Genomic DNA, 120,839 nt, shown 5'->3' with positions numbered 1-120,839 from the left:
ATAAAAAAACCGGGAGAATTAAAGAAAAAAAAACATAAAATGGAAAACAGAAGAAAAGCGGGAAAAGGAAGGAATTAAGAACATGTGCATGAGAAAGAACAAAATCATACCGAAATTATGATACATGAGCATGATTAGTAAGAAACTAGAAAGTGAAATAATTTTTTTTAAATGACCAAATGGCAAACAAAATCAAGAAATAAATGTAGAATGAAATGAGCTAAAAGCTAAGTTTGAAAATGAAGAAAAGGGACAAGACCCCGACAAAAAAAGAGAGGAGAACTTAAAGGAAACCAAAACATAAGAAGAGAAGCATTCTCAGTAAAATGAGAGGAACAATTAAAAAAAAAAGTTTCCTCAAAATCGATTATGAAATAAGCAAGTAATGGACGTTTAAAAAGTCTGGTTGCACTTTCTATGGGGATGATCCTCAAATTGGCATACGTGCTTCAGAAATGGCAGATTGTGGACAACTCTCCATTAGTTTTGAACACAAACTTTCAGATTTTCCCCTTATTTTACATATTTTACATTATCTCCTCCTGACCTTGACATATGTGGTGTGAATAATAAAAGTGACATATGTTTTGCTCAGAAGGAGGCAACCCTTTTGAAAGTTAATGTGGAAAATCTGAAAATTTGGGTACAAAACAGAGTTGTCCATAACTCAGCCATTATGAAGCACGTTTGCCAATTTGAGGATCCCCATAGAAAGTACAAGAGTTTTCAAACTCCCATAACTTGCTTATTTCATAACCGATTTTGATGAAACTTGTTTTAAATTGTTCCTCTCATTTTACTCTTTCCAATAAGATTGCCTCTCTTTTGGGGTTTTGGTTTCACTACCGGGCTGCCGATGATTGAAAATAAAGAATATGGATGGCATAATAACATTGTCATGAAGTCTATCATAAGCTTGCTAAATTTTATTCAATAATGGTCGCAATCAGGACAAAAAAGTCCTTAGCCAAAGGCAATTCTCCCTTTGAATATTATCTGAAAATCTATCACAAAAGCCGAATCGTATAATGAAAATTTCTAAATTTTTGCTCGCTTGATTCACTCCTAACTTAAAAAAAAATTGATTTTGACCGATACGCCATATCTTACCCCTATAATATTTTGTTTCGACTCATTACGCCACTGACCGGGAAATTTGGGCTCTTCCCTCCCCCCCCCCCCCGCCCCCGGCCCCCAGCCATCGACCCCAGTTACGCTCCTAGCTGACAAAAAGAAGAGGTCAAAAGCCTATGACAAAAAAAGTAAATTTGCGCACCCAATTGATAATTTTCACTATACGTGCCAAATCTTGATGTTTATCATACACATTAACATGATATGTTGTCATATGGCGAATCTTTACTTTTGTTGCATCAGTGTACGTGCGTGGGATTTTATAAATATTTTTTCGGCATTAAAATTACAAATTGTTTCATGTTTCCGTTATATATTTCTTTATTTTTTCTTTTTTATTAAGACATACTAAGTGAATGTGATACGACAATATAACTGTACATATTTCCAACCACTTGATTTCTTTTCCTACAATATCTTATTCCAAAATGCCTGACAATTTCCATAACATATCATACCTGTCATACAATGTATGTTTATCTATTAATTGTGCCATTACCTTTTGAATACATCGCAATTCGCCCTTTAGTGGAAAGTTATGGGGTATGACAATGGGGTACTAAAAAGGCTCCCCAACTGAAAAAAGATATGAAAAATGAATACCCTCTTTAATTTCTCATTTCTCATTTTGTTCCTGTTAACATCTTAATTGGTTTATAGTAGGAGGGCGTATAGAGATCACGAAAATGTAAGTTTCGATTAGTTCGTGGGGGGGCAGGCTTAGCGTGTTTTAAACGGTGTGTTTTAAAACGCGTTTTTAAACACCCGTTTTTTAAAACGTGTTTTAAAACACCACATAGACTTGTGTGTTATAAATCTGCATGGATGTGATTTTAGATGAATGTTTTTTATACTGTTATTTCTTAAGTGGTGTATTATTTTCTTCTCATTGATTAAAACTCTGTTTTCAGCACCACTCCTTTTCTCCTCTTTCTCTTTCCCCCTTTATTCTTTCTTTCTTTCTCCATTGCTTTGCCATGTTCCTCTTTTCTCCCTGTTCAATGCACATTAATCCATATTAAGAATATTCTCATTTTAACAAACACTGATCTGAGTGTTGTGCTCACTTTTTGGACAGGGAAAGAAACACTATTTAAAATGAGCTCAAATACATTTACGTGTAATAGAAGTACTTGAATGAAATGGAAGTGTTGCACAAGCTTAATAATATACATGTATTTTACAAATTAGACTGTAAATCTGACATCATACTGTTCAGGTATACACGTACACACAAAAGCACGTAAAATTTTGCGCTTTGTAAGATAATCAGCTAGCAAACCTTAACCCTAACAATTCCAGGGGACCTTGCCCCCTGAAAATTTCTATGATAAATCCATAAACACGACAGAGCCATGCCATATCGTTCAAGACTATTTTGGGGATGAATGCATGGGTATGCAGTCATGATATAGTAGGTGCATATTATCAGATCCCGAATTGCTCAAAAACGTGATTTCATGTACAGGTATGAATCCAAAGTGAATTCTTGCCAAAATTTGTGTCTGTATCACTATTTTTACTTATTGTTAATGATTGTAAAATTATTGCCAAAAATTTCTATTAGTAATGAATTTTTTTAAAAAAATCTGTACATAATAAAAAAAACTAAAAACGGAACCCGTAACCTATAAACTGGGCAGTTCCGTTTTTTCCTAAGAAGACTGAGGGTGGGGGGGGGGCGGGGTCCCCCTTATATCATGTATATAGGATCTTGGCCTCGATCGCGGGATCACAATGAAAAAGTGGCACGCGCATTGCCCATGGCATAATCTGAACACCTATAAATCAAATTTTGCATAAATCTCATTGCTAATTTATGCGTAAAATCAAAAGTTTGCTATAATTAACTAAATAAATAATTCCCTAAAACAGCTTATGAAAAAAATGTATCTTGTCGATATTTGGAGTAAGGTTCACGTCGATAAAAGACAATTTACGTGGCGTAATAAATACTTGCAAATATCATCAAGAATTGATATGATATTAATTAGTAAAGATTTAAGAAGTAAAGTACTTAAAACTGATATAAGACCAGTAGTCAATGGTGACCATAACGCTATCACCATTACAATCAAAATTAATGGAACGAATAAAGGTCCAGGTGTTTGGAAATTGAATACAAATTTATTAACAAACAATGATTATTGTGAAGAGTTTAGACAAATAATAGGCGATCTAGTCCGTGAAAAGACAGAATTATCAATGTCCTGGCGTCAAACCTGGGAATTGTGCAAAATAAGAATACGAGAATACTCCATTAGATATGCAAAACATAAGAAAAAAGAAGAAAAGGACGAAGGCATATTAGAAGAAAAACTCTTAAAGCTGAACGAAAAAATTTGGAACTCAAAAAATGATAACAATGAAGAGATTATAAAAGATTATGAACAGACTACTGAACAATTAGAAAAAATATATAAACAAAAATGTATGGGTTCAATTATTAGGTCAAGAGTAAATTGGTTTGAGGAAGGTGAAAGGTGCTCAAGATATTTTATGTCATTAGAAAAGAGAAATATTGATAATAATTCTATTTTGTTATTACGTAACGATAAAGGCAAAAGCATAAAAAATCAGCAACACATTAGAAAGTATGTGTATAAATATTATTCAGAATTATATAAGTCAAAAGAATGTCAAGACTTGGCAGAATATTTTCTTGATTTACAACTTCCAATGTTATCTAGCGATTTAGCTGATATGTGTAAAGGAATTTTATCTGAATCAGAGTGCAAAAAAGCTGTATTTGATTTTGAAAAAAATAAGTCACCAGGGAGTGATGGTTTCAATATAGAATTTTATCAAATATTTTGGACAGAAATTAAAGTTCTACTTTTGCCTGCTTTAAATGAAAGTTTTAAGTGTAACGAATTATCAAACTCCCAAAGACAAGCCATTATAAAATTATTGTACATAAAAGGTGACAAATCTAGATTGGAAAATTGGAGACCTATTTCCCTCCTAAACTATGATTATAAAATTGCAGCCTCAGTTATTGCTCAAAGATTGCAAAAGGTTATATTTACATTAATTTCAGATAACCAGGTAGGTTATATAAAAGGAAGAAGTATAGCTGAAAACGTTAGATTAATTGAGGATATATTCTATTACGTTAAAAACCATGCCAAAGGAGGAATAGCGTTACTGACCGATTTTAGAAAAGCCTTTGATTGCCTCAGTCGAGATTTTTTATTTGAATGTTTGCAAAGATATGGATTTAAAGATGAGTTTTGCAGATGGGTTAAAACTTTTTATAATAATGTAAAAAGTTCTGTTAACATAAACGGATGGCTAACAGAAAATATTAGTATATCGAGAGGTGTGCGCCAAGGGTGCCCCCTTTCGGCATTGCTTTTTATCCTGGCTGCAGAAGTATTAGCTGTCAAGATAAGAAATGACCCAGAAATTACAGGTATCAAACTTTTTAAATCAGTTGAAATCAAAATTTTGCAGTTTGCAGACGATGCATCAATATTCGTTAATGATACTCTTGCTTTACACAAAGCTATTAACGAGGTAGAAAAGTATAGTCCTTTTTCAGGATTGTATTTGAATAAAACAAAATGTTCCATAATAAATCTAAAAGATGGTTCAGTTAATGAAAACGTCAAAAACATTCCTTGGACTAATTCAAATGTCAAAATTTTAGGCGTTTATTTTGGAGGAGATGAACAAAATCTATCCGATTTGAACTGGAGCTCGAGAATATTGAAAGTAGAACGTTTGATTAAATCATGGAATGCACGTCACCTAACTTTAATAGGAAAAATACTTCTAATCAAAACATTTCTTATCTCTCAAATTTTGTATAATGCTCAAATGATTAAAATGCCAGAGAAGGTTGTAAAGCTTTTAACTTCCTTATTGTTCTCTTTTCTTTGGAATGGAAAGATTGATAAAGTAAAGAGAAAGGTTGTTTGTAAGCAATGTGATCTAGGTGGACTCAAAATGGTAGATTTGAATATGTTACTCCAAAGCTTTTTATTGAAGTGGATTTTGTATTACTATAATAACAAAGAATCGAAATTTAGTACAATTATTGATAGTTATCTTTCTCAATATGGAGGATTTGATTTTGTATTACATAGTAAATGTACAGAAAAAGAAATTAAAGTACATATAGACAAAATAAAAATGCCATATTATTATAAAGCGATCATTTACGCTTGGTTTAATTTTAAGCAAACTGTTCAAGATAAATCAGGTTTTCAGAATATCCAGATCAAGAAGGAAAATCTGTGGTTTAATTCGAAAATAAAAGATCACAATGGAAATGTATTGTTTTTTAAAAGATGGTTCGATATTGGAATTCTTAAGGTAAAAGACATTATTTTAGATTCCAAATTCAAATCATTAAAGGAAATGGAAGGTTTATTTGGAAAAAAGCATGCAAGTCTTTTTCAAGAGTATAACATTGTAATGAATGCCATACCAAATGTTTGGAAAAGGAATAAGTTTGAGTTATATTTTGAGATTCTGCAACATAAAAGTGAAGATATTACACAGAATGTTTTGATGAATGTAAATAGGAAAAGAGGTTCAAAGTTATTTTACACCATGATTTTGAATAAGATAAGTATTAAACCTAAAGCTGAAGAAAGATGGGAAAATATTTTACAAGAAGAGATTGATTGGAAATCTGTATGGTTATTTAATTTACAAACTGTCAAAGAAAATAGAATAACAGAGTTTAATTATAAGTTATTACACAATATTTTACCCCATAGATATAATTTGTATAAATGGAAGTTAAAGGGGAATCCAGCCTTGGCCATAAAATGTTGTGTTGGGAAGAAGAAAAATAAATTAAACAGAATGGCGAAAGTTTGAAAGAAATCGGACAAGCGATAAGAAAGTTATAGCTGATTTAAAATTGAGATCACTAATAGTATGTAGATTTCAAATTGGCAACTGGGTAAGTAAATTATGACAAGGGGCAAGGACTACTTTCCCATAGGCCATGTACTTTATTATCAGGGATTTGTGGTTTTCTCCTAAGTACCTATTCCCCTGGGGCAGTAATCTAAATATAATCCCGGTAGTATATTATTTTATGTCCTCATGAAAGAAAAATATAATTTAAAATAAAACTTTTGAGAAAAATGACATTTTAGCCATAATATGTATTGGAGTACATGGAAGAGTAGTCCTTGCCTTACATCACTATGACATCCCATATGCGGCCAATTTGAAGTCTCCATGGGTATAGTGATTACCAATATTTACAACTTTTAAAAATTCATAACTTTCTTGTTGTTTGTCCAATATTGTTCAAACTTTCACCAATTAACTTGTCTGATTTTTCTTTTTCTTATAAAAACAAGTCTTTATTTGGGTTGGATTCCCCTTTAATAGATAATCCTTTATGTTCACATGACAATGAAATTCAAGACAGCGTACATTTATTTGTGACTTGTAAAAAAACAAAATTATTCTGGAAACAATTTAGTAGCATTGTGTATGAAGTTGTAGGCATTCATTTTGATTTTAATGAGTTACGAAACAAAAAGCATAGAGTTTAAATCTTCTAATCATGTATGCAAGGTATGCTATTTATTCAATTTTTATTCGAACAGAAAGTCGGAATTGTAGAATTCATGATTTTGGAATACTTTGTTTATTCAAAAGGTTGATTTGTAATCGTTTAGAAATAGAGAAGCGTTGTAAAAGTAAACATTTGTGTATTTTTGAAAACAGTATTGTTGAAGAAAATATTTCATGCTTTGTATGACATTGTTTACATTTTATGTAACTTTTACATGTGATTTTTATTAATAAAATTATTTTAAAAGAAAAAAAAACAACTAAATAATGCCCCTGAAATGCTTATTTTTTGGTTCATAGACTCTTTATAGGAATCTGATCAAATGTTCTTTAAAAATTCAACATCACATTCATTTTCTTATGTATTTTATTGTTTTTTTTCAATGGATATTGTCAGGGGCTATATTTTGAACACAAGCAAGGTGAAATTAATTGATTTTCATCGGCAAGAGGAAAATAATGAATTTTGGCTAAAAACACTATTTGCATTGGATTTGTACACAAATTCACATTTTTGAGCAATTTTGGGTCTGCATGCACTTACAAAATGTTGCGTAATTTCGGAATCGCATACCAGGGGGTCGCAATTTTGGTCTCAAAAGTTGCGTGAGACTCAAAAAAGGAAAGTCTGTGAGTGACGCGGTAAAAAACAATTGGTACAGCGGATCATCAGACAAGTTCAGCCCCCAGTCTTATTAGGGTTAAAAACCATTCTATACATACTTATTTTTTAATATACATTTGATCAGAATTCCTGAATTAAAAAAAAGATTTGAATTAAATTTGTACAGTTTATTTCATGCACTAAAATTAGTATGATTGATTCAAATGCATGAAATAAAGCATATTGATTTACCGGTAATGAAGCTTTGAAACCCCATGTACATCAATTTCTTCCATTATGCAAATTCTTCTCGCCCCCCCCCCCCCTCTCGATTGACAAGACTCATGTAAAATGTCAACTTACTTATAAAGTGTTCTCTTTGTTAGGCATTCAATTTCATGATTTACATGTAGTAATTTTGGGTGAAATATGAACTTTTCTGTTGGAAATTCATTAACAGAATTGTGGTCATCTCTTATTTAAAACATCAAGAGAAATCATACTGTATTTAGTGTATAGACAGTTTAGGCCAAGTAAAAAAAGATAGTAGTTGATCGTCCGGGTTTTTTGAGAGCGGTGATGAGGGAGGTCCTTGCTATTTGCTACATCCATGTATCTTACTATTTTTTTTAAGAACACGGAGGCATTTTCTCGGTCCGATTTTTGACATCAGTGATGAGGGAGGTCCTTACTATTTACTATTTTTTTTGCTATTTTTTATTCAAATGATTGTCAGGCCATGTCAAGCTCGAATTATGTGATCGATGTATGCTCAATAGTAATAATAAATGATTAGAAATATATATATATATACATATTATTATATATGTATAAATATCTACGATTGATTGGAAATCTATGGAAAATAAAATCTATTGATGTATTATTACTGATGTATACTGGTACTGTATTTTTGTCAAGCAGAATGTTCATGTCAAGTGAATAATTTAAACATTTTAATTTATGTAAAGGTAAAAAAAAATGCATGGGGGGTCTTTTTTATTGTCATGGACTGGAGTCTTGTTCAATTTTCCAGAGCCAATCTCATTTTTAGCTCTGGGTATGGTTTCGCATCGCAGTTTTCGGGTGCTTGTTCATTTACATAATGTTTAATACTACTGCTCAATTTTTATTCATTTTTAAAATTGATATTGAATATTAAATCCCTCATTGAATATTCGATGCATTGCCTCCTGACATTAGAAAACTTGCCAGAAAATTCAATGCATTTCACAAATTCACATGTCACGCCAGCACAGTCAATCACATCATCCTAGCACACATGCAGTTCTCCCAACAGAGTCACAAGCACACAATCACCGTAACACACATCTAAGTACAGGCGCTATCACTCACCAAAAAACCCGCTGAAATACAAATTACGTCATTAGAATTGATTTATCTGCGCCATATTTCAAGAGCATGCGACGGATTAGTTCAGATTCAGTAAGCGGGGTCCCCGAAAATGCACTAAAAATGAAGAAATCCGCGATCTTTTCCGAGTTTGCAAACTTTATTTCCTCGCATAGAGATGTATAGATTCTCTATGTTTCCTCGCTAATTTATGATGGTATCTTCAAAATCCAATAAAAAAACAAATCAGAATTTTTTTCTTTCTTGCAATTACGGCGATATCGGACTTTGCAATTGTTTTTGAAGTTGCGAGAGAGATCCCAGAGTAATCTTGTGAATTTTTTCGTTATTCAGCAGCCATAAAAATAGTTAATAACAAGAAAATTGATGCTGCAATTAGAAAGGGAAGATGGCGAGGACGAGAAACAACACAATTTTTTTTTTTTTTTTTTTTTTTTTTTTTTTAGAAAATAGTAAATAGCAAAAATTTTCATGCGGCGGCCAAAAGTGATGCGCGCGAGGACGATCAACTACTTTCTTATTTTACTTGGCCTTATTGATTAAAAGAAAATTGTATCATTCTATGGAAAAAATTGAAACGATTTAAAACGTTTTCAAACAATAAAAAACGTTTTATTTTTTTAAATTTTTATTAAAACCCTGGGGGGGGGGCGGGGGATGGGTTCCCCGATGGGTCCGAGGTAAGAGCGGTTACTCCCCTTTTTCGTTTTATTGTGGCTGTGAATTGCTAGACGATACCATCTTGTATTTAAAATGGCGACTAACAGTGACGAATACGCTCTTAATTTGGCCACCTACAAGGCTCAATTGCAGCAGGTGAGATATTTATTTATTACATTTTGTAAATTGTGGTATTATTAAATTTTTGAAACTGGTGATATAAGGTGATATGATATTGATGTTTTACTTTGGAAATTCAGATATTGCTCGATCTGCGAGTGCGTTCTTCAATTCTCTCACTCTGTCTCTGAGACTGAGTCTGACCAGCCTGACTTAACCAGGCAGGTACGGTACGGTACCTCGCCTCGGGCCGAGCCTGAGCTGAGGCTCGGGCGATGTTCGTGCAGGCTCCACTCCACTTCATACTAACCTCGTACAATGTGTGAGTGCTCCACTTCATCACTACCGCTACACTCTGCTTCACCTACCCAAACTTCGGGACGGTGAACTCGATCGGATATTCCGAGTGACAAAGATGGTTTATTGTAAAAATTAAAGAAAAAAATATAACGCGAAAGAAAAAAAGGTTAATTTCTTGAGTCTTCACCCGTATTTACTATTTTCACTCCGTGTCCATCCTCCGCCTATCCTCAAAACAACAACAACAACTCAAAATTGTCCGGAGGTGATTTTGGTTCAGTATCTTTTTCCTCGCACATACACTCGCGGCCGATTTCAAAACATCGCATGCGATCAGCGTGACCGATTCTTATACATAAAGGTCTGGAGAAAAAATCATGCTTTTGTCCACCGTGTCTACATTTATTGTACATTATTACATAAAATCGGTCGCGCTGATCGCATATTCATTATCATACTGTATCTTTCATATTTACAATTGAATCAAAATATAACAATTTGATCCAATTGTAAATATGAAAGATATATTATAATTTTTTTTTGAATTACCAGTACCTGAATTTCTTAGATTGTGTTATTTGCAATGTACACGTGTACTTCTGATAATACTTATCAAATTCAAGGCAATAAATAACCAACGATTTTGGCATCAACTCTAAACATTATCAATTTATCATAATTAATTTGCCCCTTCTACTGTTTGATTGATATCTCTCTTTCAGGTGGAAGCAGCCTTGACAAATGATCCAGATAATGAGGAACTATTAAAACTAAAGCATGATTTAGGGGTAAGTCTTTTGTTTCATTTTTTTTTAGGAAATGCTAAAAGTCAAAGTTGAAATGCCGAAAGTTTCATCCAAATCTTATAAAAAGTAAAGTTATTAAATTTCAAAGTTAAGCGATATTTTGTGAAAATAGTTATTTGCAGTGCACGCTGTCATGAATATGCATTATAGGAGAGCTGATGTTATGTCCCCACTTCCTTTTACATTAAATCATAATAATTTCATATTTTCATACTGTACCTACATGTAGTGTGTGTGATATTTCTTCCTTACATAACAAAATAAGTTGCTTATTGATTATATTACATGTTCAATAACAATAGCCAATCCATTTTATTTTTCATTCTTTGAGAAAAAAATGAATTATGATTTCATAGAATAAAAGTAAAAAAAAAAAAATAAGTGGAGATATGACATCGTCTTGCTCATTGGATATTCATGAAGACATTTATCTAACTAATTGTTTCACTAGAAAAATGCAAAACTTTAAATGTCACAACTTTATTTCCTGTTTAATTTTTATGAAGTTTTCAGTGTTTTGTTTGTCTGATGAATATGTTCATTTGACACAAAATCATATAATTTTCAACCTTAAGCTCCCCTTTTATTTTATCCGTGGAGAAAGATGTTTGGCATAGGTACTGGTATCAAAGTTGACAAGGATGATATAAGTTTTATTATGCATGGTAATGGTATTATTTATTTGATTTTATATAAAAGAGAAAAATCAAAGAAACAGGTCAATAAGTTTGAGAAAAATTGAATGAAAAATAAGTAAGTACAATGTAAGCATTCATATTGAGATCGCTAATGCTTTGTCAATCCTCCCATTGGCAATGTGACCAAGATCTGTGGATTCTTTAATTTTTATGTACATACATGTACATCACCTAAATTTGCTCTTTTATCTAGTTTACCACATGATTAGGTGTTCTCTTTATATGACGACATGTACTGTACAGGTTTCTCATATCATGAATGATTAGTTTACTATAACATTAAAAGCACAAAAAAAGAAGAGATGTTTTGGGTATGTTTTCATTGTCCAAAGGAGAGAGTTGTACATTACATGTACATCACAAATTGGCAATGGTTGCATTGCCAATTGAGGATTTTAATTTTGGAATCTGCTATCAATTTTACTGTTATTTCTTTAAATTATGCAAGTGAGTTTCTTGTAGATTTGTATTAATTTGCACAACTCATTTTGTGCAAACTTCGACTTTCGATCTTCAAAGTTCTTCAAATCATTCAATCAAAGATGAAAATTTCTCCTACACATTCCACAGGAACATTGTATTTGACTCACATGTAGGCCTATTCTAGTGATGTGTTTAAGTTTTAATCTGTTCTAAATCTAGTCTGATACATTCCACTACAAGTTGAAAAAAATCAATTGAAAATGTTAGCATGCTGAACTGCAGAAGTATGCAAGCAATGTACACTATACATGTTTATGTCAGGATTAATGACAATTGCAATTTCTTAGCAATGTCACCAAATATAGAGTGTTGCCTATCACAATATAAGGTTTTCTTTTATTTGTTTTCAACAGGAAGTGATAGAACTGACATCTGATCTTCTGAGTGCATCACAAGGAGCAAGTACATCATCAGCTGAAGCAGAAGTAGAAGATACTGTCTCACATCCATGGAATGTAGGAGATAGATGCTTAGCATGCTGGAGCAAGGAACAGCAGTGAGTTTTAGAAGCACAAAGAAAATTAGTATCTGTATTCACCCACTTTGCACACAGGGGTAATCCCCCATGGTATTTAAAGTGATTTTAAAAAAATGATAAAAAATGAGAATGGGGGAAAAAAATGAAAGAGTGTGTGGTTTATCCCTTTTTTTCTGAAGAGAAAATTGGCTTCTCTTCAAACTTTAATTAACAAACTTTTAGACAAATGCATTCGCAGGTGAAAATTCATGCCCCAAATGTAATGGAACATTTGGTGTTAAATAGATAAAAATAGAAGACGATTCAAATTCAGAATGATACTAGTGTGTTATATCTGTGATTACCACAAGTACTTTAGAATAATGATTCTGGATTTTAGAATTTAGTCCACAACATTCCAAAATAGATCTCTGATAATTGTCTGTATTATAGCGCTAGTAGAAAGTCTGTTTTGCAAAACTTGATGCATCACAATTATAGTAAATCTATAACTAAGTCAAGTTTATTTGTCCCTGTAAACAAGGATCACTGAATTTTCCCCTCAGTAATCTGCTCTATCTGCTAACACCTTTTTACTCTTCAGTTATAGATGAGTTCTTAACATACATGTAGGCTTAAAGTGCATCATCCTTTTGTTTCAAACTTGTACGATGGACTGTTATTGTTAAAAATCATTAATTTTTTGGTTGTGAATATATTTTATTCATTGATGGCAGTGTTTCAGTAGTAGCTTGACTGGAATGGCACAAGAGATCATATGTATTTACAAGGAGGTTTCAAATGAGATGGAGTAACAGCAAATAAAATCTCTTTGAACAAGGTTAAAAGCTGCCAGCAGAAAGTATGTCAGGCATGCACTTTGCTCAACATCTCTTGCAATTGTGTAGACAAATGATTCCCGCATGACTCCGCAGCTATAAAGGGAAATATGCTTTTGTGATGATAATTACTTTTTCGCCACATCTTGGTCTGGTTATATGTGTAGTACATAATTCGGAGGCATGCGAAAATAAACTATGCAATATGTCCTGAAATATGACTCAAATTTGCTCGTCTGGGCATGTGCGGGCACTCATCTGGCATATACAGTAATGAACAACAATATTCCACCGACCGCATTTGAAATTTTCATTCGCTGCAAACGGAAAAGTGTTAAAATCTAGTTTCAATAAGGATCAAATTCTTTCTTTTTTCACTAATTAAAGGTTGATTGATATAATCTGGGCAAATATCTCGTCGTAATAGTGCTTGGTTATTGATATTTTGTCATGCATTCAAATTTCAGTTAATATGAAAGATGGAAAATTGATATAAATGGATATGGATATGGGCACTCATCTGGCATATACAGTAATGAACAACAATATTCCACCGACCGCATTTGAAATTTTCATTCGCTGCAAACGGAAAAGTGTTAAAATCTAGTTTCAATAAGGATCAAATTCTTTCTTTTTTCACTAATTAAAGGTTGATTGATATAATCTGGGCAAATATCTCGTCGTAATAGTGCTTGGTTATTGATATTTTGTCATGCATTCAAATTTCAGTTAATATGAAAGATGGAAAATTGATATAAATGGATATTCGGAAAATTTCACCCCTCGGATTTCTTCACTGAAACTGGTGGCTTCGAAGGCGGACATCAAAAGGTCCTTATTGCCGTTCTTTCTTTTGTGGTTTAGAATTGAACAGCTGCTTGAATAAATGTGTTGCCTGTTGGAACTCCAGTCATAGAATCTCTTTGGTATTTATATTTCTTTGTTTTTCTTCCAGGTATTACCCAGCGACAATAGACAAGATCCATGATGAAATCACAGCCACTGTTATCTTTGATGTTTATGAAAATGTGGAAGTTAAACAGGTAACATGGTTTTGTGTACAATTTGAATTTGTTTCAGCCAAATACATGTATCATAAATGCATGAATATTCTTTCTTTTACTCATTCGAATCACTTGATTTTATGTCATGAGCTGAAAGTATTACCAGCAAATTTCACTGAAAAAACAATGAAAAAAGAAGGTAAAAAGGAGAAAAATACCAAAGAAGTTTCAAATACAATATAGTACATAAGAAATTGATCAGATATTGCCTTTTTTGAAGTACATTTGCTAACAACACCACAAAGGGTTTCTACACACAAGATAAAGGCTTTACTTAAGGAATATGAAAAATGTGATTTCACCTATTTTTAAAAAATAAATTAACATAATTGATAAGAAGCAATTTTCATGAATTAGCTAGCTAGACAAATTTTGTAGATTAGGTCACTAGCGATGTGCCAAGTAATTTTCAGCATGACTGTGCAATCAATAAGATTTTTTCTTTTCCTTTTCATCTAGTGTACATATTTTGTAAGGTTAAGTACAGCAACTATCAAATCAATTGGATATGTTATTTCAATTGATTTGATGTACTGCTATAATTCAACTGCACCAATCTGTTGATTTCCAGGCCTTATGAGGGCATACATTCCATACAGTGGCGGACCGTGACCCGCAGGAGACAAAGCATTGGAGGGGCACAGCATTGTTCACAAACAATACAGTGCCCCTCCAATGCTTTGTCTCCTCCGGGTCACGGTCCACCACTGATTCCATATGAGTGGGACACCTTCCATGGCCTTGAATTAATTAATCCCAGAGTATCAACATTACATCTACATAGGTACCCTTTATGAATTATTTTACATCTAAACATGGAGCGTTGTGGCCCAGTGGATTAGTCTTTGGACTTTGAAACAGAGGGTCGTGGGTTCGAATCCCAGCCATGGCGTAATTTCCTTCAGCAAGAAACTGATCCACAATGTGCTGCACTCAACCCAGGTGAGGTAAATGGGTACCGGTAGGAAGTAATTCCTTAAAAAGCTGTGTTAGCTTAGCCGGGTAATATAGGAGCGCCTTGAGCACCTAACAAGGTGGATATGTGCGCAATATAAATACCCTATATTATTATTAAACATCTTTTACTGTTTTATTTTCCAGTTATCCAAATTGAAAGACATACCACCAGACTACAAGTCTAATATAAAACCTCCATCAGCAGACTCGGCTATATCAAAGTAAGTAAAGTATTCTAGTTGTGTTAGACCAATTTTCAGTCGCAATATACTATTTACTGACATATACACGGTATCCTTTGATTGGATAATTGAAAATTTATAATTTTATCATTTTAAGGGAAAATATGTTTTATAAAATAACCTATTTTTTAAATATATTTTAAAGGTCTATTGATTTGCTTTATTTGGAAAGCATCAAGTTAGTTGTCTTTCTCAGAAGTATATATACCCCACAAAAAAATTAAAACAACTCTTCTATAATCTTCACAATGATTTTTATCCATTTGGTTTACTAATAGAAAGGTCTAATTCTCAGATTGTTGAACACCATCATGTTAAAACACACTTGGTCTTTATCAATTTGGTGTAGTTAACGTTTGGTCCAAATGTCATTAAGTCCAATGCCTAGAGTGTCTTATTCCTACTTCATTTACTTGTAATTTTGCTCTTTGTCGAACAAATTAATTGGTTCATAAACAGTTGATTTAGTCATATGGACTATACAGTGCGTCCCAGAAAAAAGGAAACCGAGATTTAGCGACCATTTATCATTACTTAATCATAAATAAAATAGGCAAATGACCTACCAATTTAAAGCTTAGAATCTCCTCTTTCATCCGATATTACTTAGATTATTTCTCATTCACGCATGAGCGAGCAAAGACAATTTGAAGAAAGGATATCAAAAACGCATTTGGCGGGGGGTATTTGGGTTTCAAAAAGAAAACCACATTTCTGAAAAATTCAATATCTGCTCTTTAATTTGATACCTCAATTACAGAAAATGGTCAAGAAATAAAAAAGTTCTGGTCATTTGAAATAAGGCTTGTATTTCCAAAATTTCATGAGATAAACGTGTTTTCACCAGTTTCCCACAGAAGCTATCGCATGGTGAACAAAAGATTTATCGCATGGCTGATCGTCAACAAAACGGAGTGTCGAGTGAGTTTGAACGCCAGCCTGGAGAACCTCTTCATTTTATGAAATTATTGAAATTCAAGCCTTATTTCAAATGACCAGAACTTTGTTATTTCTTGACCATTTTCTGTAATTTAGGTATCAAATTAAAGAGCAGATATTGAACTTTTCAGAAATGTGGTTTTCTTTTTGAAACCCAAATACCCCCCGCCAAATGAGTTTTTGGTATCCTTTCTTCAAATTGTTTTTGCTCACTCATGCGTGAATAAGAAATAACCTAAGTAATATCAGATTAAAGAGGAGATTCTAAGCTTTAAATTGGTAGGTCATTTGTCTATTTTATTTATGATTAAGTTATGATACATGATCGCTAAATCTCGGTTTCGTTTTTTCTGGGACGCACTGTATGATGTTAGCCCAATAGATGGGTATCACCTAATTTGAAATAAGACAAAAAATGTTTACTGGTCTAATTAGCAATGAAATCAAAGATCTTTTTTCATACTGGTTGTAGATGATCTAAGATTAGACATTATGGGGTAAGACCAAATAAAAGTTAGACCAAGTAGGTGTAAACCAAATGAAAATACACCTTTACAAAACCCTCTTTGGTTACTTGGACTGGCATTAGAAAACATAAGTGTTTGTTCTTGTTAGGGTTGTCTCAGAAAACTGATCAAAATTAATGCAGTTAAATTATTGGTGCTTGATGGTGTATTTCATCTTTCAGTTACATGTGAAATGCACCAATGTATTTAGGGACAGTGATTTTCCGCAATCACGGAAACGGATGGAATTCACAGAATCAGCCCTTTTGAAACGCAAGTGGCTTTTCAACCGGAAAATCACGGAAGTATTTTTCCTCAAAATGCACAGAAGTTGCATTAAAGGTGTTTCATTGATTAGAAATTTAAAATAGCAATATAATTATCATTGAGTAGTTTATTCTAATAGTGAGATCACTGTAGATAATTTACAATGCTCAGTTTACTTTTGGATGTAAATATCTTTATATGCTCATGAGCTCTTTAACCCTATCTAGGCCGGGGTATTTTGGGAGTTCCTATGGCTGGGGGGGGCCTCCCAGGCCCCCCCTAAGATCTCGGCCGTTGACCGCGCGATCGCGCCGAAAATTGCACGCGGGTTGTCTGGGACATAATCTACAAGATTGTATAGTAATTTATTTCATGCAAATCGCTATTAAGTGATTATGCTAATTTATGCGTAATTAGTATGCGAAATCATACTTTTTCCTCTAACTCCCTAAATAAAGCTCCAAATGTACTAATTTTTGGTATAGAAACTCTTTGTGGTGTCCTTAGCAAGAGTACATGAAAAAAAATGTGATATCAAATCATTTTCTTATGTATTATATTGTTTTTTGCAATTTCTTATGTATTTCTTTGTTTTTTTTTACCTTTTGTTTTTCATTGTTTTTTCAATGAAATTTGTTGGGGACTCTTCTGTGATCATAAAAATCATAAAATGAATATATTTAGACTGGCAAAACTAAAAATAATCATACATTTATGAATTTTGGTTGAAAACACAATTTGCATTGACTTTGTACACGAAATCACGTTTTTGAGCAATTTTCGGTCTGACATGCACTTACATAATGTTGCGTAATTTCGGAACCACATACCCGGGTGACGCAAACTTGGTCTCAAAAGTTGCGCAAGACTTGAAAGTAAAAACTCAGCGAGCGGCGTGGTCAAAAAATTTCACACGGCGAAAATATCGCGCAATTCGTTGAGGGGGGCCTCCGAGGCCCCCCCCCCGGCCTAGATAGGGTTAATGTGTAATGAAATGAAAAACATAGTAGCCATTAATGAAGTCAATGAGTGTATTTACTTGCCAGCACTGTATTGCTGAAAGCACATATTGATTTCATGCTCTGAAAACTTTGCAAACATTCTCCCAAAGCCATTAAAAAGAAAGATTACAAAAGGAGGTAAAACACATTCATAGCCTCTTTGTTTTCTCTTAGTAGTGAAATATGGTAAAAATAGCTGATCATTGATTTTATGAATTTTACAACTTTTTTTTAGAGAATATATACATTTCGTAATAATACAATTACCATATTAAAGTCACTAGAATTTTTCTTTTACAGGTTTTTTGCATATGCAAAAAAGAATGCAATTAGGATGATATTATAACTAAGACAATTGAACTCTGCCAAATTTTTCATATCTTTATTTTCAATCTAGTATTTATGGGAGAAGTTTGAGCATTCTAAAGAAAATGTTGTGATCGTCATGTTAATGTTATGAAAACTGTTGCACTTTTCTTTTGACTCTAAAGGAAGCAGTTGCTTGCCAAACAGAGAGAATACAAGAAGAAGAAGCAGCAGAAGAAGGCTGATAGAATGAAACAACAGGAACAACTTCATGAAGATCAGAAGAAGTCATGGTTGAACTTTAGCAGTAAGGTAAGGTGTCATGCATGCTCGTTTTAGGGGCCCTGTCACGTAAATGTTTCATTTATCATAATTTTGCCATCCAGTTATGTCAATCAATCAAAATCAACGATTCCATGATAGTTACCGTTGGATGATAAAGTTGCTATAATTGTTTGCAAGAATGGGGAAACCCCTCTGAAGTTTAATCCAACAAACAACTAAAGAAGCTACCTGCTGTATCAGGAGCAAGAGGGTTGATTAGGTCAGTCTTTGACCTTGATATCCAAGACAGATTTAAAATTTTGATTTATTTTTCTTTTGAAAGTTTTTATCACAGTTAAAGGTGTAACTGATCAAACTAATGATGCTTAGGGTGATGAAGTCTCCACAGCTTATATACTAAATTTGATTCTAAAGTCTTTTCATTTCTATGAAGGGATTATATGATTGTACAGAAACTTGGAGCTACATCCTGTTCTTTATAACCTTCAATTTAAGAATTTCCTTTGTGTTCAAGTAACTTTGGATCAATATAAACTATTAAATACTAATCTTGATCTAATCGCTGATGTGGTACACCATGTGGAGTGTTATAGAAACAGTGGATAGAAGAAGAGAAGAAATGGATAGGCGAGAAAGTGGAGATTTGAGAGTAGAGTATTCTTTCTTAAAAGTAGTCCTGAAAAGGAAACCAGGAAAGTTTGATGAGTTGAGAACAGCTTGAGTAGTAGAGCTGATGAGATGCTGGCTTTAGTCGGCAAGTAGAGATGATGAGTAGTAGAGAGCCTCGACGCTTCAGACAGGTTGACTGTCTGAAGACTCCTGAAGACGGACAGTCAACAGTCAAATCTCCACTTCCTCACCTATCCATCCCTTTTCTTCTATCCACTGTTTCTATATTTTACACTCCACATGGTGTACCGTAAACCACATCAGCGATTGTACATGCCACCATGCAAACCTTCAAACAAAATCTAATCTTGATCCCATATGACTCAAGGGGGCTATAGAGGTGAAAATAAAATCAATAGCATCTGAGATGTAAACAGCTTTTCAACATACATGTACCACTATCAAATAATTTTAGAGTATTTGCTACTTCCAATATTGATAGGTTACGATAGGAAAGCATATGCAGTCTTTCAGATTGTATTATCAACGATTATAGTTTACCTGCTAATATAACATTCCATTTTTTGGCTTTAAATGAATAACACACACTACAAAGTTTGTTTGTGTTTGGTCCCGTATGTTCCATCAAGATTTTTTGTGCTGTAGAATATGTGGTATAATGAATGAATTTATATGCCATAGAATGTGGGCCAATCATTTGCAACAAACAATGATTTCATGAGAAAGTATTTACAGTCAAGTTTAATTATCACATATTATTTGAGATCTAGATCATATGTAACCATTGCTTTGTGACATACCCTTTAACTTGTGAAATCTAAGCTGAAAAAAACCAGTTCACACTGAAGATCAGTGTGGGACAGTGCATTGGTTGTTTTTTCATTTGAATATTTTATTTGATTTTTAATTTTCCAGGCAACAAAAGGAAAGAAAGGCTTCACAAAGAAGAGCATCTTTGCTTCTCCGGATGTCACTGATGGTAAAGTGGGTGTCGGCACTTGTGGAGTCGGAGGTCAACCAATGACAAAGTTTAAAATGCCAAAACACAATGTTGTGAGAAAATGATGAATGTCAGAGACAAAGAATGATGGACTGAAGGTTTGATAGCAGGATGACAAGAAAGTGGAATGATGGATAGAAGGAAAGAAGGTCATAGTTTGGAAAGAATGGAATTAGGTATGAAGATGAATCAAAGGAGATGCTTTAGAGAGGTAAGAGAACAAGACCAGTTCACATGATGAACTTCAGGAAAGAGGTAATGTTCACACGGTGAATAGAAGGAAGGAGGCCAGGCTACGAGAAAGCAATATTTTGGAATAAAAAGATTGATGGGAGACAATATGTAAGTTAGCAAGGCATTGGCATTATATATAAGAGAACTAGGTTGTTCTGAGAAAAATCTCACAAAATTATGGAAGCAAAGTTGTAAAGTTTTTAAGGCAATCAAGCAATCATGAAATTATGACCACTATAAATACATGGGATATTCAAATTGTAGTCTCTTTGATGTCTGATAGGGAGTCTTAGGGACAACTCTCACAATTTGCTACTATGCATGGAATAGTAAAATTATAAACATTTTTTCAAAGTAGACAAAAAATACAGTTCTTTATAATGACCTGCAAAAATATTTTGATTACAAACGCAAGGGATAGGTGAATACATTTAGGAAGAAAGCAATAACTGAAAAAAAATATATTACTAATATTTTGTACACATAAATTATTGGAAAGTTTGCCCTTGCATTTTATCACAATGGACCTCCTTGATTGTCATTATTAGGTGTATGTATTATTATTTCAGAAATCTTTGCTCCTTATGTGCTTTCATGAGCAAGACTATAGGCCCTCCTTTCCGACGGCGGCGTCAACGTAAAATCTTAACCTAAGGATACGTTTTGGAAAGGACATCTTAACTTAGAAAGTGTATGGACCTAGTTCATGAAACTTAAACATGAGGGTGATAAAGTATTACTGAGCATCCTGTTCGAGTTTCAGGTCACATGGCCAAGGTCAAAGGTCATTTAGGGTCAATGAACTTTGACCATGTTGGGAGTATTTGTTGAATTACCATCGTAACTTTGAAAATTTATGGATTTAGTTAACGAAATGTGGACAGGGGTAATCAAGTATCATTGCTCATCTTGTCAAGTCTTATAGTCGATTTGACAGTCTCATAGGCTCAATACACCAACCTAGAAATGTTCTTTCCGATGAAGTTTTTTTCCTGATTCGTGTTCCTATGGGGTCCTAGAACAAATTCAGCTTGGTTGCCAAAAGTTGCCGTTTGGGCAATTTTGCTAATTTGCATAAATCCAAAATGGCCGCCAGATGACATCTTGAAAACCTAACTTTTGAACCCCTGTCCACAAAATGATGAGTAATAACTCGTTTTAGGGGTTTAGAGATGTGTAGAACCGATTTCTGTAATCATTTTTGCAATATAAGGTCATCTTCAGGTCAAATCCAAGATGGCCGCCAGATGCCATCTTGAAAAATTGACTTTTGATCCCCTTGCCCCAGAATGACGAGTAATACCTCTGTTTAGGGGTTTTGGGGTGTGCAGAATCTCTTTCTGCTTTCTATTTTGCGATATAATGTTATCTTCAGGTCAAATCCAAGATGGCCGCCATATGACGCCATCTTGAAATATCAACTTTTGAACCCTTTGCCCCATAATCATGAATAATAACTCTATTCGTAAGTCATTTGGTATGTTGATTCAATTCATGCTGTAATTTTGCATAATGGATAATCTTCAGATCAAATCCAAGATGGCCGCCAACCGCCATCTTGAAAAATTACTTTCCGAGGCTTATACGTGTTAGAACTAAATTAATGTAAAGGGATATCAGTAAGAATACTCATTTCTTTTATTAATTCTCAAGTTTTTGTCCCAGAATCATGAATAATCCCTCTTTTCGTGAGTTATTTGGTATGTTGATTCCATTTCTGTTAATAATTTTGCAATATAGGATCATCTCCAGGTCAAAATAATCCAACATGACAACTAAACGCCATATTAAGAAGAAAAAAACTACTTCCGAGACTATTGAACCTTGAAGAAGTGCTCTCCCTAATAAGGTTGTTATGTATTGGAGCTCATGTAAGGGGATTTCAGTGAGATGATTCATTTCTTTTAATCACTCCATTTTTAGTTCGAGGTCAGGTCATGTCTAAGATGGTCAGATGGTTGATAGATTTCGTCATCAACCGCTTACTTTAGAATGAAACCATTCAAGGTTTGGGCTATGATTTCGGGAGTTTTGATCCTTTTTTATTTCTGTGCAACCATACTTTTCCAGTGAAATGACTTTAAAGTATTATTTGAATTGAAAAGTGATTTCTCCTTAATTTTTTTTCAAAAAAATTAGTTAACTTATTAACTTCCTTTATAATTATTATTGGACTTTTCCTCCTGACAAGAGCCATTGACTTGGTCAGCAGGAGTGCATTCTTTAGCCTCCTGCAGAAGATAGGCTCCCCCAAGACTGTTCCACGGTCAGGATTGTTCTCATTTGTGAAATGTTTTACGGAAACGATGTCGCCCCTGCCTCCCAAGAGGAATATACATAACAGCTGCCTGTCCTGTGCATGTAAGGGGTTTGGATCATCCATCAGCCTTTGAGACAGTCAGAAATCCTGATAGACTCAAGACACCGACTGTCCTCCAGATGTGTATATCAACAGCACACACTTGTCTGGTTGTTGTGGACTCCTCACCTACCTTGGACCGACTATATGTCTCTTGCCCACTTTCACAGGACCAGCATATAAGCATCAGGATTGTAAAATCTGTCACAGTCATGGCCAAGCTCCTGCACGGAAGTAAGTCCTGGAAAACGTACGCCGACCAAGAAAAGTGGCTAAACACCTTCCATGTCAGCTGCCTCGGACGTATCATGCACGTTAAATGGCAGGACAAAGTGAAAGATACAGAGGCCCTTCAGCGTACCTGCTGAAAAGCTTATTCTCGCTCCTTAGCCAAAGGCACCTCAGGTGGTTGGGGCATGTTTGCCGCATGAAACGTTGGCGAATCCCTTCTTGGATTCGCCAAGGTAAGGTGAGCTGTGTGATTGGTCTCACCCCATCGGTAGATCACACCTCCGTTATAAAGACCCCTGCAAACGTGCCATAAAACTTGCCGGCATAGACACTAACACTTATGAAGGTGTAGATGATAGTCGCCATTCTATGGAGAGCTACTAAGTACAGGGGTCAAGACATCAGAAAATAATCGGAATGCTAAATTGGCAGACCAAAGGCCTAGTAGGAAGGCTAGGATAGCATCTCTATATAAACGTGTCTCAGCGCCATCCTCCTTCATCTGTAAAAATTTGCTCTAGAGACTGCCGCTCTAGAGTGGAGCTCTGTAGTCACTCTCGAAAATGTAAGGTCTAGCGCTACGCCATCGTCTTTTGAGGCGAACTGATGCCTACCAGTCATTGGACACATTGATTTAGAAAAAATATTGATAAAACACTTTCAAATTCAAATAAGACCCTAAAAGCCTCTTCAGTACAAAGGTATGGATGGACCTTAAAAAAATAAAAATACTCTCGAAATGGATCATAGCCCAAACCTAAAGAGGATTCATTCTAAGTTGAGCAATAAATGTTGAAATCTGACATCTTTGATGTAACTTCACCTTGACCTTGAGAATTGATAAAAGATTCAGTATTCTTACTGAAATCCCTTTACATTAGTTCTAACACGTATAAGCCTCGGACAGTAATTTTTCAAGATGGCGGTCGGCGGCCATCTTGGATTTGATCTGAAAAGTATCCTTTGTGCAAAATAACTGCATGAATTGAATCAACATACCGAATGACTCATGAATAGAGTTATTATTCATGATTTTGGGGCAAAGGGTTCAACAATTGATATTTCAAGATGGCGGCCATCTTGGATTTGACCTGAAGATGACATTATATTGCAAAATAGAAAGCAGAAATGGATTCTACACACCCCAAAACCCCTAAATAGAGGTATTACTCGTCATTTTGGGGCAAGGGGAACAAAAGTCAATTTTTCAAGATGGCATTTGGCGGCCATCTTGGATTTGACCTGAAGATGACCTTATATTGCAAAAATGATTACAGAAATCGGTTCTACACATCTCTAAACCCCTAAAACGAGTCATTACACATCATTTTGTAGACAGGGGTTCAAAAGTTAGGTTTTCAAGATGGCATCTGGCGGCCATTTTGGATTTATGCAAATTAGCAAAATTGCCCAAACGGCAACTTTTGGCAACCAAGCTGAATTTGTTCTAGGACCCCATAGGAACACGAATCAAGAAAAAAACTTCATCGGAAAGAACATTTCTAGGTTTGGAAAATGTCAAATCGACTATTAGGTCACTTGATCAAAGTCAAATGTCATATAGGGTCAATGGATGTAGTATTATATTATTATATGAATGTTTTTTTTCATAATTATTTTATAGTCATTTTTAAAGTAAGCACTGCTGCTACATTGAATCGCCTATTGCCGGCGAGACTGCTAGAGGCGCTCCACTTGTTGTTTTTTTACATTATACAAAAACAAATCCTTTTTTAATGAGCTTGAGGATAATTAGTGTCAGAAAAAACACTAATAATATATCTATTGTTTAAAGGTCAAGTCCACCTCAGAAAAATGTTGATTTGAATCAATAGAAAAAATATGAAAGGATAATGCTAACAAATTCATCTAAATCGGATGTGAAATTAGATAGTTATGACATTGTTTAAGTTTTGCTTTTTTCACAAAATAGTTAAATGCACACTTTAGTCACATGCAAATGAGAGAATCAATGATGTCCCTCACTATTTCTTTTGTATTTTATTGTTTGAATTATACAATATTTCAATTTTTACAGATTTGACAATAAGGACCAACATGACTGAACCATCTAATGTTAAAGGAGAATGAAACCTTTGGACCAAGATAGCTTGTGTGAAAACAGAAAAATCAAAGAAACAGATCAACAAAAGTTTGAGAAAAATCGGACAAGTAATGAGAAAGTTATGAGCTTTTGAGTATTGCAATCACTAATGCTATGGAGATCCTCATATTGGCAATGCGACAAAGATGTGTGATGTCACTCTTGAACAACTCTCCCCGTTACTTTAGTATATATTTCACTTAAATTGCCTCTTTTATTACATCTATCAGTAGAACATGTATTCTTTCTATAGGAGGGCATGTAATACAGGATTTTAAAGAATACATCATGGATAAAGAGTTAGTATCACCATACGAAAAAGCAAAAAGACACATTTTCAGGGTATTTCATAGTCCATCAAAGGGAAAGTTGTTCATGTGTGACATCACACATCCTTGTCGCGTTGCCAATGCGAGGATCTCCATAGCATTAGAGATTGTAATATTCAAATGCTCATAACTTTCTCATTATTTGTCCGATTTTTCTCAAACTTTCTTTGTTCTTATTCTTTGATTTTGCTGTTTCGAAACAAGCCTACTTGTTCCAAAGGTTTCATTCCCCTCTAAACAATGGCAATTCCATGTGTTCAGGGCGAAATAAAACTTTTTTTCACAGGGCAATGAAGAGAAAATTATAATATTTCATATAATAAAATGCAAAATAAATTGTGAATGAGTGAAGTCATCAGTTACCTCATTTGCATACTGACTGGGATGTGCATATAACTATCATTGAAAATTAAGCAAAACATAAAAATTTCATAACTTTTTTATTTCACATCTGATTTTGATGAAAGTTTCAGTGTTGTGCTCGTTTGATTTTTCTATGTTATTCAAATCAACTTTTTGTTGGGGTGGACTTGTCCTTAAAAGTGGAGATGGATTTTGTGATTTTTTGTGTGTAGATAGAGTACTTATTCCTGTTTCTTTCAATACCAAATTTGTTGGGACCCTATTCACTGTTGACAAAATAGTGAAGTTGACTGGTTGAAAACCCTTTTGTAGCAAACACTGCATTTTCCTACAATGTAAGTTGTTGGAGAACAGTGTCGTAGTAGTGTTGCATAAAGACATGGAATGGCCCCCAAGTTCTCCTGACTTTAAACCCAGGGACTTGTTAGGGGTATTGGAATTCAAGGGCATACCACAGCCCTCTACAGACCTTGCAGAAGAGAATCACACAGGTATCAAACTTTCTAAGGAAATGCATTCTCATGCTTCGTTGGGCCATGGTAGGGATGCTATAGTTTGTTTAGAAGTGTTCTGGCAGGCATGGAGCTCACATACAAGATTCAGAGTGTGGACACTGTTGTTCACAGTGATTTGGACTCTAAAAGACAGACCTTTATTTTTGTATCATTTAAATGTTGTAGTGTAAATGTAGCAAAAGCTACATTTAATTCCTAAATAACATTTGATATTGATGTGACCTAATATGAATAAAATGTACAATGTTGCTGTTCTACAGGAAATGTATTTGTTTCCTTTTTATCAAAATGGTGTTGAAGGATTATGTTGGTAACAAATTAAATTAAGATTGGAGTATGTACATTTAGCCCCCCCAAAAAAAAAAAAAAAATCTACATGTAATATGACCACTTCCGCTTCGTAATGATTAATTTTTTTTTTTTTCAACTCTCTCGAATGTCAGTATGGCTGTAGCCTATAATCTAGACAGAAGCTGCAGATTGATATTTATGCTGTTATGCTAAACCCCGGGGGGCTACTTCCATTCACGAGTGGATACCATGCGGTCTCGAAAAGCACCCTAAACACGTAATTTCCATATTCTGAAAATGCACCCTATTGGCGTGTGAAACCCTACCCTTAACAAGTATTGGAAACAAAACGATACTCTTGGCGATACTCTTGGCAAATATTCCCTGAAATGAACCCCTCAACAAGTGCAGGAATTTTTTATTGTTAGGGGACCTTCGATCGTCGGCTTTACCTTATTTGGTTTAGTACGACCCCACCTTCTACACCTCGCACAAGTCGGACTCTAAACACGAAGTGTTGGGGCAAAAAGGACATCCTTTATAAAACATTTTAATTTTGTTTTATCATTCCCGCATATTCGACCCTAAACACGAAATTTTCCTTGCGAAATAGATACCTTTTTTTCATTATTTTTGTGTTTTTGACACCCTTATCACCTATGTATGTAACATGCCCTATCGTGAAAAGGACATCCTTTTTACGTGTTTTTTGGGTCCCGCATGGTATCCACTCGTCAATGTAAGTGGCCCCCCCCCCGGGTGCTAAACCTAAGAAAAAAATCTGTCTGCTGCCTATTCACTCTGATCTTGTTTTGCATTAGTTGTATTTTTTTTACCAGGATTTGGTGCAGGTTTTTTTTTTAATTGCCACCAGATATTGGTTGATTAAAAAGAAAACAATAAATAATGCAAGTCTGGGGTGTAAACGCGTTTGCTGTTTGGCAGCCAATGTTGTTTAGTTGTCCTCATCAGACATACTGCTGACCATTCGCCTAACAGCATCAGACCCGTAAAGATAAAGACAACAGCTGCAGTTAGCCTTTGTCTAGAATACAGGCTAGTGTGACTCATAAATTGAACCCATTCAGAGTGATCATATGTCTACATTTCAAAATGTTCCTGGTGTTATTTATTAATGTTTGTCCCGCTCATGATTGATTGTGTATATATAGGGATATAATAAATTCATTTTCTTGAAATGATTATTCTTTTGAAATTATTATGGCTTTAGTAGGAAAATGGGAAGCCGTTCATGATGTGAAAGAGGATGCTTACTCAAAATAACGATAAATGGCCTCAGATCAGGGAATCGCATGATCCAATATTTTTGTGAAAATAGCCCCATCCCACTCCTAATCTCTGAAAAGAAGTGTCTACCACTGGGAATTATACCCCTTCAATCTGTGAATGTACAGGTCCAATTCAATGTTATCTAATATTTTGCCATTTCCAAGTACCTGGTATTTGTAAAAGTGTCATGACAAGAACCTCCTGTAAGAAATTTAGTGAAGTCTTTTTTAGAAAGTTGCATTACCTGGTTTATGACTCCCTGATCTGACATTAATACCTGTTTGGTTTGGAGAAAGCCAAGAAATGAAGCATTAGAGAGAATAGGAGCACAGAATCTGAGAAGTCTGCAAAGAGTGTTATAAGCCCTGTTCAATATACTGTATAGATTAAAAACTAAAATAACGACCACACCTCATTAGGAGTATTTGAGCAAATTTATTCAGTGATACTGGATAGGACATTTTGATTGTTTTTGGATAGAGAATATGGCAAGAAAATGTGCTCGTATATAATATAATTCAGTGCAAAAGTAAGAAAAGAAATTGTTTAATATGATCTGCTCAAAGTTGTACATATGATGCTGGATTGACAAGGCCTTGTTTTTTTTTAGAGAGAGAGGGGGAGGAGGGGGCGGGGTATCAGGATCAGGACACCATTACATATTATTCAGATAATAAATCAACTAAAATACATCCCAGATCCAACTAATATACAGCAACATTATGCAGGCATTATAAATAACTTTTGTACAATTCTGAATTAAGCATATATCCCCAACTCAAGAATATATCCTTTGATAATATGAAAATCTGTAGATGAACTTTCTTGCAATGTATAAGTTGACTTGAGGGACTTGTGCTAAATTTGAAAGCAAACTTAAGTTTCTTGCAATGCCCCACAAGTCATATTCTTCTTCTGATATATGAGTTCAAAAGGGGTATGTAGGAGGTGGATACCACCATTACTACCTTCCAAATATTGTTAAACCTCATCAATATTAATAAGAACACACATACACAAATAACAATCAATATTGTGGGGGATACAGTTACAGCTCTGTATAAAGAATCAACATTTCTATAGTACAAAACAGCATATTTTTTAAAGTGACTTGTTTCCTTTGTGCTATAATTTATAACATTAGAACTTAGAATTGTTCCATTATGACAGATTTTACATACTGAGATGAATCCATTACATCAATCGTAACAAAGATAAACAAAGTAATACAAGGGAAACGCATCATGATGCACACTAATTACACAATCCATTTTTTTAAATCCAAGTTATTGCGAAGGAGGAATGCCCTAAGACAGATCAAGTAGGGGTCACGAAACCGGGGTGGAGCTGGGTAGTCTGTGGCTAATAAGATCAATTCACATTTCCCTAATAATATATTATTGGTTTTATATCTCTTCGGGATGATATTTGTATGTTATTTCTCACTAGGTATTGCTGTAATTATTTTTTCTGTAAAAGATTTGTACAATACAGCTCATGCTGTTGGCAAATCTTGATATAATACCATATGTACATAGGTGAATACAAGTTTTCATAATAGATAAAAGTAGGGCCGATATTACGAGCGTCTGAAGGGGAAAAAATCGAAAAATTAATGATATATTGTCGAATGATGTGTAATAACAATAACGATACTGACCTACTACTATACCACAGAGGTGACGGAACCGGAGACAGGGGGCAATCCCATGTGAAAAATCCTTTTATCAGTATGAAAAATGCCCTTTCTACATATTAACATTTGTCCCTTTTTTCAAAATGAAATACCTTTTGCGAAGTAACACATTTATGGTAGGAAAATCAGGTATTTTTTGGCTCGCGCTTCTCCCTTACATCATCGATTGAGCAAGATATCCACCCCGGGGGTCGTTTAGTTAAGCTGTACGTAAGTTAAGAGCGACTTTTTAAGAACGACTGGTGATCCTTTCTTGTGTATGATGTTCGCCCTAGTATGTTCATTGGTGATTATTTAGCGCCTAAGAACATGAAGAAAGGTTCACCAGTTCTTAAAGTCGCTCTTAACTTACGATCAGGCTTTATGAAACGGTCCCCAGATCATGATTACAAAAAGTGCTTTTAAGAAGTGATTAAGTAACACCAAGAAGTTTCTATGAAACCTCCTTGGTAACACATAGCTTTCATGACTACAAAAAAACTGCTCAGTATCTTTTAAAATATTATATACAATTGTGATAACTTATTGAGCGCACACACCTTCAAGAGACGTTCATGGCACTAGCCCGGCCAGCAACAGTTCCTTTTGACATAATTACAAAAAGCTCGCTCGTAGAATGGAGAAGATAAAGCCTAAATATAATAATGTACATTATCACTTAGAAACTCATTCAAGAAGGTTTTCCTCAACTTATTTGCCACAAAACACACTGCTATTTAAACGTAATCTGATTAGTGAATGTGCATGTTTCCACTCGATAATATTGCTACGTATATACGGAACTGAACCGTTTAATATCGCATTATTTTCATGGATACTTGGGTAGAAAGTAAAATTTTCTTCTCATTCCTTGACTTTCGTAAGCTGGAGTTTGACGAACCTCAAAGCTTCGTTTAGTCGCTTCCTCAAAATGATTTATCCGATAACTCTCCGTCACAAGGCACGTTACCTATACAAGTCAAATACAAAACAATGATTCTTCTCAGATTGCTTATTAGACCTACACTGTTAAAAAACCCTGATTTCACAGGAAAGAGATTTTGCAGAAAACAATAAAAGAATCATTCTGTGAATTCATAAACAGAAAATTTTCTGCAATTAAGTGAACAGGTCTGTTTAAAAAGGGGAAAAGTGTGTTTTCTTAAGGAAGTTTAAAGGTTCCATACACCAAATACCAATTTCCTGTAAGATTACGCAGTCTGGTATAGATTACAGGTGTTCTCGAGACTCTGCTGCAGGAACTTCTTTTATTTTAAGGATAAATTTTCTAACAGTGTGTGAATGGTAAATGGCAAAGAAATAAATCTTCATTCGATTTAAAACTTTTTCAGTTGGAAGGGGGGCCACTTACATTGACGAGTGGATACCGTGCGCGACCAAAAAAACACGTAAAAAGGATGTCCTTTTCACGATAGGGCACGTTACGTACGTAACGTGAAAAGGGTGTCAAAAACACAAAAATTATGAAAAAAGGGTATCTATTTCGCTAGGAAAATTACGTGCTTAGGGTCGAATTTGCGGGGATGATAAAACAAAATTAAAATGTTTTATAAAGGATGTCCTTTTTGCCCCAACACTACGTGTTTAGAGTCCTATTTGCGCGAGGTGTAGAAGGTGGGGTCGTACTAAACCAAATAAGGTAAAGCCGGCAACCAAAGGACCAGTAACAATAAAACATTCCTGTACTTGTTTAGGGGTTCATTTCAGGGAATATTTGCCAAGAGTATTGTTTTGTTTCCAATACTTGTTAAGGGTAGGGTTTCACACGCCAATACTTGTTAAGGGGTGCATTTTCAGAATATGGAAATTACGTGTTAAGCCGTGCTTTTCGAGACCCCATGGTCGCGCATGGTATCCACTCGTGAATGGAAGTGGCCCCCCCGGGATCTGAGTGTAGTATAGTCATAAGAAACGAGATCAATTGGCGCCGGCACCATATTCATTCTTATTTTGCAAATGATATTGGTCCTTTCAAATTCGTATCATTAAGCAGATCAAAAAATGTGATAGGACCTACCTTCAGTCATTTTGTTTAATATGATGACTATGCTGATCTTTTACAGGTATCATCACGGCATGGTTTGGATATATAGAGGAAGAGGGGGGGGGGTTACAATATTGTTTTAATGCAATAGAGACAAGCGGAAATCATTCCAATTATGTCTTACCTTTCTCATCAACTCATTAAGTTCGTCTTGGTGCGCATGCGCAAGAAAGATCTCTGAAATTGCTTGAATAAACCATGACCCATCTCTCCTCATTCTTATCGAATTATAACCTAGAAAAACGAAAAAAAAAATTGTCAGGAGCCTCTTTAACGATCCGAAAAAACCCACAAAAGTAACACAATTGATAGTTTCCAAGTATTGAGATAAAAGTATAGGGGGAATTTCAACTGGGAAAACCAGAGACATTATCGTCAGAGATCGAGGTTAACCACGGTCTAACCAACTTCCTTAAATTTTACAATAAACATGATAAAGGGAAATTGCAACTCAACGAGTGGCGATAATCGTCATCGATAACAAACCCATTAGTTTATGTTGAAATCCACATTGCATATAAACGGACGGAGTAGACAAAAACCTAAAAGAGTTATCGGAATTAAACTTTAGTAGAAGTACCGAGTTTGAAGATGAAATTTCATGGTCTTTTTCGGGGATGGGAATTTGAAACCATATGTGAATTTGAAAGTATTCATGAAACATTTTAACTCATGCCAACTTTATTGTTATTATTTTTTTTAATTCACCAAAAGTGTGCATGAAATCGCTCACTCGCTTACGGGTTACTTCGAAAATGTTTACACGTCTTTTGTCTAAAATTAGTTTCTACTAAATAGAGAAGAGTATTCCGTTGAAATTCGGGACTGCGCTGTAAACGCACGATCTAAAGAACGGCGTAGACTGTGGGTGTGTCAGTCTGTAAACTTTGCTTTGTAAAAGATCAGAAATATAGCGTGGAGCTTGGTCAAATAGTACCTTGAATACAATTTAACAAATCTTGATTTTGTTGGAGAACTGGAAGCCATTGCAGATCTCTTAAGATAGGGGCGATCCTGTAAAATCTGGATCGACTGTATTGTGTTATGTACTCACTGAAGACGCCAGATTTGAGACGAGGGGTATCAGTAGCGTACCTAGGATTTTCCACGGGGGGGGGGGGGGCCAAAATCGTCCGCCAAAAAATTTGACAAACAAAAAAAAAAAAACAGGATATGAAGGACATTTCAAAATTGACAGGCTAGTGAGGGGAACCCATACAGCAACAATGTAAGATAATAACGAAGCCTTTGGGGTTGGTGATCAACTAACTTTATTTGATTAAATGAGCATTGAAGCCATACCGTTTGATGTTGCATTTGCAACAAAGATATCTGAGTTATCAGGTAACTCTCCTCCACCATCAACATCTAAGTCATTGCTGTCATCAGTGTTAATTGAATCCATTTCAATGAAGTCTACCTCCAAAGGTTCTTCATTGCTCTCAGATGGTACGTAGTCTACTTCGAAAGACGCCCTTGGTGCTGGAATGGCGTCAAGCTCATCAGCATTACGAGTAAACGTAGCTAGATTCAGAGACATGCAAAGAAGTATTCATAATTTATCACAATCTGACTTTATTCTAGGACAAATATTTCCTTAATCAAATCGCTGATTGGCCTTTGGAAACAGTATAGGCTTGATGGCGAGGGGCACGGTCAATCTTATTCAAACCTGAAGTCAAGCGCCAGATTATAATTATCGCAAAAAGATTAATTAAGTCACTTGCCTTGTTTTCGTTTACATGATTGCCAACAATAAACGGGTACCTTGATCAATCGCCTATATATCTATATTAGAATACTAGTGGATATAGATCATTCGAAACAAAAAGTAGAGGAATAATGGTTTCAACCTTGAATCAAAATATCATTTGATCTACTTAATTAATGATGACCAAAACTTATTACACGTCATTTTGTTGTAGTGTAGCCGATATATTTTTTAACTTCTTCATTCGAATCAGATAACTCAGGCCAGTTGACACCATTTCATCAAGTAATGCAGAAAATATAGAAAATGAAGTAATAAAATCGTATAACATTCTTGAAACCTACTTCCTCTGCACGCCTGGAAGAAGATCAGTTTTGGCTTTCCTACAAGGGCTTTGCATTTTCGACCAGAAAGTTTTTTCTTGATCTCGAATCTTGTGACGATGCTGGGGTTGTACCTGGTAGCATCCGTACCGGAGATACCATCCTGATTACCATGACTCATGAAGAACATACAGAGAGAACTGTGTATGGCGTCATCTTTGTTGATTCGGTCAATAGTTACGTCAAGACTATCAAGAATTTCCTATAAAACAAATATAAGTTATGACTGCATGCGATAGGGCTAAAGCTTATTACTTAACAGTTAAAAATAAAATGCTTCCAAATATTCTGAACATTTAATTGACTCATGCTTTTTTTGAGGGGGGAGGGGTTCTATCCGTCGCCCATTGTGTAAAGTTTAACTTCCAAAGTGTAGATGACTAAAATAGATACAACTGAACAGTTCCTCATACATATATGAGCTAAATGTATAAATCTTTGGATAAAAAAATTCTTGATCATCCTGATTAAATTATAATTGAGGAAATAAAATACTGCAAAACATTAATGAGAAACAATGTTTCTCTATGAGGCCATGCAATGCTTTATAGGAGTTAACGGGTATGTGTTTTCTACTTACCTGCTTTTTTAGATTCTCATGAACCAGTGGTTTATAACCGAGCTGAGAAAAGACATGTTTGACGTTTTCAAGATCAACATTTGAACCTCTTCTTATCCTCGATCTTTCAGGTAGCTCAGGAAACTCACTGTTGTTCAAGATATAAACGAATCCCTTCATTGGTGATTCCCAAGTCACGTAAGTCTGTAGGATAGAAGATGGTGAAAGAGTATTCAGGAATGGGCGTATTCAGGAATGGGCGTATTCAGGAGACTACTTGAAATTCCGAAATCTCGATCTCGGTTTCTCGGTGTGCTGGATATTCATTCTTATGTTTTACATATTTCAAGTCAGGGTCTTGTCTAAAAGCCTCATGTCTTCTTGATTAGTGATGATAATATTATTCTAATCTTCTAAAAGCTATTCATGTAAACTTACCGATCTCGGATCAAGTATTGTCTGATCAGGTTGAGCTGGAGGGATAACAGAGGTATACAGGCCATCCACATCAGGATCTATACTTTGGATACCATACTGTAATAATACTGATTCTGAAAAGGAGACAAATAATCCCATCATATATACTGTTTAACTTCATATCTATAATTTTCTTCTAACGCAAAACATAATGACTACATGAGTAACCCCCCCCCAAAAAAAAAAAACGAAAACGAAAAAAATGAAAAGTCTGTTTGCCGTAATCTGACCGACCGTCATCAAACCTGCCAACTTTTTATTCAAATTTGACACCCTGGCGAATGGCGCGATTGAACATCGTCCACTATTATATTCAACATAAATACTGCAAAAAAAATTTAAAAAAAGTTTATCCATGACGGGGGGGGGGGCGACCTTACCGTCCGCCCCCTCTTATGGCAAACATTTTAAAGACCTAATTGAACGATGATTTGAATATTAATTTTAGGATATTATTTTGGGTGTTAGTATTGAATCCATGGCCTTACACTGGGGAGAATCGACAGCTACCCCCACCCTTCTGACATTTTAAAAACTTATTTTATTATAACACAATTTATGTTTGACTAAAATCCACCCGAAAAGCTTACCTAAAACACTCTCGCGATCAGCTTGATTGAATAGCCCCCCCCCCATTGGCGGCGGAGGCCCAAACAATTAGGAGGGGTCTACCTGAAATCTTGTGATGGACATATGTAAAAAAATCGGACAAGCAAAAAAAAAGGTCGTCAACCTAAATTTTAGGGGGGGGGGGCAAGAGACCTTTTAAGGGGGGTCCACCAGAATTTAGAGGGGGACGCAGAATAAAAAATTGACAAGCAAGGTTATCAGCTAAAAATTTAGGGGAGGATCGTCCCCCCATCTCAAATTTTTTGGGGCTCTGTCCCCCCCCCCGCCCGCTTCCGCCGCCTATGCCCCCCCCCCCTCCCTCTGTGCATGCACGTTACCTCGATTTTCCGGGAGAGGAAATTTCTGAGACGATTTAGCACTGCCATACATTGCTTGTTGGTTATTTGTCGCTCTTGTTTGATGAAGAGACTGAGGAGGTGATGTTGGTATCTGCTGATAAGCTTGAGGAGGAGGCAAACTAGATCCTGAAGGAGTCTCTGGGTTCGGATCAGCTACGAAACCCTTCTTAGCCAGCATTTTCATCAGGGCTTCTGATGTAAGAAAATGGAACGAGTAGGAGAGAGATAATTTACGATAACTTTGGTAAAAAGTGGAAAATCTGGATGGATTTGAGATAGATGGATAAGGTCACGAGGTCATTGTTATTGCCATGTAAAAGTCATTTATGTCTTTATTTTATGATTAATTTTGGTCAAAATAATGATGATATTAAATAATACAATACAAATAATACATTAAGTTTGGGAGAAAATGGCTTTTGCCTTTTTATCTCTATCTTTATATGGAATGCCCTTCCATTGAGGATAATCAGCAAAATCACTTGAACCATTTAAAAAAGTTTCTAAAATCTAGTTGTCTTCTTTTTGTTGAATATTGTAGGCTTATTTGATTTGTTCATACAAGCAAACTTTTTATCTGTAATCCCTTCCCCCATCCCTCTGAGCCTCGGAATAGTTTACTAGATAGATGGCGCATAATAATGATGTGTTTATTGTTATTATTTTTATTATTATCATTTTGAATTACAATATAATAATAAAAACAATCACAACAACAACAATAATAATTATAATAAAGAAGGTGTGTGAGTGTAGTCGTGTAGAGTTGAATTAACTGCAGCAAAATTGGGGAAAGGAAGAGGCAGAGAAAGGTAAAGAGAGAGAGGGGATGGGGTGACTGGTGAGGGTCCATCATGTTACATGTTATAGGCGTGAATATTCTTACGGTTAATCTGTTCACTTCGGGTTAGGTTGTACACAAAAGGGTCCGGCTGAGAAGTCTGTAACACGAGTGTTGTCTGTCCATGCGTTCCTGTAACGCCCTTCTCTCTCAAGGTGTTCATGACGGAGTTGATGGCTTCATTGACGCCATCTTCTTTCCTGTCGTAATGTTTCACCTTCTGAAATGTGTTGGTTAGCAGGTCGGTTGCTGTAACATCATAAACCCAGGGCTCGGAGGGTTTGTGGAAACGACCCTCAATCAGTATCTTGAAAGATCGGCCTTCCCTCGTTACCTGCAGGACCCATGGAATAGGTAAAAGTTAGACTCTCTTTCTTGACCAAATCATAACGAAATAAAATGATAGATAGACATCGTGATTTGGTTCAAACTTAGTATCAAATCATCTGACCGATTAGAATACCGTTTAATGATAATAGTTTTCGCAAACTCAACTCAGACATAAAATCTGCAGCTGGCTTTGGTAAAATTGTCATCCGTGTAGATCTTGGATGGATATAGGCCTGTCCGTGTATGCATGCCACTCCAGCCAATCAAAGCGCTACGCGGAAAACATCCAGCCAATGATCAGCCCATGCACTACTCGGTCCGGGTACTCGGTTACTATACCAGAGGCCCGTTGCATAAAACTTTTTCACCTGAGAAAACTCAGGTTGTTTTTACCGGAGTTTTTGCCCTGTGTTAAAGTCAATGGCAGAAATCAGACTAACCTTTGTTTTCAGTTTTACCACAGTTTTCTCAGGTAAAAAGTTTTATGCAATAGGCCCCAGATTGCAGAGTAACCAGTGGAAAGATTTCAGAATGAGAATGCGGGTATATAGACTAATAACACAAGCAGTGTTCTTGATGATAGTATCATTTTAATCAATTTGTAACATTCAAAGAGGGAATCCACATCAACAAAATGTTGTATTAAGCAAAGCGCTGAATAATTTCATCAAAATCATATTTAAATAAGTAGTTTGGAAAATGTCGCTTGTTTTTCACAAGACTGTTATAAAATTATTGTTATGCGCAACTCTCAGCGTTCAGTGCGTTGAGCACAATAATTGTTTTGTAAAAAAAAAGACACACAAAGCAATCAAACACCCCCTCCCCCTAATAGTGTTTAGTATAACTATTAAGTGAAAATAAGTGGAATTTGACTACTATAGGCATTATACCGGGATCACCAGGTTGTAGTATAGGAAATGGGTCGAACTGTCATAAATTTCTTTTTACGTCTGATTTTGCTGAAATCGTATAGGATTCAGACAATAGAATATGAAATAGTGAGTGTGTGACATCGACTGTCTCAATAATGAATACAGTGATGTGAAATAGAGAGAGTGTAGATGTCACACAATATTTATTTTATCTTATTATATTTAGTTCAAATTGTACAATATTTCAATTTTGTAGATTTGACAAAAATTAAAAGGAAACTCTTAATAAAAATCACAATACGACGAACTAACAACTAAAGTGCAATGTATTATTAAGCATTATAAGGGATGGATTGTTTCACATTATACTGAGGAAAAATTCAATATTACCTATTCCATTATTATGATGGAATATAAAATTGAGTGGTTGACATTATCAGTTTATATACCGATCAGGATGTGCATGTAATTTGTTTCAATGTTTAAACTTTCTTTTTTACATCCGATTTTGATGATTTTTTTCCAGCGTTAAGCTGGTTAGATTTTTCTCTTTCTATCCAATTTAACTTCTGATGGCGTGGGCTTTCATGCCTTCAAAGTATAGCTAAGGAGCTTATATCAATTGTCGCTCCGATATATATCGAGGTATATCCGTTTTAAGTCATGTTAACTTTCATGAAAACCATCCTGTTCCTTTATCTTTCTCTTTCTATAGATACTTCACATTTTACTTTTTTGTCACCTTTCTTGTTCTCTCTTTCTCTCTCCATCTCTTTCTTTCTTCCTTTTCTTTCTTTTCTTTTTTGTCTCTCGTAGATTTCTCTTCACATATTTCCTTTCTAACAAGCTAAAATAGTCTTCCCATCTCCATGATTGACCTCGATAATTCCAATTAAAACATTATTTTCTGATATACTCATATACACAGGTATAGAAGCATGTTGGATAATAATTTTCAAGCCTTTATTCCCTTACCTCGAACTCTTCATTTGCTGATTTGTCGAATGCATCTATAATGTTCCCAAGTCCCTTCAAAAACGACGTCATCTTGTTCCTCTTTAAGCAAAACCTCTTTGGAATACGGGAGCAGTAGAGTTTTAATATGATATGCTGACACGAAGCTCTGATTTTTTTACAGTTATTCTTATATGTCAAAATAATGCTTGTTTTAAATGTGTTGGAAGCTCCTTGGTTTTATAGAGAATCTCGATATTGAACTGATATTCTTTCGTAGGCTATTTTGGTAAAATTATGCTCTTATGAGGTCAATCTACGGTGCACGAGTGTGATGACATGAATAAGCTCTGTGCTCTGGGCGTGCTATTATGAGGGAATTCCCCCTGACGTATTCCAAGCGGGGTTTCCCAGGCCAACAGAGCAGACAAAGGAGAGTGATATTCTATTTCCCAGACTGATATATTTCTTGATATTAAAGGGTTAAGTTTATCTCTAAATATACCAGCCAAATAGAAAATTCAATGTCCCATATATACATGTAGAACAAAACAACAACAGACCCCTAACCCTTGGCGTAATGATACAACACAAAACATTAAACTACCAAGAAACCTATACGATTCATCCAGGCTTCTGATAATAAGAGCCGTCAGCCTGGCTGGCAGGCGATTTACCTCCAGTGTTCACCCTGATCAAAGTAGTCCTAATATAGGCCTAACATTTTTCTCGTATATTGTTATTTAGCCGAATTGGGGCAGAATAGGAATTTCACATGGAACAGATTGGTCTTGAATAATGCCAAGAGAAAAACTGCTCACTATTTGCTCCATCTATAAACCTTTGGACTGGTTGACAATGAACACATTTACAAACGGAATGTGTGCGTTTATATAATTTATTACCATGGCCAAGGCTATAATACACGGCAAGAGCCAGGAGTTGGCCCTTCACGCGATCGGCCTTTTAATGCATGCATTCTTTCCCATTCTAGGCCTACACATTGTTTCATTGCAGTTTATTGTTCGTCTAAATTTTGATCATTGATTGTATTTAGAACGATTTTGAATAACATGAACCCATGGGCATGGATGTAGACTACGATGGTTTCATGGTAAATCTAATGACGTCACCTGACCTTTCCACGGACAGGGGATTCCCAAAACGTCATTTGGCTGAAATCCCAAACATTCTATTTCGAAATTTACGTGTAGTGGTTTTCTCTTTACAACACTCCCTTCTTGTCAAAAGGCATATAAATACTCTGGAATTCAGCTGATCTCATCAGAGATTGAAGGAATTTTTGTGATAGAAGATTGCATTTATTTTCATCAAACACTTGGGTCTACTTGTTGGTAAGAATCTTTTTTATGATCTATCGTACAGTTTTTGTGACTTTCCATTGTCAGACCATATGCACTTTGTTGTGTAGCTGTAGCTATATTTGCACTTTTGAATCGTGACTAGTCTTATTATGAAGACGAAGCAATATAAGATGTACAGTTTACATAATTATTTGAATATGACGACAACTTGAGGAAGAATTACAACTAACCCATGAGTGAGTTTAGAGCAGATAAATTATTTTTTGCAAACTGTTGTGGTATAAAATGTAAACTCTTGTACCTTTAAAAAACAATTTGTAAACTGTAAGTGGTAATCGCTAGTAATCTCATTTTCCTGGAGTTCAGATATGAGGATATCATGTAGTATGCATTGAATGTTTTATGATTTGAATTGTCTGCATGATATACTTAGGTCATGCTTTAGCTTGTCTCTTTATTGAAGTTGATAATGTGTTTTGTATTCTGGAAGGAATTATCTTGGTTGAAAAACGTAATTAAGCTCTTTGACTAAGTTTATTTTTAGTGTTATTTTCATATTGAAATATCTGAAAGTCCATGAAATAGCAACAACTTTTACTCATTTCAGCGGGTGCGAAGTTACCAGGAAGTACCAGAATATGGATGCATTTGTAACACATTTCAAAATTAGTGTCACCAGGTTATCGAATCTGATAGATGCCTAATGGGGTTCCGAATAGCTCCACGAGCTGATCCTCATATCCACGTCTCTCGATTCAGCCTCGCTCTTAACACAAATGAATTGATTCTTAGCTTTCCCATGCAGTTGCTGACATGCATGGTGTATTTAAAATTGCCTATTTATATATTAAAACAATCTAATCTTCGAATTAAAAAAATAGTGTAATTTTTGCTTTGAATTATTTCACTCCGCAGCAACACACCAATAATGGCTGGCTTGGATATTCCTGGGATTATTAAGACTTTGGTCAATGAAAGTGGACAGGTAAGAATAAATGAACTTTGTCATTACTAATTCGGAATTTTCGCATTTACTACGGGGAAAGGCCCCCCCCCCCCGCTTCCGCTACCCCATGTGGACAACGACAAAATTATTTGCATCTCTATATTCCCATTGTGATTTCGATTTTTTTAAAGGAATAGTTTCCCCGTAGTAAATGCGAGAACTACCTAAAATGACCCACCAATGGCTTGTTACCCAATACGATATTGGAATGAGCAAGATATGAAATAAGTTCAGTGTAATTATGATTACTGGATTTCGCCCCGGCGGGGGGGGGCACTTAATTCCATTGACGAGTGGATACCATCAGGGGCGGAAATCTCTCCCAAAAGGTAGCAAGGGGGACAAAGGTAATCTCGTCCGAAAACGCACGTTTTATTCCCATTTGAGTGATATATTTCTTAGCATCACCAAAGACTCAAAATAGTAGGGGAGACATTTTATATTGTGTCCCCCCTACTATTATGAGTAGGGGGTCACGTCCCCCCTGTCCCCCCCCCCCTATATAGGATTTCCGCCCATGGATACCATGCGCGACCATGCATGGGTCTCGAAAAGCACCCTACGAGCAAGTATTTTCCATATTCTGAAAATGCACCCCATAACAAGTATTCGCGTGTAAAACCCTACCCTTAACAAGTTTTGGAAACAAAACGATGCCCTTGGCAAGTTTTCCCTGACATGAACGCCCTGACACGGACGTCGGTTTTACCCTTATTATTTACCTACATCGTTGGGTTTATATGGCCCCACCGCCCACACCTCGCGCAAGTCGAACTCTAAGCACGTATTATAGTGTTGGCTGTCTGGGGTAAAAAAGTAAATATCCTTCATTTTTTTAGTCTTTTTACCCTCACAAACAGGGGTTTATTCATATGGAAATTTATTGAATCACTTGTTTTCCTGAACCACTTTCAGGTTGTGTATTGTTATGTTATTTTTTTCAGAGTGAAAGGACACTTTGCAAACGTGTATCACACGTTTTTTTTTTGTGAATTTCCCTGTTTATTGACGCCACTATTAGTGGAGCTCTTTTTTTTTCATGTGTTACATAATTCATGGTGGCAGATTTGACTATGTAGATTTCGCCATTAAGGGTGCATTTCAAAAGATTTATTCTTCGCTATATACCACGCACACACACTTTTCAGAACCTGTTGACGAATATTAATTCAAGCCTGAATCATAGTATGACCATGATTACATTATGTGATTTATTTTTGTTTTTCAGTTTAATCTGCATGGACGAACCATTGTCTATAAAGCAGAAGGGAGAGTACACAAGTTTAAATGGGTCTATGACGGAACAGCATGGGATGTAGCCAGTGGAATCAGCGTGAAAGATAGACACTACTCTAGTCGACATGGAGCAATCGAGCATGCTGTCGCGAAGCTTTTACCAGAGTTACAGGCCAAAGGGTTACTTCCAACTTAGTTTGTCGATTCGATGAGATGCTTGGGGAGAATGATCAGTCATATTGAGTGTGCTTCTGTGATAGGTGGATCTTTCGAGCCAAATCCCTTTACTGACATCGCATTAGTCCCTATATGGTATGAAAGTTCATTTATGTCAAAGGCTTTAAAGGTTCAATTAATAGGGCCTATATGGTTACAATTTGACTTAAAGGGGGTAATCAATGCTGAACAGAATATGATATATGATATATCAACAGATTTAGTAAAAACAAAACACTCATAATTGCTCATTTTCAGGTCAATTTTTCCCCAAAAAATCAGCTCGCGCTTCGCGCTGACATTGTTTACCTTACAAAATAACTATAGTCTTGTTGGAAAACTAACATGTACTTAAAGTTAGGTCTTCAAGACTACCGATCCGCTCTGGTGTACAGAATTTGGACATGGAGATCATGGATCCCCCCCCAAAAAAAAAAAAAAAGAAAGAAAAAAGTAAAACGGTTCACGATCATGAAAGGAGAAATGAAAGAATGGGGAAAAGGGTGAAATATGATTATATTTCAAAATATCATGTAGAAATCTATCAGCATGAAATTAGATTTTGTATTAAAAGGGTCCAATTTTTGCTTGCTCGCAGCTCTCAATAAATTTTGTTCTTTAGGCTATGTCTGGCCCCATAGAAAAAAAATTAGACTCATACTTCCTAACCTTTAAGAAAAGAAATCCCTCTTAGAGAACAATATTTGTGTCAGTCATTCCCCAACCAGGAAAATATGAAGAAGTGATTTCTTTGTCACTGGACATTGTTATTTTGAATATCACTATGATTGGTTTTGTTAATTAATAGTAACTACCATGTGGCAATGCTCAATCAATATCAAGGATTCCAGTTACCATTGGATGAGAAATCTACCATTATACCGATCTTTAATTCCCTTTGACCATTTTATTATAGTAGCTCAGAAATATATATATATATATATATATATATTACAAGGTTTTTACGATTTATATACTGTTATGACTACATTAACAATAGTTGAAAGTGTTCATGAAGGTTAGAAAGAATTGCTTTATGATTTGGATGGACGGTACGTTTCACTCAAATGCTCTTCGGTATTATGATAAACATCTCTACGACACCTGACAACGCTCTATCGGCGAAAATTCGTGAACATTCTCTCATTACGGTGTTTTTCTCATTTCATTTTGAGTTTACGGTTGTCCCATGGTATATTTGTTATTTATTTTTGTTAATTTATCATGTGTATTTTATATTGTTGTACATAACATACGTGGCATTTTGTAAAGTCTTTTTTATGTTTACTGTCATCGGTAATATTTACTTATGTAAAGTTTCAATCTGAAGCAAATAAATGAGTAAAACTTAAAGTGATGATTGATGACTGAGCCTGTAAATACACCCATATATAATTTTGGAGTAAGTCGTTATACTCCAGATATATATATATATATATATATATAAATATGAATGTGCAAAGTTATACATGTACAACAGCTTTTGGCAACTCTTTTTTTATTCAAATATTGTAAAGAAATGGATGAAGAGAACAATGGTATAATGGTATATATACACAACAAAAAAAGTAAGTCCCCCCTAAACAAACATCAATAATTTCCGAACCAATGCGAGTTTTTGATAAATTTTTACATGAGCGTGTAGGTAATTTTATAAGCTACCCTATGAGTAAATGTTGTGGATGTATCTTACGTCATGCTTCAGTGAGCACCGTCAGAAGGCAAAAATGTCACTTTTCAAAAGTCACAAGCAAAATATCACGACTTTGATTCCATTGTATTGGAACTAATTCCACATTCTCATCATGAAAACTAGTCAGAAGGCTTGGAAAGGGTACTTTCTAAAAGACGATACAACTTTTTGAGCTAAATTTCACGGTTGAATAAACTCAAGTCCAAATTTGCTATAATTGGATTTTTACACATTTCTTTCAATAAAAAATGCTAGAATATGATGACAGTTATTTTGGGGAAGACTATCTCCAACAATATTCACCGTTTCACGGTTCAATGAACATTTATTGGAAACAAAAAATGCGATTTTCAAATATCGTAGGCAAGTATTGCTTCATTTTTCTAACTGAAAATGATCTTTTCTCAACTTTTTTGTTATATTCATGACCAATTAACATGCTTCAATGATTCAAAGGTGTTAAATTAAACATTTACGCTTGAATGAACTTGTGGAATGTGATTAGCTCTTTTTTACGTTAGTGGAAAAACTGCAATTTGTAACTATGGATATCTGTCACACAACTTCTTGCACAGTTCATTTGATTTGATTTTTATGAAAATCCCGATGTTTAATGCATCAGTGAGCACACAATATTCGAAAATTATGCAAATGAGAAGAAAGTTCAAGGCCTTGGCCCCACTCTGTACCGAATCGAATGGTTATTTTGGTGTGCGCACATTTTGGATAGTGTTACTCTGAAGCCATGTGCGAAGTTTCATGAAATAACTGTTGGCAGAAGTAACAAAAACCGTCCATGAAACAAACCCTCATTTCATATTTGTTAAAATTTTGACTTCCTCTCTCAAAGACTTGTGTACATTATGGGTGCATATGTTTAAGCATACATAAACCCCTTATTCAATATGGTGGAACTTTTTTTCAAGACTGTCTTTCGCAATGTCGTTTGGCAGTAATGTTTATCAACCTATGGGCAGAATTCTGTTAAAAAATGAAATCGATTTCTTTGGTTATGGATGAGTGAGCACGCATCAAAGGGGGAAAATTGGTATTTTCAATGTCACAGACTCATTTTAAAGGGTAATAAAGTGAATATTGGGGGCAAATTTGGTTTGAAAGGTGTCTTTAATTGCTGTTGTTTTTATCATCCATCATTTCTATCACCAAACACTTTCCGAACTTTAGCCATTTCATGGTTGAGCGAGCACATTCGAAAATTTAGGAATGAATGCTCTTTATACTGCATAAATGTATTCTTTTCCGAACAATTTCTCAGGATCAGTTGAATGTATGGACAGATCAGTGGTGGATCCAGAATTTAAATGGGGGAGGGGCCTATAATCGGGGAGCCATCAACATTTTCAAATTTTAACATGATCTAACAAGTTGTAAAAGATAATACCCCCAAACCCTTGATGACACGTCATAAAACAGGGGCCGCAGAGCAGTTTTCAAAGTGGGGGGGGGGGCTGACCATGCCAAAAATCACAATCGTATTACATTTTGTACTTGCTTATGGAAAAAAGTGGGGGGGGGGCTGAAGCCCCCCAGCCCCCCCTCCCCGCGTCCGCGGCCCTTTGCAATACATCGTGCTCACTCAACCATGAACATACGATATCAAAATTTTGTCTGAAATGGTTAAATGGTGGATAGTAAAACAGCATAACACTATAAAGTTCACCTAAAAACAATTTTTGCCCAACTTTGTATTTGCACAATCTGAAAAACGACTCTTGTGACTTTAAAAAATGGTCATTTTTAATTCAATCTTTAATCAATCATGCATGACTCAACCGATCAATCTCATTTTCCCCCAGGAGTTGCTAAATGAGTGTATAAATCCACCCATGAAATATCATATCTCAAAATAATTCGGTTCAAAAGTTACAGCAGTTTGATTTAGGGGGACTTACTTTTTTTGTTGTGTATATATATATATACAACAATATATATATATGTATATATATATATATATATATCTATATATATATATATATATATATATATATATATATATATATATATATATATATATATATATATATATATATATATATATATATATATATATGTATATATATGTGTGTGTGTGTGTGTGTGTGTGTGTGTGTGTGTTGTGTGTTTTAAGGGAATTTATTTTCCACTTCCAACCGGTTGAAACCCGACATAACTGACGAAAATCCGTATTAAGCTCGCTTGATGGGGGTATATTTATTACCTTGGTTTTAAAACTGAGCGTTGTGGCGTGCGCCTGTAATCCAAGCTGTGGGGAAGTTACAAATTGATGCAGAGGTTCGAGGTTCGAGCCCTGGTCACGTCTCTCGGATGGTGACGTTAAAGGTCGGTCCCAGACGTAAATAATCATATCTGATTGATACACGTCTGACAAAACTAAAATACACACACACACACCCACCCCGACATCATGGTAATGTGGTTTGATGTGGGTTAAGGTAGTCTGCAAGATCATACTCAAATTTGACACTTTACCTGACAATGTCATTTTAGAGTGGAGACTAGACTCCAAATTCTGTGTCAAATTTGGTAGAAGCATGCAGCTCGTATAGTCTCCTTAAGAATCTGCATTATGCACTTATGTCTGTACCGAATTTGAACTATTCTAACCTAGCTACTACTTCTCTGATTGAAAGATCAAGTCGATGTCACAAAAAGTTGATTCGAATGAAAAGAGAAAAAAAACGCTGAAATTTTCATCGAAATAGGATGTAAAATAAGAAAGTTATGAAACTCTGATTTTTTTTTATTCCGCATTACATTACACAACACAGTGATCGTGCAAGTGAGAAAATGATACTTTCGTATTATATTGTTTGAAATATGTACACTTTCTCACATTTTGCAGATTTAAGAATATAAGATTCTTCAAACAGTTACAATATTACAACACTCAATGTACTGGGAGGAATTAAGAAACAGTAAACTTTGAATTTTTTTGTGAGAAAAATAATAAAACGCTTAATTGCATATCAACCATGTAGGATGTGCTAGAATAACTGTTCTGCCAAACTATAACGAAATTGTCTTATTTTACATCCGATTTTGATTATATTTTTAGACTTCAGAATGTTTGATATTTCTCCATTTATCAAAATCAACATTTGTTGTGGGTGGATTTTTTCCTTTAAGTAGCCATTATTATTGAATTAAATGAAGCTCGTGATATATGAACTTCAGCAAGAATTTTATCCATATTGCGCTGCACTCAACCCAGGTGAGGTGAATGGGTATCCGGCAGGATTAATCCTTTGAATGCATGAGCGCTGGCAGCTCGAGCTAAAGCCGGGGTAATAATAATAATAACAACGCGCGCGTGTGTGTGTATATTTGAGTTTAGTCAGACGTCTATCGATCAGATACAATTATTTACGTCTGGGACCGACCTTTAACGTCACCATCCGAAAGACGTGACCAGGGCTCGAACTTCGAACCTCTGCATCAATTTGTAACTTCCCCACAGTTTGGAATACAGGCGCACGCCACAGCGCCCAGCGCCTCGGAATAGAATATTTCTAGATAGATGGCGGTATATTATTTGAGGGATTTTTCATTGATACAAGGTAAAATATCTAATGACAATCTCAATGCACTCCTTCGTTATAAACAAAATTATCTCTCTCCTACAAAACTTTCACCCATTTTCTTAGCGTTTAAAAATAATACAGACTGCTTTGTCACTGGGTAATTAAGAGCCAACGTCTATTTGTCCATGATTTTTCTGGAATGTATTCATTACCCGCGAAGCCAGACTTTATTATCTTTATGAATTTAAAATCTTAATTTTATGTGCTATATAATTATTTTATGATGCCATCTTTGGTATCTCTGCAGACATGGCAGACATCACTATTTTTTTTTTTAATATTTGCTCATCACTCCTAATTACCCCCACGCTTTTCCCTCCTATATTTCTCTCCTTTCTTCTCCCATGTCTCTTCTCCTTTTTATATTTCTTCGTAACTCTCCCTCTGTTTTTCTCCGCACCAGTTCTCTCCTTTATTTACCTCTTTTTGCAATCCTAATCTCCTTCTTTCTCCTCCTTTTTTCATTAACTTTTTTACTTCAACGAAATCTTATCTTCTAACTATTGTTCGTTTCTTCTTTTCACTGTGAATAAATAAAGAAGCTGGAATTTTACATTTCATAAAAAATTTATCTTTTAAAAATCCGATTAAACATGCAGTTTAAAACCTTCGAGCCTTATTTTTTACACAATAAAAAAAAGAAAACTGGATCTTGAGAAAATCAATGAGTCTGTAAATAATAAAAATATAAATGCAGAATCAAATAATTATCAAATTGTGATCATACCGACTTCAGGGTTCCCACAGTCATGACAAATCAAACTTGTTGTCATAGAAAGTCAGGGAATTTAGAAAATTTGTGAAAAGTCATGGAATTGCATTTACCTCTTGGCTATGGCAGCTTTCCAGTTTGTTGTGTCTCGCAACTCTCATACTCTGTGATTATACTTTGCTATATATAATTGGTGTTCATAATTTCCATTTTTTCCCCAGTTTTGTGACATCCAATACATAATTCCCGAGACGTCACGGGAAGTCATGGAAAGAAGCAATTTAGTCATAGAAAAGACATTGAATTCTGTTTTCAAATTTCTGTGGGAACCCTGGATGTACTCTATGGATAATATCATTTTAAAAATACATATGCATAAATGGTTAATTGAAACAGAATGATGATCAGTTTGGAAGCTTCACGGGCACCAGGTATCTTATTCTTTTTTATTCTCGTAAAAAAAGCCTGTTGTCTTTTAGTTGCATTCATATGTCTTTTATGCATTTCACTTGTGTATTAGCCTTTTCAGCAATAGTGTTCAACACACCTTATCTCACCAATCATAATATTATTAACTAACACAATTATATTTGACCAAATGTTGAGTATATCAGGACCAAACATATCTCAGAAAGGAATGGAGTGTCAGGAAGCATTCACATTCATTTGTCAACATAGAAACCAAGTACTGTAAACAGAATCTTCTTTACATCTAGATATACACATTCGTCAAGGTATAAATTCAACTTATTGTTGCTATATAAGCTACTTTTGTTAACGAATCTCTTTCATGATTCATGATAATGGCAGCACAATGGCAAGCAAAAAGATATTTGTTAAGTAAAATTAGAAAGTAAATAAAGAAGAATACTTAAAAGTATATTTTTGTTGTTGTTGTTCCCACTAATGAAATTTGGTCTGTTGATTCATTTCAGCCATAAACCATTGCACCCCCCCCCAAAAAGAGTATCATTGAAAGCTAGAAATTGCATTGTTATGTATGAGCATGAATGGCATCGACGTAAGTTCAATGTTTTGGTATTTGTATCAAATTAGAACAGTGTCAACCGTTGGACCTTCTGGTATATCGCACGACAGATTTTCGTACGACATAGAATTACTTGGTTGGTTCTCCGATATCTTTGTGTCCTCATCTTGCGTAGATCCTCGTGAAGAAAGTTGACTTTCCCTACAATTAGAATAAAAAACGGATAGGCATATTTTTGTGAGTTATTCTCAAAATCGAAAAAAAGGAAAAGCGTTGCTAGATTAATACCCTATTAAAGGAAAAGTTCTCCCCCAAAATATTGATTTAGTTAAAAAGAGAAAAATCTAACAAAAATAGCCAGTGGCGTACCGTGGGTCACGGCATTGGGGGGGGACGAGCAAAAATTTTGAGTCACTAAGTGAGCGCGCGAAGTTGCCATGTATACTGACCTAATAGAGACATTTTAAGGACAGTTCCATTAAAGGATTTGTCTCTCACTGGTCAAATAATGCGAGCACGAACCGCAAGCTTAAAATTTTTGATATTCAGACCTAAAAAGGGACATTATAATCAATCTTTTGTAATCATGATGCGTACCTGTGTCGCTAAATGATGCGAGCGCGAAGCGCGAGCTGAAATTTTTGTAAATATTGACCCCGAAACAGGAATATTTTAAGGACTATATTTTAGGAATCAATTAAGAGTATACACATCTCACCATAGTCATCTAATGCGAGTGCCAATAAGCGCTTGCTGATTTTGTTAGAATTACATCTAAACATGCACATAAAGCACTTGTAATCATGATTAACATATACCCATCTCACTAATCAAATCTTACGAGCGCGAAGCACGAGCTGAAAATTTAGGAAATTCAGACCTGAAGAGGGGCATTTTAAGGCTTGTTTGTAGGAATTCACGAAGACCATATGTAGTTCACTAATACCCTTTTTACACAGGATTTTCTTAACCCCGGACTATCGCTAACCCCGTACTATCCTTAACCCCGTACTATTTTTTTTCCTTTTCACACATGCCAAATTGTTATTGCTAACCCCGGATAAGGAATGCTTGCTTTTCACACACGAAACTCGCTAACCCCGGACTATTTGTTTTTGTCGATCATTCGTAGTACAAGTACTTCACTCGTACACTTTTTACACACGCTACAATTTCCTTAACCACGTACTATAGGTGGGGCCAAATTGCCATTTAGCCCGGGGTTAAGCTTAGCCCACGTTCGTTTTACACATGCGATCTTAACCCCGTACTCATGGTACTATTGCTCTTAGCACCGCAATTGGTGGGATAACCCTGCTTTTTTGCAGGGCCAAATAATCCCGTACTATAGGTGGGGTTAGCCCACTTTGCAAAAATCCTGTGTAAAAAGAAAGTGGGCTAAGCTTAACCCCGTACTATATAGGTGGGGCTAAATTGCCATTTAGCCCCACCTATAGTACGGGGTTAAGGAAATTTTAGCCTGTCTAAAAAGGGTATAACCGAATGATGCGAGGCGCGAGCTGAAAAATTTGGTATTCAGATTAGAAAAATTGACATTTTAAGGACTGATTCTAGGAATTCATGGAGAGCAGACATATTTCACCAATCCACTAATGCGAACGTACGCACGGACAGGAAATCATTATTATTATGCATTTGACCAATATAAAAAAGTACATACACATTACATTAGAATAAAAATTTACAGTACATTAACATGCAAAGAAATGCGGGAACGGCATGTGGGTCAGGGCGCACAAAAGCGAAATACATCACTGTTGCCCTAAGGCATGAGTCCCCACACATGCCGCTCCCAAGACATAAATAAATATAAATACTCTTACACAAAATATTGCACGTTAAAAAAGAGAATACTGAAAAGGGTGCCAAAATAATTAATTAGATAGTCTTGAGATGCATTAGATAGAAAATACCACTGCAAAATTGGAGAAATATAACAAAGTAAAAAAATTAACACCTCGTTGCTGAACAGTAATGAAAGGGGCATAATATATACGATGTAAGCAGATCTGGGGGGTGTTTCACAAAGATTTAAGTATGACTTAGGTCGCACTTAAATGTCGACGCGTACATGATATGCAACGCGCAATCTTATTGATCAATACGCAGTAGTGCGCGTCCCCTTGGCACGATCTGACCAATGCTGTCATGCCTTTTATACTGTGCGCAACTAGACACTTAAGTGCGACTCTAAGTCATACTTAAATCTTTGTGAAACACCCCCAGGTATAACTGGAGTTCTGAAAAAAAATAGGGGGGGGGGCTAGAAGTCCAAAGTAGAAATGAAATTAATATCGAAAACATTTTCAGGATATAATCACTAAATGTTTTTTTATTAAGACCTTAAAATGGGGCAACCACTTTAAGTAGTCATGAAAAGAAGCATACTATTGTACATGAAACAATGATAACTCGAAGTGCGAGGAAAATATATTTGGCAGTTTGGTGTATATACTTGAAAACGGGAGGTTTTAGTATAACAGGATTATATATCTCAGTAAACAGACAATGCGAGCACAGGAACAATGAAGACATAGGCCCTGAGCAAATTATGTTTCATAAAGTTATGAAAAAAATGTTTCTTATGTAATATAATTTAACATAACTATGATATAATATAACATTATAATTAACAACAATGTCTTCTTTCCCACTACGTTTCTCTTCCTTTCTCCCTCTTTTTCTCCTTTCCCCGTTTTTTTTGTCAGCCGATTGGGGGCACGTGCCCCCATGCCCCCCGTAGTTACGCCACTGAAAATAGCACTGAAAATTTTATCAAAAGTTGGATGTAAAATGAGAAAGTTATGACATTTAAAACTTTCATTAAACTTCACAAAACAGTTATATGCACATCCTGATCGGTATGCAAATGTGGGAACTGATGACATAACTCGCTCACTATTTCTTTTGTAAATATGAAATATTCTAAATTTCTCCTCATTGTACAGTATTTCTCCCTGAACATGTGGAATTACCATTGTTTAACATTTTATGTTTAAGTGAAGTTTGACCTTATTGTGTAATCTGTAAAAATTGAAATATTGTATAATTCAAACAATAAAAAATAAAAGAAATGGTGAGTGAGGGACCTCATCGATTTTGTCATTGGCATTGTGCATACAACTATTTTGTGAAAAAATATGCGAAACTTTAAAATGTCATAACATTCTTATTTTACATCAAATTTTGATGAAATTTTCAGTGTTAGGCTTGTTTGATTTTCTCTATCGTTTCAAATCAACAAATGTCTGGGATGGACTTGACCTTTGATTAAATAATTCGTCTAATACTAATTCGTCCAATTGCCAACTCGTATTTTGGTTTACCTCAGTTCGTCCCCTATCCACATGGTTTAATTGCCAATTCGTCCACTCACCATAATTAGATAGTCAAATGGTTATTCAGTGATATATAGGAATATACTCGCCTACTCAGTTAAAGTGTTATTCATTTTGTTATCAATGTGCTAAATAAATGACACCCTTTTCTTCAAACGAACAAAAACAAGTTCCAAATGGACATCCAAGACCCTTTTGTAATAAGTTATTCGGACCAGTTTGAGCCCCCGACCTTCCCCCGAAAGTGTAGGTCTTATGGTATTTATTTCTTCATTAAAACAATGCAAAAACTTTATGTGGAGGTCCGCCCCTATTCTTCATTACGGCTATACAGCATTGTATCTGCATGCTAGGCAAACAACAATAGAAATCAAAACAAATAAAACTAGATTGGTTTGGCCTACCTCTGGGTTAGAGTGATGTCTTGATGATCCGTTGGAGTGTTCTGGATGTATGGATCTGTCTTTGTGGGTTTGTTGAAGTTATAGATGAGAGCAACAGAGATCCAACCCAACGTGTTAGAGCAGAGTAAAGAGACTAACATCCACTGGATGACAGGACACATCTTACAAAAATACTTGCAGGGTGGAGGTAGAGGAGAAGTAGTAGGAGGAGGAGGAGTGCAAGCTGTATATGGTATTAAAACAAAAGGAGATGGGAAATCGTAATCGAGTCAATTATGTTTCAGCACGAATCTTAACGGTCAAGTCCACCCCAGGAAAATGCTGACTTGAATAAATAGAGAAAAATCCAACGAGCATAGTGCTGAAAATTTCATCAAAATCGGATGTAAAATAACAAAAAGCACAACTTGGTGACTCAGTCGATGATGTCCATCACTCACTATTTATTTTGTTTTTATTGTTTGAATTATACAATATTTCATTTTTATAGATTTGACAATAAGGATAAGGATAGCCTTGACTGAACCATATAGTATTAAACAATGCTAATTTCATATGTTCAGGGAGAAATGAATAGTTGTATCACTTGACAATGAGGAGAAAATTTGAATATTTCATATGATAAAATACCAAAAAAAATAGTGAGTGGATGACGTCACAGTCTCCTCATTTGCATATCAGTCAGGATATGCATATAACTCTTTTGTGACATTAAGCGAAAATTTATAATGTCATAACTTTCTTGTTTTACATCCGAGTTTATTAAATTTCAGTGTTATGCTTGTTGGATTTTTCTCTTTTTATTCAAATCAACTTTATGTTGGGGTGGTCTTGTCCTTTAATAAGACATGTCAGATGTCAGCATTGCATGATCTTCTCTGATATCCTTCCGCGTTCTTCGACAAGTAAGATAAAAATCTAACATTTAAAAGTGAGTTGCATGTAAACTTGATCGATATGTACAGTGACACAGAAATAAATAACACAAACATTGTTCATTAATGTTAACTAAACTGATTTCATTGATACATCAATGAGTGAATTATGATTGATGAAAAACCAACCTGTGATCGATCTTGGTTCACTCTCACTACTACCACACAATGTTGTGACTGTTATGTTGACACACATTTCAGGCAATAGACTGGTACAATTGAACATTGTCTCTTGGACATCAAGGGTTTCCTGGGTTATAACATCTGATCCATTTGAACAGGTCACATGATAAAAAGAGTACATCCCACAGGATGGCGGTAACCCGGGCGGTGACCAGCTAGCTGAAACTGAATGGATGGTGGCTCCAAACTCGGACAGGTTCTTTACTATTTGATAGAATATCAATATATTTTAAAAGAAGAAATCAAAGAGAACTGGAAGAGAGGGGAGGGGGGGGCTTTATTCGTTTTATATCCTTGTAGCTATTGTCCTTTGTTGTTATTTTTTTGCATCTTTTCGTCTTTCACACGGTTAAAAAATGGTTCCAGTGAGAAAATAAGGCTATAATGACGAATATTTAGCACGTGTGAAACCAAACTAGAACATGATTAGAATCATGGACGCAAATCACAGTCACGATTACAATAGCAATTATCATTGCGATGATGATTCAAGCCATTCACGTGTGAAAAGGCCCTTTGTGTGTTATATATCCCTCTGTGACAGTGCACGTCATCCGAGGCTATACCCTGCATAATAGACATAACTGTTCTTACACGGTACCAAAATCGTAATTTGAATGATGATTCCAGTGAAAAATAATTCCAATGACGAATTATTTAGCAAACGAAACTAGAATCACGAACGCTATAATCCCTAATCACAATCACGAATTTGAATTCTACTCCCGATGTGAATTCCAGTTAAGTTTCACTCAAATTACCGTACAAATTTTACGTCTGAAAGGTTTGACCTCCAAAACTTGGGGGCGTGGAGCTATTAAGTGACTTTTCAAGCACTTCCGTTGATTCAAGATTCTCGTGTGAAAAGGTCCTTAATGATAATCACTCGAGACGTTTCATCGTCTACCACCTGACCGCCACTATCATCATTGACATATCGTACAGATACTATTTCTTATGACAACTGAGGAAAGGAGTCATTTTGATGACAGTCACCGAGTTGAGTTCTAATGAAAATCGAGATCCGCGGCTAATGTCATATCTCAATCAGGGAAAATAGTGAATTCATGTCCATATAACAGCGCATGTTCAAAGATGTTTCAATTGGCTTAGTGTTATATAGATGGAAGAACGGGGTGCACCCCCCCCCCCCTTCCGTGAGAAAAAAAAAGAAAAAGAAAGGAAATGGTAACATTTGAAGAAAACAAAATCTGTATAGTGTGTTATACTAGTAATCTGTCAGTAAACTAGATTTTCATTTTGTTAAAGTCAGATTTTTAGCTCGCCTGCGACTATTCATGAAATGTCCCCGTCAGTGGCGTAACTACGGGGGGGGGGCACGTGCCCCCCCCATCGGATGGCCAACAAAAAAAAAAACGGGGAAAAGGAGAAAAAGAGGGAAAAAGGAAGAGAAACGTAGTGGGGGAAAGAAGAAATTGTTGTTTATCATAGTGTTACATTATGTTATATAACACAAGAAGCATTTTTCACAACTTTATGAAACATTATTTGCTTAATTGTGTCTTCATTGTTTCTGGTGCTCGCATAGACTTTTTAAGGAGACATATAAATCTGCTGTAATAAAGCCTCCCGTTTTCAAATCAATATACAACAAAATAATATATTTCCTCGCAATTAGAGTAATTATTGTTTTAAGTAGTGATATATTCTTCTTTTTCATGACAAAAATAAAGTTTCACTGAAAGTTATTGACATATTTTAAGGTCTTTATATAAAACATTTCCTGTCCGTGCTAACGTTCGCATTAGTGGATTGGTGAGATTTCTGCTCTTCATGAACTCCTAAAATCAGTCCTTAAAATGTCAATTTTTCTGATCTGAATATCAAAAAATTTTAGCTCGCGCTTCGCGCTCGCATCATTTGGTTAGTGAAATACGTGGGGTCTTAGTGAATTCCTACAAACAAGCCTTGGAATGCCCCTCTTCATGTCTGAATTTCCTAGATTTTCAGCTCGGGCTTCGCGCTCGCAGTATTTCATTAGTGAGATGCGTATGATAATCATGATTACATGACTTCAAAAAGTGCTCCATGTGTTTAGATGTAATTCTAACAAAATCAGCAAGCGCTTGGCACTCGCATTAGATGACTATGGTGAGATATGTATACTCTTACTTAATGGATTCGTAACTATAGTCCTTAAAATATCCATGTTTTGAGGTCAATATATACAAAAAATTCAGCTCGCGCTTCGAGCTCGCATTATTTGGTTAGTCAAATACGTAGGGTCTTAGAGAATTCCTACAAACAACCCTTAGAATGCCCCTCTTTAGGTCTATATTTCCTAAATGTTCAGCTCGCGCTTTTGCGCTTGCAGTATTTGATTAGTAAGATACGTATGATAATCATGCTTACATGACTACAAAAGGTGCTTCATGACTGTGTTTAGGTGTTTAGGTGTTTAGATGTAATTCTAACAAAATTAAAGGGGGGTGGGGGCATAACAAATTGATTCTTATATGCCTGTAACGCAATGTAAAATGTAGTACAGCTATTTGAGGGAACTTTTACACACAAAGCCTTAAAGGCCTTTCTTTAAGTTCTCTTATTTCATTTCATATTTTCATGTATTTGTATATTGGCATATTATGTGATAATCGTGTATGTTATACTTTGTAAATGTCTTTTTAACGAAATGAAATAAATGGATTCAATCAATCAATCAATCAATCAATCAAAATCAGCAAACGATGGCACTAGCATTAGATGACTATGGTGAGATATTTATACTCTTAATGGATTCTAAAATATAATCCTTAAAATTTCCTTGTTTAGGGTCAGTATATACGAAAATTTTAGCTCGCGCTTCGCGCTCGCATTGTTTGTTTAACGAGACAGTTAAGTATCATGATTACAAAACAATTTCCTTATAATGTCAATTTTTAGCCCTCAATATCAAAAATTTTCAGCTCGCGCTTCGCGCTCGCATTATTTAATCGGTGAGATACATATTCGTTTGATGGCACTGCATGTCCTTAAAATATCTCTATTAGGTCAGTATACCTGTCAACTGAGCGCGCTTCGCGCGCTCCCTAAATGACCCGAAATTTTTGCTGGTGCCCCCCCCCCAATGCCGTGACCCACGGTACGCCACTGGTCCCCGTACATGCTTCGCACAAAATATGTTTTGACTTTTTAGTGTAAAGTTACGCCATTGAACTGAGTGCAAGTCGTTTGTTCTCCCATGGAACAATGTTCTCCTAATCACATTTTTTGACGATCAGTCAAGCTGTTATCTACCATGTCTACGGTACACTTTGGTATTCAAAGTTTATCTCGGGTACTTGAATTTGTTCTATACATGTATGATGTAGATAGTACATTCATAAGGCAATCGATGTCCAATAAAGTGTGAAATGTATTTTGACGTGAATTGAATTGAATTTATTACAGAACGTCACCGGTAATTGCCAACATTTTGTTCAAAACAATAAAATATATACATAAACAGATAAACAAAAACAAAATAGTATTTTTTGTCAAACAAAATAAAAACAAAATAAAAACAAATCATAACAAAGCAACTTCTTCTTCTCTATAAGTACAGGCCACCGTCTGGCGTATTGTCGTACTGTTATAACTTATAATAATATAAAAATATACACTATAAACATAGGCATTATTCGGGTACTCATTTTAACAATGAGTAAAAAAAAGCTGATGTCCAAGAAAGGACAAGGAAAACAAAAGGAAAGTGGGAGAGGAAAGGGAAATAAAGAGGAAAGAAGTTCGAAAATAGAGAGGGCGGGAGAGAGGAAGAGTGAGAAGAATGGCATCACATGTAAACTTATTGTGTAAGAATAATGTGTATTCGGTGTATTTGGTGATGGAATGGTACGGGGTGTTTGCTCGCTCCATATTTATTTATTTATTTATTCATTCATTCATTTTTTCAATTGTTTATTTAATTTTTTATTCATTCATTTATTTATTTTATTTATTTATTCATTTTTAATTATTATTCATTCGGCACTTCAAAAAATAGATTTAAAAATACAAATGTTATCACACAAAATTACATAGAATATAATGCAAATGCAATATTTGGTAGCAGTCTTACCCGTGCATCAGTTGGCGGCCAAGGAAAAGAAAAGTTCCTCTCCCCCAGCCAACCGATGCACTGAAACACTGGTAAAAGTATTGCAACAAGACAAAATAATGAAATGACAATTACAATATGGGTAATTTTAAGAGCAAGAAAAAAAAACAATATAGCACCTTTAATCAAGAAAGAAAATCGATGTTATAAAGCAAACTGTAAAATCGGGAGAAGGAATTATACTGAACTTACACACTCTTTAAATTAGTTGGGCAAATATGCCCAACTTTTAACGAACCGTAGGCAACATACCACACAACTATTGGTTAAAATCTGTCTTAATTTGGTTATAAAATCTAAAAATTGGGTAATAAATTTGTTCAATTGGGTAATAATTGCCCATAATATATAATTTTTTTACCAACATACATTACCCAACACAGTGGACAGTATTATGTTGCCCAACATTTTAAATGTGTAGACAAGCTTTGATAAGAGGATCTAAATAACTAAATAAATATCATTTGGTATTGCAAGTTGCCCCCCCCCCCCAAAAAAAAAAAAAAAATAAATAAATAAAAAAGGGGATTAACTTTTGTAAGCGTCACAGATGTGAGACTTTGAACGAAAATAAATGGTGAAGATAAATTGTGAAGTGAAATCTGTATACTATATGCTGAAATATATCACTCATTTTTTTTCTTTTTTTGGCCAATTACGTCATTGTAGTCAATCCATCACTTTTAAAGTAATTCAGCTTTTAGGAGATTTTTTCATTAACAGATGATATGAAATCGACCCCATGAGTGAAAAATGTATTCATTCTCACAGTAAGATAGTTACCTGGACAGCACTTCATACAAAATGATGGACTTGATGGAAGTGAGGGCGGGCTTGTCGTACATGAGCAATTATGGTTCTTCGTGTTCGAGATGCATGGACTGTAAGGCTTGTTAGCAAAGACGCTAACACACGTTACAATGGTAAAGAATGCAGCAACTTTATAGTCCTGTGAAAATAATAATAAAAAAGGCTCTATTCATATTTCGTGCATAGCGTCTCGATCGGTAAAACATGGCCATCCAGAGAAGTTAGGAGGAGGGGGGGATTCCTCCTAACGTTTGACATAACCTCATTTTTTAAAGAAAAATAATTATTGATGATAGAAATTTATGTTATATGACAACGATGGTGATGATGATGATGATGATGGTGGTGGTGATGATGATGATGGTGATGATTTATACTGCGCTCTTCTTACTAGGCCCATATCGCGCTTACAATCAATAATAGATGAATAGAGATAAGCTAGTGATGGAGACTGTCTAATTGAGTGTGGCAATCATTCCAGTTTTTTGAAGCCGACACAGTGAAAGTTCTATCGCTTGCCATGATGATGATAATAAAGATGATAATGTATTTCATACAATAATGATGCATAGGCGGATCGAGGTGGGGGCCCGAGGGGCCTGGGCCCCCTATCGGTGGAGCAAAAAAGGGGGAAAAGAACGAAAAAAGAAGGAAAAGAAAAGAGAAAAAAAGGAGAGGAGGAAGACGAGTGAATAAAATAAGATGAGAGGAAGACTTGGAAAAAGTATATTCATGTCACTATGTGAAATTTTTGCTTGTGCTTCGCGCTCGCATTGCCTGTTAAGTGATTCACATATCTTGTTCAACATGGAGCTTAAATATCAAGTTCGCCAATATTGAAAACATATTTCTCCTCGGAAATCGAACTTTCATTAATTTCTGTGATTTACAAATTGATTTTTAAAAGTGATCTGTAAAAATGTCAGTGATCTGAATATTAACATTTCCGCTCGGGCTGCGCGCTCGCGAATTTTTATTTCACAGGTACCTATCATTTTCATGTATTCCATTAAGTTTTCAAAATATCCCTTTTCAGGTCTGATTGTCAAAACGTATCAGCTAGCGCTGCCATGCTTGCATTTTGATTGGCGGGTTTTGTATGTCTCAATATGGATTATAAAACAAACTACTTAAAATCACTTTTTTATGACAGTTTATCAAAAATATAGGCTCTCGATTTGCGCTCGCATTAATGGTTAAGCAAATATATTCATTTGTTTATTTATTTATTTCACATCTTTATACAGGGTGACCAATTCAGCTGTACACGATAAAAAAACATTAACAAAGATAAAAAGCTGGTTTGCAATTGGGCCCTGTTAATCAAAATACATACAAATTATAAAATACATAATATGTAAAATATACAAGAAATAAACCTTTAAAAATCCCAATCCTCATCAGAAAGACACAAACACACAGAAGCACCCAAACCCACACACTCACACACCCATTACACTCTGCAGACTTACTTGTAACATAAATTCAACATTATGATTACATTTGACATCAGCGAAAACAAAGTTTACAAATAAGATACAATTAAGATATAAATGGTGTGGGATTATTTTCAAGAATATCAACTGATTACTGATGCATTCTATTCATAATAAAAAGTGCTTGAAATGTACAGTGTTCAGGCCATAATATCATCAGATTCCGAGCCCTCATTGTGCATTGATGAATAAGAAATCAATTTAATAATTGAATTGTCCCTTTTGTTTAATCTCGCACTTAGCAAGATGAATAGTCATATTTATATGATAACATTTCCTAAGGATGTCACGGTCCTATGTTTCTGTTTGTTTGTGGTAACTCCCGTAGGAACTCGGCAGGACAGCATTTTTTGCTGGTAAACGCCAAGCTGGTATATAACCAATTACCTTGGAAACATTTTACGTCTAGGTTAATCAGTCATAGTGGCTGACGTAATAGACGACAGAACTCACTCTTGGGCCTTTTTATCAAAGTGGAGACAATGGCAGAGTTGGGATTCGAACTCACAACCTTGCGATTATGAGTCCAATGCTCTAACCACTGGACCATACGACCCAGTCGTGTGTCTCAAACTCAAATTAATAATGAAAAATATCAACTCTTTATCAAGTGCGATTTATATCCACCTTACAATTTTACTACAAAGTGTTTGAAACATAAAGCTGAAATTGACCCCTTTTTTTCAGTTCGGGATATCAAATATTTTAAGCTCGCGCTTCGCGCTCGCTTTTATTTTCATGATAAAAGATGCATTTACAATGCTTAGATTCTAGGTCTAAATCTGAAACACGCGCACGCATGTTCATTCAGTCATCCAGTTTCAGATCACAATATCAAACATTTTCTGCTCGCCCTTTGTGCTCGAATTATTAACGTAGGAAGATCCCCTTTCTCATCCCTTTCATGATTTACAAAACATGAATAGAGTGTCTCGTTCTAGGTCTAAATTTCGAATCTTTTCGCTTGCGCTTCGCGCTCGCATTATTCGATTGTTGAAATATGAAACGCCTTCATGGCTAAGTGCAAGCAGTCCTTAAAAGGCACTTTTCGATCAGTTCAAAACGTATAAAAACATTTTCTGCTCGCGCTTTGCGCTCGCATTATTAATGTAGGAAGATCCCCTCTTACTCGTCTTTTTCATGATTTACAAAACATGAATAGAGTGTCCCGTTCTAGGTCTAAGAATAGAATTTTCCGCTCGCGCTTCGCGATGCGTCATTTTTTTTTTAGTTATATAGCTATCCCGTTCATGATTACAAAAATTCATTAAAATTTTCAATTCTTTAAGTAGAAATATCAATTTTTCTCAGCTCGTGCATCGCGCTCGCATTATTTGATTGTTGAAATATGTAACGTCTTAATGGCTAACTGCAAGCAGTCTTTAACAGGTAGGCATACCTTTCCGATCAGTTCAAAACGTGTATAAAAAATTCTGGTTGCGCTTCGCGTTCGTAGTAATTATTGCAGGCACATCTTTTTTTCAGAATGTTCACATTTTAGGAAAAAATGCTTGCGCTTCGCGCTCACATCATAAAATAAGGATTATGATATTATATATTTATGTTGATTTAAAGAATAAAGCTAATAAGTGACTTATAGGACTACCCCCTTCAAAGAAACAAACAACAAATCATCTTAGAGCTGCGGATCGGGGAAAATATGGCTGAAAAAATTCCGCCGCCCCCGCCCCTACTTGCGAAGGCTGGATCCACCCCTGATGATGAATAGGGCAAACATATAAGTTGATAAAGGAAAAGTAATCTTAGTAAACGAAGAGAGAAAGGGAAGGGGAATAGATTGAGGAAAATTTGTGATATCAGAAGGACGAAAATTAGAGAGAGGGGGGGAATTGAATATTACATTTAATAGCTCATTATTGTGATTACGAAGCTGATACAGAGTAATAAAAACTAATTCAAAGATATGAATTTAAAAAATCTACAATGTACATATCATGAACAAAGGAATATCATGTTGGTCTAATATTTTGTTTTGAAGGGCCTAGGATAATACGCTTATAAAGTAAGTTATACTATATGAATAGTAAAAATCAATAGAAATCAATATTTACCAAATTGGCAGAATGAAAAAGAATTCAGGGGATAAAACTATATATAATTATGGCAGAGACAAAATCAACCATATCAGACATATTGCGTATTATACTTTGACACTCTCAATCATAATATTTATTTGGAGTTTTTACTTCCTTGTCCATGTTGTCAGAGTTACCCAACTAGATCGAGCTACCCCCTGTGAATAGAAAATACTGACTTACCTTGAAATCAACGTGCTTCGATGACCGGTGTTTCATATTTAATATTGGTTGTCATGGGAGCTGATATCGAAATTTCTCGAACCCCAAAATATCACAATCCTGTCGATTTTTCTTCCAATGTTTCAGCTACATAGAGCAAGATACATTCACGTTGATCAAGTCCTTGGTACATGTCAACTAAAATTCCCTGTCTGCTCTATACATTGTACATGAACCATGTGAACCAACTCCCATATTCAAAAGAAACTACAGATGTGACAATATTTCCCATATAGATCAGCCAAACGTTGAATAGCACAAAAGATGTTCACTGGAGCATGCCCATATCTTTTGATCACACCTGAATATAATTTTTTTTTCTCTCTCTCATCTAGATTACAGACTGTTGGCCTGCAGGGGCATTCGTGTTTATTAGCGCCCCTCCCCCGATAAAATGAAAAATCATGAATTTTATTCTTTGATGGATTTTTATCAAACCCTCATCATTTCCTAATTTTTCTGAATTTATCAAAACCAACTTATCATCAGGGTGCTCCCCTTCAAGTTCAAGTGTCCAAGTAATATTCAGACTAAGTTCTTTTTGTAGAGGTCACTGATCAAAGCAAGTAAGCTGCATGCTCCGACGGAGCTTGAAAAAAAAAAGAATTTAGCAAATGCTTATACGCGGAAACAAAAACTTTACGCAGTTTTTAAAACAATTATTTTAGCAACAGTTTAATCGTCAAGCAAATGACAGTAAAGACAGTAAGCCATAATTGCTTGAGCTTACTAGCTTAACCATTTTTTGCTCACTTAAAGCATGGACCTATTACGTAAGCATGGCAAACATCTGGAATCAAGCAATAGCCAAGCAAAAGCCGATTGCATCTGACTCAATGAAGTGAATGGTAACCCCTGGGTCAATACCTCGACACTGGGTCCTAGCATGGACCTATCCATGGTCCTAGAAAAGGTGTACCTAAAATCATCATGGTTGATTAACGGTTGTTATTATAATGTGTATATGTGTTCTTTTATTGGTCCTCTATACATGCTATAGGGGAAAGTGGGGGTAAAACAGACTTCCTTACTTTGACTCGTCATATCTCTGTCATATAAAACAACCCAAGTTTACTTAGGGTAACGCAGGATAGGATTGGGTAAAGCCTATACAAAGGCCCTCATTTTCTTCAATTCCCAATATATCTTCTTGAAAATGGAGTTATTTTTTTTTTGTGAAGGAAAATTTTACCTCATGGTCTGTGTAAGGGACCGAGGTATATGGACAATACAGACCACATTGCATCCGTATCACCTGGATTCCCTCGTTGATCTTCGTTTATTATCTCGAGACATCGTGTACATTGGCGGCGGAAGCCAAAAAATTTAGGGGGTGTCCACCTGAATTTTTGGGATGGACACAGGTAAAAAATTGGACAAGCGCCCCGAAAAAAAGGTAATCAATCTAAATTTTAGGGGGGGGTCCACGTGAATTTAGGGGGGGGACGCAGGAAAAAAAATGACAAGCAAAAAAAAAAAAAAAGGTTATCAAAAAAAAAATGTAGTAGGGACCGTCGCCCCACCTAAAATTTAGGGCAGTCAGGACCATATTCGATATACCACTAACGAGAATGTTAATGCGAAAACGTTAGTTTCGAGGTTCAACCTGTTATGCAACATTGCGCAATACTTTGGCCGCTGTGCTATAGCTATGGGAAACCGACCTCCGGTTTTGACATTCGATGAAACAAAAAATTATTTCGCGCTATGTACAGGTTGGTTTATTTTGTAGTTCCCTGTGTTGGAAGATGAATAAATGAACTAGCGGTTCAGAATTTTTCAGAATAAACCAACCTGTACATTGGGCGAAATTCGCGTCGAAACAACAAGTTTGAATTTTGGCTAAGAAATCCTCAACGGTTGTTCGTACACTAGTCTCGGAAGGACAGTCGTAAGTTCGGACTGTCAACCCATATTAACACATACAGCCAGCACACGATCGACGTATGCGTAGCATGCAATATGCATTGACTGCGAGCACGCGCTATTCACATGCAAGCTTGGTATGCTGGCATTGCATAACACCATGAACATGATGAACACTGATGCTTTGTCTTTTCGGAATAGTCTTTCATTCGAATTCTTTAGTAATACCTTGCACTGTGCCTTACTATCTTCCCGTCCCCTTTCCCGTTCTTTAAATAGATATCATTAAGGCATTCGTAATGAAAATGATACAAAAGACAATTGTTGTATCATTGGAGTGTGAGAGGAGAATTGGTGAAAAATATTTATTTTGTGACGATTCAAATAATTGGCAAAAATACGATGTTTCAACGGTAAGACTACCAATCTACGGATAAGAGAAGGGTCTGTTACATAAACTGCAATTTAGTTTTTTTTTTTTCGGGTCGAATCAGCTGCTTAGTTTGGCAGTACTCTGAGAGCAACTGGTAATATTATGGAGGATGGGCTCCAATCAGAATTTGGGGATTCCAACCTGAAAATCAGTTGGCAGGTTGGAGTTTTATGCAACAGACCCCAGATATGCCAGAGTATAAAACTCCCGCCAACATCTCTTCGGTTGGTGTTCCTGTGCCATATTTGCTGTGTGTGCTTTCATGAACAGGGGCTATATGGAGAGATTAACTTTCATTAACCATACATATATTATTTTTTTGGTTTATCACCAATGACTGTGGAAGCGATTGGTCCCAAACTGGGACGATCGAAGAAAAATGAGCCATTTGTTATTTGTTGGAACAACTTAATGAAATGCATTTCTCAGTGATTGACTCATGATGCAACCGTGGAATACTCTAATTTGGAATAACATAATTTTGTGTGAAGTATCGGCTGTTCTAATGGCAGGTTAGCGATGGATTTCATTTTAAGGTAGGATACATGAACTCCTGTGGTTTAATAATCATAGTTATGCGCTTATTTTACAAATGCTTAGCTAAGCTAGGTTACCCATGTGATTTCTCCATGGGCTGGAAGAGAGGATACAGAAGAGTGGGAGAGAGAGAGCGTGAGAGGGAAAGAGAAGCGGATAATCTTATGTGTATACAAGACGGTACGGGCAGACGGGTACACAGTGTACTCTCATACTCATACACAACATGCACACGGGGGTTACGCCGATGCGAGATCGTAGAATGTTTCGCATTTGAGAAAACGGCTGTGAAAATGCTAGTTTTTTCGATCGCACAGAGCGTATCGATAGAGACGCCGACGCCGATCGAAATCCCTCTATGGGCATAAGTGAGCCATGAACGTTTCCACACTAATTTTTCCTTAGTGGAAAATCGAATATGGTCCTGACTGTAGGGGGGGACACGTCTCCGCTTCCGCCGCCTACGATCGTGTATACCGGCACATAAAAGTCATCAACTTAATTATGTTATGCAATGCATTATTCAATTAATACCATATTTTTCCTCAAAAAAGTATTTTTCATATCAACAATTTTCTAAGTAAAATAAAGAGGCCTGATCGTCTCATAACCAGGTTTCATTGTCAGGGGTTCTTGCCCAATATTGTCTGTTTAAAACATTGAGTTTTATTTGCAATTCACATTTTAACAAAGATATCTAAGAAACAAATATGTTATTCTTTTACATTCATATAGATAAACACGATGACTGGTTGAGGTTATATGCAACAGATATAAATCACCCCCCCCCCAAAAAAAAAACAAGATCTTTTCACTTAACTTTTTCATAGGAATTATGATTATATTCCACTTTTTTCTGTGAAACTCGAAATGTAGGCGTTCTGTTTTCTTAACTGTGTTAGAGTGCATACAAACGATTTGAAAAGAGGAATTGTTTTGTTATATTTAAATGAACTAATGAAATATATGCCGTATATAGTATTATGATATATACCAAATAAAAGTGTTCTCTTTCCAATGCTCCAAAACAAATTTCCAAATTAGAATATATGAACAGATGAACGGATATTTTTTGAAGGTCAACCAAGTATATCGTTCCAAAGATTCGAACAATTGGCATTCTAAAAAAGGTGCATCAATGTTTGATTTCGTTCATTTGTCTTGATAAAAAATTCCGAGTTTATATAAGTAACGATTTGTTGACACTTTTCAGTGTCTAAATTTAGGTTGGAAATTCCATTGTTTGTTATCTATCGATGATTTGTAGGCCTATATCAGTGCAAAACGAGAATTCCAAATTTTATTATTTGATAATAGCAGTGAAAGATCGTTTTCCTATTTGTATCGTTGATCCGTCTCTGACAGGTCCAAAGTAAATAGTAATGAGAATAACATAGTTTAAAAACTAGTTTGTGTTTAAGGAAATTACGAATTCAATCGTCGTGTGATTCAAAATGCATATTCTGTTTAATTTATTTGTTTCTAATTTGGTATAACAGATAATAATGAATTATACATCATGATGGATGTGTAACCGTAGTTTTCAACTATAAGTTCAAGCGAAGTTAAAAAATCGTAAATTGTGTTTAAAGAAGATTCGGACCATCTTTTAATATAAAGAGGTTTTCCATTGACTATATGCTGGTTGCGACAGTATTTCCTTAAAATTAACATGATTATAGTATCTGTAATATGACCATGAACTCAATGCACCATTCCAAAAAGTTTCGGTACATGGATTAAATAATTTTTCTAACATTTTAATTTGCTCTCATCAATAAAAAAGAACAGATTCTTAAAAAAAACACTTCCCTTTCACAATGTTATCATCATCTATTATTTTGCCCCATGATAGACCATGATTAAAACATGACAAATGTAACATTTTCAGACCGCCATCTTTGTAATTGTATAAAAGGGAACGCTTGATTTTATCATCCTTTTTTACTCCATTAAAAATTGAATATTAGCTGTTGCATTTCCTTAAAGAAGGTCGATGTTGGGTCTGCAATAACACTTCAAAGATATATTAGTTTTGGAATGACCAATGTTTTTATTACTACTATCTTTCTATACAATATATTTTAAACCACGGATTTCTTAATTTTTCTCGAACTAAACAAGCTAAATTTTCAACAACGAATATAAAGAGATATGGCGAGAGCGAACAACCTTGTCTTACTCCGCGGTGTATTTCAAAAATATTGGAGGAGTATCCATTTTTTATTATACAACCTTCAGTATGGACATAAGGAAGTTGAACCCAACGAACAAACTCTTCGCTGAAACCGAACCTTCTTGATGTTTTGTATATAAATGTCCACTGCAACTGTATCGAACGCCTTTTCAAAATCAATACAGAGTGCGAGGTCACCAACATTGTGCTTTTTGCTATAATTTTGAATATCAATAAAAAGTCTTATATTTTCGCCAATATAACGTCCTTTGAGAAAACCAAAATTGATCATGATTTATGACAGGTGATATTACTTTTTTTCGAAAGATATTATTTTTGCGAGAATCTTAAAATCACTATTAAAATTAATGCGTTATTAATTTAAAGGACAAGTCCACCCCAAAAAGTTTACTTGAATAAATAGAGAAAAATCCAACAAGCATAACGCTGAAAATTTCATCTAAGTCGGATGTAAAATAAAAAAGTTATGACATTTTAAAGTTTTGCTTAAATTCACAAAACAGTTATCTGCACATCCTGGTGGGTATGCATGAGGAGACCGATGGCGTCATCCACTCACTATTTCTTTTTTTATTTTATGGAATATTCTATTTTTCTCCTCATTGTCAAGTGAAATAACGATTAATTCCTCCCTGAACATGTGGAATAAGCATCAGTCAAGTTGGTCCTTATCAATTGTCAAATCTATAAAAATGAAATATTATATAATTCAAACAATAAAAACAAGAAACAGTGAGGGACATCAACGACTGTCACATTGAGTTGTGCATATCACTGTTTTGCGAAAAATAAGCAAAATTGGAAAATGTCATAATTTTCCTATTTTACACCCGATTTTGATGAAATTTTCAGCGTTCGCTAGTTTGATTTTTCTCTATTTATTCAAATCAACATTTTTCTGGGCCGGACCTGACCTTTAATTGTTTTGGCACGTTTTTTGCTGAAATCTGCAAACATGAATGAACCTTTGTCGGAAGTATGTCTAATTCCATTGGGGTAAAACGGACCCCTTTGGGGCAAAACGTACTATGGGTCCCCAGAGACCAAAGTACCCCTCAATGACCTTCTGGGCAAATCACGCGACCGTGACCCCTATATACCGAGGCGAAACATATGCCAATTCATACACCACTCTATAATCATGGACCCTAGGGTCCATGCTATAAATACATTCATGCTTTTTAACAAGATCACCCAAAATAACAATAATGGAAATGGCAAATTCTTTACAAAAATAACCCTTGAAGGAGAATGAAACCTTTGGAACAATATACATGATATAGCTTGTGTGAAAACAGAAAAATCAAAGAAACAGATCAACGAAAGTTTGAGAAAAATCGGACAAATAATGAGAAAGTTATGAGCATTTGAATATTGCGATCACTAATGCTATGGAGATAGCGAATTGGCAATGCGACAAAGATGTGTGATGTCACTTGTGAACAACTCTCCCCATTACTTTAGTATGTATTTCACTAGAATTGCCTCTTTTATCACATCTATCCATAAATCATGTGTTCTGTCTACATGAGGGCATGTAATACATATTTTTTAAGAATACATCATGGATAAAGAGTTTGTATCATCATAACAAAAAGCAAAAAGAGATATTTTGAGGGTATTTTATAGTCCACCAAAGGGAAAGTTGTTCATCAGTGACATCACACATCCTTGTTGCATTGCCAATGTGAGGATCTCCATAGCATTAGTGATTGCAATATTCAAATGCTCACTATTTGTCCGATTTTTCTCAAACTTTCTTTATTCTTATTCTTTGATTTTTCTGTTTCTACACAAGCCTATTTCCCCTTTAAGGTCTATAGACCCTTAAACTACATCAGGCATTCTGTACGTGTTCACCACTGTACAAACGACATTATATTTGTTCTCTCCTGAAAATGAAAATTTGTCAGGACCATATTTTGTAAGACGAATTGCCGGTACGCAATAATGACATTTATAGGCACAGTGCAGGCGATTAACGGAGATACGGGATGGGTTTTGTCAGGCGCGTAGCCAGGGGGGGGGGGGCGGTCGCCCCCCAAAAAAAAAAACGTCCCCAAGAAGGAAAAAAAAGAAGGGAAAAAAGAGAGGAGAAAAGGAAAAGGAAAAGGGAAGGGAGGAAAGGGAAGAAAGGAAGGTAGCTTTGTGTTTTTTTCCTTTTTATTCTTTATTTTTTTCTCAGAAGAGAAACTCTTTCACTCTTCTTGCTCTAAATTTATATATGAATTTTGCTTCCGCGCTGTGCGCGGTTAAATGACAATATTGAAGTTCTCCATTGTTTCCCCCACCTCAGCTATGTGCTTCTTGCCAGTTAAAGTTAAAATATTAGGGCATGAATTTGAGTAAGGTTAGGCCGAAGTAAATATATGAAGTTATCTTTTTTTTTCAATTGATCGCGCAACTTCTGGTCTGGTCGGCTCCGGGCGGGTAAAATCTTTATATCAGTTTCTGCCGTCACCTCCATAAAGTCAACTTCTTCCGCTTTTCAGCTCATTACTAAACAACCATTATTTTGGGGCAAACAGGTTCCTAATTTAAAAAGAAGAAGGTATGAAATTCGTGTCGTATTAAATAAAAAGTACAATATTTTTTTTATCAAATTGTATTAAACTTCATGTCATTTCCCTGTATACATTCATCTCATGTCCTGTTTTGCAAAAAAATATATTTCACTTTCCAAAGAAATATATTTCACTCTTCAAAGAAATATATTTCACTCTTCTACAAGATATATTTCACTTTCCAAAAAAATATATTTCACTTTTCCAAAAAAATATATTTCACTTTTGAAAAAAAAAATGTTTCACTTTTCCAAAAAAAAAAATCATTTTACTTGATACATTTTAATTTTGAGAGAAAACAAATCCTTTCACTTTTGTTGGATAACACATGCGGCTGCCGTATTAGACCGTAACCATCCTCACGGAAATATCCATTCCTCTCGCTACGAAAAACATTTCTCTCGTGTTGCAAATTCATTTCACTCAATTGCAAAAAAATACGTTCCTCTTTTTTCTCGGCCTGTAGGCGGCGCGCACCATTGTTGGCGGGACGAGGAGAAGGTACATGATATATCTATCTATCTATTTATCTACCTATCTATCTTATGTCTATCTGTTCAGAATACATATGTCTATCCGTATGTCTACTTTTTATCTTTCAATCTAATAACTATTGATCTGTCTAAATAGTTATGTCTGTTTATTTGTTTGTTTAACTATTTAATATCTATCAAATTTGTTTAATATGTTATTCTATCTATCTACCTATCAATAAATATATCGATCTATTTTCTCTCTCTCTCTCTCTCTATCTATCTATCTTTCTATCTATCTATCTATTTATCTATCTGTCTGTCTATCTGTGTATGTACCTATGTATCTACCTGTCTCTGAATCTATGTGTATATCAAATATGATATCATTATCACCGCTGGGAATCATCGTATTTTTTCATCAATCATTATCAGTATCAGCCTCCTCATCGTATTTTTTTATCGTCAATGTCTATCTGTCCGATACCTATCTATCTGTTTATATCTATCTACCTATCCATCTGTCTATCTATCTATCTATTAATCAGGGGCCGCGGAACGGTTTTCAAAGCGGGGGGGGGGGGGCTGACCATGCAAAAAATCACAATCATACGGTCATTTTTACGGTTTTGGAAAAAAGTAAAGGGGGCTGCCCCCCAGCTTCCGCGGCCCCTGTTAATATATATCTATCTATCTTCTATTATCTATCCACCTATCATTTATCTCTCCATCAATCTATCTATTTATCTATCTTTCTTATATGTATCTGTTTGAATATGTGTGTCTGTTTGTCTATTCATCTTTCATACTTATATCCACTCATTTGTTTAAATAATTATGTATGTTTATCTCTGCATCTACGACAGACCACCTAATTCGTACGACGAATTAAAATCTAATTTCACTTGTTACATTTTAAATCTGAGATCAAACAAATCCTTTCACTTTTTGTTGGATAACACATACGGCTGCCGTAAAGACCGTGAGTAAATTTCGTTCTTCACGTAAATATCCATTCCTCTCGCTACGAAAAACATTTCACTCATGTTGCAAATTCATTTCACTCAATTGCAAAAAATACGTTCCTCTTTTTTCTCGGCCTGTAGGCGGCGCACACCATTGTTGGTGGGACGAGGACAATGCACCACGAGGTGGGCCCATAAACACAAATTGTAAAGTTTGAATTTATCGCTGATTATGCACAATAGCCAGGGCAATCAGCTGTTGCATTCGGCCCTACGATCAATCACTAAACTTATACGTTTTGTAGGCATGAGGCATGAATACTTCATACATACACTATCTACGGTGGTCATAATGATTGATGAAATGAAGCTTACAAAAAGCTACATTTCACCGGTCAACTCGCTTGTACCTGCACTGCAAAACCAAATTCTCTCCATTTTGTATGAGACATGAATGGGGGGTCACCATCCTCAGAACAGACATAAAAAGTGAGTATACGGGACTGAAGTTGGGTAATGACATCATGGACATTCTCGGCTAACACCACAGAGATGTATACTAATTGCGCGTTATATAAGTATCTCTATGGCTAACACCAACCTTTTCGGGCTGAGCGATGACGTCATCATCCATCTTCAGTCCCGAATACTCACTTTTTATGTCTGTTCTAAAGATGGTGACCCCCCCCCCCCCTCATCACGTCTCGGACAAAATGGAGAGAATTTGGTTTTGCAGTGCAGGTACAAGTGAGTTGACCAGTGAAATGTAGCTTTTTGTAAGCTTCATTTCATCAATCATTATGACCATCGTATGTCAATGAAGTAAAAGACAGACAGAATGGAGAAAAGGGAAATTTCAACACTTATACCTTGACCATTCAGCTCCGTAGATAGTGTATGTAAAAAGCATTCATGCCTCATGCCTACAAAACGTTATAGCCAGACCGGCCGTGCTAGCGATTGATCGTAGGGCCGAATGCAACAGCTGATTGCCCCGGCAGCTGTGTATAATAATCAGCGATAAATTCAAACTTTACAATTTGTGTTTATGGGCCCAGTCCCACCAACAATTAATGGTGTGCGCCGCCTACAGGCCGAGAAAAAAGAGGAACGTATTTTTTGCAATTAAATTGAGTGAAATGAATTTGCAACATGAGTGAAATGTTTTTCGTAGCGAGAGGAATGGGGATATTTACGTGAAGAGCAAAATTTACTTACGGTCTAATACGGCAGCCGTATGTGTTATCCAACAAAAGTGAAAGGATTTGTTTGATCTCAGATTTAAAATGTAACAAGTGAAATTAGATTTTAATTCGTCATGCGGACGAATTAATTGGTCTGTCGTAGATACAGAGATAAACATACATAATTATTTAAACAAATGAGTGGATATAAGTATGAAAGATAAATAGACAAACAGACATACATATTCAAACAGATACATATATAACAAAGATAGATAAATAGATGGCTGGAGAGATAAATGATAGGTGGATAGATAGATAGATATATTAACAGGGGGCGCGAAAACTGGGGAGGGGGGCTTCAGCCCTCCCCCACACTTTTTTTCTGAAACCGTGTACAAAAACGTAAAAATGACCATATGATTGTGATTATTTGCATGGTCCCCCCCCCCCACTTTGAAAACCGTTCCGCGGCCCCTGATTAATAGATAGACAGATAGATACATGTAGATAGATATAGATAGATAGATATAGATAGATAGATAGAGATAGATAGAGATAGATAGATAGATAGATAGAGATAGATAGATAGATAGATAAAGAGACAGATATATAGATTTGTAGATAAAAAGTGAAAGGATTTGTTTTCTCTCAAAATTGAAATGTAACAAGTGAAATGATTCTTCGTCGAAAAATAAATATTTTTTTTGAAAAGTGAAATTAATTTTTTTCAAAAGTGAAACATTTTTTTTGGAAAAGTGAAATATATTTTTTTGAAAAGTGAAATATATTTTTTTGAAAAGTGAAATATATTTTTTTTGAAAAGTGAAATATATTTTTTTTGATAAGAGAAATATATTTTTTTTGAAAAGTGAAATATATTTTTTGAAAAGTGAAATATATTTTTTTGGAAAGTGAAATATATTTTTTTTAAAGTGAAATATATTTTTTTGAAAAGTGAAATATATATTTTTTTTCAAAAGTAAAATATATTTTTTTTTTCATAAAGTGGAATACAATTTTTAAAAGTGAAATGGTTTAGTGCAGCCATTCTCAATTACTTTTTTTGGAGCGCCACATTTCTTGTTGAGAATCTGTAATGCTCCACTATCCATTACGCAAACCAGCAATGTATCAGCGTAGTGGGTCCAGGGCCCCCTGGTGGGGGTCGAGGGGGCAGAGCCCCCAGAAGTTTTGGAATATGAAGCCTTTTAAATTGCCCAGAGGGGCTCTAATTAATATCAACAGAAGAATGCAAATGTCAACAAACTACACAATATTAATATTAGAAGAAAAATGACCAGTGACTTTTTCACATCATATACCAATGATACCACTAGTTCAGACTGTTCAGCACCAGATATATTGGCTAAAGCAAGTGGCGTAATGAGTAAAAAAAAATGAGGGGGCTAGATATGGCAGCTGAAGCAAAAATATTGAACTTTTCAATACAAAATTCTGTATTTTGACATAATATTTATGAAAATAATACAATGTTCAACTCTTTCCCTTTCCTTTTTTTTTCTTGGCCGTGAAACACTTGGGGGTCCCCAATCCCCAGCCCAATGGGTGATTTCAAGTTCGGTGTTGGCCTTGGTGTTGGTGTTAGTGTTGAAATTTCGGTTGCTTCCCCTAGCTCCAAAACTTATTTAGAGCTTGTAAAACCGATCCAGATCACATTATTGACATCTCAACAACTAGTGAGTGACTTTTCGGGACCATCCTCATTTTATGTTTGGTGTTATAATCGTGTAAAAATTGACCCAACACCAACACCAAAAGGTCAACACTGAACTTGAAATCACCCAGTCTGTACGCCAGTGGCTGAAGTTACGTTCTCCTATTTTGCAAGGGCTGAAAATTAGGCGTTGCACCGCACTAACGCCCCAAATTGCCCCTCTCCCTCTACAACTCACGTGCGGTATCATTCATTCAGTTCGTGTTAAGCAAGAGTGCATGCAGGCAATACATCTGAGCATACATGTATTTCACTTTTACAACATTGGATTTTAATCGGCCCCGGAAACAAAGTTTCTGCTTGCTATGTCCCAAATTCATATTCTTTTATGATCAGGATGTTCTTTGAATATCATATTATTTGATGTTTAACTCTTAACCAAAACGTATACTCTGGAAATGCAAAATTTCTCACCGTTGAAGTAGAAATCCTAAAAACGGGGTTTTCAAATCACTTGTGTGGCACATAAGCTTTGTACATAGAATAAATAAAAAGGAGAACACCATTGATCCTCCATAATAAGGGGTTATCGCGGTGCTTAATTGGACAAAATTTGAAGAAATCAATTAACAATTGAGTGTCAAATGAAGAGTTTTTGTTTTCTCTTTGCATTAAAATGATCACCAAATCCTTATTTCCAGGTTACTGGTAGAAACATTTTTTCTCCCCAATTTTTCCTTATTTTTTTTTATACCGGCTCCCAAGCGCCACTCCGCAAGGCTCGGTGCGCCACACGTGGCGCGCGCGCCACCATTTGAGAATCCCTGGTTTAGTGGAAGAGAAACATATTTTTTTCAATTGAAATATATATTTAATTGTTTCCCTATGAGCGTGCCATAGTATGTACCATTAAACGGATATGTATCTCACTGATCAAATAATGCGAGCGCGAGCTGAAAATTTTTGATATTCAGACCTATTAAATAGTTTATCATGATAAACGTACCTGTCTCACTAAACAAACGATGCGAGCGCGAAGCGCGAGCTGAAATTTTTGTTGACCCCAAACATTAATTTTAGGTAGGGGAAGGCGGGGTAAGTTGAGGATATAGGGGCAAGTTGAGCCACCATCAGACATCGTGGTGGTGTCATGTATTGATGACCCATGGCATAACCCCTAACCCCACCACATTGTTTTCCACTTTAAAACAAAAAGTAGTTTTTTAGAGGGAAAAATATGAATTTCAGCCAAAAAACTAAAAAAGAGTGTGATATAGTGCTTTATAAACACACACGTCTTTAAATATAATAAAGACATGATAGCAACATTATTAGGCCAGGTATGGATCTTCATTCTTGTCATAGTCTTTTGGATGCATAATAAATGTGTGGATACAAAATTATCGCACTAAGTTCGGACACTAAGTTCGGACTGGGGTAAGTTGAGCCAAACAGCATGGGGCAAGTTGAGCCATGGTAATTCCTATGGTAATGTATCTTAAAAAACAAACAAACCATAAAAATCGATTGAAATGCTGGCTGAAAGGAGCAAATTTACATGATTGCTCTTTTCCTTTTAAAGGATGTTTGTATTTATAGAGAATTAGCAAGTGAAAAGACTTTGAACAAAAAATTGACATGCTGGTTCTCCCCTCATACATTTTGTACATAGTTTTTGTGGCTCAACTTACCCCAGAAGGTGGCCCAAACTTACCCCATATATGGGGCAAGTTGAGCCATTCAGTGACATCGTTTTTTTTTTCAAAGGTCACGATGACTTTCAGTGTGGGGATAGAAAGTTATATGTAGGTGGAAAATACTTCAGAAGAATTAAATTTCAAGGCAAGGTACTTATTTCGACAAGATTATTAATCATATCAATTCTAACATGCAAAAAGCAAAAACTGTCACAACTTACCCCGCCTTCCCCTATTCATTAAAGGGATGGCCCGGGCTGAAAATATTTATACCTAAATACATAGAGTAGAATTCACTGAGCAAAATGCATAACATTTCATCGAAGTCGGATAACAAATGATAAATTTATTGAAGATTAAATTTTAGCAATATTTTGTGAAAACAGTCGTTATGAATATTCATTAGGTGGGCTCATGATGTCATATCTCCACTTTCCGTTTTCATATATGTTATTACATAAAATCATATTTTATTCATTATTTCATATTTGTTTGAATAATATGTTTCCCTTATAATAAAATAAGTTGCAGCAATAAATATCTAATGCACTGAATCATTTGTCAATCCAATATTTCTAGTTCTTGGAGGAAAAAAATTGAATAAACCTAATTTCATATAATAAAATACAAAAGAACAAGTGGGGATGTGACATCATCAGTCCACGGCCTAATGAATATTCATTACGACTGTTTTCACAAAATATTGCTAAAATTTAAAATTCAATAACTTTATTTGTTATCCGATTTCGATGCATTTTTGGGCATTTTGCTTAGTGAATTCTACTCTATTTATTAAGCTATAAATACTTTCAGCCCAGACCATCCCTTCAAGAGTATACATATCTCATTATAGTCATCTAATGCGGGTGCCAAGCGCATGCTGATTTTGTTAAAATTACACCTAAACACATGGAGCACTTGTATTCATTGTAAATAATGATTAACATACGCATCTTACTGGTAATCAAATATTGCAAGCGCGAAGCGCGAACTGAAATTTAGGAAATTCACACCTGAAGAGGGGCATTTTAAGGCTTGCCTTTAGGAATTCACTGAGACCATGCGTATTTCATTTACCAAATGATGCGAGCGCGAAGCGCGAGCTGAAATTTTTTATATTCAGATCAGAAAAAGGGGACATTAAGACTGACTTTAGGAATTCATGAAGTGCAGACATATCTCACCAATCCACTAATGCGAACGTAAGCATGGACAGGAAATGTTTTATATCAAGACCTTAAAATGTAGCATATGTCACTACATAAAACAATAATAACTCGAAGTCTGAGGAGATATATCTGGTGTATATTGACTTGAAAACGGGAGGTTTTAGTACAACAGGATAATATATCTCGTTGAACGGACAATGCGAGCACCAGGAACAATGGAGATATATAGGCCCTGAGAATATTATACGTCGTTATGAAAACAAAATGTTTGTTATGTAATATACAGTGTGTATCAAAAAAAGTTTACACTTAGAAAAAATCCTGTAAAATTATACATTTGTAATGTCCTGAAAATTTGTCCACATTTTAACATTGGTATAGATCCATTGTTTTAAAAATATTCCCGCTTGAGTGAGCACCACTTACTTTTGAAAAGTTAGTGAAAATGATTTTAGCAGAACTTTGAAATAGTTATGCAAATAAAAGTAGACCTTAATCATGAAGAACACGTGTAATTCAGCTAGTGAAAATAATTTTAAGATATCTTTTACCTTTTTAACTTGTTTCCTTGCCCAAAACAGTTTGAAGATTGCATTGCACCCTACCCCACTCCCCCACACACCTAGGCCATCATATTGACGATATTTGCTTTACACTGAGCTATGATTTACATGAAATGGCTAAGGCTTGATTTTCATTTTGTTTATCATTGTCAAGCTTGGGAGAAGTGTGGAGAAACAAGTATAACATGAAAAATGAAATGTAAACCCACTTTAAATGATAAAAACGTAATGAAAAAATGCTGGAGATGTCTGATATAAACTTTTGTTCAGATTCAGTTATGTCCTCAGATCCAGCTGGCACGAAAAGGGTAAATATTGTGCTAACTAAGTGTTGAAATGTCAATTTGGGTGGCAAAATTGCTACAAAATGCTTGAATGTATCCGTTTTATTTCAATGGACTAAAAGTGCATGGGAAATGTATGAGAAATGTTTCGCAGGGTAAGTTTGATTTCGCCCTTTCCCCTTGACACAGCGTGAAAACGAGCATTTCTGCGAGCTTTACGAAAATGGACAGTGCTCACTTCAATTGTAACATTTTGTCAAAACTTTTACTTTCTTTGGATAGATCAGACCCAAACCCAAGATTAGATGTGAAAAAAATTACCCATATGTTGTAAAAAATTTTTTATTCCCAGTGCTTTTTCAAAGTGTAAACTCTTTTTTGATACGCACTGTAGAATGAAATAATGATAATATAATATAACATCATAATGAACAATAATTCTCCCTATTTTCTCCTTTTCCCTTTTTTTTGTTTCGGGGGGGGGGGGGGCAACAGATTGGGGGGCACGTGCGCCCCCCGTGCCCCCCCCCCGTAGCTTATTTACGCCTCTGCCCTGCAGACAAGGGTTCGTCTTACCGAAGGATCCGTTTTACCCTATTTTCCCCTAATTCGTCTTAAAAGAAATGATGTCTACTAGAAACAGGGTGACCAGACGTCCCGTATTTCCCGGGATTGTCCCGTATTTTGCTTCTTTGTCCCGGCGTCCCGACAAACCCTCACCGGGACGACTAATTGTCCCGTATTTCAGAATATTGAACAAAAATGCATTTGAAAGTAACAAATTTTCATTAGATTATAGATAACCAACATAATTATGACGAAGCAGAGAGAACAATTAAATCGATAACTGTATTCTGCGGTGATTTTCATGCAAACGAACTGGCCTCCTGGCTATGTGTGTGTGGCAGGCTACTAACTATAGGCATGTATGATCGGAGAAAAATTCTCACGGTGCTAACAATCTCACATGATAAACAATTTTTCCACCAAAATAGTCACAAAGTCGGCAGAAAATTCTTGTAATTATTCTCAGATTAATGATTCGGAGATGTAATCGGTGCAAGAAGTTATTCACTTTTCATAGATCTATTTTTTCAGCTTTCGTTTTGAGTCTCGGTGTGTACGATGCGGGGTACGATGCCGCGATGTTTCATCTAATTATTAAGTTTGACAATATGTTTCACTTTGAAATTTTATTCATTTCTAAAATATTTTACTTTTTGAAACTTTTAAAATACATTAAGAAAAACACCAAATAACATTATGATTTTTATTAGATGATTAAATTTGTTTGTTTACTTGAAGTTTGAACTTTTTTTCCTTTTTCTTTCTTTTCTACCCTATCCTTCCTGCATGCCCCTTTTCGTTCCATCTATCTTTTTTTCCTGAACATTTTTTCTCTCTCTGTTCATTTTTCTTCCTTTACTTCTTTTTCTTACTTTCCTCAAATCTCTCTTTTTTTATTTCCTTCATTCTTTCTCTCCTTAAAATTACATTGACTTCTTTCTTCCTCTCCTGTTTCTTTTCGTTCTTTCTCTCCTTCCCTTATTTTCTCTTTTTTCGTTCTCTAATCCCTTCATTCTTCCCTCCCTCTCTTTTTTCCTTTCTTTATTTTATTTTTTCCTGGTATTCTTTTCCATTTTTCTTCCCTTCCTTCCTTTCTCCTTCCCTTCCCTTTTTCTTTTTAAGAATGAAGGAAATATATTTATTTCCTTCATTCTTTCTTTCCTCCCCATTTTCTTACTTTTTCCCTTTAATTCTCTCCTTTATTTGTCTTTCACAAATCATTCATCTTCCCTTCCTTTCCTTTCTTTCTTTCTTTCTTTCTTCCTTCCTTTCTTTCTTTCTTTCTTTCTATATTCATTTCAAAGAATGACGGAAACCCTTTTTTCTCTTTTATTCTTTCTTTCGTCCTTCTTCTGTTCTAACTATTTGTTATTTTATATTTTTCCTTAATTTTCTTTCCTTCTCAATTCATCTCTTTTCTTTCTCTCCTTCATTCTTTCGTTCACCCTCCCTTCCAATTCTTTATATTTTTTCACAAGTCTATAACACTGCGCGTGGGCTTCTTTGTTGATCTTTATTAGTCAATTGTCCCGTATTTCATTTTGTAAAATCTGGTCACCCTGACTAGAAATATAATTTAATGAGTGTCAATGATCTATGATGACAGTAAGACAATATTGTAAACAACACTACTCAGCTGGTTACAACAAAGCACATTAACTATGTTAGAAATTCATCCGCGATGTAAATACAGCCCAGAATCAGGGATATCCAATTAGGCTTACTTTTTTAATACCGGAAATCCTGCATACAGCTTAGATTTTACGGCCAAATTCGTATAAATTTCACACCTTGTAATCATATAAATCTGTTCCGATAAAAAAAAAAGATTTAAGAAAAAGATAAGGAACTACGTCAAAAGCGGAAGTTGTAACTAAAAATTGTGTGATAAGGTCGACATTTCAGAATGGTTAGTCTACGTCTACGGTACGGTGGCGGAATTCAGATCAATCATTTTGAGACGTTAACTGGAGATTTACATGGATTTATAACATTCTTTCCTTGTTGAGAGTGTTTTTTTTAAGAACAAGAGGAGAAGCATGTCATGAAAATGGGTTGTTGTACAAGGCAGTGCACAATGATAACATTATGCATTTTACAGTTGGTAAGTATGAAGCAATTGCGCGGCGTAAGGTAAGCGTAACTCAGTGCTTCATAGTGCCGCACCTGCCCCGTACTCGAACTCGTAGCGATGCGGTACAGCAGGCACTTGTACTGTCACTGCACTGCATGTTCAGCTGCAGAGTGCAGTTCTTCTTCTTCTGATAAAGTACAGTCCACCGACTGGTCGTATTGTCGTACTATATTTGGCAGGTCCGGTTTGGAGTATGTACAGTGCTATCTTAAAATATAATATAAAGTTACTAGTAATACTACTACTTGTACGTGTAAGTGCAGCTAAAAAACCATGCATGCTCCTCTTTTAATAGTGAAGCAGGATGCTCTGTCTGAACTCTTCTTTTGTTTGAAGAGGCTAACAGAGGTGAAATTGACAGTTGGTCTTAAAGAGAAATGCCAGTAGTTGCAGGAAACACTGATTTCATGAGAAAGTCTGTAAAACCAGGCTTAATTGTCAGAATATCATCGAGGATAGTGGTACAGTTACATAAACTGAACTTTGTGAAATCTTGAAATCTACGCTGAAAAAACGTTCACACTGAAGATCCCCAACACAGATAGGCACACATGGGACAGTGTATTATTATTGCTGGAATAAAGACCCGACGGAAGTGACCGAATCCGCGCTTATTTTACTTATTTCTCAGCAATTACACAATTTCTCGCAGAATCCTTTGGCACATATTTTTTATTCATACAAACAGACACTTGGGTGGTCATTATATTAGATTCTGTAAAAAGTGATTTTGAGATCGTTACCAAAACTGGAATTTATCTTTAACATGGACATGTAGTTTAGTTTAGCCTTGATGACTCCATGATGATATTTTGAAAAATATTTTGACATGTATACTTCTTCATCATGGAGCCTTGAAAACCGCCTGCCATATAAGAGACTCATCAAAACAAAGATGAATTTCCCTAGGAAATCCATCTTTTAACTAAGATAAAAATTTTGTCAATGTTTTTGATTTTCTTTATTTTTATTTTTACAAAAAAATTGGTTAATAAAATGGTTAAAAGTTCAAGGTTTCTTACCAGACCGATCTCGGTTATGATGTAACCTTGTTCTCCGTTCTTACACTAACAGTTTCCAATACAGCTTTTCATCATATAATTTGGCTCTTATGTAAATTTGATTCTTTAAATTATTTTTTCTTAATTAAAGATAGAGATTGAAAAATAAATATATTCTTGCCATATTACTTTCCAACAATAGAGGGCATACACAAAAATATGCCAAAAATTCAATTTTTTGAGTGCTCTGGTCAAGTATCTCTGAACATCCTATGTGAGTTTCAGGTCACATGATCAAGGTCAAAGGTCATGTAAGGTCAATGAACTTTGGCAAAGTTGGGGGTAATTGTTGAAATACCATCATAACTTTGAATGTTTACTGGTCTACATGTAGTTCATAAAGTTTAGATAGTATCACTTAACAGCCTGTGTGAGTTTCAGGTCAAATAATCAAGGTCATTTAAGGTCAATGAACTTTGGCCTACATGTAGTTGGGGGTATTTGTATTACCATCATTTCTTTCAATGTTTATTGGTCTAGTTCATAAAATTCAGCTATAAGAGTAATCAAGTATCACCAAACGTTTTGCAGGGCTCCACACTAACCCATTTTTTCTTCTGGTCCAACCTATTTATGTCGGACCAGTAGATACCCAGTTTTTCAAATATTTACTAGTCCGAACGACGGAACCTACATGTAAAATCTACTGGTCCCAAAAATAAAGAAAACATTGAAAAGAGGCCCAACTTTATTTTCTAGCCGTTCGTTACCCCCCCCCCCAAATAAAATGAAGGAATGAAGGACAAAAAGAAAGCAAGACATAAATGAAGAAGGAAAGAAAGAAAGAAAGGAAGGAAGGAAGGAAGGAAGGAAGGAAAAGAAGGAAAGAATAAGAGAAAGGAAGGAAAATAATAAAAAAGGAAGTAAGGAAGGAAGAAAAAAGAAAAGGTAGAGAAAGGATAGAAGTGAATGAAGGAAAAAAAAGAACTAAAGAAGGAAAGGAATGAAGGAATAAAGAAGGAACAAAAATAAGAAAGAAATAAAGAAAGAAAAAAGAAATGAAGGAAAGAAATGAAGCAAGCAATACAGAAAGAAAGAACAAATCCAGAAAGTAGTAAAGGAAAGAAAGAAGAAGCAATAAAAAAAGAAAGGATGAAAGGAGAGATGGAAAGAAGGACAAAAGAAAGAAAGAAAGAGAGGAGGGAAGGATTGAAAGGAGGAAATAAAGGAAGGGTAAAATGATAGATAGAAGGAAAGAAATAAATAAAGGAAGGAAGGGAAGGAAGGAAGGAAGGAAAGAAGCAAGCAAAATAAAAAAAAAGAAAAGGTAAAAGAATAGATGAAAGGAAGAAAAAAGAATGACTGAGAGACAAAGAAAGGAAGAAATAAAAAAGGTAAATAAATGATGGATGAAAGGAAGAAAGAAACAAATAAAGTAAATGAAGAATGAAGGAAAGAAAAGGGTAAAAGGAAGGAATAAGAGAAGAGATGAATATAGGATGGATGTCCATATTTTAAGGTGTATTTCCCCTTTTCACCATTTTGGAATAACTTCTCTAGAAGAGCGTGTGAATCCTTCATTCAAAGTTGTTATTCCTCACCTGCTATTGTAAAGGTAGCTTTGTGTGGAAGATCAGTTTAACAAAAGGCCAATGGTTGAACCCACAAAGGAACTGAGGATAGCGAAAGGTTTAATTCATTGAATTCTTTCACATCTGACTCACCTCAATGGCCATTTCTTTTGTATGCAACCCATACATGTAATGCTACATGTACTCATAGGGTCAGGTTTCAATTATTTTTTATACAGTTTCACATCTTGGTAGGCTCTCATCATGTACATGTAGGCATAGAGCTCTCAAACACACTTTATTAATTTCATAGCTCCATGCTACAGATGTAGACTATACACGTAGTTGCAAAAGTACAGTACTGTACATGTATATTCAAACTCATGTAAGCAACTTAAAATTCACTTTAACCTGCAGAAAATGTGTAAATTTTGTTTGTGAAATTATTTAGATCTATACAGTATGTGCAGATACTTGCCGTACGTACATGTATCTTGTTTACAATCTAAGCTATTGTTGAATATTAAAAAACCAAGTGCATAATTTTCCGCTTTAAGGGTAAAAAGCTTCCAGGGCATATAACTTGTCTTCATATACATTTACATGTAGGGGGTCATGATGTTGAACCAAGTGCAAATATTCTGTTTCTTGGGTTATATATCGATGAGCACGTATCCTGGTAAATCATCTATTAGATGATGTCTGCATAAAGTCTCGCATTGTAGGTGTTACATGTATTTATAGGTTAAAATCAATTTTACTTGAAATGATACTGATTACAATATATAGTATTGTTCTACATATGTACCCTATTTGACATATTGTAATGTTGCCTGGGGAAACACTTTCAAGTCTTATCTTGATAAATTGAGAGTATTGCAGAAAAGGGCAATACAACTTGTACATGTAACAAATAAATTCTAATTATAGGCATCCAAGTACTCTGTTGTTTCTTCGTCTGAAAATGCTACCACTTAGTGACCTTGGGTCGTTCAATAAGTGCGTTGTTCTTGTTCAAACTACATGTACAATCAATGCCCCAAGAATGTACCTTAAAAAAATTATTTCTTCAGAATTCACAAATACATATTCACGTCAATAGGATCTTATTCATTAGCCATTTGCGAGAACAAATGTCACCCTGACCTCCTTTATCATACAGTGGAACAATCTACCTGTTGATATAAAAAACAATAATAAAACTCTTTTCATGTTCCAAAGATTATCCAAAACTTACTTCCTTGACAGATTGTGATTATTTTCCATGTATTTTAAGTTGATGTATTTGCATTTTAGTTAATGACGTATCCAGAATTTATGTTTAGTGTGTGCATTTGTGAATGATGTGGTTGTGTGTATACATGTATGTGTCTTTGTAATAGTTTTCCATACTATTTTTAGCATCCACATGTATTCTTAACCTTATTACATGTATATATATTTTTTTCTCTCTCCTTTTGTATCTTGTTACTTCTTGTAGATTAGTATCCTATGTTTTATGTTAATATTATAAGTATTCCAGGGCCCTACTCACAAGCTTTGCTTTTAAAGGGGTCCTAAAACCAATTCTTCTGATGTATGTTTACTACTTTACTCATTTATGTTGTACATGTATGTACTGTACATGTATCTATTTTGATTATGATGTGGTGTTTTTGGTTTTGAACAAATAAACTTGAACTAATTTCATGTCTCTTTATACAGATTGCTACAACAGAGCGACTTGTCTTTGACTTCCTTGGTTTTATGTGGGTTCCTATGCTGGGAGGATTCCTCAATATCATCTTCGTCCTTTTTGGCCTATTTGGCTCTTATCAATACAGACCAAAATTTATGATTGTAGTAAGTATTAAATCTTAAAGCTGCATGTATGTATTTTGTTGCAGCAAATAATGGTTTCATCATTTTCATGAGAAAGTTTTTGAAATGAAAGTTAATTCAGTCATCATCATTGATCATGATCTGATTCATGTGCATTTATGAACCTACATTAGTATGCTGTGGAATCATGAACTACCGTAATGATCACTCTGAAAATCACCAACACAGATAGGCACATACATGTACATGTAGCAGTATGTAGTCTTACATGTATCATGAATGATGATGTCATTGTCATAGTAGAAAAAATTGGGCTAACATTTTCTGTCCAAGGGCATTGTCAAAAAAATGTACATGCACCGGTACACTATGGCCTATGCACATTTTTTTTTGAAGGGGGGGGGGGTATTAACGTGACCAATACAGTCATACCAATTCATTATATGAATTGGGATGACATGCATGGTTGGATCTGTCATCAGGATAGCACAAACTATGTACTTCAACTTTCACACTCTCAGAGTGATTCAGCTTTATTGTACGGTACAATGTTGATGAAAACAGTTCCATAGTACTGCAGTACACTTGAAGACAGAATTATGGAATTTTTAATGACATGTACTGTACAAAAGATATCTTTTCCAGTGTGTGAATATTGCCGGGGGGGGGGGGGGGGGGGGGTGCAGGGGCACTTACATTGACGAGTGGATACCATGCGCGACCAAATAAACATAAAAAGGATGTCTTTTTCAAGATACTAATGAGGGTGTCAAAAACACTAAAATAATGAAAAAAGGGTTCATGTATCTCCATGTGTATATTACATGTATTTCGCTAGGAAAGCTACATGTATGTGTTTAGGGTCAAATGTAATGTGGAGTGTTGTGGCCCTGTGGATTAGTCTTCTGACTTTGAAACAGAGGGTCGTGGGTTCAAATCTCAGCCGTAATGGCATAATTTCCTTCAGCAAGAAAATTATCTACACTGTGAGCTTAACCCAGGTGAGGTGAATGAGTACCCGGTAGGAAGAAATTCCTTGAATGCTTGGAGCACCTAGGCAGCCCTGCTAAAGCCGGGGTAATAACAAATAGCAGGGCCCGCTTGGAGAACAGTTTTCAGAACTGAAGTGGCTTCCCTGGGTAAATTATCATTAATTTACGAGGGTATAAAAAAAGACTGAAATATTTTATAAAGGATGTCTTTTTTGCCCTGACAGTCCACACTACGTGTTTAGAGTCTGATTTGCATGAGGTGGGGCCATACTGGACCCAATGGGGGTTCATTTCAGGGAATACCTGCCAAGGTTTCCAATGCTGAAGTTCACCCTGACAAAAAGTTTATTGTAAAAATAGCAGAAAAAATAATGAAAAATATTGACGAAGGTTTGAGAAAAATTCATCGAATAATTAAAAAGTTATTAGTATTTCAATTATTTGATTTGTGACGTCATATGCGAGCAGCATTCCTACATTGCGAATGGTAAAAAATCAATGAAATTTCATTTTCTCAGAAAATTGAAAATGGTTTTCACTGTACCTATTGTATATCAATCGACAAATCATTTCACACACGATCATGAATAGAAAAGATAATTAAGTCATCAGGAACCATAAAAAATTTGAAATTCATGCATTTTATATTACATAACACATGAAGCAGCTGCTCGTTTATGACGTCACAAATCCAAAACTTTGAACTCCAATAACTTTCTTATTCTTTATCGGATTTTCCTCAAATCTTCACCAATAATTTTTAATGTATTTTCTGCTATTTTTACAACAAAGTTTTCTTCAGGGTGAACTTCCCCTTTAAAGGACAAGTTCACCCCAATAAAAACTTGATTTGAATAAAAAGAGAAAAATTCAACAAGCATAACACTGAAAATTTTATCAAAATCGGATGTAAGAAAGTTATGACATTTTAAAGTTTCACTTCATTTTACAAAACAGTTATATGCACATCTCGGTCGGTATGCAAATGAGGGAACTGATGACATCACTCACTATTTCTTTTGTATTTTATTATATGAAATATTTTGATTTTCTCGTCATTGTCATGTGAATGAAGTTTCATTCCTCCCTGAACACGTGGAATTCCATTATCTTAACATTTTGTGCTTCAGGCAAGGAGGTCCTAATCGTCAAATTCCTGAAAATTGAAATATTGTATATTTCAAACATTAAAAAACAAAAGAATTAGTGAGTGAGTGACATCATTGACTCTCTCATTTTGGATGTAACTGGCTCGGTCATATAACTATTTTGTAAAAAAATAAGCGAAAATTTGAAATGTCATAACTTTGTTATTTTACATCCGATTTTGATGAAATTTTCAGCATTGTGCTCGTCTGATTTTTCTCTATTGATTCAAATCAACATTTTTCTGAGGTGGACTTGACCTTTAAGGGTAGGGTTTCACATGCCAATACTGGTTAATAAGGGATGCATTTTCAGAATATGGAAAATACTTGTTTAGGGTGCTTTTTGGAACCCCGTGGTCACGCATGGTATTCACTCGTCAATGAAAGTGCCCCCCCCCCTCGGATATTGGAAAGTGTGTTAACAGGGCTCCACACTAACACTTTTTTTCTACTGGTCCAACCTCTTCATGTCCGACCAGAAGATGCCCAGTATTTATTTTATTGGTCAGAACCTGAAATTTACTAGTCACCTGAAAAAATAAAAAAAGATCGGAGTTTATTTTGTTGTCTTTTATTGCTTTTATTTCCCCCCCTCCCCCCAAAAAAAAACATGAAAAAAAATTCATGAGAAACGTTTTTCAATTTTAGAGAGCCATTTTTTAAGATGCCAGAGCCATATTTATAAAAAACAAAAGAGGATAAAATATTTGTATCAATTTGATATGATCTGGGACCATCGGACCAGTACCAGTGACGCGTTCTGTGTGTATACTGGGGCCCGTTGCAGAAAGAGTTGCAATCGATCGCAAGTCTAAAAATCATGCGCAAGTCCCAAATGCGCGTTGTTGATTGGTCGAAAATGAAATTGCGCATGATTTTTAGAGTTGCGATGATTGCAACTCTTTCTGCAACGGGCCCCTGAATGGACATGTACTGTACATTGTTTACGTACTGTGCAGTTAATACATGTAGGCTTTATTCATGTCTAATGTACATTGTACATGCAGTTGTAGAAGACCCAGATGTAGTATGAAATTTGTACAATGTAATATTAACCTGCCATATTTACCATGTTTTCATGTATGTACATGTATATAACATACATTGTAAAGCTTGCATCCCATGGGTGTAAACATAGCAGGGAAATCATATTTTTGTTGTTCTTTTTTACAGTATTCATTATGGCAATTGCTGTGGCTTGGTTGGAATATCTTTGTCATATGTTTGTATTTAGAAGCAGGAATTCTTTCACTTGAGGTAAGAAATCACTATCCAATTTTTCTTTGGTTTAATCTGTATTCAGTGAAATTATTATCATTATTATTCTCATTATTACTATTATTATTATTATCAATTAGTATTTTTATTGTTTAAAGGCTAATATTACATGTATTTTCATTTTTTACTAGAAATATTATACATACATCATTACATGTTCCGTTGGACCTTTTTTTGTCTTTAGGCCTGTCTGACTTAATGTTGATTTTACATATTTCATTCGATTGTTCCTTCAGTATTAACAATAATTACATGTACTTCTGTAGATCTAGATGGTGTCCCCCACATAAATAGTTAATTTAGAGAGTAACTCATTAAATTGGATTCAAATTAAGAAAGCTATAAGTTTTGCTTTTGATTAAAAAAAAACCTGGTAAAATATGCATCCTAGTTGGTATGCCCCTAATGCAAATAAGGGAACAAATGATGTCATCCACTATGTAAGTGCATGTAGCTCTTTTGAAGTATTATTATAAAGATATAAAATTTTCCCCTAATAATGTGAAACATGTTTGATTCGTCCCTGAACATGTGCAATTGTTGTTTTGAAAAGATGCGATATACATGTACACTTCGAAAAATAGATGAGAGTATTGCCAGTTTTTGTCTCACCTGCATAGCAGAGTGAGACTACATGTGTAGGCGCCGCTTTTCCGACGGCGGCGGCAGCGTCAACATCAAATCTTAACCTGAGGTTAAGTTTTTGAAATGACATCATAACTTAGAAAGTATATGGACCTACATGTAGTTCATGAAACTTGGCCATAAGGTTAATCAAGTATTACTGAACATCCTATTAGAGTTTCATGTCACATGACCAAGGTCAAAGGTCATTTAGGGTCAATGAACTTGGACCATGTTGGAGGAATCAACATCAAAATCTTAACCTGAGGTTAAAAGTTTTTGAAATGTCATCATAACTTAGAAAATATACATGTATGGACCTAGTTCATGAAACTTGAACCTAAGGTTAATCAAGTATCACTGAACATCCTGCATGAGTTTTATGTCACATGACCAAGGTCAAAGGTCATTTAGGGTCAATGAACTTTGGCCGAATTGGGGGTATCTGTTGAATTCCCATCATAACTTTGAAAGTTTATGGATCTGATTCATGAAACTTGGACATAATAGTAATCAAGCATCACTGAACATTTTGTGCAAGTTTCAGGTCTCATCATTAAGGTCAAAGGTCATTTAGGGTCAATGAACTTTGGCCGAATTGGGGGTATCTGTTGAATTACCATCATAACTTTGAAAGTTTATGGATCTGATTCATGAAACTTGGACATAAGAGTAATCAAGTATCACTGAACATCCTGTGCGAGTTTCAGGTCACATGATCAAGGTCAAAGGTCATGTAAGGTCAATGAACTTTGGCCATGTTGTTTTTTTTATTGAATAACCATCATATCTCTGTAAGATTATTGGTCTAGTTCATAAAAAGTGGAACCATGTATCACTGAACATCTTGTGCTAGTTAGAGTAGTTTTCAAAGTCAGCACTGCTATATTGAACTGCGTGATGCAGGTGATACGGCCAGAGGCATTCTGTGCTAAAAAGAAATCTCTGTAAAGACGCGCAAGCGTATAGTGCAAGCGTATTGAAGTCAATGAATTGACGCAATCTCACTCCTTTGCCACACCTCCTAGTGGAATGGATTCCATTGGTTGAGTTGTATGAGAGAGAGCTATAAAAGCACATTTCTAATTGGATATTGATTTAAAAAAGAGTGTGTCTTACACTTAAATTTTTCTCAGAATACATGTATTCGGAGAGATTTTAAGGGTATTTTATCTCACTGATTTTAATGTAGATAAAATTTTTTATTTTATCTGAGATAAAATGGATCTCAGAATACCACCCCTGGATTATAGTGAGTTTACATAAGTATGCTTGCAGACTATACATTGTACATGTATTACATTGTAGCCTTTATTATTTGTACATGAACAATTGAACATGTAAGCATTTCAGACCTCCTTGGTACTCTTTCTGAAATTTTAGCACAGAAAGGTCATATGAAGCAGGATAGGTCATTTGATAGATGGTATAGGTTTACCTGCTAGCAGGCTGCTACTGTACATTCCATAGGGATGTCTTTACTGGGTGGGTAGGAGGATGTGTTGATTGACAGCTTGAGCTCATAGTGTATTATCATAATGATGTTGATATTTGGTCTTGCCGGCATATCAGAGCGAGACTATAGGCACCGCTTTTCCAACGGTGGCGGCGTCATCATCAACATTGAATTCTTAACCAAGGTTAAGTTTTTGAAATGTCATCATAACTTACATGTAGTCATATGGACCTACATGTAGTTCATGAAAACTTGGACATAAGGGTAATAGTGTATCACTGAAGATCCTGCCTGAGTTTCAGGTCATACATGTATGATTAAGGTCAAAGGTCTATTACATGTACGGTCAACAAACTTTAGCCATGTTGGGGTTATTTGAGGAATTGTCAACATAACTTAAAAAGTTTATGGATCTAGATTATGAACCTTGTCCAGATATAAGAGCAACCATGTACTGTATCCCTGAATATCAAGTGCGAGTTTCAGGTCACATGACTAGGGTCAAAGGTCATTTAGAGTCAACAATCTTTTTGGTAATGGTGCGGGTATTTGTGGGATTGTCATCGTACAATAAGTTTATGGATCTACATGTACATGTAATTTTATGAAACTTGGACATAAAAGCAACAATGTACATATATCCCTGAATACCCTGTGCGTATTTCAGGAACATGGCCAAGATCAAAGGTCATTATAAAGGTCAGTGAACTCTGGTTGTGTATGTGTTGAATCATAAAGTTTTTCCTAGAAAGTTTATGGATCTACTCATCTACATGTAGCTCATGAATCATCAACATAAGGGCAACAAGTATGAATGACTGTTCACATGATTATGGTCAAAGGTCATTTTGGGTGAATGGACATAATATTTTAATGTTTTCTTCTGTGAATATTTTAGCTGTTTTCAAACTTCAAAGGCGGCACTGCTGCTACATTGTATACATGTATAGCAAATTATATAATGCAGGCGAGACTACTGTACATACCAGATACATTCCACTTGTTATATACTCTGTACACAGCATTATGCCTTACATGTATACTGCTTTTAGAAATAATTCAAAATCAAGAGAAAATTCCCTTCATTTTCCTTGACTCATTCTTCAATAACAATCTACAAATGTAGGCTTTACATGTATGTACATTACATCTCAAAGCTATTTAGAAGAGATTTCCTATCAGTTTTTTCTCTGCAGTCATGTTGTAGTATTTACTATGATGTAGAGTATACATGTACATGTATGCATTCCCAAAGATCACTGCACAAAACAATATACCATATTAAAAATGCTCTTCATAGTTCAATAATAGTATTATTTTACACTACAGTATACTGATAGTCTAGGCTACATACATGTACTTGCGCAGGGAGAAAACAGAAAATTAATGAAATTTACAGATGTACATGTACATGTAGGCCTCCAATTTAACCCTGGATTTCCGTTGCATTATGGGACAGAGTTGGTTTATTAAGATTATAGACAGGGCAAGTGTAATATGTTCAGGGTATTCTGAGCTGGTTTTTGTACAGGATGGCCTTTATTGCCATTCCCTGCCAGATGTAGATTACACTATCTTAAAAACAGATGTGGGCATGTATGGATGAATGTTGAGCTTGGAAGGCTGCTTGAGATTCCTCTATAGGCGGTGCTGCACCATCTCGAGTTAACCCAATCTCGAGATTTTAGCCCGATCGACCCTCTTCGCGATTAATCTTGAGATTCAAGAAACCCCATCTCCACCATCGCAAGAAGAGCAATTCCTGCTCGAGCGAGGCATCGGTGCATTATGGTCTGACGCCGTGGATAAATAATCCACGAGTGCGTCTGCACCTGCTAATTAGCGCGATAATTCGTAAAATAGCGCGCTATTTGGCAAATAATCCGAACTTGACTTGTGATTGCAATTTCGAGATGACATGTAATCCTATGACCTCGTGCGATAATTGCGTCTCCACTGCAAATAATCTCGAGATTGCTCAGATTGGGATAATTTGCCGGATCAGAAATAGCGCGCTAATTTGAAAACTCGGGATGGTGCAGACGGCCCTAAAGAAATTGGGAAGATGAAGTTTGGAAATAAAAGAACAGGGAGGATACCTGTACATGTAGCTACTATACATGAAGGCATGTCATATTTATCTTCTGAACAAAGCAGCCAATGTCCAACAATATGAATTTGAATTTTCATGCACATTGACATTATAAAAGCCAGACAGAAATATCCTGAAAGAGGAATTGGATATTCCTCATCATAGCAAGCCTGGTAACCAGACAAGCTTTCTACAGTATACATGTACAGTACAGTATGTCAAATCCATTAAATGTCAGCTGCTTGGAATACCTCATATAACATTTGCAGGGATGCTTGCCAAGTTACCATCATAAAGCATCTAAAAAAGTTCAAACATACTCTCCATAACATGGTACAGGAAGAATATGAAAACCATCTCTCAAAACAACACTCCACTCATTCTAATATCAATGCAAACATCAATGATAAATGATGGTGTTCAAGAAACTGTGGGAATAGATCCATATAAAGAAGATTTTGAAAGTGTTGACAAGTCACACTGTACTTTGTATGATTGGAACTTGACAAGTTCACATGGCTTGTTATTTTCTAGAGTGATACTGATTCCTGAATCTCAGAATCTCATTAATAGAATAAATGTTTTTTATGATATAGAGATGTACACGTACTGTGTTTTGTGTGTGTGAATCTCAGATTAAAGAAATGTAGTTGATGTCATGTGTAAACTGTTTTTTGACGAGTAATATTAATTATTGAAGCCTATATATACATGTATGTAGATCAAAGTTCAAATATGCAAAACAGGTTTTGTCAATATACTTGTAGACCCTGAAACTGGGCTCTGAAAGAAGTACATACATGTACATGTACAATGAATTATTAAATTGTTTGTATTAAATTCAGTGTTATGTTTTTCATATTTGTGTCTACATGTAGTTTACTAGTACCGTACATACATGTACATGTAAAAGTAGCTCTTCATTACATGTATTCAAGGCAGTCAATTACATGTAAATTTAAAGCAGGATTTAATTTTAGACTCTCAGTGATTTTTCTCTCTCTCTCTCTTCTATTGTTTCTTTTGCAGCAACATCAGTATATTCTAACATTTAACACTAGCAGCAGTGAAAGTTGGTGGATTGAACAAGGTTTTAATTGTTCAGTGACATATAACATCACCACATTGCCTAATGGAATGAGTACATCAGAGAGGATAGGTGTTACTGGTTGCCTCTTAGACTACAGATATGTAGAGGTTATTCATGCAGCTCTTCAATGCTTTTTATGTGTAAGTATTACAGTGTAACGGCAATGTGTGCCCTCAGCCCCCCCCCCCCCACAATCCCAAAGTCAACACCATTTTATGGCCTGTATGGTAATAGAATCATACTGGGATGATTATTTGGACATTTGAGTCACTATTCTGATTGTCCATGTTGGTCTGAAAAGAAAATATGGTAGGTTTTTCCGAAGGTTTTAATCCAACCCTAAAATAAGGTTTTCTGTTCAAAATATCTGATTGTCTAAAAATAAAATGGGTGTTATTCTGAAAGTTTGATAGTCCCAAAATGAAATAGGGTATTTTAGCACAAAACTATACATACAGATTGTCAAACCTATTAAATAACAAACCTAATTTCATTTTAATAATAACAAACTTAATGTTTGATCAATCTTTGGATTATGGACTAAACACATATAATTGGAATCATCAAACAAAAAATACAAAATAATGAATCTACATGTAATGAATAAGAAGCTGTAATAAACCCCTCATTCTGAGAAGCATTTTATACAAATAATCATATCCCTGTCATTGATGGAATTATTACTATGACAACATTGCTCAATAACCAATCAAAATGCAGGTTTCAAAACTAACATCGAATTTAATAGCATAGTTTCCTTTAATACAGCAAAATTTCCTGGCTTTATATGCAACATGGATTTCAGTCATTGTAAGTTATGAAACTCATTGTTTAAATTTTAACAAAGTTGATGAAATTAAAGCTGAAGTTTCCTTGTCCAGTATTGGTATCATAATTTATTATCCATCATTCATAATCTCAAGTTTCCTCCTTCCAGAGATACATGGCATAGACCCATCTACAATGTACATGTAGGTCATTTCTCACATCCTGTTTCAATTTTGATGTTTTTATGACAGTATTCCTCTTCACTTGGATTGGACCTGGACCAGTTTCCATGACAACTTTAATTCTCTTTCTCTTTTCACTTCTCATCTTCCTAGGTCCTGGGTATCATTTGGGCAATGGTTATGTTAAAAAAATTCAACGAAGAAGAAGACAGCTGTAAGTATATTTTTATATTCACTTTTGGCTATGCATAGCTTTTGTAAGCTGCATGAACTTTGCGTGTGATACCGTTATGCATTAATTCATGTAATGCGGGTGCCTGTTTGCTCCTTTTCTTCTCATAGATATTAGCTTTCGTTCTCTTCCAATGAAAATGTCCAGATATACACTGTAGTTCATGATGACAGCAAGAATGTTGAAATGTTGAGTTTGGTGGTCTTTTTCAGGGCCAAATATTCGCCTGGAAAAACATGGTAAATGGCGAATCCTCTAATGATTACTTCTAGAGCGTACCTGTATGTGTTTGTACGTATTCTTAAGATGGTGTATTTAATTGAAGGGTATGATCCGTTATGAACTAGGACAGGTCAATTATAGAGTTTCCATCATGAAAAGTCTAGATCTTTAAGGGTGGAATATTTAAGGAAGTTCGGGAGTTACATAAGATTATTCCTTCAAAATTGGCAGCAAATTTGTAACCCCCCTTGAGTTGCCCTCATTAAAATCTAGGCAACTCAAGGGGTTACAAATTTAATGTTCTTGATTATAAGCGACGATCCCAATTGTTCGGTAGATTGCAAGCCTACAAGTTGTTTACATGACTGGGTAATATGCCATGCTCATTTGTTCTGTCTACTTCATTAATCAACCCTAATCCATGTGAGTTTATGATTATGCTATTAATAGATCGCTGTACAGTGATAAACCAAGGACATTATAGTGCAGTATATAACTACATCTATAGGTTAAGGAGGATGGTATACTAATAGTATAAAGTTTGACAATATTGGAGGCCAACTCGTATTGTGTTCAGGTAGAGATAAAATAATAACCTTTCTTTATCTCCTTCCTTTTTCTTATACTTGTGATTAGTCTGCCAATAAATCAAATGAAATAATTTTACCCGGTATCCACAATTTGCTCTGAGGAGTTTGGGGGTCTACAATATTCTAAGCACTACTGCTTATGATGACCTGTTTGTTAGTGCCTTAAACCTATTAAAAAACACAGAAGAAAGTTGATATTGGGTCATTAGGAATGATCGCTTTATAGATTATCATTACTCCAGTTACCAGATTTAATCAGTCATTCCGGGACACAACATATGTACATCCTCCACTCAATGGGAAGTATTCCATACTGTTGCTATGTGAGGTGCTCACAATACTTGACAAGCTACAGTGACTGACTTTCACATCTTACCGGCTACGTACCCAATTTAGCACCTGGGGTTGTTTTGTAAAAGCTGTTCATAAGACTTAATGAATGACTGGTGATCCTTGATTATAAACAGAATTTTCATTGATGTTGATTTTTGTCTCGCCCACCAGAGGTGAAGGTGAGACTTAAATGTAGGGATCCAAATGTTATCCGTCGTCTGTCCGTCATCCGTCCGTCACAAACCTTTAATATGACACATAACTCCACAAATGTAAGTCGCTTTTCAACCAAACTTGGATGGTAGATGGACTTTGGGGTTTATGCTGCAGCCGGAGGTCACATGGTAAGGTCAAAGGTCATTTTCAGGTCAACGTTAAAGTTTACATGCAAGAATCTTATGACACCTACATGTACATGTAACTTCCCAACCGCGAGTCACTTTTCAACCAAACTTGGATAGTAGATGGACTGGGGGGACCTGCATGTTATGCTGCAGTTGGAGGTCACATGGTACATGTAAGGCCAAAATTCATTTTCAGGTCAATGTTAAACTCTCTGATGACACCTTACTCCGCAACCGTAAGTCACTTTTCAACCAAACTTGGATGGTAGATGTACTTAGGCGACCTGCATGTTATGCTGCAGTCGGAGGTCACATGGTAAAGTGAAAGGTCATTTTCAGGTCAACATTAAAATTTACGTGCAAGACTCTTGTCTTATGACAAGTGTTATTCCATCCCAGTCATTTCACAATGAAGTTTCGATACAATTCTGTTCCATGCCCTTGCAAATCACAATATTTCTGGTTATTTTCATAAGTGGGTGAGACACAAATCGATTTTGCCTTGTGAATACATGTAGATGACCTTTCTCCATCAGGACCCTTAAATCCATGATTGGAATAGTTGAAGTGTTATTGCTAAACTCGTGTGAGCTTTATTTCTTATCTGACATACTATACATATTTTGAATGGTGGAACTCTGCCTGTGCCAATATAAACTTCCACTTGACAACTTGGATTATGATGTCTTGTGTTGCTCATACCACATCAAGAGTAGAGAAAGGTGTGTTAATAGACTTATTATATGCACAACCATCCATAAGATCCACTGTCTTCCATTGGGGCTGGTAGCAGATATGCAGGATACATGTATGTAGTTTACCAGGGTGTGTACAATGTCAATTTTAGAATATAAACAGCAACATGAATCATGATACAAAGTGCAATTACAGAATGCAGATATAAAAAGAACAAAGGAGGCGCGATAGCTCAGTCGGTAGAGTGGGGATTCGTCTGGTGACCCGGGTTCGATTCCCACTTGGTGCGCTAGTGCCCTTTGGTAAGGCATTAATCCCCATTACCAGGTCCTTCAGAGAGGACCTTAAGCCGTCGGTCCTCTGGTTGCTTGCTTACAAGCATTCATGCTTTCTTAGCAATCAGGTAAAAAAAATCCCCACCAAAGTGTGATTTTATTGTCCCCCATTCTTGTTAAGGTAAAATGTAACTTTTTTTAGATGTCAATTGGGAGGACAATTTACATGTATCTAAATGCCCAAAAGGTTACGTTTTGCTTGACTATCAGCTTTAATTTGGTGGATTCACAATATGGTGGCCCATCTATCGGTTGCAGCGGAGAGGCCAAAATTTGCAATGCATCATTGGGAAAAGTTGACATCTGTTGAGCGTGCTAGTAATATTACAAAAGTGTGTGCATGCATGTGATTATCCATTGCTGGCCGATACTACTCAACCAGATATGCTGTTCAATTGGGTCCAGGAGATGAGAGAGAAATTTGCCTGCATATTTCTTTTTGAAATTTAGACCAGTTTTGGTGCATTAATTTTTGAAGCATAGTACATGTATACTAGCACCGTGTGCTGCCTACGATGTCGACCACAAGATTAAACGATTTTGACTGTTTTCTGCAACTGATAGATGGCGCACCATTTATGTGAATCCACCAAATTTTACGAACTTCAGAAAATTGATGAAAGGTGACACTGAACACAACTAAGTTTTCAACCTTAAATTGTGCTCTCGCAGTGGAAGCTCATGCTAGAGTTGACATTTCTTGTGATGAATCAAACTGCTCACTAAAGCTCCATTGATGTTATGTGTAGTTTTTGAGAGGGAACATTTGAGTAACGTACATGTCACCTTTAAATGTTTGAAAGTTAATGGTGCACCATTGATTGTTTTTGTGTTCTGTGTGTTGTAATTGTGTTTTGTGTTTATTCATATTGTTTAAATTGGAAAATCAACATTGAACACATGCTACATCAGCATTCTACGGTAGATGTACAATACTGTAGATGTAGGCATTACATTATTGTAGCAACCAAGAGCTCCTAAAATAAAACCATGTTAATTTTTCACATTTCCTATTTGACATTACAAACTTTTGATAGAAAAATTGTGTTTGAATAGATACATGTACATGTGTATGTGTTTACAGATGGCCATGTGTGTACTGTGAATGAGGAGGGGGGGGGGCTGTAGATTTATTAATCTTTTTGTGGATTACATGTAGATGAAAAAATCATTCTATAGTATGGAGTACATGTAGATACATTGGGTATTGTCTGTTGTCTTTTCTGATACTGTACATGTACATATTTGTAATTTTCTTAATTTAAATTAATTTGTAAGTTTATTGTGAGTCATTTTACACACAAATCCTAGATTACTCAGATAGTTTGTAATTTATCATCACTTTTCTTTCTGGACCATTTCATTATCTCACTTTCATGTATCCTCCAATATGATTTTTATTATTTTCTTTATCTTCAAATTATGTTTTATGATTTTTCAACATTTGTTATTATACGTTTTATAGCATTCTTCTTTGCCTATTTTTATTTTTGTTCCTTTCTTTTCATTTTTTGTTTTCTTGTTTTGTAGTTGATTTTATCGGTGGTTTTGATTCTTCATACACTGCCTACAACTCACATGCACAAAAGCCACCTGCAACAATGCAATTGGAACCAATCTATGTGTAAGTAGTAAGGGTTTTAGAATGTCAGTGTGAACAGAGTTATGTTTTTCTGTGTATTTCTGTGTTAAAAATTTGTGAGGGTTCACTCGGACAAAAGATACATGTATGTTGAATTTTTTGTTTGGTTTGCTTAGTTTACATTTTTCAGTGATATTTTGTTTGTTTAATGTATGGCCCCATGCCCCGTTGTTTGTTGTGTGTGTTTTTTTTTTTACGTGTTTCTTGCATATTATCCCTTTTTGTGTCTCTTTTATAATTAGCCCAAATTCTTAGGAGTTATTGAAAGTATATAGAAAGTGCTTTTTTCATGTACATGAATGAATTAAGGTTTCCGTTACAAGAAGTTTTGTTTGATAAACTTGCTCATTTGAAAGTTACATGTGACCTTATGCACTAATATAACATGTTAGTTAGTTAGTAACACTGTACATCTATCATATAGTACAAGAAATGATCACCATTCTTCAGTCAGATGTAATTTGTAAAGAGCCCCAGGTAGCCAGCCAGATGATCTACATAATACCTATGGCTTTTAAAGAAACTGGTGCTGTTATCATCAAGAAAATTCTCTGTCAATATATTGCTAAAACTATCTTACCGATATCAATAACTATCGCCAAATAAACATACATGTAACAATATGCATTTTTATGCATTATAGCGATGTCACATACTCTTGTATCTGCCACTGTACCAAGAATGCTTTAACATACGTGTTCATCTGATGTATTAACGTTTACATCTTGTAACAAACAGCGTAAATCCATCCTCACCTGTCGCGTTATTAGCATTATTTTAGGGTTGGATGAAGTTTTATTGATAATTTTAGGGCTTTTTGGACATCGTTTTGAGCAGTCAATGTCTTTCGCCTATCCGTGCTGTACATCTTCGAACGTAGTGGGCAGCAACACACGGCCATATGCTGCCTTCTACGTTTATAGTTGGTACTTCGCTAAAATTGAGCTTTAATACGCTTGTAGATGTTTTTGATTCGATCGAATGGAGTCGAGTGCAGTCACAATGTTTGGATTGTCATGATTATAGCGAAGAGGGGGTGAGATCGTGTTTTGTGGCTAGTAAATATTCATATTTTGTTGAGATTTTGGAGTAATTTCTCTTGCTGTTCTGTGTGTTTTGAGGAAAAGTACATTTTCTGTGATTCTCCGTTTGAAAAACCACTTTCAAAAGGCTGATTCCGTGAAATCTTGGAAAATCACTGTCATGTCCCTACATAATAGCGGGTATTATCGATTACGAGAGAAATCGATATCGCTAAGCGACAAAAATCAAGCAATTATCGATGAGACCAGCGATAGAAGTGTAATAGCTAGAATTTAGGTATTACATGAATTGGGCAAACCAGTAGGGTGTAGAATATTGTCTGCAAAATTGAGTTTTCTTGTGTACATGTAGGTCACATAATATATACCGGGTACTGGTATTCAACCATCAATTGTTTACACTGTACTAATTTACTTGAAGTGTTTTGGTTCACATTTTGATTAATGTTAGATAAGTTTCATATTCTAACTTACACTAATTTTCATTTTCATTTGATAAAACTACATGTATTTACTACTCCATAGGCGGATCCAGGGGGGCCCGGGCCCCCCCCCCCCCCTATTGGCGGAGCAAAAAAAAGAAAAAAGGGGGAAAAGAAAGGAAAAAAGAAAAAGGGAAAAGAGAGGAGAAAAGAAGGAAGGCAAGCATAAGAGAAGGAAGATGAATGAATAAAATAAGATAAGGGGAAGACTTGGAAATTAATTTTTTTTTTAATCTTTCATGTCGGGATATAACATTTTCGCTCGCCCTTTGCGCTCGCATTGCCTTTTAGGTGATATCTTGCTCAATATGGACCTTAAAATATCAAATTCTGAAGTCAATATACAAAACATATTTCAGCTGGGAAATTGAACTTTCATTATTTTGTTTTATTTACAAATTGATTTTTTAGAAGTGTAAAAATTTGTGTTTTATGGTCTGAATATTACCAATTTCTGCTTGCGCTGCGCGCTCACAAAATTTGATTTGTCAGTTACCTATTATTTTCCTGTATTCCATGAAGTTCTCAAAATATCCCTATTTAGGTCAGATTGTCAAAACGTATCAGCTAGCGCTGCACGCTTGCATTTTGATTAGTGAGTTATGTATATCTCAATATTAATTCTAAAACAAACTACTTAAAATCACCATTTGATGACAATTAATCATAAATTTCTGCTCGCGATTTGCGCTCGCATTGATAGATTTTAAACTCATGCACCTTATGCATAATTACAAAAGTGCTTTAAATGTCCAGTTTTCAGGCCATAATATTAATAGATTTTGCGCTCTCATGCTTAGGAATGCTTATGATGACATAATGTCCTTATAGAATATCCCGGTCCTATGTCAAAACTCAAAGTAACAATAATTGAAAATATCAGCTCTGTTTTAACTGTTATCCTTTTTCACCTCACAATTTTCCACAAAGTGCTTGCAATACAGAGCTTAAAGTGACCCCTTTTCAGATCTGAATATCATATATTTTTAGCTCGCGCTTTGCGCTCGCTTTATTGATTTTCATGGTAAAAAAGGTAGAGTACCCAAATTCTAGGTCGATATCTCAAACACACGTTTATTCAGATACGCAGCTTGTTCTCCATTTAAATAATTATCCAGTTTTAGATAACAATATAAAAAAATTGTCTGCTCGCGCTTTGTGCTCGCATTATTAATGTATGAAAATTTCCAATAGCTCTACCTTTTCATGATTTACAAAACATGAATAGAGTGTCAAGAATTTTTCCGCTCGCGCTCGCATCAATAATGTTCAGTTTTTGTCTTATCCTTTCCACGATTACAAAAAGTGCTTAAAATTTCCATTATTCAGGTAGAAATGTCAAAAATTTTCAGCTCGCGCTTCGCGCTCGCAATATTTGAATGTTGAAATATGTAACGTCTTCATGGCTATAAAGTTCAAGCAGTCCATAACAAATACGTTTTCGATCAGCTCAAAACGTATATAAAAATTTTCCGCTCGCGCTCTGCGCTCGCATTATTAATGTAAGGAAGATCCCCACTTCCTCATCCTTTTCATGATTTACAAAACTTGAATAGAGTGTCTCGTTCAGTAGGTCTAAATCACAAAATTTTTTGCTCACGCTTCGCGCTCGCACCAATCATTTACAGTTACATGTATATACCTATTCTGTTAAGTTACAAAAGTGCTTAGAATTTCCATTCCTTAGGTAAACATGTCAAAAAATTTCAGCTCGCGCTTCGCGCTCGCATTATTTGATTTTTTAAAAATATGTAACGTCTTCATGGCTAACTGCAAGCAAGTCCTTAACAGTACCTTTTCCATCAGTTCATATTTGCTCGCGCTTCACGTTCGTAATAATTCACTTGCATACACATCTTTTTTAAGGATTGCCCAGAATGTTCAAAACTTTTAGAAAAAAGTACATAAGATTCCCCCAAAAAATAGCTCGCGCTTTGCGCTCACATTATATAAATAATGATTAGGTATTATATATTTATGTTTATTCATAAGAATAAAGCTAAGAAGTGACTAATAGGACTACCCCTTTAAAGAAACCGAAAATCCCGGCAGATATCATATTCGAGTGGCCGATCGGGGAAAATATCGCTGAAAAAAAATTCCGGGGCCCCCCTATTGGCGAAGGCTGGATCCACCCCTGTACTCGTTAGTGTTTGTAAATGTGTTTGTGAAATCAGTTTCCTTTTAATATAGTGGACACTGTACATGTACATTTGTACTGGTTGTTTTTTGTGGTCTTTATCTATATTTACATGTATGCTTGTGTAAGTAAATAATGTGCTAACAAGGAAAATAAAATTTATTTAGCCTCTTTCTGAAAATATATGGGGAATGTTTTCTTTTTATTATTATTATTATTATTATCAGTCCATCACTTATTTCCTAGTATGTACTGATGGAGAATTTTAGGATTTTACTTTTTAGTCTTTAAAAAACTATTTTTTTTGTGAATAAGCAGAGTAGCACAAGAAATAGAAATGAAATATTTTTTTTTTATTATTATTTATTCATTCTCTAATGAATAAGCCAAGAGTTGATATAAGTTGCATCCACTCTGTTTAAATCCTCAGTATTCATTTCTTTTATTTATATCTTGATTTTCTTCCTGTTCTTTCCCCCCAGTTTTCACGTTATTCAGTTGCATAGTAAATTTATTTTAGTTTGTATTAATCCTTTGGGGAGCATTCAGGGCCTTTAGTTTATATTTTAGTAGTGCTTTTGTTTATGCATTAACATCAAATTTTACTGATGTCATTACAACTATGGAATGCTAGCATGGATTATTATCAAATTTTACTGATGTCATTACAACTATGGAATGCTAGCATGGATTATTGCATGGTTACTTGACTTTATTCTTTTGTCCCCCTTCACTGTTTTCTTTTCTTCCACATTTTCATCTGAATCATCCTTTCATTCTATTTTACCTCTTGGCATTACTATTCCCTCTTTTGTATTCAATCATCTGTCTCCCCCATCTCTTTCTTGTCTGTACCTTTCTCTTCCTCCCAATGGCCCTCCCTCTTATATCTATACATATATTTGCTGTGTTTCTATGCATGATGACTGCATGTCTCTATCTGCTGCCTTGCTGATGTGATCTTTATCAATATATCTCCACAGAGATGCAAGGTAAGTATTTAGACTGAAACAAACTTCTATTTTCAATGTGTCTCTGGTGTTACTCTCCTCCATTGCATGTGTTTTCTTATTAAAGAAATAACTAGAGGATGACACAACAAACACAGGAAATACACCATCATGTAGGCCAATATGCAGTAATTGGAAAAAATGGCCGACCCTATCTGTTGAATCTTGCAGAAGTGATGAAATGAAGTATTACTATATTAGTAGAAATTATAGTGGTAGTAGTGGTGGTGGTGGTTCTGATAGTGATGGAATAATGTAAAGTAGGGTGAAGAGGATTCTCAATTTCACTGATTTTGCAAGATAAATTGAAGGATGAAAATAACTAGTACAATTTATATACAAAGATATATTCAGGGATGTGACAAATCTGTGAAGTTGGACATAAAGTGGGGGGGGGGGGGGAGATAAAAACATATAAAAAACACAGCAAAATAATGACCATGAAAAGAACAAACCTTTCAAGCCCACCGCAAAAAGAGTATGATAAAATAGACAAAAAAGGGACATGAAGCACAATTTTTCCATTAAAAATTGAATGGAATGCTTCATTTCTTATCACAGGAGTGTTTGATTTCTTATCCCGATATTGTTTGACTTTTCATTAAAGATTTGGAATTGCCATTTTATCTATTACGAGGACTGTCATTCATTGCTCTCTTATTCACCTGTATTAACTGCATGTCTAAGCGGGACTTTGAAGTAACTTTAGTACATCTAATTTTGATGCTAGTTTGATAATTCTCTGTTTATTCAGATCAATATTGTTATTATTATTATTTTTTTTGGGGGGGGGGGAGAAGTGAATAATCCAGAAGAAAATGCATGAAAGAATGGTCAACAATGGAAGAGATCCGGATGTGGAATTTATGTTAATGATTGTGACAATTGCTCAAGGAAGGTCTAAGTTTTGAAACTCATACTTTGGAATCATGTTTTACCATTTCTGACAAAAATAAAGATAAAAAAGCGGTATATTAGATTCATAGCTACAATGGAAGGGGTATTGGACGATCAGATTTTATAGTTTGTACTTGACTGTAATGTATTGAAAGACGCCTGATGTCTGATAGTGGATTACAATATAGGTAACTACATGTAATTAATGATTGGCCAATAATTGTAATTGGTTTCAAGAAAAGAAAGAGGTGAATTAGGCAGGTAGTCTGATAGAGCTGCTGGATATAAAAAAAAATGTGTTGACTACATGTAGGTGAACTGCTATGGAATGTTTGATTACAATCTACACATGTACATATATACAATCTGTATAGTACATCATACTACCTGTGACAATACATGTACATTAATCAAGAATTTGAATTTAAAATTAATGTTCACTTTGACAAAAGATTCTATTTTAGTTGATACTGTTTCATCACCACTCAAGGAAGTTCACACATGTGTTGCCAGATAAAGTTCTGCGCTGTCTTCTTAAAAATTGTTAAATATCCAGTATTAAATTGATAATATGTGTTATCTCTTTCATTTCTATCCTTTGTTTAACAGGCATAGGGGGCTTCGTTGACGTCAAGAAAAAGTGAGGCTTGAAGTGTGGTATCTAGAGAGAATGCACAGATAAAGATATCACATGATGTCAACCTGCTTGCCATATCCAAGACCTTGTCAAAGACATAATTCAAAGATGAATCTTCCGGATGCCATGACAGACTTGTGGAAATTCCTTTTCTGCATTGATGTGTAATTCATGGATGTGATGTTGATGACAATCATAAATGATTGGTTTTGATACAACGTTTTAAGTTTCCCAAGCCCCTGAAGTGTAAACATGCCATAGTGTAACACTGGAACACTCTTGATTCAGCAGCCCTAGTTACGCCCTTCTTGTACATCTGGTATAATGTCCAACCTAGTGTTTCAGGGAATACATGAAATCATTTCTGATATTATGAACTGATTTGGAGGCCATTCTTCACCTGGGTAGGTTCATTAGAGGGCTCCATAACAGAAATATTTGTTATAAGTAGCAAATATGAAAGAACATTTCTGAGTGTATCTTGGGTCGGTGTTAAGAGTAAAGTATAACATTGATCCTGATTAATGATTGCCACATAGTGATTGATCACCAATCTTGATTGGTAGGGGATTGCTGCAATCAGATAGCTAATCTGAATATCATAGTACACATACCTTGATTTTTTTTCTGTCCTTGTTTCTTTTGGTTTCAATTCTGGTAAGTGTTTAATACCAAAAAATGATGTTAAATTGTATAAAACTATGTTATGATATATCTGTTTGGAGTGAGAACGGAGCATCTGTTCTAAGGAAATCAATGAGTATGAACATTAGAGCTTCATTAGCTCTCCATGCAATGAAAGTTGTTGGTTCTAATGAGAACCAAAAGTCACTCTCCGAGCTCCCCCAACCCTGTCAAAGAAGTGGTGTAGTGGTTCGAACTCTTTTCTTGTAATCATAGGGTCGTGATTTCAAATCCCACTGGGCCTAGCATCTTATGGCAAGGCATCAACACTTTGCCACTCTTCACCCAGTTGTTGAATTGGTACCCGGTAGGATGTAAAAGCGTAATGTAGTATGCCTAGCAATTCAGTCTAGGAACTTCAGTCTTGGATGCTCCATGTCACTAGGAAAAAGACCAAGACCAGCTACAATTTAAATTTTGGCTCAAAGAAAGTGCTTATTTTCTTTTCCCCATCTTCACAGTCTCCAAATATAAGAAAGTACAAACATCAGCAAACAAACTATAAGACCCACATGTAATTCTGGATTTTGATATGATGCATGTCAGGATCCGGTGACCGGGGTAATATTATGTAAAGCACATAGAGATGTCAAATCAGGATATTACCATTGTTATTGTTCAAGAGACATTCAAAGACCTGAATTTCTAGAATGGTTTTATATCCATTTAAACCAGGGTTTATGCAGAATTTGTGCATTGATTGCTGTAATATAATGCATGCATTGAGAATAGGGCCCCATAACATGAAGATATAGCGATTGATTGTTTGGCTGATTTCAATAATTGATTACATTGATTAGTGTGTATGATTAGTCATATAAATCAGCCTTATGATCAATTGCTTTATGCTACTAGCCCATGGTCAAATGATAGTATAAAGCCCTATGAATGTTATATTATGTTTGATTAAAGGTCACGGTGCTTTAACTGAAATGGTTTTTATTAAAAATAGAATTAAATGAAATTTATTTATTAATTTATTGTAAATTTATTATGCATTCAAAATTGCTGATCTTTTGAGGGTTAGAGCAATTTCAGAAAGGTTCCTTGAGCACTACATGCATGTGCCTGAGATTATTAGAATGAATGTTAATGTAATCTATTCCTTCAACATTTTGTGTTGTATGAACATATTCTTCTACAATATCGGTGTGACCTTTCTCAATCAAAAGCAAATATACATTGTCAGAAAACTACTACAGTAATGTCAAAAGATTGACATACTAAAACTCAAGTTTTTGTACATTGCATCATTTTTCTACAGTTGATACTTTTTTCCAAATTATGTTTAAAGAGGGGCACTGTGTACTTATACACATTTTGATGTGGCAAACTTGCTTTCTCAACAGTCATTCTTTCAATGGGGATAAGATATATTGCCTTTGTATAATATGAACGTTCAAACGATAAACTTATGTACATTTACATTTAATACATATTATTGCATTTACTCAGGTTCCTACAGGATAATACGAAGGTGATACTACCTCGTGATATTATCCAGGCCTGTATTATCCTATTTGAGAATCAACCCCCTCCCTTTTGAAAAAAAGCATGATACAGTACTCTCTTGATTCCTTGTATATTTCTGATTGTTTAAAATTGAAGTGATACAATTATGAATATTTTAATTTGTGAGTCACAGAAAGCAACTTTAGACAAAATGTCTCTGTAATGCATATTTGAAAATCTGAATTTCATTTTATTTATTTGGGTGTATTTTTCATACAATCTTTCATATAATTCATGTACCCCATGCAAACCAATCACCTCTGCTGTAATAATTATACTGATCACAGCAGAGGTAGCCAACTGGCATTTTTTGGTGCAAGTATAGGATTAAGGGTCGTATAATTCATACAATATGAGTGGAAATGGAAATATCGACAAAACACTGATAAATTGCATTGGCAAACATGATAACGACTAGCGGGATATCCAGCTTGAAATATCATATAAAGTACTATTCACCACAAGATTATGAAATATAATTGATGAGTTTTAGCTGCCATCTACCCCAAAATGATACATAATTTGTATTCATAATTACGATTTCTGAGAGCTCACCCCTAAACCTTGACAATCGGCATTATAACTGATGTTTTAGATTTACCCCTACCTTTTCCCACTCAATCATGATCAAATCACTTATTGCAAGTATTTCAATGACCCCAGTAATACTACGTCAAAGTAGAGGTCATGTTAACTTTTTGAGTTTTTTTATGCCCCTGCAGACGAAGTCCGGAGGGGGCATTAAGCATTGCCCCTGTCCGCCCCCCCCCCACTTGGCTTCCGCGCAATAACTCGAAAAATATTTCATGGATTAAAAAAAATTGTGTGTAGATGACACCAAAATACAGGCTAAGTTCGAATTTGGAGTCCGCAGGTCAAAGGTCACAGCTCATTAAAATATGCAAGTTGGTTTCCACATGTTAACTTATGAAATATTCAATTGATTTTAAAATTTTTGGTGTGTAGGTAGATGACACCAAAATACATGCTAAGTGAAATTTGGAGTCTGTAGGTCAAAGGTCACAGCTCATGCAAGTTCATTCAAAGGTCTAAATTTGTTCATTATTTATATGCATATTGTTTTCTGCACAATATTAAGTTCAAATTGAATCTGTGTTGGACACGTCAAATTTCTAGTTATTATCATGTTCACATGACTCAAAATGAGTGGGGACCCCCACAACTTGGGGACGGATCGTTAACCATTTATAAGAATCCAAACTTAAGTTAGCTAACTCTTCAGTGTATTGACATGGGGCTACTTTACAATCTAATCATCAATGTTTAAATCTTCCAGTGAAAAAAAAAACACTGAACCTAAATATTGTCGACATAAGAGGGAGTAGACTTCCTAGGATCAGGCTCCTTTAAAATGATGTAGAACATGATGAAATATGCAATTTGTAACAATACATGTAATATTAGTAAGTCCTTTATATTTTGTTTTTCATTATGGTCATAACACCTCCAAAGCTTTGTCATTTCTCTGTATGTAAATTAGTTTTAGTAAAATGTTTTGCCTCCTATATGGAATATATTGCCATTTTGTTGAACTTATTGAGAAGTTTTATTGAATTGAATTTCACTCAAAAAAAGATATCCCTCATTTTTTAAATTTCAGTGAAAAGGAAAGTTTTCTTTTTCGTTGTTAGATGAATTTTATTTATATAAGTTGGAAGTATATATATATATATATATATATATATTTGTATGCACGTGGATTGAATTGCATCTCACATCTTTTTCATATTAGTATCATGGCTCTAAGTTTTTAAAGATTATTCATCTTTTAATATATTTATTTGTATTCATGTTACTTGGCTGCTACTCAAATGCAATTGTTAATGATATACATGTATTGCTATGAAATGTGAAACCTTGAATTTTGATGTAAAATTTGTTTTGTTTTCTTTTTATTCAATAGTAATATGGTGCGGATATTATCCCATCAAGTGACATTTTGTATTAAGTTCTTTTGTATCTTAACCAGTATCTGTGTTCATTACTATATATATATTTTAGGCATGAGATAATTGTTAGCATTGAAATGCTTTGTTTTCAAAGTAGTATTATTGTATTGTTATTTACTAAACATCAGCACTATTAGGGAAAATCAGCTCATAAGCCTATTCATAGATAAAACTAAACAAACACAAACCAAATATTGCATATTTATACATCTTAGTAATCAGAGATTTCACTTCTAGATTCTCATGAATCAAGTTTTAGAAAGACAAACAAGAAATATAGTTCAGAATGGAACAGGAATAAAGACGAAATCTTCACATTTGTAAGCATAAATGTAGTTCATTCATTAACAAAGCGTCCTTATCCAAATGATAATTTTGTACAATATTTTTCCTGTATGTTTATACTCAACTGCACATTCATAGCAGATGAAATACTAGAAGTTAACAAGTTAAAGTAAACAAAAAGCAAAAAAAGTGAACAAAAAGTATGATTAGGTTCATATTCCATATGAAGTCTAAGATATACTGAAAAATATAATGGAATTCTTCAAAAATATTTTGTACTTGTCACTGGAAAGCATCTTTGATGACACTGAGAACATGTTAAAAGATGGAAATACTTAGCATGTATGATTAGGGTATTTTGATGATATTTTTATAACAGTGGCTGGACTATCACTGGTATCTCTGTTGAATTAATCTCTGCCAAAAATTTCTTTTCGGTCTTTTTTTTTTTTATTTGACCAGTTTTACAAAGGGAGAAAAATAATCACCTTCACTACTGTACGATTTGAATTTCTAACGATACATACATTTCATAAATAAAGAAAAGTGCCATCTCATTATGGGGGCCATTACCATTATATGTAATTTCCTTTACACACAGATGAATAGGCAATATCATGTTTCTGTGATACATATATTTAAATTGCATACAAACCAAATGACAGGCTGTAGGTTTATAGCTTATCTAATTATTTATTTCACATCTTTATACAGGGTAATCAAATCAGCCTTATGTGATTAACAGTGAACAAAAATTTATAAAGCTGGTTTACAATTGGGTCCTTTTGATTAAAATGCATAAAAACTATAATCATGATTACATTATATAATATTTACATGCAGAATAGACAGAAGATAACCCTAAAGCTCAACCCTCTCTGCCTTCCTCTCATTAATTAGACACATACAAACGGATGCAACCATGTATGTACTGTTATTCTCTCTTACACTCACATACACAAATTACTTACCTACCATTTACTTGTATCATATAATAAGTCATACTTAATATTAAGATCACATCGTCGGCCTTATGCCAAAAGGGCCTTAACCCGATTTTAGGGGTTCTGAATATTTTATAATAAATTTAACACATTTCATGTAAAACTTAATAACTTAACACGTTTATCGAAATTGGCTTCAGAAGCAAAAAACGACCACAAACTTTTGATTATTAGAGAGGCCAAAACCTTTAAACGCCATTATCTCGGAATGGCCAAAAGCAGTTAAGGCCCTTTTGGCATAAGGCCGACGACATACTGTATTACCAAATTAGCTTGAGCAAATATCATCTATATAATTATGGTAGCATAATAATTGATTTCAAGAATTTATTAGACATGTAAAGATTACTAATGATTGGGAAGATCAAAATTCTTCAGACAATGAATTCCATTTGTTACACCTACCTGAGGATTTGTTATACTAAGTTTTACATTGATGGGCTCGTAATAAAAATCTGTTTGTACTTCCTGTTTACGTAACAAGACATTAAAGATAAATCTATACTAAAAAAGAATGTGGAGTTATATACCATTCATAATAAGTGGAGTTATATACCATTCATAATACATTTTTTTTGTACAATTCTTTCATAGAAGACCAAGCTAGGATTATCGGGAGGAGAGACCTGCGGGTCATAGTGATTCAGTTCACTTTTCGCCTCCCAGGCACAGGTGACGCCAAACAAATAATAATAATAATTATGTACTGTATCATAGATACAGGGGTGGTATTCTGAGATACACAATGGATATCTAACCATTTAGATACGCAAGATTATATATTTTATGTGAGTGATAAATGTTGATCTCTGAATAGCAATTTAATATTTATGGGTAAAATGGCATATTCTAAAGATAAAATGGCCTCATAATACAGCCCAGATCTATATGACCAGACATTGCATGAGGGAGAACAAATCCTAAAAATAACCTTTTAAGATCAAAGCCTTTGTTTCATTCCTTTTACAATTGAATCAAAGGACATGATATTTGAATGTCAAAGTATCGTCAATTATCCATTTTAATTTGTGTAATGTTTGTATAGCTAGTATAGATTGGTTATTCTCAATCATGGTGCTCCAATGTGTATTTGTTTTTATTCTATTTTTGCATTATTTCTTAACCCTATCTAGGCCGGGGGGGGGGGCCTCGGAGGCCCCCCTCAACGAATCGCGCGATATTTTCGCCGTGCAAAATTTTTTGACCGCGCCGCTCGCTGACTTTTTACTTTCAAGTCTTGCGCAACTTTTGAGACCAATTTTGCGTCACCCGGGTACGTGGTTCCAAAATTACGCAACATTATGTAAGTGCATGTCAGACCGAAAATTGCTCAAAAACGTGATTTCGTGTACAAAGTCAATGCAAATTGTGTTTTCAACCAAAATTCATAAATGTATGATTATTTTTAGTTTTTCTAGTCTACATATATTCATTTTATGCTTTTTATGATCACAGAAGAGTCCCCAACTAATTTCATTGAAAAAACAATGAAAAACAAAAGGTAAAAAAAACAAAGAAATACATAAGAAATCGCAAAAACAATATAATACATAAGAAAATGATTTGATATCACAATTTTTTTCATGTACACTTGCTAAGGACACCACAAAGAGTGTCTATACCAAAAATTAGTACATTTAGAGCTTTATTTAGGGAGTTAGAGGGAAAAGTATGATTTTGCATACTAATTACGCATAAATTAGCATAATCACTTAATAGCGATTCGCATGAAATAAATTACTATACAATCTTGTAGATTATGCCCCAGGCAACCCGCGTGCCAATTTTCGGCGCGATCGCGCGGTCGACGGCCGAGATCTTAGGGGGGGGCCTGGGAGGCCCCCCCCCCGGCCATAGGAACTCCAAAAATACCCCGGCCTAGATAGGGTTAATATTTTGTTGGGATCACTGTCAATATGACATTTATTTTGAAACGGGGGCGGATCCTGGATTTTCCAAATTGGGGGGGGGGGCATATTTTACCAAGGAAAAATGGGAAAGCTAGCAAAAAAATGAAAGGGTTTTAAACTGAAATGAAGGATATTTCGTCCATAAAAAAATTGACAAGCAAGAACAAGTCTTCACTTTCAAAGAGGGGAGGGGCACTCTTGTGTTTTAACAGCATTTTTACTTTACAAAATTTAATTGTGCCTCTCCAAGAGGAGGGGGGGGCATGGGCTGGCTTTGCCGTCCCCCCCCCCAGATTCGCCAGTAATTTTAAATGTTAATTGCATTTCGGGCTGTTTGAATTTTATATACATAATTTCTTTCATTTCAAATTTCATGTAAGTTTAAAGGTTGCCCTCTTTTTTTTTCTTTTTATAGAGATCTGAATCAAGTATTTTTATTGATCTTTCCTAATCGAGGTAGAATTCAGAAATACACTTATGTGTTCACAGAGCTTACCCAAGGCAAATAAGAGAGTGGCAACTATTAATACCCCCTTTCCCTCTTTCTCTCTCTCCCTCCCTCTCTCTCTCTCTAGTTCTGTTTATCTAGAGCAGGCATACAGTATTTAGTAGACAGGTGACTTATTTGTGTTAATTGACATAACTTTGTTATGCAGCAATTTATCTTTCATATTTATGTTTGCACTGAAATACATTTAGAATCAAACTGTATACAAATGTTTGATTTCACTCTCCACATTGTATTCACATGAATTTTCTAAAGTAAAAGCTTGCATTGACTAGCAATAGTCAATTGAGAGTGTAGTTGGCTTAGTTGGTAATGCTTCTGCCCGTCAAACCAAAGATCGTGGGTTCGAGTCCACCCCGGGCGGATGACTGAAGCCAGTGCGTTGTGTGTAAACGTCTCTCCCCCGTTTCATACATGCAGGCTATGTTGCAAGGGAAAACACTCTGTCCCTTGGATAGGACGTTAGATGGAGAACCAGTGTAGAGGAGAGTCACCACCTTTGCATGTTAAGAACCTACTGCAATATTAGTATAAGAGTAGGGGAAACCCCAGTGTAGTTTTCCACCTGCATTCCCCCCAATCATTTATATCAGGAGAGACTTGTGGGTCATAGTGATTTAGTTCGCTTTTCGCCTCCCAGGCACAGGTGATGGCAAACAAAATAATAAATAGATAATAAATGAATAATGGTATCAAACTTCAAAAGGGTTAAAAATTGAATTTTGTTTGCATACTTAGTAAGAGTTTTTGTTCCTCAACTTTCATAACAGTAACCCTTAACTGAATACATTTTATAAAAATAGCAAATTCCTGTGTGTTTATAATATTCTATTCATGTGATAGGCCTAATATCTAATAGCAGTGGTGTATCTATATATCGGAAAAGGAGGCACATACCCTGCATGGGCATTCATTTCAGGGATGCAAAAAAAACAGAAGTGCAACAAAAAGGGCTGCAAATTTAAGTAAAAACAACTTACAGTTCAATGTTACAGATAATAAATGAAGCATAAATTTTGAGATTGGTCACATTTTATCAATCCCTTTTTCTAATGTTGGAAGGGCATGATTTCACTTAGGAGTTCAAATTTGATACTTGCACTGGGCGCTGTTTTCCTAGATACGCCTCTGGTTAACAGATTACGGATTCCGAAGGTAGATGTTTTCATTGTGTGTATACAATTTGTCAATTTTGAATTAGTTGAACACTCAAATTATATTTTAGTTATGACTGTGCATTTTGTATTCATTTTATACCTGATATGGTAAATCAATGAATTACATGTCTATTTAAATGAAAATTGATCTTTACCGTAGATTTTACCATATTTATGCATGGTATGCATGTTTTCATTGACCTAAATTAATTTAATGATCTCTTTATATACTGTACAGATGAATGTAAATGTGCAATGCAAATGTATATATTGTTCTATATTATCAATGGAATTGCATAATAAATTGATTCTTACAATGAAAGTTATGTTTCTGACTTCCAAACATTTCTAAGTTTCAATGCTTCTAACTCTCCTTACAATTCTAATTGGTATGTTGAGATTAAAATAAATATATATGTATATATATATATATATACATAGTGTGATAATAAGTTTACTATTACCAATCACTGTTGAGTTGTGAATATTAAACATAATGGGATGAGGCGAGTCCAACTCAACAGATGAATAAATGGTGTCCGGCGTCATCTGTTGAGTTGGCCTTGCCTCATCTCATTATATCACAATAATTGACTCAATTTTGAAAGTTTTTTTGTATAATGTGTGATGTAACATGATACCACACACCTGACTTACTATCCTTGGATTTACACTACAGTATCAATACAATATTCAATTTAATTTATTTATTTATTCAATTATATTTAAACATGATAACAAGATCAGGGCACTGTTTACAAAGAAAGGGTGATTAAATGTTCTCTTTATTTCAGTGTTGTAGTGCCTTGATGCTCTGCCTTGTCCTTAAGGCGATTTAAGGCCTACTTTTTCAAAGCCTTGAGGATTTGAGCCTTGAAATTTCAAGGCATTTTGTACTTTTATTTGTTTTTATATTAGTAATTATCAATATTTCCGTTCTGTATATTTAATGACAGTAATGGTCAATACTACCAGTCTGCAGCAGCAGTAGTAAATGTACTAGCAGTGCCATCAACTGTAATTATCGCCATTATCAAGAATTATCATCACAGATAACAAAGGACACAGCAGTGATGGAAAAAAGCATCATTTATAATAATAATGATATAGGTATATTTACCCAGGGTAGCCACTTCAGTTCCGAAAACTGTTCTCCCAGCGGGCCCTGATATTACCCCTGCTTTAGCCGAGTTGCCTAGGCACTCAAGCATTTGGTAATGTGTTGTAATCATGAGTAATGATGATGACAGTATTAATAATAAAGATAATAGTAATATAAAATTATAGTGCTCTGATGACAGGAATAATTCAATTTTCATACTTTAAGCATATAGCTAACTCTGAAGATTTATAACAAGGTTCATTTCTATCTCATTAGGATTTTCCTTGTATTATTTTCTTTGGCCAAAAATAATTTTTCAAGTCTGAATGATATTCTGAAAAAGACTTGGTTATCTTGAACACATAACCAATACATAATGTTATTTTTCATCACTGCTGTCTTTGTGATGATAATTCTTGATAATGGTGATAATTATTATTTATTATTAATATTTATTTATTTGTTTCTGCATGTCATGATAATTTACATAGTGTAACCATCACAAAATTGATTACATTGAATTTTACATAATAATAATGTATAATTATGATGATTAACATAACATTAACATAACTGATTATAACAAGGTTAATTGCTGCAGACATGCAGTGGTATGACAAAATAAGCAGATGCTTGAGCTGTTGTCAGACCTTTGAATATATGAAATGCATACATAAATATAAAAACAATACTGAAAAGTCAAAACTAATGATTACTCAAAGAAGGGAAAGAATAAGAAAAACAAAACAAAGAAAACTAAATAAACAAATTATTATGTTCCACAACTATTTACAAATATTTACAAGGAGTGTATGAGGCGTAATAATACTTGAAATTATATCAATCCTTAAGTTTAAAATGTAGAGTACAACAAGATTTGTCTTGCTAAAGAAATTACATCTTAGAGACAAGTATGCGTTTTACCGCATTTTTGAAGGAATGCACTGATAATATATTCCTAATACTAGTAGGTATCGAATTCCAAACATCAGGTCCATAATGTCTGACAGATTTGTGAGCCAACAGTGTGCGAGGGTTATACAAATGCATATTAGATGCTTGTCTTGTGTGGTAGGTATGGATAGTATTATATTTTATTACAATAACGGCACTGCTAGCACACCTACTACTGCTACTGCTGACTTATAGTATTGACCATTATAGTGTCATCAAAATATACAGAATAAAACATAATTACTTACATAAAAACAAATGAAAGTACAAAATACATAATGCCTTGAAAAAGCCTAAATGCCTTGAAATTTCAAGGCTCAAAATTCTCAAGGCCAAGGCTTTGAAAAAGTAGGCCTTAAGGCGCCGTAAGGCCAAGGTCGAGCATCAAGGCACTAAACACTGCTGTACACATGCGTGACCAAATCATTTCCAAACACCCCTAAACGAGTTTTTTTCTCTGTGTGCAAAATAACCCCCTAAACAAGTTTTTCGCGGGCTTTATAGTTTATATACACAATTTGGCCGCTAAACAAGTCGCCAGAATATGACATCGGGGAAAAGGCTTCAGGAAAAACATACCCTTAACACGTTTGGCTAGTCTTAAAAAAAAACTTTGGAAAAGAAAAAAAAACCTAAATACATTTGACCCCGCGATTGACAATTGATAAGTCTTTCAAAACCACCCTTTTTCTTGAAAATCGTTTGTTTTTATTCCTTTTACGAGTGCAAGTGCGGCCCGCGTCCAAAACTGAAAAAAGACACCCCTTTAAACGCGTGTTTTTTTTTTGGTCACGCATGGTACAGCAATATATTTGACTGCCACCCCCCCCCCTGGGGTAATAATAATTATTGCAATGGAATGTACAAAGGTTTTAATATGTCTAAATATATGATATATATCATAAAATGAAGTTTGTTTTACATGTACACATTTTTGCTCTCTCACACCTTTTATACATTTTGCCCTGTGTGCCATATGTCTGCCGCCTTAGCATTGTTGGCTCATTGTTCCATAATATCGAAAGTTTGAAATGCCTTGGAGGTTTTAGCCTTGATTGCAACTCTGCTTTATTCAAATAAAACATGCATATACAATGATAAAATAACAAGGAGATATAAAAATGGTATTTGAAAGTCATATAATAATTCTAGATGTTGATTAACAATTGTATGGGGGTAGGAGAGTGTAGGTGTGTATTGGTTTAGGAAATGAGAGATGAAATGGGGAAAGGGTGACTAAAACAGAGGAAGAATGATTGACGAGGGGAGGGGTGGCAAGGAGAAAGACAAGAAGAGGAATAGAATGATAAAAAGATGTGAATTGGACTGTGACTGAGTTAGTGCAGATTGGACGTTAAATAATGAAAAGTAACCCTAACCCCCCCCCTAACCCTATGTATGGAAGCTATCTTTCCCCGAAAGCTAACAGAGACCTGACTACCAATCCCTTACTAGTGACAACCCCCTCATCTCCTCTTAGCGGTAAAGATAACCTGAGAAACGCCAGGTAAACAATAAATTGTTTCAACAGAAAATTCGTGACCCCCCCCCCTCCGGTACCTGTACAAAACATGCTTAAAGTGTAGGTCAGTATTTAAATAAAAAAAAAAAAAAACGCTCGCGCTCTGCCCTCGCAATATCTGATCATAACACAACGACACTGCAGTGGATTGCTACCCTCTACGTTAGTTGATTGAGACAGTCATACGTAGACCTCTCAGCAGACCTCTTTAAAGGTCAAGTTCATTACAGAAAAAAAATATTGATTTGAATAAAAAGAGAACAATCAAACCAGCATAATGCTGAACATTTCACCAAATGAAGTAAAATAAGAAAGTTATGACATTTTAAAGTTTCGCTTATTTTTCACAAAATATTGACATGCACAACTCAGTGACATGTAAATGAGACAGTCGATGATGCCCCTCACTGTCTATTTCTTTTGTTTGTTTTTAATGTCTGAATTATACAATATTTCATTTTTTTACAAATTTGTATTAACAAATATAGTATTAAAAAATGCTAATTCAACATGTTCAGGGAGGAAATAATTGTTGTTTCACTTGACAAAGGAGAAAATCAGAATATTTCATATTTCATTTAATAAAATAAAAAAGAAATAGTGAGTGGATGACGTCATCAGTCTCCTCATTTGCATACCGACCATATAACAGTTTTGTGAAATTAAGCGAAATTTTAAAATGTCATAACTTTCTTATTTTAAATCCGATTTTGATTAAATTTTCAGTGTTATGCTTGTTGGATTTTTCTTTTTTTATTCAAGTAACCTATTTGTTGGGGTGGACTTGTCCTTTGAGGACCGTTTGCAGAGTCAGTTTGCCCTTTATGCTCATGATTACAAACAAGTTGTTTAGATCGTTTACTTTCTCAATGCTGCTATGATTATCCATTTTTTTTATTTCCCTTTTTTCTTAGTTGTGGCACTTCTTTCTTTCTTTCATTTTTCTTTCTCTCCCCTCCCTTCTTTCTTCCTTCCCCTCTTTCTCCTCTACCCTCACTCTCCCCCTCCAGTGCTCCCCTCCATCTCTCTCGTCTCTTTCTGTCTTCCTCTCCTCATATTTCCTTTCTTTTATTCTTCTCTCTCCCTTTTATCCTTTTCTATTTTATTCATGCTTTATCATCTACCATTAGTTAGTATCGCCGAATGTATGTTTGTCTAAACCCTCTTCCTCACCATGCTCAATGGAAATGCAATGATCGAGTTCGGGAAACTGAGAAGAAACCAGGATTTAGAGGTTTATTTCCAATTCGTGCAATGCCAATTGCCAACTCGTCTGCTACCACTTGGTCTATCATCAGGTCGTCTACTCACCCCATTGTCTAGTTTCATTTACTCTGGCCGTCTAATAACCAGTTTGACCAATAGCCAATTATTCCATATATTGGTCTAATTAAACTGAAGTGTTAATTTATTGTGTAAAGTGAATGAAAAGAAAATGTAGAATATCTTTCCATAATATAGACACCCGTCACTACCAAGGGTCGAAGTTTGTTACTCTTTATTACAGAATGAAGATTTATGATATTTTTTTATTGCACTGATGATTTTCATTTTGACTCTTATGGTTAGTAATGAATAAAACAATAAGCCTATACAGTGCGTCCCACACAAAAAGAAACCGATGTTTAGCGACGATTTATCATAACTTAAATGACCTATCATTGTAAAGCTTAGAATCTCCTATTTCAGCTGGTATAACATACAGGATTTTCATCTATACGCACGAGTAAGTAAAAACAATTTGAAGAAATGATAGAAAATGGTCATTTGGCGGGGGTATCAAATTTCAGAAAGAAAATCATATGCCTAAAAAGTTCAATATCTGCTCTTCAATTTGATAGCTAAATCGCAGAAAATGGTAAAAAAAAGTTGTGCTTCTTCACGCTTGTATTTCCATAATTTCATGAAACACATGTTTTCAACGGTTCGCATGGTTAACAAAAGACTTGATGCATGGCTGATCGCCAACAAAACGGAGTGTCGAGTAAGTCTCAAAGCAATCTTGTGAAACCTCTTTATGTCATGATATTCCGACTTGAAATTATTTGAATTCAATTGGCCTTATTTCAAATAAACAGAATTTTGTTATTATTCATCGCGAACGTTTTCTGTAATTGAGGT

General features: G+C 35.1%; 4 protein-coding genes and 1 long non-coding RNA gene across 8 annotated transcripts; 3 read left to right on the top strand and 2 right to left on the bottom strand.

The window, feature by feature from the left end:
• Positions 1 to 9,365: 9,365 nt before the first annotated feature.
• On the top strand, positions 9,366 to 20,528 carry LOC121428989 (survival of motor neuron-related-splicing factor 30-like). Its single transcript, XM_041625888.1, has 7 exons — positions 9,366 to 9,475; positions 10,462 to 10,527; positions 12,080 to 12,222; positions 13,978 to 14,065; positions 15,188 to 15,264; positions 18,490 to 18,616; positions 20,135 to 20,528. Exons 1-7 carry the CDS (start codon positions 9,413 to 9,415, stop codon positions 20,282 to 20,284), a joined length of 714 nt encoding a protein of 237 aa, XP_041481822.1. The 5' UTR covers positions 9,366 to 9,412; the 3' UTR covers positions 20,285 to 20,528.
• Positions 20,529 to 29,960: 9,432 nt separating this feature from the next.
• On the bottom strand, positions 29,961 to 39,143 carry LOC121428967 (caspase-6-like). 2 transcript variants are annotated; one of them, XM_041625865.1, is made up of 9 exons: positions 38,795 to 39,143; positions 36,660 to 36,948; positions 35,753 to 35,965; positions 34,767 to 34,879; positions 34,350 to 34,532; positions 33,731 to 33,971; positions 32,978 to 33,199; positions 31,800 to 31,909; positions 29,961 to 30,580 (listed from the first exon to the last, which is right to left on the bottom strand). In XM_041625865.1, exons 1-9 carry the CDS (start codon positions 38,864 to 38,866, stop codon positions 30,440 to 30,442), a joined length of 1,584 nt encoding a protein of 527 aa, XP_041481799.1. In that variant the 5' UTR covers positions 38,867 to 39,143; the 3' UTR covers positions 29,961 to 30,439. The 2 variants fall into 2 exon arrangements, with proteins under 2 accessions (XP_041481799.1, XP_041481806.1); XM_041625872.1 differs by having other exon boundaries at positions 31,800 to 31,911; positions 33,007 to 33,199.
• Positions 39,144 to 39,934: 791 nt separating this feature from the next.
• LOC121428983 lies at positions 39,935 to 43,914 on the top strand. Its single transcript, XR_005971860.1, has 3 exons — positions 39,935 to 40,128; positions 41,014 to 41,083; positions 42,333 to 43,914. It is a non-coding gene; the product is annotated as an uncharacterized LOC121428983 (long non-coding RNA).
• A 4,875-nt stretch (positions 43,915 to 48,789) lies between these two features.
• On the bottom strand, positions 48,790 to 63,448 carry LOC121428952. Of its 2 annotated transcripts, XM_041625849.1 has the most exons (5): positions 63,135 to 63,420; positions 59,333 to 59,498; positions 54,379 to 54,636; positions 53,315 to 53,537; positions 48,790 to 49,752 (listed from the first exon to the last, which is right to left on the bottom strand). In XM_041625849.1, the coding sequence occupies exons 1-5, from the start codon at positions 63,168 to 63,170 to the stop codon at positions 49,611 to 49,613; spliced, it is 825 nt and encodes a 274-aa protein (XP_041481783.1). In that variant the 5' UTR covers positions 63,171 to 63,420; the 3' UTR covers positions 48,790 to 49,610. The 2 variants fall into 2 exon arrangements, with proteins under 2 accessions (XP_041481783.1, XP_041481789.1); XM_041625855.1 differs by lacking the exon at positions 54,379 to 54,636 and having other exon boundaries at positions 63,135 to 63,448.
• Positions 63,449 to 81,231: 17,783 nt separating this feature from the next.
• LOC121428936 (sodium/potassium-transporting ATPase subunit beta-1-interacting protein 1-like) lies at positions 81,232 to 109,886 on the top strand. 2 transcript variants are annotated; one of them, XM_041625832.1, is made up of 8 exons: positions 81,233 to 81,454; positions 85,761 to 85,898; positions 89,191 to 89,274; positions 94,497 to 94,697; positions 95,661 to 95,721; positions 99,790 to 99,883; positions 104,550 to 104,558; positions 106,083 to 109,886. In XM_041625832.1, exons 1-8 carry the CDS (start codon positions 81,395 to 81,397, stop codon positions 106,099 to 106,101), a joined length of 666 nt encoding a protein of 221 aa, XP_041481766.1. In that variant the 5' UTR covers positions 81,233 to 81,394; the 3' UTR covers positions 106,102 to 109,886. The 2 variants fall into 2 exon arrangements, with proteins under 2 accessions (XP_041481774.1, XP_041481766.1); XM_041625840.1 differs by lacking the exon at positions 104,550 to 104,558 and having other exon boundaries at positions 81,232 to 81,454.
• Positions 109,887 to 120,839: the final 10,953 nt, after the last annotated feature.

Source organism: Lytechinus variegatus, chromosome 1 (assembly GCF_018143015.1).
Source record: "Lytechinus variegatus isolate NC3 chromosome 1, Lvar_3.0, whole genome shotgun sequence".
Taxonomy (NCBI): Eukaryota; Metazoa; Echinodermata; class Echinoidea; order Temnopleuroida; family Toxopneustidae; genus Lytechinus; species Lytechinus variegatus.
The sequence above is the reverse complement of the archived record's forward strand: the minus strand, read 5'-3'. Positions and strand labels throughout refer to the sequence as shown.

Bases quoted from the DNA above. Each gene is read 5' to 3' on its own strand.
- LOC121428967 (XM_041625865.1), bottom strand. From the start codon at position 38,866: ATGACGTCGTTTTTGAAGGGACTTGGGAACATTATAGATGCATTCGAC. The intron at 35,966-36,659 runs GTAAGAATATTC...TTCTTACATCAG, and splicing joins CCGAAGTGAACAGATTAACC to AAGCCCTGATGAAAATGCTG. The intron at 34,533-34,766 runs GTAAGTTTACAT...TCTATCCTACAG, and splicing joins CAATACTTGATCCGAGATCG to ACTTACGTGACTTGGGAATC.
- LOC121428936 (XM_041625832.1), top strand. From the start codon at position 81,395: ATGAAAATGGGTTGTTGTACAAGGCAGTGCACAATGATAACATTATGC. The intron at 89,275-94,496 runs GTAAGAAATCAC...TTTCTTTTGCAG, and splicing joins CAGGAATTCTTTCACTTGAG to CAACATCAGTATATTCTAAC. The intron at 94,698-95,660 runs GTAAGTATTACA...TCATCTTCCTAG, and splicing joins CTCTTCAATGCTTTTTATGT to GTCCTGGGTATCATTTGGGC.
- LOC121428989 (XM_041625888.1), top strand. From the start codon at position 9,413: ATGGCGACTAACAGTGACGAATACGCTCTTAATTTGGCCACCTACAAG. The intron at 9,476-10,461 runs GTGAGATATTTA...TCTCTCTTTCAG, and splicing joins ACAAGGCTCAATTGCAGCAG to GTGGAAGCAGCCTTGACAAA. The intron at 15,265-18,489 runs GTAAGTAAAGTA...TTGACTCTAAAG, and splicing joins GCAGACTCGGCTATATCAAA to GAAGCAGTTGCTTGCCAAAC.
- LOC121428952 (XM_041625849.1), bottom strand. From the start codon at position 63,170: ATGAAACACCGGTCATCGAAGCACGTTGATTTCAAG. The intron at 53,538-54,378 runs GTTGGTTTTTCA...TACCATATACAG, and splicing joins TGAACCAAGATCGATCACAG to CTTGCACTCCTCCTCCTCCT. The intron at 49,753-53,314 runs GTAGGCCAAACC...TTCTAATTGTAG, and splicing joins GACATCACTCTAACCCAGAG to GGAAAGTCAACTTTCTTCAC.